The sequence below is a fragment of the Dreissena polymorpha genome, chromosome 2, assembly GCF_020536995.1.
Source record: "Dreissena polymorpha isolate Duluth1 chromosome 2, UMN_Dpol_1.0, whole genome shotgun sequence".
Lineage (NCBI taxonomy): Eukaryota > Metazoa > Mollusca > Bivalvia > Myida > Dreissenidae > Dreissena > Dreissena polymorpha.
In genome coordinates, this window is record NC_068356.1 from 154,440,921 (window position 1) to 154,585,099 (window position 144,179).

Consider the following 144,179-nt stretch of genomic DNA (forward strand, 5'->3'; position numbering starts at 1 on the left):
TGCAGGAGAACCATCTACATTCACAAACTTTGTTTGGTAATAATTTCTTTTGAACATTAGCCGTATGTATTAAAAAGCAACGAAAGCCGCAGACATAAATCTTAGTCAAAGCCGTAAAACAATCGACTGCCATTGTTAATTGTCAGAATTAACTTCCCATTCAAGTACATATAAATTATCGGTATAAGCTTTAAACGCGCAATAAAATCATCATTTCGTAAAAATATTTGGACGGAGCTGCTTTATCAAATTTTTAATATGATACTTTATAACCTTATCAGGCTTTTAACTTGGATCATAATTTACAAATACGCATGTAGTAAGTATTAACTCCTGTATATTTTTAAAAACAGTTACTTATTAAAGACAACAGAACTCTCACCGTTACTACTGTTTAGAAACAAGTCGCAACGTTCTATTATATTCACTGATGTGTGGAATATCATAAGTAAATTGCTCGTATATTTTCAGCAGCATTTGAAATAAATCTTAGCATGACAGCTATGACACCAACAAACGTAGAGCTAAAGTGCGTTTGGACAGGCATACAAACTAATGTCGTCGTATTTTATCGAAATACACAACGACGGTTGTCTCCTTCATCAACATATACAAAATGGGACAACACAGCGTATTACAACGTTTTGCAAATAACCGACCATTCCCCAAAGTGTGACACACATTCTCCTTTATTGGTAGTTTGTCAATGCAAAGTGAATGCTGCAACATGTCGCCTGTATGTCGAACGGAATGATTCGACAGTTGACTTTTGGAAGTGTGGAATACCTGTCAAAGAAAACCTTAATTTTAGCAACAGTGTAAACAACACTTTTCTAGGTAAGTTACTTTTGCACGTTTTGTTATTTTGAATATTATATATGATACTGCAATCTTGGAAAATCTCCTCATACATAGATTCACTTAAACTTTATAATGATATCGTATGTGAATATTCTTAAAAGCAGAACTGGTATCTGAGTATGTTTTTCTAACTTAAAGGGATCTTTTCACGCTTTGGTAAATTGACAAAATTGAAAAAAGTTGTTTCAGATTCGCAAATTTTCGTTTTGGTTATGATATTTGTGAGGAAACAGTAATACTGAACATTTACCATGCTCTAATATAGCCATTATATGCATCTTTTGACGATTTTAAAACCTAAAAATTATAAAGCGTTGCAACGCGAAACGATTGAATAATTTGGAGAGTTCTGTTTTTGTCGTTAAATTTTGTGAAACTACGAAGATTGCTTATATAAGGTATAAAATACGTTTAGTATGTGTACTCGGCGGAATAGCTCAGTAGGTATGAGCGTTTTTACTTCAGGACTCTGGCAGGACTCCAGGGGTCACTGGTTCGAAACCTGCTCCGGGCAATGTTCTTTTCCTTTTTTTTTATTTTATTCTTGATTTTTTACTGGAGCTTTTACGATCCAATGTTTACATTTATCAATATAAAGCATTTAATGAATAAGTTAAAAAATGCCAAAATCTGTGAAAAGGCCCCTTTAAATGATAATATATTTTCATCAATATATGGTATTACACAATCATTTGTTTGACATTATAGAATATTCCGAAGAACCGATGTCCACAGTTACTTTGCACAGTGGTACGTGTTTTGTGTATATTTTGCAAAAATATAGCGTTTTTATTTAAAGATGCAAGTGTATTAATGTGAAAATAATTGTGTTTCTTACACTATTTTGATTTCCATTTCGCATAAATAACACGGTACCCCGATAAACTATTTCGAACGTTTTTGAATGTTTGTACGTAAACATTACCTGGACAAATATACATAATGTCATTCCGTATGAGCGTTAGAAGAACTTACGTCATTCACTAAATTATGCGTCAACATGATTTCAGAACCACCCGTTGTAAAACAATTCTATGTCAACACGTTTGAAGGAAAAAACAATATAAGTATTGTTGTTAATGACACAGCTTCATTGCACTGTGTCGGTGAGGGTTTCCCTTTACTAAATTTACGACTCATGAAGAGTGACTTTATACTTGTTGATCATGTTAACAGTACTCATAATTTGACCAATGATCACATCAATTATCACATCGGCCCGCTTCAATGCCGAGACAGTGGGACATATACTTGTGTGGCTTTAAACGATCGTGGATATAATGAACTAACCTTGTATTTGGATATATTGTGTAAGTATATATAACTTTATGTCACTATATGTTATGTTTTATAAACATCGAATATTAAATCAAAATATATTTTCTTTATAGAATAAATGTAAACATACCTAGTAATTCAAAAATGTGTCAAGGACCCATGACGCCGTCATGCCTAAGCGGAAATGGACTTAACCGAAATAAAATAATATTAATAAATGCTAGTTTTAAACGGTAAAATCAGTAATATAAAAGCAAAAAACAACCCTTTATCGTATAATGTGTGACTCGTTCCACACACTTCGTGTTGTCGATATGAGTTGTTATGTTAAGTTCAATCACGATTATTTAGGTCCACCAACGATTTCGACCATTGAATTTGAATTGATCAATCGGACAGAAGGTGCGAGCATAAACAAATCGTGTATATATGATCAAGGAAATCCACCGGAAACAGAAGTCATCTGGGTCAAGGACAAAATTGCCATTAAATCCGAGACATTATTTATTGAACATATCACCAGATCAGATGAGGGAACCTACACCTGCATTGCGTCCAATAAATTTAACACAGAACGAATTAATTTTACCGGAATTGATTACGCTTACGTCCACTTACTAGTGTTATGTAATTCATTTCTTAAATTCTGATACATTATTAATGTCATTAATGTGTGTCATTTCAATTTTGCAGAACATTACAAATCACCATACACACGAAGTTCTACGTTGTTTATCTCAGTATTATTTTGAAAGCATACACACACTGTGAAATAACATTATACAATTGTATTTCTGAGACGTAATTACTAGTATAAATGCATTCATTTGAAACCATTCTGGAAGTTACTGTAATGGAGTTTTCAAATACAGTTCGTGGAAAGTTGTCGCAATACGACAGCTATTAATGCCTTAGAACATATGTATTTGGCGCGAATAATATAACTATCGACTCATTTTAAATACATTTACTTCTTATAAATATGTTAATTATTTTCTTTGATTTACGTTCTATACAAACATTGCAGATCAACCAACAATTGGTGGCTTTTATGTTGAAAGATTTGAAACCATGTCACATATAACTATTACTGAAAACGACACGATTGTATTGCACTGTATGTGTAATGGATTCCCACCACCCTCGATGAGACTGCTAAAGGATAACATAAACCTTGAGGAAAAGAACAGTAGCACAGCCAAAAATGCTATCAACAGCTTTCGACATGTGATTGCTCCAGTGAAGTGTCATCACTTGGGACAATACATATGCTTGGCGTCTAATGCCATTGGAGTCACCGGAAAGGAATTGTATTTGGACGTGTTATGTAAGTTAATGGTTAACGTCAGTGCCCAACTAAATATGTACATATGCATATTTCGTAACAAAGCATATATATTATTTTTCAGTTAAAGCTTTCCTTGATTTTTTCGCATATATACGAACAATTTCATACTTAGTTGATTCTGTGTTTTCTTGTTAATGAATGTGTTGTAGGTCCAGTAAGAAGACTTCACAACCGCGAAGTTCTGTCGAATTCTGGTAACGTTGCAATAAGTGCAATGGATGGTGGGGTTACATTTGAGTTTCGCGCAGTTGCTAACCCTATACCGGATCAATCAGGTTTTATTTGGAGGAAGTGCACAGATACAAATCAATGTAGGGTAATAACATCCACCGAGCGTGTACATATTGTAACAGACGGTACAATCAGCACTCTTACCGTTGAAAATATTACTGAATCTGACTACGGGATGTACATTTTGCAAGTTGACAATGGTATTGGAACTTCCCATGTAGAAATATACTATTTGAAAGCGCCAGGTATGTCATGTGCCTTCATGTTTATACATATTCAAAAATGTTGCGTTCTTGATTGCAATCGTTCAACATAGTTCGTTATTTTATTGCGTATAAACATATTTACAATATGTTGTCCAACATAAGCGTTTCTATGCAAATACTATGTAAGTAATCAATATAATTATATCTCAGTTTTTTTATTTTCCCATGATAAACATAATTATCAATATGATATTTAACTTTGCTTGAAAGATTTCCAGTAACGAAAAGTTTTGACTTTGTTGCTGGTAACATGATGAATATACGAAATAGACATTTTTGTTTTCAATTAAATGCTTGTAAATGCCCTAATAACTTTGTAACTATATGTTTACTCGTTGAAGAAATATAACTCGTATAAAACCAGACTTAAACGGCAGTTAAAGCCACATGCTTTGGCTAAATATACATCAAACATGTGTGATATGCGTATTTAAATTTTTGCAGATGCGTCGATACCCGATTACATGATGGCTGTCGTAATTGCTGGTCCTATTGCAGTTGTTTTTCTTGCAATAATTGTAGTGATGTGTTACAAATACAAACGCAGGAACACAACTGGTAATACAAACGCATCAACGAATGTCCTTTACAAAACAGCGTGCGTCTTAGTTTTTCAACAGGTCGAAATATTCCGTTTTTATTCGTTCAAATAATGCCTTCACCTTTGGTGAAACATAAAATAAACATTTTGCGTGCAGGAACCCACATGACTATACAGTCTCTTAAACCGTATTTTAAGTAGAATGGATGGACGAAAAAACGTTTCGTGTGATCTGTAATAACTCAAAACATATAAAAGTTAATTGTTCTTTTCAACATTTTGTTTTGTTTATTCAAATGTTATTCGAATTCTAGCAATATGTACTAAGGGGACTACATTCTTTGCACACCACATTGATTTCGTTATAGAGACAAATGCTTTGCCTGCACGCACATTGACAAAACAGAAGCATAATGAGTGTTTAACCGGTAAACATGTCTTCCTGTAGATACAGATGATTTTAAGGGAGAATTACATTGAGAATCTCAGGCCATTAGTTGACTCCGAACATCACGATCTTTACATGCGTTTCAAGTTTTATCTCTGCAAATTAGTTTGTGTACTTTAATTTGACTTACTTATTAACTATATCACTTATGTTTCCAGGGATAGTTGTCATTCCTATGGTTGACATTGCGTCCACCGTTGATGTCAGACAAGTGGTTGCACGACATGTTCCTTCAAGAGAAAGAGACGATAATGTCATTTATCACGAAATTAATCCACAATCACTGATTCGGGAGACTCCAATAAATGAAGGTAAAGAATATATGTTTGTTACTCTGTTTCCAAATACATTTCTTTGAGTTACGATAATATACCTACTTTTAATGCAATTTTTTATTGTAATACCAGGCGGGTTTAACAATCGATGTTTATATGCATTCAATCTGATAGAAGTATTTCATTTGTTATTCTACTGCAATTGAGGTCAATCAAACATCTATTTTTATTAATAATAACTATTCTGTTATTTCATAGCTAAAGAATGATTTAATATTGGGCATGCCATGACTAACACAGTAATGTACTAACATCTAATATGTTTTAGACGGAGCTACGATGTCTGTGGCGTAAGTATGAATTTTTTGTTGAATACACTGCTATATTGATAAATTTGCGTGTGAAATGCAAATTGTTTGATTTGATTTGGATAACAAGGTTCATAATTACACCTGTAATAAAAAACGCAAATCAATTTGAGTTAAGTTTAAGCTGTGAATATAAATATGATGTTGTAGTTTGATTGTAAAATACAATTAATGTTTTTAGGACGACGACGACGCCTGTCCGTTATGAGAGTTTGATGCGAACGGGATCAGCAGAAAACCCTCCGTATACCGAATTAATGGAGAAGTAGAATAGGGTGATTGAAATAATATGAATAACCACATTAACATGAACTATAAAAAACAAATTATGTATGTATATTTTAGTCTAAACGAAGATAGAAATTCAATATATTTTTTGTGTATATGTATATATGATCTGAAGTGATTTTTTAAATCAACGTCTTTACTTTAAATGGGCTTAAGTACATTGTAAAAAAATATGTAAACGTTTTCATATTGCCAGAAATATGCTATAAACAACAACTGTTAGCCTTACTTTTGCATGTGTAGTTAAGTTGGTTTCGAAAAGTGTAGTATACAAAGACAATCAAATATACTTATATTTAGGTCATAACTACATTTTAAGGCTTCGCATTGATATGCATAAAACACTATGACAATAATCATGTAATGAATCACTTAAACCGATTGTCCGAATGCACTAAAATAACATATTAGCGATATTTTTTTTAACCAATTCGTTTATTGCCGAATCTTATTACAATACTTCAAAAATACATATATAAATACATATGACACACATCTACAGTCATACGTGATCTATAAAATGATAGACAATGATATACAAATCAATGAGCATAGTAAAGTTAAAAGAATCATACTTTAACCATACAAGAAAAAACGCTATTCGCATAATTCATATAATTAAAAGCTAATGCGATATTTTTTGGTAGATGCTTCAGTTTTTTTATTGGAACTATTTTGCAAAACATATGCATTTCCTATAATATTATACTCTTAATGGTAAAAATATCACTTGTGTTGATAATCGAAATAAAAGGCTGAATTATTCCTTTGTTAGAGATAATATACAAAAAACATAAAAAGGAAAACATGTTTCCTGCCAATAGACATTACGGGTTTACAAACTTAGTGCAAACTAAAAAGAAAGCTTGATTTTTAAACGACATGATATCAAACACATAAACAATAAGGGTGACACTGACTATTTGTTACAAGTATACTATGAATTATTCTGTATTGTAACCACTGTACCTGTACATCTTTTGTTATTAAAAAGTTATGTTCAACAAGATGTGTTTGTGAAACATTATGTCCCCCATATATTTGACCTTTGACCCTGAAGGATGACCTTTGACCTTTCACCATTCAAACTGTGCAGCTCCATGAGATGCACATCCATGCCAAATATGAAGTTGCTATCTGCAATATTGCAAAAGTTATGGCAAATGTTAAAGTTTGACGCAAACAAACCAACAAACAAACAGACAGGGCAAAAACAATATGTCCCCAGTATAGAATGGGTTACATAAAAATGCATTTCCTAAATATTCATCAAAATGGTATGTAGTTTTATTCCCAATTTTCCTGTAACTTAATATTGTTCGTTTTATTTCTTTACAATATTATATAATTTGTTTGCACCAGATTCCTTATTCATTATTAGTTGTTATAACGGGGGCAAAAGCGTTTGATCATTTGCTGGGTAAGACAGGGTATACAATATGTTTTCACAAATTAATATACCGGTGTTGTCACCCCTATATAATTAAAGGAAAATTCATTTTTAAATTTTACATTCCATTTCATTCATCAACGTAAAAAAACGGTTCCATTTTTAATACGTTGTATCATATAGACACAGGACAATATTGTGTATTACACTTGTATATTTCATGTATTTAGACGATGCACATTTGTATAAGTCTATATAAACTGTCTGTTCTGTTCTTTTAATATATCAAATATACAGTGAAATCCTGCATCAAATCATGACTCATAAGAACTTTTTTCCTAACAATGTATTTTAATTGTATAAAAGCGGATATTACAACAATTATTGTGCCTTTTCTCTAATGTTATAATAAAGTCAGAAGCATTTTTAAAATAGTAACCCCAAAAGGGTTGGAGATTCCTTTTTTATTTGCAAAATTCGATCGGCTGCATAAATTTTCGCAACAAATCAATGTCAAAATTGAGCTTCGTCGGTTACGCAAAAGAACATATTGTAGAAGCTCATGGATCTATTTACATGGTTTCTCTCAACGACAATGGCGTGATTGTTTTAACAAGTATGGTTATTCACAATCACGAAACAAATTATACAAGCCTATATTGATCATGCTTTGGTGTTTTTCAAGTAGTCTGTCATGGTTGTCATGACTAATAATATGCGGTAAATAATTACATTCATTAATGTCTATTGAGGCAAAACTATTATTGCCAGTGCATTACAAGACTGAATCGCAACAAGTAAGAATCCGACAGCACGAGTAAACGATTGTCGATTGTTTGAACGATCATTATGATTCATAAATGATTAACAAACCATTTACACGACATTAAAAATAACGTTTAAATTTCCTTTTACAGTTTGATTCTCAAAGTAGCTTGGATGATATTCAATGTAATGTATACATGTTTTGCCCAATTTAATTTTGAAAAGGCGCGACTATTGATAGTTCAGGTGCAACCGAAAAAGTAAAATATAATACACATTAAAAGAGTTGTCAGGCTGTTGAACAAGAAGAAGTCAAACATGCAGCGCTTGCTGTTTTAAACCGTTGTTTTATATTCCTATGTGTTAACATCTATTGGTAAATATATTTAGACAAAAATAAGTGTGCCCCTTTTTTTACTCCAAGATGCGGCCGATCTTACATGTTAACACACAGCTTTGGATATGCCACCACACTAGTCCGCCTTTTCTCCTTTCTAAAACATTATGTTTAGCACCACCCTGTACTTAAGTGAGTGTAGATTTTTCGCTAATTTCATCCCACTGTAAATGGTTTATGCTTAATTCATTCGATATAAAAAAATATATCAGGATTACACAGTTTCATAACACAAATAAGTTAAAGAATTGTTTAGTTTTTAAAAAGACTGCTTTGCACATTTTTTTTACACAGTTCCGCATTTAGACACCGAATACAATGATGTTTAAGATATGACTTTTCATGTCATGTCAGTTGGCATGTCTATTGCTAAAAAATTCATAACATGTACAGATAACAAAAGATTCGTGCTTATCATTGAATTTGTATCATTGAACTTGTATTCAATTTATTGAACTGAATATAAATCATGAAATACATTAACTATACACAATTCAAATGTTAAATTAATGTCATATTGATTTTAATAACAGTTAATACCATATGTGCAAAAGTATATTGCATTTCAACAAATCGGTATAAATTTGAATTCATGCAACGCAATTATGCTCATGCATGAAACAATAAAGCAAATAATGTTGAAACGTTTGAGTATGTCATTTCCTTTTTTGAAACAATTTGTTCTTGATTATCATTCATATAATTCTGAAAAGCCAACAGACTGCACTGATTTGATGGTGTAGAGTTATGATTGTTTTACGAATCTTCCAGACGCACATCTTTCGAATGCCGACAGCGTCTTCAATGCACTGTGGGAATACACTTGTTATAGGCAAGATGATGATGTACTGACAATAACATATTCAATTGCCCTGCATTATTCCCTTCATATATTCAAAAAGATTTTCTTCACAACTTATGATTTAACAATAAACAGCATTTACGTTAATTTTTATACATTATGATAATTCTAGTTGAAACATATTTTGTTTTTGTTTTTGGAATGCGACTTAATAATTAATGCAAAAGTTGGGCGTTACAAAATTCACCTTAATAAGTAATGATTACACTTATATTTGTTAAAATTCAAAATTTAAAGACAATGGTTAAAAATGCAACGTTAATAATGCCAATAGTAAGAAAGCACCGCGATCTTCTAACTTCTTACACTTAAAGTAAGGACATACGGAAATGATTAAAAAAAATTTGTCAGTCTTAAAATTTGTGAATGTAATTTCAATTCAAGTTAAAATGGTGTAAATTAAATTTTCTCTTAAAGAAAACCGTATTTTTTTTAAATTGATTTCAACGTCGGCAGTAAGCATGGTATTAACGTTGATAGTGTGCCAAGTACGTAATGTAAAAATAAACATGTATACGGTAAGCAATCTCGAAATTCACCCACAAAATCCTCCCAACAAAATAGCGGCAGTATTTGCGCGTGATCGATTTTACATTCCACTAAAGCATTGCGTATCCCTCCGAAGTTCCTGTTTCTAAAGAGTTCCTTTTCGCTTCTGGTTTATTGATACGATTGGTCAATTAACCAATTGAGCTTATTAAAAAAGTTTGGCTTTTCTTTTTGGAAATTTTGGGAGAAAATGTTACTTTTTGCCATTGGAAAACAGCCTTTTTTACTGTTTGCAATTTGGACACAGCCTGTTAGAGGCTGTACTTTGTTGTTTTATTTTTTTTTTTTGGGGGGGGGGGGGGAGGGAAAAACCCATACGGAATATCTTGAATTTGTATTAGTTTTTATATCATAGGTTATGATATTATACAATGCTCGAAACTTTGTTTGTGTTAGTTTAGCACTGTTACAATTAGAAATGAGAAGTTTAAGTTTTGTAAAGTAAAACACACATAACTTCGTAATGAAAGGAAAATAAGAAATGGGTAGTAACAGTTTTGTATTTTTATATAAAAAAAGTCCATCAAATCCCAGTAAAGTTGTTGAGGTCCGGAAAGTTTCTTCACATTCGCACTTATGTTTAACTTCATGATTTTGGGGCATAATATACACCTTAATATAGGCATCAACAGTTTGAACTAGTAGATTGGAGGCGTGTACAATTGATATAGTACTCGACATTTTTTGTCCAGTTCAACGGTGACACTCATTTGCATGTTAATGTTTCATATTTTAACTTAATTAATACCAACAAGTTTATTGCAGATTTTTACCAAACGTAAGCATACCGACGACATTTCACATCCTGATGTAGATGCGGCTGAGATAAAGAAAATACTAAAATCATCTGTGATGATATGACAAATCGCCCCGGGGGAAACTTAACATTTCCATTTGTGTCTTTGGCTGACATGACAAGACAGACGAACACCGCCATTTTTTACCATAAACCAAAGCGTTATAACAGTCTATGTCGTAAAATACGTAGGCTAAATTAAACTAAATCATTAATTCAATAGGTACGCAGCAAAATTGTTGCTGCGGGCGCAATACAGAAATACAAATATTGTTTTTTCGTTTTAAGATTTTTAGGTGCGGCAAATCCGAGGAACATTTAATCAATTTGTTGTGGCCATAGCCAATTCGGATGTCCAATCCAGTTATATGTATTAATTGTAATGATAGGTGATAATCAAGAAGGAACCAAGAACGGTGTGTAGGAAGATGACGTCTTATTATTGACATGGGAACAACGGTGCTTGATTAATTAAGCACACTTCAAAAGAGCATTTAACCAGAAACATTCAGCGAATCATGTGTGTATGTGCTGTCGCCCACGTAAACCAACTGTAACAAATTAAACGCATTTTGACATTGTCCAAACATAGCTGTAATCCAATCAGCTGAATGGAGTTTTCCACTACTGCTCAAGGTGGTCTGTCCTACTAGTTTACAACTTCAGAGAAAAGGTGATATCGATGTTTAATTCAGGTTTTATAATTATTGCATACTCATAATCTTATTTTAATTTGTATTGCAAATGTAAAAAGCAAATTTAAAATTAAGAGCGATGGTCTTTTTTGCAAAATATATAACTTGAACATTTCATGAACTTCCTCCAAAGTAAAATAAGTTAAAACGTATTTAAAATGTCCAATATGTAAGCCTTTAATACTACTTTATTCATCTAACAACTTCAATGGGATGTTAATGTGGGGAGTTTTAGAGAGATTTAACCGCTGCAAGTAGTTTAGAGAAACCGATCTGTAAAGAGCAACATAGCACGTTCAACAAGTTAATATCGTGTACACTTAAATCAGACCGGTTTAAATTGTCTTTAAATTGTATCCTCGCTGGTGTAGGTTAATGGTATGCAATAAAGCTTTGTGAATACACATTCGCGTGAAGTATCGATTACGGTGTGAGTTGATTACAAATGGTTTAAAGAAACTCGAACAATACGCAAACCGCTAGTCCACCTGTTACTTGTCACTCTTAAATCGCACAGAATACATCGGAACACAACAATATTCCTTCGATGCTACGATCAATTTACGCAAGTGTAAGAATTCCTAACTTTGCACAAAAAACAACTGTCTGTGACTTAATTGTCGAGATATCCGCCGGATTCTTTTTAGACTAAATAAATGTTATACAATATTTCAACTTTATTTCGTAATATACAAGCAATAATTTAATTACGCTAATACTATCATTAAGACAATGTGAAGTCATTTACCCCCCCCCCCCCCCCCCCCCCCCCGCCCCTGACTTATTTCATGCCACAAACAACAAGCCTGAGTTGTTGTCTGCATTGACTTGAGGATTCTATCATTTTAAGCTCCGTTTTCATAATGCAGTAACACAACAATCGTTCCGACAACAGTTTTAAAGCTAGTATTAGCCTATTATGTCGTAAAAATAACGAGACCATCGTTTTTATCTCCGTAATAGTTTTTTTCTCACACGTGTGTCTTTTCCGCATCCTTTTCCGCATCGAATTCAGACTTAGTAATAAGAGGTTTATCTGGAATAAAATTTCAAGTTGTGGATATTGCATCTTTGAGTTTTGCGAGTCCTTCTCGTAACCAGTGTAGTTATCGTCCTTTATAAAAAAAATATATAACTGTCATCCTTGGTTTTTGACTATATAAGAGATAACACTTGTGCTTTGGTGTATAAGCACGTGATTTTATCCAACAGCTCAACGATTTTATTAAAAGAAACTTTTTGTGTCTGATAAAACTTTTGCTTTTGCGCCTTCTAATATATCTATTTAATAAGTATGAGGTAAAATATAAGAAAAAGTATACACCACTTCTAGCCTTTAAGTCACTTTAAAGTTAGCCTTTAAACGAAATGGAAAGCTTAAGAAATTATGGGAAAAAGGAGAACAACACTAATCGAAACGAAGCAATACACTGTAATCATTTTAATAAAATCAAGAAAGAACGACGAAAAGCTGATTTAACAAATCAATGACATGTAAAACATATGTTTTATAATTATAATAATAATAATAATAAAAATAAATATAAATAAAATGATTGAACCATATGATGTTCGTGGGTTAGTCTTTTACAATTATATTTGTAGTGTATTTGTCAATTACGGCTAACCTTCGAATACTTTTTAAAATAAACAAGGGATTAGACTAGGTAGTTTCCTATCCGCCAAAATTTGTTTTATTGGATGCCTTAAACAAACTGTAGACATAATATTAATGTGCACTCGAATAGTGTTAGTATCACTTTGCGAAAACGAATAATAAAAACCTTCTTAACACTCTTAATAACGTTAATAATTCACCAATTTCTATAGAAATTAAAACCTGAAAATATTAAAAGAAAACAATTTAAATACAATATTATTAATATAATTAATATGGACGATGATTTAAACACACCGATTCTAAAGATTATTTTATAGCAGATACAAAAATCTAGCTTTAAAAGGCGTTACTGAAATTAAAATAGCCAAGGAAAATATAAACGTACTATGAAAAACATACTCAAACATTATGGACATGAATTAATTGATAATGTTAATATCGGCACATGAATGATATGAAGAACATGCAGAAAATATCTAATCTTTTTTAAAAGACGACCATTCGTCGTTTGCAAAACTAAAAAAATATAACCAACACACAAAAACATAATTTTAGCTCATACAAATCTAGAATCAATTAAACTGTAACATTAAATTGATAAAATAACTAAAATGGAGTACATTTTTAAATACAACGAAACGCATTGACACAGTTGATTAAAACGCATTTTATATAAACAAAACAACAACAACAACATTTATTCAGCAGTAAAGCTTATAAAAGCTCATAGCTTACATTATATATGCATTATACAATTTATAAATAATGGTAAAAGATACAAATTTGATGATAGTGTTATGAACTGGTTAACACGGTTAGTTATGAAGGGAATACATACTTGCATCTGATATTGCAACTGCACATCTTATATTTACTAATTACTTACAATACATACGATCAGAAGAATTTTCAAAATTATTTGGAGAAATAAACATTTGTGAATACGAATGTTATATATGGGTGTGTCTGAAAAAACAATGTTAAGAATCTTATCTACGTGGAATATTTTAAATAAATAACTTAAAAAATTTAAGTAAATTACGTAATGCACAGTTTCATCTAATTATAATACAATTCTGTTTGGGTATGTTATGAGATATATACAACAACAACAACAACATTTATTCATCAATAAAGCTAATACGAGTTCATAGCCCTCACATATGAAAATGAGCATTAATTTCATATATGCAAGAATACAACAACAACAACAACATTTATTCATCAATGAAGCTTATACAAGTATATAGCCCTCACATATGAAAATGAGCATTAATTTAATATATGCAAGAATACAACAACACCAACATTTATTCATCAATGAAGCTTATACAAGTTTATAGCCCTCATATATGAAAATGAGCATTAATTATATATATGCAAGTATACAACAACAATAACATTTATTTATCAATAAAGCCGTTACAAGTTCATAGCCCTCACATTTGAAAATGAGCATTAATTTTATACATGCAAGTGATGGCAAAAACACACAAGGTACACATTCTTAGCACGCATATGTATCAATTGTACCATTAACATCAAGATAACTTATTGATTACTGATTAAATATAGAATTACGAATCGAGATGCTGTCATTTGCTGTTATTTGTTTTGTAAATACATTTCGCAGTACTTATCATTTCAGTTTTACTTTTGCTGGACATTAATCTTCCAAATTTATTTATTGTTGGCCATCTGCAATAGTGCGGTTTAAAAAAAAATCGTGTGCATATATTGGACATACTAGTAGGAAATGCTATTCATTTTCTATTGCATCGATTGTGCATAATTTACACTTCCGGTTTTCTCGTTTGATATAATTACGATATATTTGAAACTTAGTCTATGTATAATGTTTATATCCAGTTTATATCCATCTGTTAACATTCGTTTATTGTTCTTCGCATTGATACTCCATTCGCAGCATCTTTATTCAATCTCTACTTCAAACGTATTGCTGAAAAGAAACATTAAACAAGGAGTCAGTGTGTGGGCACAATAAAAAACGCTAGTATACTTTGAAAAAAACAATGCTTATGTGCCAGAACACTTTTTTCTTACCTGCCATTTAGTGTAGTGTGCTGTGCAAGCTGCAGCAGTTTTGTACAAAACTCTTCCTCAGCAGAAATCTAAATATAATCATTGGCTTAATTATAACATAACTGCATATATGATTATAGTCATGATCAGATAAATCAAGCGTTGTTATACATGAGCCTTATAGTGTTTGAGACAAGAAGAATGCGGTTGCTTTCAACCTATTTTAATTAGACCTTAAGTACTTGACTACTGAACATTTTTATAAGAAGACAACCAAAGCATTCCAATAATTAAATGATCAGGATTCGTAACATTCTTAAAAGTTCTAAAGAGCTAAAATCCGGACCGGCTGGATCGGTTGGAAAGTGCTAGACTACAAGTCCGAGGATCGGGATGTCGATTCGAGGCTCGGCAATATTTAGTGTGTGTTAGGATTGCTCATGGAATCCATTTACGGCCATTTTCATAATACCTCTGCCTCAAGTTAATATTTATTGGCGTAATAGTGTGAAATTAGAACTGGTTTACAAGATAAGCCAATATAATTGCGAGTTAGAACATTGACTGCCGTGGTATGATTAAAATGCTTTAAAACGTTAAACAGTCCAATAAACGACCACGCAATTAAACAATTTAAATGTAAAATAAAACCACTTATGTTTAAACGTTCGTTTACATAACTCAAATCACTCACTTTTTTTTCCGGAGAGATGTTAACTGTCACGGTTTCTGTCCTCTGCGTGTTAACTAATTGAATGTGACTCTAAAAGATATGTACTAATACAATTGAATACGACTAAAACGGGTTGAAAATCATCAATTTACATAAAGCTTAAACTATATGTTTAGCAACAGTCGCTTATTTTTATTTTTAATACACTATTAAAACAAATATATGCAATATTGCGTATATATGCACAATATAAAAATACAAATGTTTATGTGGAAAAAACAAGAGCTATGCTTGCATGAAACTTAAATGAATACAATACATTTACACGGGACACAAAAATAATTTAAGCATATTAACTTCTTCTATTGGCCCGTTACAACGCTCATTTGAGACCAAATCCAAAGCATTGCCCGCCCGGGTATAACACTGCAGAAATATGAAAAACATGTTCATAAAAAGTTGCATTTTCCGTCGTTGAATTACTATGCAACCAATTTAATGAAAATATTTGTGTCGAAAAACAAAAGTAAAGCTCATGCAGTATCATTATATGTTAACAGTCAGATACAAAAATTGATATGAGTGCAAAATCCTAAAGCATTTTCTTCCATTTGCGTGCATTAATAGTTTTAATAAGAAAATATCCCAACGGTTTTTTATGAGTACCAAGTATATGTGGTCGTACCTAACATCTTTCATTTTATGATAAAAAACGTCATGGGATATATTTCAATACGATCTTAAATAACCAACCATGCAGACATGTCAGTTTCACTTGAGGAATATCATCCCTTTTGATTTGGCATGATTCATATGTTTTGTTTAGGATAAGTTGCGAAGAGACCGAACGGAATTTAACCGTTTTTGAACTGCCCAATGCAGGAGTTGCGTGCCAATAAATTGGTTCACCATACATGTATAGATTTATTTGAACGATAAAAATGCATCGAGCTTTTATATTAATATTAAACAGTTTGCTGAACGTATTGCGTTATGATATGCACTCATTTGTAACCTTAGTGGTCCTGCATGCTAATAATGCATTTCTTTTATGTTTGAATATAGCGATTTGTACCAACTACATGTACATGCAATGGCATTATTAAACTGCTGTATTCAAGCGTATGATGCTACTCCGAGTAGTTATGTTTTCTTGTTTCAGTAGCAGTCTCAGAATATTGTTATTATTGACTTAGTTCTATTGTTCTATAATATACAAAGTTAAAGTGTACAGCTCCTTTATGACCGGTCTATGATCGTGTTATGTAGCACATGCAAAAAACATACTGTTTAATTTAAAAAAATAGCGTTTAATAGGGAAATATAACTTACCAAATACAGCCTACGCGCGCAGTTGACACATACGAATAGTAATGCAACTCCTGAAATTGAAAGAAATGTTTTGCAGTATATAAAACATGCACAACGTACATGTCACAATACATACACTGCACATTAGTATGTGTTGCATACGACATAAACATACTATAAACCTGTAAATGGCACGTTTAACATCAGCTTAAGTTCAATTATTCTACGACCCAATACTATATAACAACGTGTCTTGAAACAGGGCCATATTATTATATGATTAATAGTACTGTTGTTGTTTTTTTTCAAAACATATTATAACTAAATGAGCGATGAATAATATGGAGTTTGTATATATAACGTCTGATAATGGTTTAGATTTGTTGATGTTTTAAAATAATATTCAGGCATGAAATTTGTGACGTTTGATATGTAACCGTAACCGACACATGATCTATAACTTGAAATAAAACACAAGCTTTAGATCAAAATGTAAATGAATTTAACATCTAGCTTGAACAGTAGTAGATAACTAACCAATAACCAAATAAGCACGAGACAGCTTACACTTACATTTCAAACATTCATAAAAGGTTAATTAGAGTAACAGAACTATCAGGGAAAAACAAATATGGAAATATGCCCTCCTCATCTATGCGGTTCTAAACAATTTAAATTCATATATTAATACATACACATTTAATGTTTGACGAAATAATAAAAACCTATCGCACTGGAATACGCCAAAATATACACACTAAGGGAATTAAAAGGAAGATGTCAGATCTGCAAGTACTTGGTACAATCCTTTGTACAAACAACATAATATCCATCAATCCTACTAACAAAGGGTCATTTTTTTTTATACATTACTTGAACAGAAGAACACCATAATACTGACCATAAAACATCGCGAGTCCAGACAATATGGTCGTTGATAGTAATAAACGGTTTTTATCTGAAAGGACCACATTAGTTTATTAAACTTATAGGAGACACTACACCAATTAAAGATAAGATTATGCAATCGAGAACTTAGCAGACATTGGAATGTTTTAATACATGCATTAGCACTTGAAATGCGACTGTCAGCACATATGTACCGCAGCTTTGCTATAAACTTTAATTTAATCATTGTGATAAAAGCCTTAAAACAATTATTTCCGAATATTAATGTGTATACCTATCCTCACACTTAGCAACATTATTTGCTAGTTATAATTATAGTTATGTGTAAAGAATCACGAAATTTGTATAAAATGTAAAAATTCAAACTGTTCAGTAAAACAATGTCAACTAAATATTATAATAATTTCTGTACCAAAGTTTAACAGGTTAACCAGAGTATTGCAGTGATATCAAACATTATGAACATTAATAGAATTACACAGAGATAACGAATGTGAAGTAAATTGTAATAATGATTTGTTTTAAAACTTAATCCATTAATCTTACCAACAAGTGTCAAATTGAGTTTAATACACAAGGCTTTAACGGAACAACATCTTACTACTCACCAAATGTTACCATCAACCCGAAACTGTCAGTCCCTCTGGGCGGTGAAAGTTGTTGACGGGTGTTATCTGAAAGGACCATTTCAGTTGACCATAATCATCGTGTTTGGAAACATTAAATTAAATATATGTCTCGTGTTGGGAAACATTAAATAAAATATAAGTCTATGTAATGAACCGACGTTGGAATGTTTAAACATATGCATTAGCACTTCAAATGCGCTAAGCCAGCATACATTTCCCGCAAGTTTGCGATAAATAATAATTATATATTTATGCGAAAAAAGATTGTATATATTGATCATTAAAAAAACACGAAAGCCCTAACAATCGAGTTGGCCACATTAGCATTAAACGCTCTCAAACATGCATAGGCAAACAAAAAACAAATAAAACAGCACGTTTAATCGTAAAGGTTGATACGAACCTGAGTTTTGCGTAAGGTTATCTATCTTTTCGTATGTTACTGTGTCATTGACAATGTGTATCAATATACTGTTTCCTTTGCTGTTTTTTGACGAACATGCGTACGTTCCAAAGGTATCCTGACTGAGTTTTTTTATAATCAACATGGCTCCTTTTCCGATGGTCACAAGTCGAAAGGTTTCATTAAGAGATGGATTTGAAATTGTACAAGGATTATATGGACCAAAACACCATTCGAAAAATATAGTTTTCATACTCGTTAAACTTGTGAACGAGAGGAGCGTTTTCTCATTAAATTCATATTCAAGTATATCCTTTTTCTTTATAAATATTTTACAGCCTTCGGTGCGCTCTGAAAAAAACCCAGAACAAACCAACACACACAATTCGTAATGATCCATTATTCTATAATTTTACAATAGTATAGCAAAAACTTAACTTAAATGGTTAGCACATATTAAAAAGCTTGTTTATTTGTTTGAGAAGTTATTTCAAATGTTATTTTAGCGGGAAAATCAAAACCAACATATGAGAGTACAAAGATCACCTTCTGGTTAACATTTTTCTGGTAAGACTTTCAGTAACAATTCCGGTAATATAGAAACAAATTGAACCAAAACATGCAATTTCGAGAGTTAACATGTTTTCAATGTTTTTTTTAATTATTTACCGTCTTGCAGCAATAACTATTTAATTGTGCCTGACAAAACTTAAGAATTAACATGTTTCCATTAAAAGGGTCATATATGGCATATATGTTTTATACCGTCGTATCAAATCTCCACCAAAATATGGGGGTGCGAGAGTACATAAGCTAAAAAATATATTTTGGCTCTTTAGCAGCAGACCAGATTGAGCTACGCAAGAACCAAGTAAAACAATGATTTTTGAAATAAAAAAGCGAAACAGATCCGAGTATGTCGACATTATGCGAACAAAAATATGGTGTTTAGCCATCTAGAAGCAATACATGTTGTGGTATGCTCAAACAGTTGTTTTGAAACATATTACATGCGTCATAACACTTGTTGTGATGAAAACATCCGATTCAAAAACTGAAGATGAAAAATTTCCCATAGTTATTTATATGTTGTTTGAAAAGCATCATCTCTCTAGAAGCATTTGTTTGAGTTATGCGCGTCGCAAAGGTCCCACCGACATATTTGCGGTATAAATGAAGGATGGACGGACAACGGCTAAGCTTCATATTTTCTCTTTGAATTAGAAACCACATTCATATTGCGTTTACTCTCAAAATCCCCGTCTGTATATTTGCGGCTCGTAAACAAAGATCACAAATGTTACTATATTATTCGATTGTTTAGAAGTGTTCTCGAACAGGAATTGATTGTTCAAAGATATAAATATATTGTCAGAAGAAGTCATGTAAATACCACATACTTTTTTAGCAATACGTTTATATTTTGGCAGCTTTATATGAAACAGTATATAATCTGACATTTATCATCACATACCTGCATTCACAAAAATCCAGAGAAACAGTAATCCGTACATGACCTATAAGAAAAAGCACGACAAACCGTCATTGATATTGGTGTATAAAAATGGGAAAACAATCTATAAAATAATAATTGCGGTATTTTCGAACTCTACAGGAGCAGTTGTTATTGCAAACATTGATGATTGTTTAATTACACTGTGGTATTTATGAACAACACGTGAATGATGTACTGCTTGCAATAACGTGTGTTGACATATTTTAACATCATATTTGGTTAATATACCTTTTTCCTAATATTCAACGTATTGTTACGTTGATAAAACTACATTAAATACAAAATATATCTTTTTCAAGAAACAATACATAGTTTGTGCAATTCAACATGAATCTCTCAGGTGCTATATTTTCATTAAGACATCAGTGATTGCATGGTGTTATTTGCGATGGAATGTTATAGTATACATGTACCTCAACCAAGGATATTGAATATGCTTATATAAAACTGATAACAATGTAAGATAATTAGTAAATACCTATATTTTTATCGCAATATAAATTATTGTTATGCTTATTTATACATTAAACCTATTTTTACTAAAGTATGCTATGCACATTTTTTTTCTTTTCTTAGTGCGTTATACCAGTTTAAACCTACGTCATGTTACAAAGGTCGACAGTTATATTATTTAAATCTCAGTGTGTTTTGGATGACTGCTACAAATATTATAAACATTTTGAGGAATTTTTGGTGTTTTCCTTGGTTTCATATGGTATATGCTTTTATTCCCCGATTGGTTGCGATGTAAACAAGAGCATTAACTAGTTGGCATAATATATGTACTATAAATCTTTACCTTGTTTTCAATATACACGAATAATCACACGTATGTGAATATGCAATAACATACTGACGTAATAATAATTCAAATACTAACAACACTGTAAGGTATTTTGGAATGCTTTTGGAATGCTTGCAATCAAATAATTATACTTTCCGTGTTTAACTTTTCTTTCCATACCTTGTTAAACACATTTAACACGAATGGTATTTCTTTTACTTAGTCTTCATAATAAATAGAGATACAATAAAAGCTGTTGACGTCGTTGAGCTGATTTAAAACGAGATTTAGCCACACTATAAACATGTGTATTCCATGCACACATATATAAGAAAAACATTTAGTAATACCTTAAAATAAAGCACGTAATTTCTGCCTGCATTTACCGGCGGCATGATGTGATGCAAAATTTTGTCATTGCCCTCCTCGTTCTAAAAACATCAAACAAGGAGCAACAGATACGTGTGATTATATTGGTCGGTTTAAGTGTGATTACGATTTCCAACCTATACAAAATAGTTAGATACATTTAATGACTCTTTGTCCCTAGTAGCTCAAGCTACATTTATTGGAGAAAATAAGTTATAAAACTTAAAAAGAAACATATGCATGGACCATCATATATTCCTTACAGTTAAGCAAAAATAAAATTATGTGACACGATTTTCTCATTTAAGACTTCGTGTGTGTCTTATTGTTATGAAATCGCATGTACATGGAACAGCATACTTATGTAAATACATGTGAGGTGTCAATATGCCACAGACTGTCTTACTAGTATTTAAACTGCAATTAAAATGTAATTTTTTTTGCAGTTATGCTGTTTGGTATGCTGAATATCTTAAATTTAGTATCTTCATGTTTCACATATCCACATCTTTCCATCTACCAGTATTGATGTATATAGATACAACAAACTTAAAACAAGTAAAGTGCTTGTACCATAGCTACGTAATACAAAGAGATTCACTATTCGAGCATGTGCGTATTTTGCTAATGTTAAACTAACCGTGATTTGTTAATGATTTACACGTATGACACGTAATATTACAGGGTAATAATGTGCATATGTATTCTTAATTTTATCTTCTGTATCATGTTAATTTTGGCCGCCCCCTACGTCATGCTACGAATATTAAAATAAAATGATCAAGGGAAATATATTTTTTGGTTGTACATTTTTAAAACTCTGAATCTATTTTGTCCCGTAAAAATGAATGTGAATGACTATATAAAATAAATACGTGCAGAGCAAAAAAAATCAGTACATTGCAACTGGAATCAGTGAAATGATATTTTCACTGGGTGTTCTCAAAAGCCTTTTTAAATGAAAAATATATAAATTTATCTTTTTTTATATTCTCACAATGCGTTCAGCTCATTTTAAACGTCGCATAACAATACTAAAAAGTTATATAATAGTTTGTATCTTACATTAATTGATTGACCTGTTATTGTGTTACTCAAACGCAATTCCAGAACAAAATATACTATGTTATAAAGCTGACTGTATATCTTAATTACCATATCCCAATTGCAGATTTCTACTTCATAGTAAACACACCATGTTACACTTATACATTATGTTGTACTGTAACATTCCATTTGACTACATACGAAACTAATACTCACTAAGTTATGGCTATACAGAAATAAATTGTATTCTTTATTATTACAACGTACCTTGTTTGTTGGGCAACAAGGTTCCCAACCTTAAACGAAAACATGTTTTATTTGAAAAACAAGAACAACTACTGATATAACACAGATATACAAGAAACTTATTTAAATTTAGAAAATTGTCATTTTATACAACACTGTAATCTCTTAAAGGAAAAGTATACCACATTTACCGAGAAACTACGATACACTCTTAGGCTAATGAGGTAAGGGTGCAGGCTTGTACCAGTTTGCGCGTATCTGTGGATGTGTTTGCTTTTAGGCTTGAGTGTATGTGTTAAAAAATTAACTGACTCAAATACGTACATGTTCTATACGTTGCCAAAAATATTAGCAGTACGGTAATGACTCCAGTATACACCAAAACGATTATGAAACCTGAAATAAATGTACAAATATATTGTTTTAATCGATGTCTCGGTCCTACAAACTATAATATTAATTTAGTAAATTGCTACGCACTTAAATTATAAATTGTTAAAGGCTACGCTTCCCCCTTTTTTTCTATTCACGCTCGCCAGGAAAAGCATCGTACCGAGTAGTTTAACTTGAGATCCAATAACAACAAAAACGCTTGAAAAAGACTAAACATCCCGCAAATGGAAATTGGTCGATTAACTTCCGTCATTCATGCAATACATTTAACTATGAATGCGACGTTTACAGTCGATTGGTGTATAGCGGATTTTAGTGAGTAACGGATAGGTTAAACATTTTTTGCAAAATACTTTTATTTATGTTAAGATTTGTAGTTTTCTATGAGATGAATACAAAAAGCATATTAATTTTTAAGTCGATTCATGTTTTTGTTGACGTGTTTCAATGTTTACAACTGTTTCTTTTTTCGAAAGCAACACAAGGTCATGTTATGTACGCACCGTTTTTGTGACGACAGGAAAAGTGCAGACGAATGGTTTCTTTAATTTTGCAGATTTTGTTTGGTAAACATAATGTTCATTGATGTAATATTTTAGTATTATGTGTCCTTTACAAAAGTAAGAATGTTCAGAAACCAAATTGACGAAAGCTGCAACTCGGGATTTAGTGAATAACGGACATGTGGTGACCCATATTCATGAATGTGGGGATTGTCTCAAAATAAATATAAACTCAATTGAAGTTGTCCAATACACGTGTGGTTAGCGTGTGGCTAGGATATTAATTAGTGAAAACATAATTTTTGATGAAAAATAATCAAATTATAACGAAAAATCGATTTCTCTGAAAACATATTTTTCAATATCAAATCTATGTATATAACAAGGTATTCAACTCGAAATGACCCGAATATAGGGTGCATCGCTTTGAACAGCCATTACTTCATCAATTATGCAGCGATTTCCATGAACTTGATCCTTCTGGATATGTACATGTATTGCAATTATTTGTTACAAATGCTGTGTCAAATTTCAAGAAATAACACGATACACATGTAATCCGATAAAGACCTAAGCGATCCGGTAATGGCTGAATAAGTGTACCATGAAATTCGCGCTGTAACCAAATAATATTTTTCGGAAATTTAAAACCGCCGGCATGTTTCAATAGGTAAGACATATGTCTATCTAGGTGTAATGGTTTAATTACTGAATGCATGGTGTTTACGTTGTAATGAGACTCGAAGTCCTTAGCTATCCGTTATACACCAATCGACTGTACATAACTTAACAATTATATGCTTATTGCATAAACTTAATTATTTGAAAACTTTACTCAAAATATTGTATTGTCAAGATCAAAAAAACTGAAATATGCTCAACAAGGATGCGCTTTGTGAAAGTATGACTTAATTAAAAGCATTTGAACCAAACAAACTGAGTTGACAAGTCTTTCAGAAATCAAATATCGGAGCCATGAGATTGAAAATGTTTATAGGTGACTTCCATGTAAACATTAAACCGTGTTTGCTTCAACCATGAGCTCCCATAGTATTTGATAATGTCGATATATGTACCAGGATGGACCAATGTATATCGAACAATCAAATTATTTTTTATTAGAGCTCATGTTCATACCCAGATCAAAATCCTGTGAGCATCACGTAAACGTAACCAATACCATCGCCTATATAAGTACATTTTAATAACAACACGAGATCGTAATTATACGTCTATTTGTTATCAATGCAGAGAATATGGCCCTCCAAGCTGATTTCTAAATTTACGCAACACCTACGCACATATACACGTATATATATCAATCTACCAAAATGTGATTTACATGCTTGTAGCCACTTCACATGTATATGGTACAAGGTACTGTGTTACACAATATTAATATAATTATTTTGCTTTGAAAATAGCGACAAGCACACGCATTTATTTACATAATATACATGTGTAATTTCATTAGTTTTAAATAAGGAATATGTTTTGACCTGGACCTTTATTTAAAATACAATTTGCAAAAGTCACAATGACTTCATATGGTGATTTTGTTTGCAAAATTAATCAAAAGTTCCGTCCTGCGCATAGACAAAACATCAACGTTTCATGACATTTGTTCGATGATATAACACTACACACAATTGATATATCCTCTGTGACCATGCCCTCGAAGCAGGAAAACCACATTTTGAGTGCGAATTGTTGTCTTAAAAGTATATAACGTGTGCCGAAATAATTACAATGACCATCACGTTTTACGCAACGCGCCGCGCTATTGTAGTCGTTTATGCAATATCACTTAGAATTTCGACAATGCGCCGCAAAGTTTTTACACGAATACAACTTGTCCGCACAAACACACGCGCGGGCTTGGGTAACATCATTAGTACGCCCTTTCCTTATTCAAGACACTACAACACCATCATATTAAAACATAACATGCATATCCGGAAACATTTAAATCAAACTGATAAGCACTCTACATATTTGTATTATATTAACCATATAAAGACTAATATGAAACACATGAAATTGACAGTGATATTCTGCAAAAGAGAATATAACCATAGACACACATTCAGTATATATCGCATCATTTTATATCCAGATTTTATACAAAATTTACGATTTATGTTTTCTAGTAACATTAGAAATGGGAATTAGAAAATATATAATGTACATTGTGATTACCCGTATTTAATGCATCATCTGAGGTTTTAGTAGATACGTCTGTTGCAAGTGTTGACGTTGGTCGTGTTGGTTCTGTTTCTGCACTCATTCTAACACATGTTTGCACTTCGTTTGTCTTGTTATTTGTTTCGAAACACGTGTATATCCCTTCGGTTTCTTTGGTGACGTTTCTTATGAGGTTTCTGATGACGAGTCTGATGTTGATGGTTGAAGATTCATAGCAAAACGAGGTATGCACAAACTTCGCTATAACATCCTCTTTTCCACTCGAAGCATTTTTAAATTTAAATGGAATTGAGTTGTTGAATTCACATTCAAGTACGTCCTTGCGTTCAAGTACTTTGGTGAATTGTACTGAAAGCAAACACGTGCATTCACACACATATACCATAACATAGGTTTAGAATAACTCTAGGTCTTCCAAAAATAGAAGCAAATGATACTTACACCTAATTTCATATTAAGAACATATTGTATCGCTACATACTTTGTTTCCTTCGAAAGTAGAACCTGACAAACGATAGTTAGGAAAATGACACTTTATTATAGTCTGCTCTTTTGCAAGGAATATTTGATAATCAATTGCGTTTAGTGCGACGAGATTCTTTTACCCGTGATATGACATTATATATGAATACAAACAAAACAATTGAACGTTGCTCAAGTGACTAGGACAGTAAATTTGCTTGAAAAATTGACAATACCTAAATTCATGTCTTGTATTACAACTCATCCGGGTACATGGCCCAGTACAGATTTTGTTTTTCGACACATATGAGACTTGTTTATATTTATATCAGATTAGGACACAATCGTTTATTATATATATTACCTGCATTTGAATGCGTTTCATCTGTGTATCCTACATAAATGTACTTTGCGTTTTCTCGTTGACTGATTTGGAAACATGTGTAGTTACCATACGTTTCATCACTAAGATTTAAAAGTATCCCACCGTTATCAGTTTTAGATACGACATAATTATCCTGGCTTCTTAACGTGCATGATTTTGCATCGCATTCAAGTAAGTCATGGTACCCTTTTAATGGTAGAAAAGTTAATGTGTTTTCCGTATGCGTTGCTGAAAAGAAAGACATGTGTGGCTTTAATAGAATAATATCATATGTTCAATGCAGGTATCAAAATTATTTTGCTTAGCATATGGTAAACAAATGACAATTCGTCTAATACTAACACACCTACCATACGAACTGACGCCAACTTCACACACGTACAACGCAAACGAAAAGAGCACCATTTTCTGAAATAAAAATCGTTTAAACAATGGTAACAGGCTACACACAAACCCGTTTATAACATGTTTCAAGTAATATTTTTAAAATATTGGTATTATTTATAAATTGCATATAAATACAGTATTCAAATTGAATTTGAACGATACATATGTTATATTATATGCTGTGTTCACGTATTGGCAGATTACATTGTTCTTTTCAATACAAATGAAAATAATCTACATGCCCAGCTGTATGACATCAACGCTTCTTTTTTAAACAGGGATCTTGAGTAAAGTCATAGTTTTAATACGAATGTAAGAAGTTGAAGTTGTGGATAGATTTTGTTCTCCTCAACATTTTCAAATAAAAGTCGAATTGCTTATGTTTTTTGAAACATAAAATAAATAAGCCATAAAGCATACAATGCCATGTTTTCCTTGTTAACTATAGTTACTCTAGATATAAATACTTAAGTTCTATGGTTTGACTAAATATACTTGCGATATTATCTTGTAAATGATAAATAAGATTTTACCTATTGAACAACACACGAAGCCAATATTAAATCAGGAATCAAACAATTGTAAATTCATATTTAACTCTTGTAAGTTTAATTAGAATTGATAAAATACAATTAACGTGCATTAAAATTATATTTGAGTGTTATTTGATCAATAAATTGTCTAATATTTGGAGAAAATATTGCAACTTTGTGAGGCACTATGACATGAACTAAATAGATATATTGCCAACAACTCTTCTAAGTTGCAACATGTAAGAACCCTACATAATGAATTACAAACTCCTGATCGTTGTAATCATTATTTGGAAAATGCCGGCATGACCTCCTAATTCATAATTATAAATGGGCGGTAACATATCTTGGATGTATATTTATACCACTAGATTTCTCTTTAATTAGTAGCTTACTTTTTTCCGAATATTATTTGTGCGTACCTATAAATAAAGCTTAACTGTGTTAACTTAACCATCCGAAAAAGATGTAATACAGCGTGAACATTGTATCATACTTTATGATATTTTAATTGTTTGGGTGTAATGGTAGTTCAATAAAGCAATGCTCTAAGCCTAAAACGGTACATAATTTATTTAAGTTTATTTATTAGCAAAATTGTTATTTCTGAATAATAATACATTCCATATCATGATTTAATACGTAGGTCGGTTGAATGTCAACATGGTGGACATGAAGATGTATGTGTATTGCTTATAAGACATTCAATTCAAATAAGCATTCGACAAATCGTGCAATTGTATTTGATTGTCTACCCGTTTCAACGTATTCCATTTGAAATGCTACTTTACCTTGTCAAATGATTCCATCATCAATTAACCGCTAAATGTAGAATACAAAACTGTTGGAAAAATGATACCCTATGATTCAGCTTAGTCACGATTAGTATCTGAAAACAAAGGAAAGTTTATAATATAGCAAATTCATCTGGCTGCGCTATTTATTGAATTAACTATCAGCTAAATGTTGTATTGATAATACTTATTGAATTAAATTGTAAATTGTGATATATATATATATATATATATATATATATATATATATATATATATATATATATGTGTGTGTACTCTCTCGAAAATCATCGTTGAAAATGATAACACCGGATAAAGGAAAAGCTATTTCATTTTCAGCTTGTTTAAATTTCTTGGATCTTATTTGTACTGTCTACAGTGTACCATGCTTGCTTATTATGTTTTAAGACAAAGTTACGACAAATTGTCTAACAAAGTACAATTAAAACGTAAACATTCAAATTTACTTACCATATTTAAAAAAAAACAAATCAATCCAGGTTTCGTTTTTCAGGAAGTCTATCTACGACACATAATGGTAATATTGCCTTCCTTCGTGTGCGTTTAACTGCACGAAAATTTATCTTCGGGATCGATTTGTTTAAGCCTAGTAGTATTAGGTTACGGGTAACTGCTTGTGCATTGCCGTATACAATAAACCATTTGTTATCGGTTTGTTTGCTACTCAATAGGAGTGCGTGTCATGTTACGTTTTAAAGCTTCAAGTGAAAAATGCTCTATCAAATGGATTTCTTCAAATAAGTTACTTGTCTATAGCATATATTTTATCAAAAATGCTCACAAAAGCGCTTTAAACTTGAAGCAACTAACCACTAACCACTAACAAGAACTTTATATTTAAACATTGTCAGTTTGGCGTACGACAGAAACACATCGTCAGATTAAGCAAGTATGTTTTTTTTATTCGATAATTTCTATTAATATTACATGTTTATATATACAAATGTCACTTTTAATTGTATGGTTATAATATATAATTATACAGATGTTCAAAACATTGTATAAATGTTATAACAAATCATTATTGTGATTTCTTGAGCTGTTGCCTGCGTGTTTATTGGACTCACCCAGAGTATTTCTTTTGATACTTGAGCATTCATAAAGACACTTAAGTGTTGGTTTTTAAGCAGGGTTTAAAGCACAATATTGTTATTGCAATAGCTTTTTGTGGCGTCAATTAGCATAGTTATATAGACGTGACATCTATCTTTATCCACACAGTTGTCTATATAAAAAATAATTTTCCCAATACACTTTATGATATTTGTAGTGATTTTATAGTTGATTTGGTGTTGTCGTATTTTATCTGTTTAAGACTTTAACCATGATCAATAAAACAGTGTAACTGTTGAATATGATTATATGTAAAGCAAGGTTTGTTGTAAAATTTAAGAGTGCGGTTTACAATTATATCAGAGCACCGCGAACCCGATCACTGCTTACATATTTATACGCACGCGAACTGAATATTTATCGTCGTTCCTGTTTATGTACACACCAGGAGACATTATATCGATCGGCTTCCTTGAACACACTGCATGTATGAACAACGTACCACAACTTGAAGTATACATTCCTGAGCTTATATTGCGATTCAAATTATGATACAAGATGTATTTTCAATTTAATGCAATTATTATTATCAATAAAACATTTAGCTCATAGTTAATTCAATTAAATAATGCAGTCAGATGAATTTGCTATATAAACTTTCCTTTGTTTTCAGAAACTAATCGTGAATAAGCTGAATCATAGGTTATCATTTTTCCAAACGTTTTATGTTCTACATTAAGCGGTTAAATGATGCTGGAATCATTTGACAAGGTAAAGTAGCATTTCAAATGGAATACGTTGAAACGGGTGGACAATCAAACAAAATTACAGAATATGTCGAATGCTTATTTGAATTGAATGTCTTATAAGCAATACACATACATCATCATGTTCGCCATGTTGACATTCAACCGACCTACATATGAAATCATGATATGGAATTTATTATTATTCAGAAATAACAATTTTGCTTATAAATAAACTTAAATAAATTATGTACCGTTTTAGGCTTAGAATATTGCACAATTTGTACTACTATTACCCGAAACAATTAAAATAACATAAAGTATGATAAATTGTTCAAGCTGTATTACATCATTCGCGGATAGTTAAGTCAACACAGTTAAACTTTATTTATAGGTACGCACAAATAGTATTCAGAAAAAAGTAAGCTGCTTTTTAAAGAGAAATCTAGTGGTATAAATATACATCCAAAATATGTTACCGCCCATTTATAATTATGAATTAGGAGGTCATCCCGGCATCTTCAAAATATTGATTACAAGAATCAGGAGTGTGAACTGCATTATGTAGGGTTCTTACATGTTGCCACTTAGAAGAGTTGTTGTCAATATATATATTTAGTTCATGTCATAGTGCCTCACAAAGTTGCAATATTTTCTCCAAATATTAGACGATTTATTGATCAAATAACACTCAAATATTATTTTAATGAACGTTAATTGTATTTTATCAATTCTAATTAAACTTACAAGAGTTAAATATGAATTTACAATTGTTTGATTCCTGATTTAATATTGGCTTCGTGTGTTGTTCAATAGGTAAAATCCTATTTATCATTTACAAGATAATATCGCTAGTATATTTAGTCAAACCATAGAACTTAAGTATTTATATCTAGAGTAACTATAGTTAACAAGGAAAACATGGCGGTGTATGCTTTATTGCTTATTCATTTTATGTTTCAAAAACATAAGCAATTCAACTTTTATTGTAGAATGTTGAAGAGAACAAAATCTATCTACAACTTCAAATTCTTACATTCTTATTAAAAGTATGACTTTACACAAGATCCCCGTTTTAAAAAGAAGCGTTGCTGTCATACAGCTGGGCATGTAGATTATTTTCATTTGTATTGAAAAGAACAATGTTATCTGCAAATACGTGACCACAGCATATGATATAGCATATGTATCGTTCAAGCTCTATTTGAACACTGCATTTTAATTTCTATGCAATTTATAAATAATACCAATATTTTAATAATAATTTTCTAAAAATATTACTTAAATATGTTATAAATGCATATTTTTGTAGCCTGTTACCATTGTTTAAACGATTTTTATTTCAGAAAATGGTGCTCTTTTCGTTTGCGTTGTACGTGTGTGCAGTTGGCGTCAGTTCGTATGGTAGGTGTGTTAGTATTAGACGAATTGTCATTTGTTTACCATATGCTAAGCAAAATAATTGTAATACCTGCATTGAACATTTTTCAGCAACGCCTACGGAAAACACATTAACTTTTCTTCCACTAAACGGATACAATGATTTACTTGAATGCACATCATCTTCAGAAGGCATTGCGTTCAATTTTACCAAAGCCTCCAACAAGGAAACGCTTTTTGTAGCAGAATGTTTACGCGATGAAAAATCATGCACGTTAAGAAGCAAGGATAATTATGTCGTATCTAAAACTGACAACGGTGGGATACTTGAAATTTTGAATCTTAGTGATGAAACGTATGGCAACTACACATGTTTCCAAAGCAGTCAACGAGAAAACGCAAAGCATATTTATGTAGGATACACAGATGAAACGCATTTAAATGCAGGTAATACATATAATACACGATTGTGTCCTACTCTGATATAAAAATAAAAAAAGTGTCATGTTTAGAAAAACAAAATCTTTACTGGGCCATGTACCCTCAGAGTTGTAATACAAGACATGAATGTAGGTCATGCCAATTTTTCCAAGCAAATTTACTGTCCTAGTCACTTGAGCAACGTACAATTGTTTTGTTTGCATTCAAATCTATGATAAATTATGAAAATCACGAATTAAGTATCAGCACTAACATAGCTCATATATAATTTATTATCACGAGTAAAAGAAACTCGTCACACTAAACGCAATTGCTAATCAAATATTCCTTGCAAAAGAGCAGACTTTAATAAAGTGTCATGGTCCTATATATCGTTTGTCTGGTTCTACTTTCGAAGGAAACAGAGTATGTAGCAATACAATGTTTTCTTCAATATGAAATTGGGTTTATGTATCATTTAGATAGTACTGCGTTTCTATTTTTGGAATAGCTAAAGTTACTCTAAACCTACGCAATAGGTATATGTGTATGAATGCACGTGTTTGCTTTCAGTAAAATTCACCAAAGTACTTGGACGCAAGGACGTACTTGTATGTGAATCAAACAATTCAATTTCATTTAAATATAAAAATGCTTCGAGTGGAAAAGAGGATGTTATAGCGGAGTGTGTGCATAACTTGCTTTGCTATGTATCTGTAAACAATAACTTTAAAGCTATAAAAAGCATGAATGGTGGCATACTAGTCATCAGAAACGTCACCAAAGAAACGGAAGGGATATACACGTGTTTCGAAACAAATAACAAGACAAACGAAGTGCAAATAAGTGTCAGAGTGAGTGCAGAAACAGAACCAACACGACCAACGTCAACACTTGCAACAGACGTATCTACTAAAACCTCAGATGATTCATTAAATACGGGTAATCACAATGTACATTATATATTTTCTAATTCCCATTTCTAATGTTACCGGAAAACATAAATCGTAAATTTTGTATTTAAATCTGGATATAAAATGATACGATATATACTGAATCTGTGCCTATGTTTATATGTCTCTTTTGCAGAATATCACTGTCAATTTCATGTGTTACATATTAGTCTTTATATGGTAAATATAATACAAATATGTAGAGTGCTTATCATTTGGATTTAAATGTTTCCGGATAAGAATGTTATTTGTCAATATGATTGTGTTGTAGTGTCTTTAATAAGGAAAGGGCGTATAAATATTGTTACCCAAGCCCTAGCGTGTGTTTGTTCAGACAAGTTGTGTTCGTGTCAAAACTATGCGGCGCATTATCGAAATTCTTAGTGATATTGCATAAAAGAGTACAACAGCGTGGTGCGTTGCGTGAAACAAACACAAAACATGTTTTGTATATGATGATAATTGCTATTTTTTCGGCACACGTGATATTAATTCAAGACGACTCTTCGCACTCACGATGTAGTTTTGCTGCTTCGATGACATGGTCATAGAGGATATATCAATTGTGTGTAGTATTATATTATCGAAAAAATGTCATGAAACTTTGATGTTTTGTCTATGCAACTTTTGCAAATTGTATTTTGAATAAAGGTCCAGGTCAAAACATATTCCTTATTTAAAACTAATGAAAGTACACATTTGTATTTAGTAAATAAATGCGTGTGCATGCCGCTATTTCAAAGGCAAAATAATTATATTAATATTGTGTATCACCAAATACAGGTGAAGTTGGCTACAAGTTTGTAAATCACATTTTGGTAGATTGATATGTATTCGTGTATAGGGCGTAGGTTTTGCGTGAATTTAGAAAGCAGTTTTGAGGGCCATATTCTCTACATTGATAACAAATAGACGTAGAATTACGATCTCGTGTTGTTATTAACATGTACTAATATAGACGAAGGTATTGGTTACGGTTAAGTGATGCTCTCAGGATTTTGATCTGGGTATGAACATGAGCTCTAATAAAAAATAATTTGATATTTCGATTTACACGGTCCACCCGGGTACATATATCGACATTACCAAATACTATGGGAGCTCATGGTTGAAGCAAACACGGTTTAATGTTTACATGGAAGTCATCTTAACACATTTTCAATCTCATGGCTCCGATATTTGATCTTTGAAGGACTTATCAACTCAGTTTGTTTGGTTCAAATGCTTTCATTTAAGCCATAGTTTCACAAAGCGCATCGTTGTTGAGCATATTTCAGTTTATTTGATATTCATAATTAAATATTTTGAGTAAAGTTTTCAAATAATTCAGTTTATGCAATAAGCAAATAATTGCCAAGTTACTTCAACGTCACATTTCTAGTTAAATGTATTGCATGAATGAAGGAAGTTAATCGATCATTTGCGGGATGTTGTGGTACTTTTAGTCTTTTTGAAGCGTTTTATGTTGTTCCTGGATCTCAAGTTAAACTACTCGGTACGATGCTTTTCCAGGTGCGTCAATAGAAAAACGGGAGAAGCGTAGCTGTTAAATAATTTATAATTTAAGTACATATCAATTTACTAAATTAAAATTATGGTTTGTAGAACCGAGACATCGATTAAAACAATATATTTGTACATTCATTTCAGGTTTCATAATAGTTTCGGTATTTGCTGGAGTCATTACCCTAGTGCTTATACTTTCGGCAACGTATAGAAAATGTACGTATTTGAGTCAGTTAAGTTTTTCACACATACACCCAAGCCTACAAGCAAACACATCCACAGACACACGGACACTGGCACAAGCGCGCACCCTTACCTCATTAGCCTAAGAGTGTATCGTAGTTTCTCGGTAAATGTTGTATACATTTCCTCTAAGAGAATACATTGTTGTTTACGTTAAAAATTTTCTAAATTTAAATAAGTGACTTGTATATCTGTGTTATATCCGTATTTGTTCTTGTTTGTTTGTTTTTTCAAATATTTTTTTTGTTTAAGGTCGAAAACATTATTGCCGAACAAAAAAGGTAGGTTGATATAATAAAGAGTACAATTTAATTCTGTTTAGACATAACAAAGTGATTATTAGTTTCGTATATTGTCAATGCAATGTACAATATGATGTTTAAGTGTTAGATGGTGTGTTTATCATGAAATAGAAATCATTGTGCAATTGGGATACGGTAATTTGTAATATACACCTAGCAGCCAGCTATATAACATACAAGGTGCCTGAACCACGTGCCTTTCTCGGCTATGTGTGGGACAATCGGATGTAAACAAAACGTCGCTTCAGGTAACGTTTTTGACAATTTCTTCATTATTTCAAAACCATTTTCAAAAAAACAAAAACGAGTGCCCAGTCTTTGTAAAAAGACACAACTTTGTTAAGTTTGCGCAAAATTAATTAAGTATTTTTTCCAAAAAGTGCAACCGCGTGTTTGAAAACACATGAAGTAAAATGCTATGTTTGGTATATTTTTTGTTCAATCAACAAAAACATTGATTATATTATCGTCGAGGGTTTAAAAAATAGGGCGGACTTTGTTATTCTTCATAGATAAGCTACTTACATTGTATGTTTGCGCAAATACATCTAATTCGGAGTGTGTGTATATAAATGTTATACTGCTATGTGTGGGACACATTTTTTAAATGCTATGTGTGGTATACAAGAATTTGCCCGTCAGTTCTGCATTTAATCTGAACACAGTTTTGTAAGAATCTAGAACATAAACTTTAGTCTGTCCTGAAAATATATCAAATTAACCAAATGTTTCATTATTGAATACTGAAGTAATCGTGTAATGATTAAACAATTTATGTTTAACTGAACATAATTCTTATAAACGCATACATGTTATGTTGAAATATAATATTTCTTTGTTTTACTTATTGTCTTTAAATAAATATAATGATTGATATTTCTGCCTGATTATTGAATTTGGTCCATTTTTTAATGAATGACATAGAAAATAAGAGCACATGCTTTAAAATGGGTTTTACTTCTATTGTTTTTCAGACTTGAAAAGGATTAGTCGAAAGATCTGTAACGCTTTTAAGGTTCGAAGCTGTGTAAGAACTACATGAACACCATCAAACCACACGGAAGGTGATATGTGGCAAGTTAATTATCAAAACTACAGTGACAGAAAAAGGGACCCCGCTTCATTCTGTGATGTTTATGGAAAGCTAATTCAATTAACTATGCAAACATACCATTTAACATGTATTTTTGCATAAGCAAAACAAAGCGTGTGTATTGATATGTGTGTATATTTATGGGTTTTGTATCTATGTTATTACTAAAATTGATTAGATGAATAGAAAATCTGATTATGTGTGTTAATAAAACAGGTGTTTCATAACAAATAACAATTTAAATCCAATGAAGCTTGTTTGTGGTCTATTCCAATATCATCTCCATATGAACATCTTCGAAGCCAATAATGCTTGTTTGTGGTCTATTCCAATATTATCTCCATATGAATATCTTCAGTATATGAAAATAAACACGTCATTAATAATAACATTACTTTATAACTAGCATGCACATGTAGCAATATAAATTAAAGCACCAAGTACATAAAGAAGTACATTAGTATTCACAAAGAAATTGTAATCAGTCAATTTATGAATTTGCAAATCTTGCTATTCAAACATATGAATGCTCCAATTAAGTCATAACAAATGATCATCGCCAAAACGTCTTGACTTGTGGGGGTTATTATACCAACAAACATATTGAATTGCATCAATACTTCATTTACTCAAATTCAAATGAAATCTGAATAACTGAGAATAGTTTGAGATGTTTAATGAAAATACTCATTCGCCCCGGTCACGAAAGGGCGCTGCAAGATCTTGTTTCCACTGCACCAAGTAATTAACATTAAATCATATAATGTTGTTCAATTTGTTGAAAAGTCAAATTTGTATGTAATGTTTACTTTGATTGTTTTCTTTCCCTGCAATACTTGCACCATCTGGTAATAAAACAGTCATTTAAACTTTGGAACATTTACTATACATGTTTGTATATGACAACTTTTCATTGATCAAGATATCAGTACGTCTCTTGAAGGTGCTTCAAAAAATACTTTAATCTCGCTGAAAAGAACAAAATACAAATGAAATAAACTGTTTAACTTAAAAAAACATGCGTGATATATCAGATAGCTCAATAGGATTTAGATACAAATACGTGATTTTCCAGAAAATAAATGTTATTGATCCTAGTGTCTATTTGTTTCAAAATGCTGTATGATCTCTTTATGCTTATTTAATAACTATCGTTACAGTCAAAAATGCCTACACATTCCTGCTAAAAAACACACAACTAACACTTTTGTAGTTTTGTTGCAACAATATTTACATGACATCTTGCACAAACAATCCTTACGATTTTGTGTATTAAACAAATGCATTAGTTGGCAGTAACAATTCACTGAAAATTCAACATTTTGTAACAATCAATTTTATAGAAACAAGAAAAAGTTTGCCCAACGGAACTATTTTCCTGTCCGTGCGTGGGTGGCTTTGTGTTAGGAGATCCCCGACCGTGTTTTGACCTCGCTGCCACAACGTTCGCAAACAAATGGCATTCTAAAAGTAAACAAAATATGAATATAAGTTATCGACAATCAGGATAATTTTGAGTAACATGAACGTAGGATTATCATATTTAAGGCGCGCCAAACACTACCAACAATGTTTATTGACCAACTTTTGTTATTCAGACAGACTTTAAATATTATTGACGTTAATGTCAATCTTTCGATTCTCTAGTTTAATTTGTATACGGCACAAAGCATTTACAAAATTTGTCCCACACATAGCATCATTACATTTTCATACACACACTCCGAATCAGATGTATTTGCGCAAACATACAATGTATGTAGCTTCTCTATTAAGAATTACAATGTCCGCCCTATTTTTTTAACCCTCGACAACATTGTAATCAACGTTTTTGTTGATCGAATAAAAAATATACCAAACATAGCATTTCACTTCGTGTGTTTTCAAGCGCGCGGTTGCACTTTTTGGTAAAATTACTTAATTAATTTAGCGCCAACTTACCAAAGTTGTGTCTTTTGACAATGACCGGGCACTCGTCTTTGTTTTTTTGAAAATGGTTTTGAAATAATGAAGAAATTATCAAAAACATTACCTGAAGCGACGTTTTGTTTACATCCAATTGTCCCACACATAGCCGAAAAAGTCACGTGGTTCAGGCACCTTGACATAGTATATTTGTATTGACATTTCGTTTCAGTAACAAATTAGCAGGTCAATCAATTAATGTAAGATGCAAACTATTATATGACTTTTAATATGATTATGCGACGTTTAAAATTTGCGGAAGGCATTGTGAGAATATATAAAAACGATATATGTATATATTTTTCATCTAAAAAGGCTTATGTAAAGTGCTTACAAATCATTTATGTGAACACACAGTGAAAATATCATTTTACTGACTCAAGTTGCAATTTACTGATTTTTTTTGCTCTGCATGTATTCTTTTTATATAAATATTCATTTTCATTTTTTTACGGGACAATACATGGGCTAAAATTGGTTAAAAGTTTTGATCGTGTACAACCCGAATATGTCTTTTCCTTGATCATTTAGTTTTAAATGTTTGTAGCATGACGAGGGAACGGCAACAATTAACAAAGATAAAGAAGATTAAAATAAGCAAGCATATGCACATTATTATTCTGTAATTTTACATGGCATACATAATGTGTATGTTGAGGTGTATGTACCTGTAGTAAGTAGTGTTACTCATTAATAAATCACGGTTAGTTTAACATGAGCAAAATAGGAATATGCTGGATTATTGAATATCTTTGTATTACGTAGATAATTTACAAGCCCTATACTTGTTTTGCGTTTGTTGTTCCTATAAACACAAAGTATTGTAGACAGAAAGAGGTGGATATGTGAAACACGAAGATGCTAAATTTAAGATTTTCAGCATACCAAACAGCATAATTGCACAAATGTTGAACATTTTAATTGCAGTTTTAATACTAGCAAGACAGTCCGGGGCATATTCATTTACATAATTATGCATGTTCATGTACGTGCGATTTCAAGACGAGAGCACTCACATGAAGTCTTAAATGAGAAAATCATGTAACAGAATTAAATGTGCTTCACTGGAAGGAAAATATGATGGTCCACGCATATGTTTCTTTTTTAGTTTTATATGTTGTTTTTTTTTCAAATTTAACGTAACTTGAGCTACTAGGTACAAAGAGTCGTTAAACATATCTAATTATTTTTTATAGGTTGAAATTCGTTATCACACTTAGACCGACCAACATAAACACATGTATCTGTTGCTCCTTGTTTGATTTTTTTAGAACGAGGAGGGAAATGACAGTGTTTTGCATCACATAATGCAGCAGGTAAAAACAAGCAGAAATACGTGCTTTATTTTACAGTATTACTAAATTTATTTCTTATATATGTGTGCATGGAATACACATGTTTATAGTGTGGCTAAATCTCGTTTTAAATCAGCTTAACGACATCAACAGCTTTTATTATATCTCTATTTGTTATGAAGACTAAGTAAAATAGATACCATGCGTGTTAAATATGTTAAACACGGTATGAACAGAATAGTTAAACACGGAAATTATAATTATTTGATTGCAAGCATTCCAAAAGACCTTATAATGTTGTTAGTATTTTAATTATTATTACGTCCGGGGCATATGTTATTGTATATACACATTTGTGTACATATTCATGTATATTGAAAACTAGGTTAAGTCTTATAATACATATATTATGTCAACTAGTTAATGTTCTTGTTTACAGCGCAAACAACTTGGGCATAAGAGCATATATCATATGAAAACAAGGAAAACACTAAACATTCCTCGATATATTTTGATGTTTCATAATATTTGTAGCAGTCATTCAAAATACATTGAGACTTTAATAATATAACTGTCGACCTTTGTAGCATAACGTAAGTTTCAACTAATATAACGCACCAAGAAATAATTGTACATACCATACTTTAACAAAAATAAGTTTAATCTATAAATAAACATACCATAATTTAATATATATATTGTGATAAAAATATAGGTTTTTAGTAATTATCTTACATCGTGATCAGTTTTACATAAGCATATTCAATATCCTTGCTTGAGGTATACTTTAACATTCCATCACAAATAACGCCATGCAGTCACTGATGTCTTAATGTACATATAGCAAGAAAGATTCATGTTGAATTGCAATAACTATGCATTGCTCCTTGAGCAAGATTTGTTTTTCATTTAATGTTCATTTTATGAACGTAACAATACTTTGACTATTAAGGAAAAAGTATATTAACCAAATATAATGTCATCCTTCGAAGATCTCAGCATGCGTTTTTCGATTATTATTAGATAAGTAATACAATGTTTCAATGTTATGTTGCAGGACAAAAGTACATGTACAGAGAATGTCTCAACTGAATCGACGCTGCTGGTAAAAGTGAAATTTTCTAAATATGAAATAATAATACCCGTAATATATGCATGCTTTCGTTACGTAGTACCACATTTGTAATCGGCATTATAAGGCCTTAGGGGCAAATGGTGTTTTAATAGTCCTCAAATTATTATACATATATGTAACGATCAATTATTGTTAATTTTAATTTCTAGTCAATACATCTTATACATTTATCACAATTAGATCGACCATCATAACCACGTTTGTCTTTTGATTCTTGTTTGATTTGTTGTAGCCCGAGGTGGATAATACCCGTGATTTGATAAACAAAACGCCGCAGGTATATGGAATACTCATGTTTATAGCATAACTAAATCATGTTTTAAATCAGCAAAACGATATCAACAACTTGTAATGGCTTATAATTTATATAGCATATCAAGTAGTTCTTTTTCACAACGCAAATACCTTTGACAATAAGGGCATATACCAAATGCAAACAATGTTAACACTTTCCATTGTTTCAATAATTATTTTTGTAGCTAAACCTAAACACATTGTTTTTTAATTATTGTATGAAAGATGTAGCATAACGAACATACAGCTTATGTATCAACTGATATAACGAACAAACAAATGAAAACAAATTGTACATACTATTCAATTTTTTTAGAATAAGCATACTATAAGTTAATATATATTGTGATAGTAAGATCTGTTCCAACTTATTATCTTACATCGTTATCAGTTTCATAAAGCAAATTCAATATCCTTGCTTTAGGTATACTATAACATCCCACCGCAAATAAAACCATACATTCACTGATGTCTTATGGTACATATAGCATGTGAGAGATTCATGTTGAATTGCACAAGCTATGCGTTAGTCCTAGAGCAAGAATTCGTTTCAATTAAAATAGTATTGTTCGTTACATCCAGTAACAATACTTTGACCGGTAAGGAGAACGTATACTAATAAAATATAATGGCATCATTCAGCATGTTTTGTTTGGCTTATTTTAGCGTCATAATCTATTTAAATCGAAAACAAATAATGTCAGTGTAATTCTTTGTTTTAACGTTTTGTAGGATACCGAAGATCAGGACAATGTTTCGACTGAATTGACGCAGACGGTAAATATTGTAATTTTCTAAATATAAGATACATATTCCCTTATGTATGCATATATGAAGTTCCATATCTGTAATCAGCAATAGGATACTAGATGGACAACTGATGTTGAATTGCCCTCTATATCGTCTTATTACGAAATAAACATATATATATTTATACGATATGTATTTGCCAATTACAAGTTAATACATCAAATCCAATACTTCTTTGTTATTGATAATAAAAATAGTTAATAGCCCAAAGCATAGCCGACGAAAATGTAAGGTTTTAACTGTTTTTTGTTTTGTTTTAAAGAATCAATAACAAGATCTTAGATAAGATTCAATTCATAGACTAAAATTGAAATTGATGTCGAAAGCTTCGAATGCATATCATTCTCCCATCGGCTGTCGAACACGCATGTTTGTTATAGCTAAATACGTGCTTCACAAATACAATGCAAGCAATGGTTTTATGTTTTAATCATTTGTTGTATACCATGTCTTTTTAACTCAATTTTCTGCAATCAAGAATGCATTCATTCATTATAACAGTTTTTTAATGTGCTGTCATGTAGGTTATGTTGTTTCACTTTAAGAATGAAGACGACAATGACGCTAGCTTTATGGCAATGAAACAGGTAACCCTAAGAGCACTGAGTATGCGGTTTAAAATATATTATTTAGAGAAATATGTTGCTGAAATAATTAACGAAATATATAGAAAATGTTAGATAATTTGGTTTTAAAGCTTTATAATTAAATAGCAATGGTCCATGTTATATATAAATAAAGCGCAAATGATGCATCGGTACAGTAAAACAAACTTATGAGAACTTGTAAAAAAGAGATCTTAACTGTCTGACAATGATTTCATGTAGATTAAATCTGAGATGTGCTTCATAATAGTATACATAATGCACAAACAAGCAACTATTTATTAAATGATGCATGTGTATGAATTTCCATTTTCCAATCCACAGGATGTACATGAAGGCGAACGAATGCTGCTTTTGGAGCAAAGAATACCAGTTTCGTATGTATTATTGTCAGTGTCTGTATGGGTTACTTCAATAGGTCGATGTTGTTGCGTACGAATAGCGCTCGATAGCTTACTCATAAACTTATATAGGTTTCCTAACTTTCATTTTATTATTGGCATTGTGTTCCGGGCATATGGTGTAGCATGGGATATAATCTTAATCTAATATTGACAATAACATGTTACTGATTTAGTATAATAATGTGCACAAATAATATAAGTGTGTTTAAATATTGCCTACGTAGTTTAAACCACAACGTGTAACAAACATACATTTATTGTTAATGTACCATACACATGTCTTCATGCGGCATTAATGAATAAAATATAATGGTCTACGTTAGCAATAATGGAGTATTTAAATAGGGTTTTTACGTGCTATTACTGGTATAATAAGCATTATGAACCTGTAAAAAGCAAGGCGTATTAAGATATCACATAATGAAATGTATGTGTTTCTGCAATCAGGTGTTTGTCAAATGACGCATTTACATGCATTTTCATTTTTCAATTCACAGGATTTAAATGAAGAAGGACGAAAACTGCTTTTGGGCGAAGTTTACCAGTTCCGAAAGTAACTGATAGCAATGCATTTTATCAAAACTAACAAAGTCAATGGTTTATGAGCTATGAAAACAATGCGACGGGAGTCCTGTATGCACATGCATACGACTGCTTGAATATTTTGGAAAGCAGTTTGGCTTCAACACTTTCTCGATATCTGTTTTACAAGAATAGTAATATTATTTCGAGAGAATAAACTTCTTTGAAATATCACATAAATAGTTATCATAAAGAATGCGTTGTGAGTTCACAAACATAAGGTGGTAAAGCGACTTCTCAAATAAGAGAAACGTCCGTCGCTTCGACAAAATAAGCAATCGTAGCATAAAGCGCAACATCGGGACAAAAAAAAACATAGGTTCGATTTTGAGTTGCTTTCTTATAGAATATACGTTAAATATCATAGACACGATCATTCGTTCCCACAAAACACTATTAAACAGTGAGAAAATGATTGTTTCATTGTCTTTGTATCCTTAACCGGAAGAAAAGCTGCACAGAAACTAAACATGACACTTTGCCTGTTTTGTACTATATTGTATCCATTTAATAATTACAATCTTACTTCAAACAATCTTATACATTATTTAATATTGTTTATGATGTGCACTGCTTGCATAGCAGTAGACGGCATTTATATGACTTAATCTAAGTAATCACCAGAAAAGTAAATAGATTTTTTAATAATGCTGAAACAAATGTTGCGTTGATTTTTTGTAAGCTGAATCAATTGCCTCCTGCTTATAAGTTTAAGTTAAAATACATATGAATGTGTGCGTGTGTTAAAAACGTGTTAAGTTATGAAAATAAATTGTTCGACCAATTGTTGTAACGAACCTGTACCATATGTATAGTAATAACTAAAAGCAACCATATTAATATGCTGATCAGGATATACACTAGATTTTTAAGTTAATGCATTTCAACGTGTTGCTATCAAAACGCAGGATTTTACATATTTCTCAAGATCATGCATATTGATCTTAATACGGTATTGAAGCGTTTTTTTAACTGCAATCGCAATTAAATAAAATTGGTCAAGCGATAGGAAAAACATTGTTGATTCTTCACCAAAAATGGTGCTCCAATGGAGGCAATGTAACGACCCAGTGTTGGAATGGTATGAATAGTAACAGGATTGAACTGATCAATTAATCTTGTTACCTGGTTTCCCTCGCTTTTATTTATAAACGTATTACGCAGTTATCGTAAAAGATGAAGAGTTTTTTTCTTTTTATATAACTACCTTATATACATTTTTAATAATGCGACGTTTCTTGAATATAAATATAACAAGCAAATTCGTTGAATTGATATCCACCGCCAATATGCTGCTGGACAAAAGTTTTCTGGACGGATGGACAACGCCAAAACAATTTAATCCAGATAAAAGGACGGATGAACAACGCCATAACAATATCCTCACCCAGAGAAAATCACGAGAGAAGGACGGACAGACTATATGTCAGCGACTATATGCTCTCCGTTGTCTCTAACCTGTAATTTCTAAGTACACAGATGTATACATAATTCTGGAAAAAAATGCTGGTCAGTTTAGGGGTTTAGCGTACGACCTTACATGAAGCATTTGTAACATTGACCCTTGATGTGAATCGTATGACCTTACATGAAGTATATTGTGTACGTTTACCTTAACCCTAGACATGAACCTTGACATTATCCCTTGACATGAATCGTACATATGACACACGGCAAGGTAGAAGATGAAGAAGAATTAGAAGGTAATTACAGAATCCACTGATGCATAGTAAAATAATGGCTAAATAATAAATATTTCTACAAATGTGTGACATTTGATGTGTGACCTTGACTTTGGTAAAACACACATAGGTCTTCAACTGCATGATAATTGAGAACAATTACATCAGGACATTTTGAGAATCCATTTTAGTATGGTAGAATCCTTACCAAAATAAGGCATATTTAATAAAAATGTGTGATTTTGACCTTTGTGTGTGACTTTGACCATGACCCTTGCAACCTGGATCTTATATTTGACACTCAGCTAGATAATGGAGAACAATTGTGGACAGTTATTACAGAATCCCTTGATGCATAGAACAGGAATGACTACATAATTAATAATTCATCAAATTTGTGACCATTGACCTCAATGTGTGACCTTGACCTTAGGTCCTAGGATTATCGGTGTTGAATGTGAAGCACCCTCAGATGATTGAGAACAACTATGGCAAGTTTCATGGCTCTTGCTCATGTTTTAATGGAGATAAAGCTCTAAGCTTATATTAAAAAGCATTTTTCAGGATACAAAGGAACATAACTCCGTTATTAAAAGATGGTGTTCCCTTGGTGTGCATCATCCTCTTATCCAAATATATACCCATACCAAGTGTCAATGAAATCCGCCAAAGCACTTCCAAGATATAGCTCCGGACACAAAAGTGCCGGAAGGACGGACGGAAAGTCGGACGGACGGACGGACAACGCCAAAACATTGTCCCTCCGCCTATGGCGAAGGATAAAAATCATTACAACCAGCAACAAAATTGCAATCACAGTCATAATGACCAACATCGTCACCACGCTCACGATCAATTAAATACACAAATATTAAATGATAAACCATGTTACAAATCAAGACAAGTCTAGCAATCATTATAATATTACCAGTTGTACATCATTATCTTTGCCACATTACAAACAATGCCTTGATGTATAAATTAGGACAAATGTTTATGCTGTATTCATTTCGTTAAGGATACAAACAATAGCGATGTATAGTCCACATATTCTAAATTTCGACCTCACTCCTAAAATGAAAACGACAAACTCTAATATTGTATGACTAACAACTTATTAAAATGAATTTTTATATATTTGCCACAAAAAAAGGATAACCAATTATAATTTTTTATTCTCTTTTTTTTCAATATAATATGAATAATATTTTTATCTTTTAAGAATTGGACATTAAACAGACGTTTATTTTTTTTTCAACAAACTTTGAAATAACTTCATGCATTTCATCTTATCCTTAGATATGTAATAAATGCACGCTGTTTGACTGATAAAATTACATATTTGAACAAATACAATAGTACCACAATGTAAAAACAAAAAACTGTTCGCACTCAAATACGCGACGAGTGACGAATCCAGCATACGCATGTAATGCATATTAACATAGGTTTAAATGAGATTTTATCAGTTTAACTAACTCTGGAGGGTATATAAATAGTAACAAATGAGTTAGGTTTATTTTGAACGTATATTGGGATCCCTGACACAAAAAAATAATGTACATGTTAGCTTGACGTATAGTCCATTTTTATAAACTGTCAAAGAAAATAGTATGCATAATGTCACGGTAGTTGAAAGTGTAATTTTTACAAATAACACCATCGTCACGTTAATTATTGGATGTAAACTATCTATGAAATTATTCGTCTGTTCCTTGGCCGAAAGGTTTTCAGCAGACATTTTTGGCTCGAATACCGGAACAGCACTCTGTTGTTTTTTTAACTTAATATCATATTATAAGCATTTTTTTTAAATTAAACAACAAAAAATATGGTTATAATATTTTTTAATAAAGTTTGGAAATACAGTCACGCATTCAATCTTAACGTTATATATTAAAACATTGCATTAATTTTTGCCGAGGTCATTTATATTTGCATGAAGCTTTATGTCAAATAAAAATACTGATTTTGACAATTACTCTTGAACTTCAATTTGAATACTAACATACTGTTCGCACATATATACACCAGGTAATTACGCGGTCGCCGTGGCGTAGTTAATATTATGTCTGCCTAGCGACGGAGAGGTCACGGGTTCGATCCCTACAGTGTGAGCGTTTTTTACATCTCCCCAAAAGACACAATAAACTGGTTCTACCCAGGAAGCGGAATGGAGAGCGATTCAGTTAGCCTTAGGCTTTCCTGGCAATCGAGTTATAAGAACGAGGTTTAAACTAAATACGTGTCGTAAACTCTAACAAATCCTGAATTCTACAATACATACATGTAGGTTTAAATTGGATTTAGTCAGGTAAACTAACTCGTGGGGGGGGGTATATAAATAGTAACAAATGAGTTAGGTTTATTTTGAACGCATATTGGGATCCCTGACACAAACAAAAAATGTACATGTCAGCTACAATTTTATTCTCGTGTTAATTTTAAAAGTTGTATTTTGAACATTTTAGCTCACCTGAGCTTTTCTGATCGCCTTTTGTCCGTCGTCCATCGTGCGGCTTCATCATACGCCATGTTAACACTCTTGAGGCAACATTTATTGGCGGAACTTCATGATTTGGTCGGGAGATTTGTGCCGATAGTGCCATGGACAGGATCGAAAATGGTTCCAATTTTTTGAAAACATGGTCGCCAGGTGGCGGGGCATTTCGACTTATATACTATAGTTAAACCTTGTTGACTTTCTATAAGCCACATTTATTGTCCGATCATCATGAAACTTGGTCAGAAGATTTATCCCAATGATATCTTGGATGGGTTTTCGGTTGGTTCAAAATATGGCCGCCAGGAGGCGGGGCATTTTTCCTTAAATGACTTTTTATGGCTTTAGTTAAACCTTTATAACACTCTAGAGACCACATTTATCATTGGATCTGAATTTAACTTGGTAAGATTTGTTACAATGATATCTTAGACGAGTTCGAAAATGATTTTGGTCTGTTGAAAAACATGGCCGCCAGGGGGCGGGGCTTTTTTCCTTAGATGGCTATATTTGGCTATAGTAAAACCTTGTTAACACTCTAGAGTAGACATTTATTGTCGCATCTTCATAATACTTGGTCAAAAAATTAGTCCTAATGATATATTGGACGAGTGCGAAAATGGTTTTTGGTTGTTTGAAAAATATGGCCGCCAGGGGGCGGGGCATTTTTCCTAATATTTCTTTAGTAAAACCTTGTTAACACTCTAGAGGCCACATTTATTGTCCGATCTTCATGAAATTTGGTCATACGATTTGTCCCAATGATATTGTGGATGAGTTCGAAAATGGTTCTTGTTGGTTGAAAAAACATGGCCGGAAGGGGGGGGGCGGGGCGTTTTTCCTTATTTGGCTATATAAAAATGTGTAAACGCTCTAAAAGTCACATTTATAGTCCAATCGTCATAACGATTAATCATAACAATTGTTTAAATGATATCTTGGTTGAGTTTGGAAATGGGTCTGGTCTATTGAAAAACATGCCCGCCAGGGCGCGGGGCATTTTTCCTGATATGGCTATAGTAAAACCTTGTTAAAATTTAAAGGACACATTTTTGTCCGATTATCATGCAACTTGGCTATAAGATTTGCCCCAATGATATCTTGGACCAGTTTGAAAATGGTTTAATTTGCTTGAAAAAGATGGCCGCCTGGGGCGGGGCATTTTTCCTTATATGGCTATTAATGTCTATAGTTAAATCTTGTTTATACTGTAGAGGCCACATTTATTTTCGATCTTTTTGAAACTTGGTCAGAAGATTTTTCCTTATTTTATCTTGACAACTTGACAATTTGCAAAATGGTCTCTGTTGGTTGAACAATATTGCCACCAGGGGGGCTGGGCTTTTTCCTTATATGGCTTTAGTACAAATTTGTTAACGCTCTTAAAGTCACATTTATTGTCCAATCTTTATGAAACTTGGTCAGAAGATATTTTAATGATATCTTTAATCAGTTCAAAAATGGTTCCGGTCTGTTGAAAAACATGGCCCCCAGGGGGCAGGGAATTTATCCTTATATGGCTTAAGTAAAACCTTGTTTGCACTCTAAAAGTTACATCTATAATTCATACTTCATGAAACTTGGTCGAAACATTTATTCTAATGATTTCTTGCACATTACATGGCAGTTCCTTTGAATCTCAGATGAGCGACTTTGGGCCCTCTTGTATAATTCATTTCTGCACTATGTAGCATACATTAGCATGTGAACACTGTTCATATGGTCACCGTATAATGCCTTGTTAACATCCAAACGCGTATAAGGTAGGAGTATTTATCTGCCGGTAACATGTTACTTATTATCAAAAGGAGTTGCGAAAGGACCAGCAATAATTAACACACAATAACAAGATGGATTTGTGCTAAATATTAATAACGTGGCAAACCAGTTTGTGTTGCTACAATGACAGACGTTTTTTTTAAATATTTATATTATTGAGAATTAAATATAAAAGTAAACTAGAAATCAAACATTTGTAAATCACTTGATATCAATCGAATGTACGGGTTCATCTTTTACGTGTGTTAAATACAGTGCAGAGAAAAAAGTACGTATCATTCAGTATTGATAAATGCACGGCATTTGGTCTTTGGTTATATGCCAGTACGCTGTTTTGTTATGTGTAGACATTTGTAATTTCAGACTAAAACATGAGTGTTTATTTCGGTAACAAATGTTGCAATCGTACATTTAAGTAAGTCCATGTTACTGCTTGACATTTACATCGATTTATCTATGAAGGTGAAAACATTTGATGAACTGTTTTGATTATTCAGAGTTGTGAACACGGAAGCACAAAGCCCAAATGGCTGAATGAGAAACACAATACATTGGTTTCAATACAAGGTGTACATTAACAAAACTAGCCTATTACTGAGAGACGTACATTCCATTTATCAAACACGCAATACAAACAAAATACACACATTATTTTATCAGTAATAGCATGTGGACATTTTTCAAATGATGTACTATTTTTTGATAATAGTTATAAATAAACCACCTTGGATATGTTGCTTGACAGGTATGTGATTTCTTCACCTATACAAAATGAATGTTTTATGTAAATACTTCAGTTTTCTCTTAATAAATCAAACACAAGATACAAAAAACATCGCTATTATATGACATGGAATCGCATATGGAAGGTAAATAGGATGGCAAGTGCCCATGTTGCATGTATCGTCTATCCTCTGAACCTGGTCAACCGTAACAAAATACAAAGACAACTGACGCCATTAGAGTATTTGGTAAACAATTTGAGAAAATGAAAACAAAATGTGCCTGATCGTATGGCCTACTCAAGCCTGGTTATGCATTTAAAGTTGACCACGTGCTAGGCTTAACACATTTAGGACTTAAATAGAATCTGATACATAAGCGGAGATTTTATATTTAACTAAAGTGAATAAGGGTTAAGAGTTCCTATTAATACATTGAGTACACATGAGATAGGTCAAATGTTTAAGTATAATAAATGCGTATGGAACTCAAATTTTCCGTCGTTTGGTTCTATATGAACGAGTGGGCAAATTTCAAGACTTCGTGTGTCGAAAGGAACCTTTGTTAATAACATGTTGCGCTATTAAAATGATATTATATTCATGTTCATGTACACATTTAGTACAATTGCGCTTAATTTGATTCATGGTATTGCAGTGAATGTTATCCGTAATAGATAAATGCAAATTTCCTTATAGGTTGCAGAAAGGCATAGCAAAAATGACGATTCGACGAAAAGTACTGTCCGCTTTACGAACAAATAGAGTTGGCGCCGCAAATAGGGTATGATAACATTTCAAAGATATTGCATCGGACTTACCTTTATGCAGTAATGTTTTATACATTTATATTGTTGAAAAAATAATTATGTTGTGAAACGATGCACATCGTGTATGCATTTCAGGAGTGCTGTTTCTTCATTTTGATGCTATGGTTGATTGCGTTTCCGGGTAAGTTTTATGCTAAAAATAACATATTAAAATCTGGAATAATGTTATTTTGAATGTGTGCATATTGTAACTTACACAGAAACTAATATGCGCAATCTGGTAGTTTGCATGATTGTTTGTTTTGTCGTGTAGTACTACATTTTCGAGTTAGAATACTGTTCATTTTCAGGCGTCCATTTGTCTGTTGTCGCATATTACTCTAAGCGTAAACCATTTCAATTGATACATATTGAAATATTGCTGCGATTACCAGTCATAGCAAGCTGATGTATTAATATAATTTGTTCATTACCTGTTTAAAACATGTTTTGTTATCCTTGACGTACATTGTAGGGTAAAATATTTGTCGTGATATGACACACGTTTGAATGAAATTAAAATATGCGTTTAAGTGGGTATTGTTAACTTTATTTCTATCATATAAGTTATGCATCCTTACACTGCACCTGTTGAACTAAATGTTAAAGCATCATAACACTTTCATTTAAAAAGCATAATGCGTCTTCATTGCATCCATACTATCAACATAAAAGAATTATACTTCATCAACAGTTTGAATATTCAAAATGTGCATTTATTAAACAATAATTGCAAACAATCAACCATGTCTTTACGATGTGGTATATACTCATACATTCTTAATGTCGTCGAATTTATGTTTGAAAACAATATATTTCGTTCAATCCAATTTCCCGTTTTAAACGGGTCAGAAAAAAATGAAAATTATTTGCTGATTTGTTTCTGTTTCAGAATTAGTTGGTTCTGTACGGTTAACACCAACGACCAAACTAATTGATGGATTTGACGTTACCCTGAACTGTGCTGTGAACAATATTTTTCATTTTAGTTTTACAAGTTTGCTTGACGATACAATAAGAATCGGTGGATGTGCATCATTCAATATTTGTTTTTTGTATGAAGAGACATTGGTGAGGAAATTTCACATTTCTAAAACAGAAAATGGTGGAATATTGACTATTTACAAGCTTTCCAGTGATGAATGTGGGACGTATACGTGTTATGATTCCGTGGATATCTCACAAATGGACAATTTCACTGTCTCTCTTCCAGTAGTCTTGGCCACAAATGCAGGCTTAGTAGCCGCTGGAAACCAATATTTCATAAAGATGCTCGTGTATTTTATTGTTTTTGTAGTCATAAGTGTATAAAGATAATATTGCTATGACCTATGCTTCTGCTTATTATTACTGTGTTGGTTACAATGTACATCAAAATCGTCTGCTATTGTGTCCGATCATGCATGTTGTGATCGTTCCCGGCACGCATCATTAAATCGCTATGAAATATATATAAAAAAAACATTAAAAGAGATATTGCATCCATAACACGAACAACTAGGATTCTTGTAATTTAGATCCACGTGCATGGTATGATCATTTTAAAAGTCTTCTTTTTAAAGGCAATCAACCAAATCTAATTGATATAAACTTAGAGGTAAACGAAACTGAACATGATGAAGAGCAAATTTTAAACTCATAAATCACGAACGAAGAAATAATGCAAAGTTTTTCTGTTCGAATTGACAAGTGACATTAACAGATGGTACTACACACACAAAAAATCTTTGTATTTGACTACTGTCTTTACAGGCAACACAACGTCACTGCTTTGTGAAATGACTGAATTCGAAAGGCGAGATTATCAAAGTATAGTTGGAATGTTAAAAGCACGTTTTGGAAATGAAAACAAATCTGAAGTGTTTTGCACACAGTAAAAAGCCAGCAAAAATGTTTTGGCCAGGAACGAAACCATTCTTGAATAAGCCCAATCGATAATAAAAAATGACAAGACAAATTAACACCAACTGCAAACATTGAAGTCATTGAAGCTTTAGCACTAGAAAGTTTTATTGACGCTTTAGAAAAAGCAGATATCAGACATAGGCTAAGAGCAGTTAGTCCTTAAAACATTTTTAGACTTAACACATTTCTGTACGATTGGAGGCTCATAGATTAGATGATCGACACAGAAACAGACCAATCGTATATGTACTTACAAGTAAAAATTCAGATCGCACAAGAAAAAATAACACAAACCTTACCCCTGAGGCATACTCTAAACAATCACAAACTTACTAAAAAATCAAGTTCATCGGGGCCCAAATCAAATTCTGACAGAAATAAGAAATATGATCGAAATTCTAGAGACGATAGACCGCAGAATCAGTTAAGTAACAACAACAAAACCCCAAAATAAAAAAATAATCAGGGAAACTAAAAGTGTTTGCATTAGCGGAATGGTTACTTTCTAAATTCAAATTAGGTGATTATTGGTTAGCCATGTTGGTCCATAGCGGTGCAAATGTAAGCATTCTTACTCAACCGACAATTAAAAATTTACAATTCTTTATTACACCTGAATAAGAACCAATTAACACTTCTTTGATCACGGTATCGGAAGAGTCAATTCTTTTTTTTTTGGGGGGGGGGGGGGAGGGGGGAAAAACTGAAGTTGAAATATACGTTAATAATCGAAAGGTTAAACATTCATTTTTATTGCTAATATTCAACAAGATGCAATCCTGGGATTAGATTTCTTGACTAAGAAATCAAAGAAGGTAAACTAATTAAAACATATCCATATAGAATTTCCTTGGCAATACGGAAAGCAGCCTAACATGAAATTCAAATGATGACTTCTGATGGGATCATTAAACCAGCTTGTTCTCCATGGTTATCTCCCATTTAAATTGTGACAAAAACAGATGGTTCTCCTAGATTTTGCTGTGATTTTAGGAAATTAAATGATGTAACAATTATAGAAAATCAGCCGTTACCTAGAATTGAAGACATTCTGATGCTTTATAAGGTCCAAAATGGTTTAGTTGGTTAGACCTGAAACAAAGTTTGTGGAAAATTTATTCAATTGACAAAAAGAGTAAAGAGAGTAGACCCATCATTGCATTAAGTTTGCAAGGTTGAAAACAATTGCAATTCTGTAAATTTGCATTTGGTCTTTGTAATTCTCAAGCCCAGCCGTGTTTACCAGGTTGATGCAAATAACATACTCAGATTTGAATTGGAAGACTCTTGTGTTGAATTAAGATTTTGTATCAGTTACACACACACACACACACACACACACATATATATATATATATATATATATATATATATATATATATATATATATATATATATATATATATATATATATATATATATCATAAATTGAACATGTTAAAATACACAGTAGCTCCAGTTGCCTAAAGTAGAAAATTATAGAAAGTCATAAAAAATATACACCTCAATAAATTTGGCACACAAGTGAAAATTTGTGTACATGTTAAAAGGCTTAAGTAACTGAACTAACCGTTAAAATTGCACCATTTCCACGACTGTTTACAACTGTTAAAATTGCCCGAGATTTTTGCATGCATGTAAATACAGTACAGCTCGCAATGATTTTATGTATTTTGCGCTTACTAAGTGATCCAGGTTTCAAGTTACATTATGTAATGGATCGTTTTGTATGTACATTAACTTTGTTAAAGTGTCTGGGGAACACTCTCTCTCTCTCTCTCTCTCTCTCTCTCTCTCTCTCTCTCTCTCTCTCTCTCTCTCTCTCTCTCTCTCTCTCTCTCTCTCTCTCTCTCTCTCTCTCTCTCTATCTCTCTCTCTCTCTCTCTCTGGGTCTCTCTATCTCTGGGTCTCTCTCTCTCTCTTACTCACTCTCGTAAGTAATATAATTTTCACATTGACTTAAAACTGGTAATCAAGTATGACCAAACTCTCTCTCTCTCCCTCTCTCTCTCTCTTGATGACAGAAGAGGTGGGAGGGGAATATGCCGATTCGTCTTTGTTTCTAGAGAGTCTGCAACTGACTGCAATACATAACTTAACATAACATATTCTTTATTAGCATAATGCATTTACAATACGTAAAGCCAACATGTAAACAACAATACATTAAGATACAGTGATAAGTGTTATTTGCCTGGAAGAATTAAATTGAATTTCGGATTTTGAGAGATATTTACCTACATCTATTAGCATTCTTCTATTCTGACTGGACATTAAACCTATAAATTTCTGTTATGTCGTGAATACACAAAAATAGTGTTTAAAATATATTTGTCATACTTTGGGCACAAAATATCACAGACACTAAATTCTTATATCTTAATCGGCCATATTTAAGACTGCTAATCATAGTTAAGACAGGGGTATAGCCAGGGATCAGGAAAATGCCGGTTTTATCGGTTTTTGACCGATTTTGGTCGTACTGGACCGATTGCAAATTGAGATTTATCATAAAAATCGGTCCGGATTTCACAGACAGGTGTGACATTCTACACACTTACCAGTACATTTATCTCCGCAGTCCCGAGATTAATCCGCTAATTGATATCCCCATGTCAAAAAATGCCCGAGGCGATCATAAATTAGGGGAATTAACAATGTAAACAATTGGGCACGCTTGATTGAGAAGTACAAGTGACACACTTGTTCCACGAAAACCGATTATTATTTACCACATTCGGTCCAGTATTAAATGATGCATGGTAGATTGTGAATATTAAAGGAGTATTATTTTGTTGAATATGATAATATTTCTTGCTTTCTTTGCAAATACTACATGTTTTATTGACATTGAACAACTTAATTGGTCATTAATCAAATCATCAAATGGGAGTCTTATAGAGTTCAAAAACAAATAGAGCTCATTCTATCTACCTTCTAAACCGATTGGACATTTCTTTCTAAAATAATTAATAAGACCAACAATTCTAAAACAAAATAAGATGTTTTTAATGTGATTTCAAATAAAAGGCCTATTTTCACATCACATCAAACATAATGTATTGTTCCATGCATGAAAGATTTAGAGAATATAGTCTTTTTTGGAGGGGGTGGGGGGTGCGGGGCGAAGAGGTATCAGAGGGTTTCGGCCGTCTCTCGGACCGATTGGGATTCGGAGATTTCCTGATCCCTGGGTATAGATGTCTTAAAAAGAGATTTAAGAATTTTACTAAGACTGTTATTATGCCTGTTATTTTTCGTGAAACGCAACACAAATAAAGGCAGTTAATTTAAGCCTGTAACTTGTAAGTAAGACTGTTATGGAGTTAAGAACAATAATGGACTTAAGAATGTTCGTGAAACCGGGGCCCGGGGTCGTAAGGTTGGTTTACCATGTCGTTTAAAAAACAATTAAAACTAAATGTAAAGTAGGTGAGGCTTTCCCCGATTTAAGTAGCACCTATTGTCATATTACGACAATATCAATGAATCTTTGTTAGTCTATGGTACCATTTTTATTGCTTCCGTGATTTTTTTTGGAAACAGTTCCTAGTAGGCGGCACCTCTAGTCTCAATAATGAACCGTGAACGAAGCTTTTTTCATCATTTGGACATTTATCGTGCTTCGCTACGTCTCAAGTCTATCGTGATTTTTATGTTACAAAAGTTCCGATCGACCGACTGTGTTCTTTTAACTTGCGATATTTCATATTCAAAAGGACTGACAAATAAATGGAAAGCAGAAATACATACATGAAAAAAAATTGAATCGTCTCAGCCCACACGAGTATCCGATTCACCTCTTATAAGCGAGTTATCTGTCAATTAACATCGATGAAGCTCAAAATTAGCTTTCGACTTCGATTTTGTTTACGACCGCGGCGAGATTCTCGCGAGAACATACGTCATCGTATTACGTAGTACAGTATGGGGAAAATGTACGCGTCTTATCCAAAATTGAGTTACAAGTACTAAATTTATCTTTTATATAATTAATGATTGATCTCTCTTCACATACAGATTAGGAAAAGGTGTTTTCGTAAACCAGCCTTTTAAGCACAGTCCGTAATGATTTCTTTTTTCAAATGATTCATATGTACTTCATTGTTTTAGATATAAAAACGGTCATATCATTCCTAAGAGTTGCGCCAGTATCAGCCAATGTGGTCCACTAAGTCTGAAAGAAGCCCAATTCAGCTTTCCATACATGTTTCACTATAGAGAAAAAAAGACGGCTTTTCCTCAAATATATCTTCCCGTTTTTATGACAAAATGTTTAACAACAGTCGAATTCCACAAATAAATCCATCGTTTCAAAAAAGTAAGAACAAAAATATAGAATCAAATAAAGACAATACGGATCAAATTATTTTAGTCATAGTATATTATCAAATGCTCACAAATATTTTAAGACGGTTATACGCGTACACTATTATTTACAGTGATATGTGGAATTTGAGTGTCGGCCTACTTCTCGGACCGTGTGACGTAGCTCGTTGCTATTCGGATGTTTCGGACTTCTACCTCCACATTTTTTTGCACTTTTTATGTGTGTGATTTAAATCAAAGTTTTGGATATTAATACAATTGTGACATTCTTGAAACATCACACATCGGAAGATAAATGGTTGAGCTCCAAATCGGTATGTTTGATTTCACATTCCATTGCATATTAATGAAGTTATAGGCCGTCAAACGTGCGCAGAAAATCTGTGCGGAAAAATCTAACGTAAAAATCACGATGGACTCTGGACTCGAAGGCGTCAGTCAATATGGTGCCCGGAAAAAAGCCCCTCGGAAAAAAGCCCCTTCCACCAATTTTGCCAGTGCGGAAAAAAGCCCCTTCATCGATTTGCCAGTGCGGAAAAAAGCCCCTTCGTCGTTTTGCCAGTGCGGAAAAAAGCCCCTTCGTCGTTTTGCCAGTGCGGAAAAAAGCCCCTTCGACAATTTGCCAGTGCGGAAAAAAGCCCCTTCCAAATGATTATGTTTAGAGCGGTAAAAATCCCCTTAGAAACCATAGAGTAAATTTACTTTTTTCAAACAGACTGGGACACAAAAAAGTAACATGTGAACGAAAATTATCATATTGTATTATATTTATTATGACAAGCAAAACTACAAATGATGAAACATATTTCAAAATATCTTACATATCTACATTACATCAAAAAATATCACTGTAAAATGTCACTCGTAGTCTCTTCACCGAAGACGGATGTTGTGTCCAACAGTATCTAGGAACTCACCCATTGTCTTCCTTCCGGAGCTGTACTGCTGGCAAAGGGTCTGCAGCGTCTTCGTGTGGAGTTGTCTTCTTCTCTTATGTTTTGTCACAGTCTTTCCTTGTCTAAAGCGGAGCACATCGGCCTCTACCATTGTAGCGTCCCGTTGAACACACACAACAGCTGTCCAGAGGGAAGGATTAGCATGACCCACCAGCTTCGCGAACCCACTGTTCCACTCCTCACAGACGTTGTTTGTACGTTCTTTGCCGCTCAGGGTACTGTCGAGCACGTTCCATGTGGCGGATGGGAAACGTGGCCCAGTCCTCCTGAACTTAATACGGCCTTTTTTAGGCCGGCCGCCTTTAAATGAAGGTCTTTAACATTTTTCGCAATGTTTGTTGATTGGAAAAGGCATGTTTTTAATGAATATGATTTGTTTGTCAATAGTGTGGAAATTTATATAATAGACATACCGCTCCAAGTATAATAATCATTTGGAAGGGGCTTTTTTCCGCACGGGTAAAATTGGTGGAAGGGGCTTTTTTCCGCACTGGCAAAACGACGAAGGGGCTTTTTTCCGCTCTGGCAAAACGACGAAGGGGCTTTTTTCCGCACTGGCAAATTGATGAAGGGGCTTTTTTCCGCACTGGCAAAAATTGGTGGAAGGGGCTTTTTTCCGAGGGGCTTTTTTCCGGGAATCAGTCAATATAGCAATAGCCTTCGAGACCAGAAATCTGGACTAGCGGCACCTCATGAGGTTTTAGACGGCGGATTTCTGCCGGCTACTTCTGAAAGCCCTAAGTTTCAAACAGTTTATAATAATTGTTCAACATTCCCACGGGATACCTTTATTGGATCTATGATGCTTCAAACTGTATGTAAATGTAATGTAAAATGTTAATCACCCTGCCTCTTAGTCTCAATAATGAACCGTGAACGAAGCTTTTTCATCATTTGGACATGTATCGTGCTTCGCTACGTCTCAAGTCCATCGTGATTTTTATGTTACAAAAATACCGAACGACCGACTAAGTGCTTTTACCTTGCGATATTTCATGTTCTAAGGGACTGACAAAAAAGCGGAAACCTGAAATACATACATGGATGATTTTTGAATGGTCTCAGCCCACACAAGTATCCGAAACACCTCTTATAAGCGAGTTATTTATCAATTATTACAGCAATTTGGGTTAAAACTGTTTTGTTGTTCCCACAAAATACGTCATAGATCTGAGAAATTCCTGGGGAACCCCGTGTGACGTAGTAGACTGGAAACCGGTCTTTCGTCTATCGAATGTGGTGGAACATAATGGAGCCAGTAGACAGCGGGGGACCAGCTTAGTGAACACGTACTTGGTCATTTCGAATGTTTCGGACTTCTACCTCAACATTTTTTTGCACTTTTTATATGTCTGATTAAAATCAAAAGTTTGGATATTAATACAATAGCGACATATAAACTTCACAGATTGACAGATAAATGGTTAAACTCCAAATCGGTATGTTTGAATTCATATACCATTCAATATTAATGAAGTTATAGGCCGTCAAACGTGCGCAGAAAATCTGTGCGGAGAAATCTAACGTAAAAATCACGATGGACTCTGGACTCGAAGGCGTCAGTCAATATAGCAATAGCCTTCGAGACCAGAAATCCGGACTACCTGCCTCTCTGCCACTCTGGCAAATAATAGCCACTAATCGAAAGAGATTATTTAATTTTCCCTCTGCATAATAACTGAACAGCTGAATACACGTATTATTTACAACAATAAATTAGTTGAAAACTAGTTTAAAAGCGAGTTTACAGTCTAAGTAAGATAGCTAAAAACAACTTAAAAACCGTTTGCAATATCAATAAGACTTCATGTGTGATTGTGAGACAATCGTTGGTGATTTGGAACTACAGCATATTTTAACTGTGCTACGCAAGGTTTCATAAAACAAACAATTGTGTGTTCAATTTACCTTGAAATACATCATTACTGAGTACTGTAGATCTATTAATTTTCAATATCACATGTAACACCCGTTAACTGCCGCCATTTTCTGATCTTCGTGTTCTATATCACTTCACGCGCTTTAACTGCGGGGCATACATAAAATTGCGGGTTCTATGCAAGCGTCTAGATGATGTAGAGATGGGTTCTTTACTGACCTAGAGTAGGGGAGACAACTCTATTTTAATTTCAATTTAAGACCGACTTGCGCGTAATTGCTATAGGATGCTTCCAGTATGAAAGTTAACACATTTAAGGCGCACATATTTTGCGGGTTCTTATATAGATCCCATATTAAATATAGGCCCCACAAGAAAGGTCTGAAAACGACGGGCACCCCGCAAATCACGGTATGTATTGATATATATATATATATATATATATATATATATATATATATATATATATATATATATATATATATATATATATATATATATATTTATTTATTTATTTATTTATATGTATATATATATACATTTTTTATATAAATATAATATATACAAAATATACTCAAACACAAGTCAATGTATTTCTAAAAATGCTGTTGACCTGCATTCAAATGATAATTCAACTACTTCTCGATCGTAATGAAATGTAAAAAATGCTCTTTCATCTAAAACTTACATTCCAATTCACCAAAGAACGAAACGTTTTTTAAGTGGAGAGTTAGATTGTACTTTGTTTTAGTATTGTTTGATTTTATTGTTCAAATGAATTTTCTGTCTAACTAGCTTAACTAACAGAGCTACGCGACCACAAAGGCAACCTCTCACAAGGAGACGGTAAAATTGTGTGTTGTGTGTCTCCTTTTTCAAACGTCTTAATACGATTTGTGAAAAATAATCAACCAATTGCAGACATTTGGAATAATGCAAGATTATGTGAAACGAATTTTCTCACCACTGACACCTTTAGATGAGAATGCGACGGTGAGTTAAATGCCGAGTGTAATATGTCTTTGAATTCGTATATTGCTGAATGCACATTATGGAAATGTGAAGCTCTTCAAAGCTTTTGATCGTGTCTAGCGCGCCTGTAAACGTGTGTTTACCTAGTATATTTGAAGTGTTCTGTATTCTAAGGAAGTAATTTTAATTATTTTTTAACGAATATTACTGTTTTTCAGTTATTTACTAACAACGCAACTATTCTTTACAAACTGTTTCATTTAACTAACTAAATAGTTGTAGATGCATACGGTGAACAGAAACGGTCACATGAGTGTAAATCTATACAAATGAATGGCCTCGGTCTTTTTCATTGCCAATTGGGTCAACTTGTTTCTTGAAAGGAATTTGTTTTGAAGAAATGATCTCTTTTTTTATGAGTTTTACGTACTAATCGTTTTTTGTCGATCCCAAACTTGCTATTACGTTGAGTATGTTATAAAATGTCACCGACGTAGGGTAATAATGGGGTGTATTATTATGTGTAGCAATTTATAGGCCAAAACACTGTGAACTCTTCAGCTATGACACTATTAAGTATTGGCTTGGCTAAGTATGGACTCCACTATCCGGTATTGATGCAGTACCGATTATTCACTTCATAAGTACAAATATTGACCGTTTCATAAACAAATCCGGTTCTGTTTTCGGTATGTTTGACCATATAAATATGTTGGAAACAAAAATTAAAAAGACATTCCTTTATGTCCATAGATCATCCAGTTTAGTTGCATGTGCATGGTTGACTACGATATGAATATAAACGATATCGGTACCTCGACAGATGTGGATTGTTCTTAAGAGATGCGTTTGTATATCAATGGCTACGACATCGAAGCAAGCGACACATCATTTAACGTCAATACACAACTTAATCATGATGACGCAATCTTTTCGAAATGAAACAACAATTACCGTCTGTAAACTTGATGAAAACGAGCGGGATGAATGGGATAATGTTATCATATGTGAGAATTTGGCAATGTCCTTTGCATGCATATCTACCTACAAATATTATATATGTCTCAATCATCTTTAATAAACATAGTGCATTAATATGTGTAGAGTTTATGCAACAAAACAAATTATTGGGTTTGCGTGTTAAACATGACTTTAGTATTTCAGATTCGTTTGAATTGTGCTTAAACGGCAGATCAGTGAGTTTATCGAGTAAACCTTGCTGGCGAATCGACGGGAATGCACTTGTCACAATCAGGAAAAGAAGCAAATCATTGACATGTACATTAGTTTCCATGCCGAAAAACGAAACAATATTGAATACTGTGAAACCATTATTATTCGTCAGACATTAATTTTCGTCTTTTTCGTCCTTCGACCGATGGACGAATTCAAGATCCTAACGAACAATCATGTCCCATATTTGAAACAAATAAGACTGAATTACCGTAGGCATGAGACATTTAAATCCAGCGTAATCCACGCATATTCACAGGGCTTGAAATTAACACTCGCACACTCGCAAAATGCGAGAAAAAAAGATTGCAAGGTAAGTTATAAGCCACTAGTATTTTTTGCAAGTAAAGAAATAGTGAAAAAAAACGAGTTATATTGCTAAATGCGTTCGACGGCATGAACGCTAAACCGTAGGTGAATTTTTTGAACATCCGAATACCCATATGCGGAAGCGCGCATTTTGTTTGCAGACTGGTATACTTATAGTACAGATACCCGGATGGTATTGATACAAAGAACATGAAACAGTCGACTATTCACACTCAAGTTAAATCCGGTTTTGACACAAAGGGGTGTACATTATACAGTGTACTGACAACTGACATGTCCTGTAAAACGCGAATGCAATAAGGCTGTATCGAATGCGTCAACTTCGTTTAGGTATAATAGTGTTGATTAGCGCTAAACGTTTGCAATCAGCTTACCAACTTGGATTAAATGATAATATTCTAAATGTTGGAACAATTTCAAAAAATAAATCGATTAATTCATGTTCTCTGTTTAGTAAACGTCTAAAAAATAAACGTTCACACGGCATTAGGAAAAATGGTAACTTAAGGCGTAAATTTAAACGTATGCTTTCTTTAAATGACTGCTACACATTATTACAAAATGGGGGTAAACATAAATTACTAAGTGCACTTTGCTCTCTTTCTGTTTCTTCGTTGGCGCATATTGATAAGGAATGTAAACTTATTTTACTTCAATCTGATCCTCTATATGAATGTGCTTGTATTATTGAATCTTTCACTGATTACTATCTTAAACCTTTTATTGAAAATGCACTTAACAAAACTAGAGATCGTATCAAAATTGAGTTTGTAACAAAGGTCTTGATTTAATTGACCTTCCAAAAATATTCAATGATAAAAATGTACGTCGGTTGATTCCCCCTTATTTCCGCAATACTGAATCACCACTTATTTGCTACAAATATAGTAAACCTGTAAGAAGTATCTTTTTTAATTATAATTCTATTTCCACAGATATAAATGTAATAAGAAATGGTCCTACATTATGTGACTGTTCTGGTTCCAAATATATATATGGTCCAGTTACTGGCGACCTTAATTTCATTCAAAATAAAAACCTTAGAAATTTACTACGCAGAGGCCCTAAGTACAGACTGGCTATTCCTGTTGATTTTGATGACTGCATTACGAAAATCGTAACATCCTTACAGGATTATTGCACTAAATGGTGCAGGAAGGAAAATGCTGAAATTACTGCACTCAATGATTGGAAAACAAAAATATTTAGTATGGCCATGAATAAAATATGTTTTCATGATACAAATCCTTTGGCCCTACCACATTCACCTAAATTTAATAAACAAAATCTCTGTAAATTGCTTGAAGACTTAAAATCTAAATTCGTCATAGTTCCTGCTGATAAGGCTGCTAATAATGCTATAATAATATGACGAGTGTTTTATGTTCAAACTATTTCACAAGAACTTTCACAAACTACATCTTATTGTGAGTACAATAAGCAGCCTAATGAAATTATTACCGACCATATTGCCCAATGCAAAAAATTAAATGTAATAGTCAATATTACAAACAAGAAATTGCCATCACTCTACTGGATACCTAAATTACATAAGACGCCATATAAAAGTCGTTTTATCGCTAATTCAGTGTCTTGTACCACCAAACAATTATCAGTGTATCTTACATCTGCATTGAGTGCTATTAGATATCATATAGCTAAATTATGTAATAAAGTTTATGAAAATAGTAATATTAACCTATTTTGGTCAATAAAAAACTCCTTAGAAGTTAATGATAAAATTGAAAAGAAAAAATAATAGGTGTCACAGGTAAGTACTTATGATTTTTCTACACTATATACAACGCTTCCTCACGCTTTAATAAAATCCAAACTTGTTTCTTTGATTGAAAAAACTTTTGCTAGAGAGAAGTGTTTGTATCTAGCTTTAAACACTAAAACAGCTTTTTTTACTTATCAGATATTAGATAATTACATCATTTGGACTAGTCTTGACTTTTGTGCAGCACTTACTTTTCTTCTGGATAACTTGTTTGTTGAATTTGATGGTAAAATATTTCAACAAATTATTGGCGTTCCTATGGGTACTAATTGTGCGCCACTTGTAGCTGACCTTTTTTTATATTGTTATGAAAGCGAATTTATGTAAGAGTTATCTAAAACTACGCAAGTATATTTGATTCATTGTTTTAACCTTACTTGTAGGTACATTGATGACAAACTTAATTTAGATAATCCATTATTTGAACAATATATTCACAAAATCTACCCATAAGAATTAGTCTTAAATAGATCGTGTCTATCCAATACAGACGCTGTGTATTTAGACTTACATTTATCTATTAATAATAATTCGCTCAAAACTAATTTATACGACAAACGGGACGACTTTAACTTTGAAATTGTGCATTTTCCGTTCCTAGATGGCAACATCCCTAAAGGACCTTCCTATGGTATTTACATTGCGCAGTTGGTACGTTATGCCAGAGCATGTTCATGTATTAAAGATTTTAATGATCGTAATCTAATATTAACAAACAAATGCTAAAACAAGGCTTTTTGTATCATAACCTAAGAAGTAAATTCGCTAAATTTTACTCAAAGTATGGTGATTTAATTTCAAAATATAATGTTTCTTTAAAATGGCATTTCAATAATGGAATTTTCCATCCATCATTTTATGGAGATGTTTTGAAGCGTGTCCGCAAATTAAAATATGTTAAACCAAATGTTCTTATTAAACTTTTCAATTTAATTAACTTGTTTTTATCAAAAGGATACGATGCTTATGTACTTAAAAACACGTGCTTGATGGTTTTCGATTCACTATATCTTTTTTCTCTTAAAATTTGGAATCATTAGTGATATTATAGGCATTTTTCACTATTGAACAAAATTGTGTCTTTTTGTCGTATGCACAAATCTGCATGAAAACTACATTTGGACTTACATCGTACATCAAATACTTTCTGTCGTCAGTTGTCAAAACACCTATATACTGTTTGACTCCAATAATGTCGCTTTAATGGAATTACCATTTTTATACATTTGATTCTTAATATTTAATCAACTAAACTTGTTTTATTAGTAGTTCAATTTTGCAGTAGCCCCCCATTAATAGTTTTATTATTACTTTACAGTACTGCCCCTGGATTTTGTTCACGTAAGTGTGTCTTCGCTTGTCAATTACGTCATAACTCTTTCTCTGTTCCTGGGAACATGGATTCTTTTTTTTTACGTCATACGATCAACTTTCCAGTTGTAATCTACATGCATAGGTCATTGGGTTTATAACGTTTTTTATTTATATTTTCTCTCTGATAGGCGTTTCTTGTTTGTTTTAATTATTATTATTTTATTTATTTATTTGTTTATTTTTTTTAGCAGTCACATAAACAACCAAGCAATGTAATATGGAATTTTTACACCCATTATGTCTGCTTTTTCCTGTATTTGCGCGATGAATATCTGAAAAATTAACTTAATGACTCTATATTCTTAAATCTTTTTCTATAAAGAAGGAATGTAGTTGACACTTGTTTGTAGTTTCATTTGATCGTTCGTCAAAAAGTTGTAACTCTGTTGCTCTGGTATCTTCAATACCATTGAGCAATTAAATTGTAATTAAATTGAATGCGTTTTAATTCCCTTTGATTATTGTTTAATTTGAGTTACAATGATATGACGTTGAATTTTATTTACACTTAAACGTATTATGATTATTGCTTGGCCAACAGGCCAAGTGTGAGGTTGAGCGCTCTATAACCGGTTTAAACCCCCAATGCTTTGCATTGACCGTTCCAAGGCGGTGACCCCAGCTTTATTCATATTTTGTGTTTATGTTGGTTTGTATTGTGCTGTATAGTGCTGTTTTGTACTGTTTGGGCAATCGGTCACTTGCCTTAAATAAAGGACCAACTAATTGTTTATAATGAGAATTCAATACTGCTCCAGCAGCTGGAGTTTTACTTCTTTATATTGTCTACTTATTTGAATATTATGTTCATATTATCTTGTAATAACTATTTGTTTTGCAGTTCCTGTATCTGTTCACGAGTTTATATAGAAGGGTTTCCAAATCACAGCGTTGCTACAGTTAGTGTTACACGCGAAATTATTTTTTATTGCAATGGAAAAGGAACGCCTCTTCCCGTCATGAAATTATTCAAAGACGGTATCGAAATATGTAAGGGCCTTAAGTCGATATTACGACATGGGATGCAGACTGGAAAAGATACAATAGTTCTGGAAAGTACACATGCGTAGCCTTATATGCACTTGGTGAAAACAATGCGACAATTCTAGTCATGTATGAAACTGAAAAAAAGAGTCTGATAAAGGTAAGACATCACTTGATAGGAGTTGATCGTTTGTAATAACAACTTACACTCAGATAATATTTGAATGTGTTGATGTAAACATTGTTGCGTGTTATAGTTAATATTATACATTCATGTTTTAAATTAGAGATTCTATATGAGAGTACCAGGCAATACATTTAATTGTGTCTGTGCATATTCACGCGTTATTCTCCCACAGCTAACGCAGATTAACCTCAAGCAACGTTGGTTGTCGTTAATGTCTTCGTTTCTGTTGGTGTTAGTGTCATAGCATTCACAACGTGCGTGTGCTTTGTAAAGAGGCATCATCAATGTGTTTCACTGGCGAGGTGCGTTAGTTTTGGTAAGTAGAATAAGTAGAATTATATTTATATTACAAAAACTTCTTATTCGAATTGGTATCTAAAAAGGTGCAAATCAACTTGCAATTTCTCTTACAACTTGAACGTAATGCGTATTGATGGAGTGCATATACGTAAAAACATCTCGTTTCATGTGTAATTTAGTTAAATATGATTTATGATAATATACAAAAGACGTGCATAAAACGTGTCTTATTAGGAATTGTGTCCATGGTTTCAGTGGAATCCGGCGTTAACATTGCATTGTAAGTCTTTGTTTTAAACAAAAAATTTTAATTCGCAAAAAAATATTGTATGCATGCTTCGTTTGTGAATATTTTTAAAATAAATTCATGTTTTCTGAAAAAATACTTGTTAACGATATAAAATATATCAATCATTTTTAAACAAATTGCATTACAATTTAATAAATTAGTGTTACATAAAATAGAATCGGATTGGCCGCCCATAAAAATATTACTGCTTTGTTTAGACTCCTTTTCGACATTTACAAGTTTGTTTTCAGGACCGATGTCAATCCAATTGTAGAACCAGAATAAATCAGACCATGTTTAACGGTTAGTTATTGTTTTGGAAATCATATATCGCTTGGCAGTATGTTGTTTAACACGCACTTGAAACTCGTCATTAATAAGATATTTTTTGCTTTAGCGTTTTAGAGACTATGCCAGATAAACAGGCGCAATCAAATAAAACTGACCAAGGCAACGTATTTTCTGCAGAAATCAAAGACAGAACATTTGCTTTTGACAAGGAAACGTATTCGGAATGTATCGACAGGCTGGAAGAGAATCAGGTATATAATTGATACTGGTACGAATGAGCATTGATCTAAATTATTAAAACATTTACCTCAGTTCTCTATAAATAACTATAACATCGAAATATTTGAGCTTCCAGTTATCAACCCTTATTATATGCAAAATGTGTTTAGTTTCAGTTCAAGAACGGGCATCTTCTTCAGGCCGGAATAAATTGTATAATCGACTCTTAAATACATTTATTATACAACAAGCGATGTTTGTACGCTCATGCGTGGAATTCGTAACGATGACGTGTAATGGCTTTTTGGTGTGTATTAGTGTGTGTCGTGTTCAGCACATTCGTTTTGTGATATACGTTTCACTATTGACTCGTCGTGATAAATAAAGGGCCACATTCTATTATAAGGATCTCTTCTGCTGGTCTAGCTAAATGTTCATTTTGTTTGAATATTTCTATATGCTAATGTTATTTTACATATGGTCTTCAATCAGTGAAGAAGTCGTAAGTAAACAATGTTGTAATGCTTATTATATTACCCTTTTTATAACAAGTACTACTATTTGGTTTTTGTGTGTGTTGAATCATGTTTTGTTAACGTTGCTTAAGTCACCAGAGTTTGAAACAATGCTCGATTCAATGTAATACATGGATTATCATCGTCGATGTTGCTAAGGTAAAACACAAAGTCGTATTTGGACACAAATTAGAGCAATGTCCTGTCACCTGAGAGTATGTTTTTATTCAATGTATAAGTGTTGCTACACAATTTATACGTTATACTTTTTTGGCTAAATGTCATTCAGACAAAGATAGTTATAATTCTGGTACAAACTCTAGTTTGTTTTCATTTGTGCGCGTTTGTTTTAAATTGTGTGCCTTGCCTGGTACTTGTACCGCTCTGTTTGGCCATTGGTTAATTGCAATAATTAAAGGGGGCTCATTATAATACGATTTATCTCATACTGGTGCAGCTGAGGTTTCACTTTGATGAAATAAAAACATTTAACTAGCACAATCAGTTGTAAATATTTGAGCATTTTTATGGCTTTTTGGATAAACACACCCTTCTACACATGATACATGTATTTTACTTTCAACACATATTTGCAAATGACTGCTTGAAGTCAGTTGTAAAATGAATTAACAAATGATATTTCTTCATGGAAAGTGTTTTTTTTTAATATTGATTCTATAAGTAGGTCATAATTAGATTGGCTTCCGTAATGAATGCTTTTGTTTCCTGGTTGATCATCAGCCAACCACAAAATAGATATATCATTGTATCAGAGAGGTCGCATGACAATCGTTACCGCGTCTTGGTGCGATCAAATGAGTTAGACTAGTTCGCGGTTTTAAACCAATGCGTTGAGTAATAGTTTCGTTTAAGACAATCATATGTAATGCTTTCGTTTGTTTATTACGTAGGCCGAAAATTTATCTGCTAATTCTTAGATGCAAACACAAGTATAAGTTGACGACTGAATTCTTTCTAGTATACTCATGAATATCCGGAATTCGTAAGGGACACAATATGTCACTAATCATAGCGTTTGTGGACCGAAACCTACTCAATGCGTGTTTTGCTGTTGTTGTTCGTATGTAGTTTTAATAATCTATATGACTAAAGATTACCCACTTTTTATTCTGTACATGTATAATACGAATTCCTTTTTGTTATAAGAACAGTGTTGCGGTATTGAAAATGTGTGCGTGATCACTTGATAAATCTTCGCATGTAACGTTAATTCAAATTTGGGCGCAAACATTCTTTTAAGGTGTTCACTAAATGAAAATCATGAACAGAGTCAAGTTTGTGGCTGTGACTTGACGTATAACATATATTGTGAAGATCTCCATTATTTAAAAAAAAACAGTAAGATGGAACAGCTCATTGCACATTAGGTGTTTGTGAAGAAACAAATACGCTTATGTTTGTAACCATTCGAAGTATTACACAGCAATGTAAATCGTGTTATTATTTTACTTCATGCATACCAATCTTTAAACAATATTGAGACGAACATATACGTGCATGCTTTGATGATCATGAAAGCATTTTACAACTAACAATATCTGATTGTGCGGTTGTGACCTTACCGCAAAAACATATTGTCAATAGATGCCATTGTTTCCACAGAACATTGTAATTTAACAAGGAATGTCACAAGGCAAACATCCGCTCTTTTTTTAGAAAAAATGTATATATTAAGTCTCCTGTTGAAGTTTAACAAACTATATTTATAAGATATTTGTAAGACAACATTCCTGTTAAAATAACAATGAACGATTTAATACAAATATATATATATAGGATCTGGCACGAGTTGTTATATCATACCATATTTTATTAAACGAGTTCAGGAATTTGGCTCGTGACTAACAAATTTCCTGGACGAATTTAATAAAATATGGTATGATATGACAACGAGTGTCAGATCTTTTTTATCACATGCTTTTAAATGAGAAAATAAAATAAATATTTACGCAAACATAATGATAAATCCCGAATGTTGTTTACATTTCGTGACGTCATTTGACGTTGCAACGTCATTTCAGCAAAATAACAAAATGCGATTCGTCAATAAACGAAAACTAAGCCAATGAAAACGCGTAAAAATGTTGTATTACACATGTGTAATATACACAAAAATATGTAATGGTTGTATTACATGGGAAACAGGATATAGCATGTGATAAAATTTATTATGCAACCACATACTATTTATCTTTTAACAACGTATATTTTTTTAACTTATATCTGACAATTTTTAAACGTATTTTAAATCTTTATGATTCGGAAAAACTTTATGATTGCACCATCACAGTATCGTAACCAAGCTAGTTCAAATACAATTGATATAATCACAAGGCTTTATACTACTCATCTTGTCAAACAGGACGCTGTCTAATAGTTTACAAATTTGATATCAATATGAACAACATTAAGAGTGGAAAATATCAATAATTATACTGTATATAATGATTGTGCAATACAGACACTCCAATTACTCGGACGACGTGTTCACATATGTGTTTAATCATATGGTACATATCAACGATGTCTTAATCCCACAAAAACATACCACATTTACTCATTATTACTAATTCATTTATAGCTCTAATTTAGCTTGGATTGTACACTATGTGTCATATTTACTATTATTTTATTCCTTAATATTCATGGTGCATGCTATACATTAAATAAATGTAGACAGCCATTGTAAGGGTTTCTCATACATAACGAGCCACATGTAGATAAGGGGAAGCGGACAACGACAACGAGCGAGGCATGGTATTGTAATGCGCATGGGGGGGTTGAGGGTTATGGTAAGGGTTAAGGTTAGGGTTATGGGTCGGGTTCGGGTTAGGATTAGCCTTAACCCGTAGATAAGGCGATATATCAGTTTATCTCTGCCTTGTTGTTATTGCGAACCGAGTCATAAAAAAAGTTTGCGTATTTATTTAGGTTAGAAGATTTAGTTAACATTTTAAATTGACACATATAATGTGTTCACACTTACAATTATGCAATTCCAATATTGTTTTCATTTGATAAAGTTAATCAGCTATGAACCTAATTTAAAACGGAGTCTATTTGAAAATCGTTAAACCTGTATAATGCATATATACAATTTACAATTCATTTTGCGTGAGAATGTTTGTTTTACCATACTCGAACAAAACATGGGAAAAATATATAAATTTGCTCGTACAAATGGACCGACAATATACTTTTGGCCGATAAATATGGATATTTTAAATAGATCGTGGTTGTTAAATTGACAATTACGTATTTTCACATGACTTCTTTGAATGTCCGTGAACACGAAGAAATAAAGTCCGCGTTAAGTCAATTGCGTACACACTGAGGGCTGACGAGGTCAAAGCGTAGTCCGTTTCTCTACGACGTCGGGTATATGTTTTACTACGAAAACATTGTGTAAATACACTACTTTATCAGGATAGTTTCATCTTTTCTGGTATTTATGGATTAGAGAACGGAACATCCAGTAATGGTAGGTACTTATTTTCAATAACAAACTAATAACAAATGCGCTTAGTTGCAACTTTTACATTTATTTTGAGCTAAATTCGACATATTTTGATTTGAAGCAATGCATAAGGTGGTTATTCTGTTAAAATAGCCAATTACAGTAACTTAAAATTAAATGAAACAACATGTTACTTTGATTCAGTGTACATTACACATTTTAAAGTACAAAACAGGTTACGATCATATATTTTAATTATTCAAATGCTTTGTTTCGAAGGAAATTACAAGTCGCGTTATGTATTGGTTTCGCACAGAGTATTTATGGTTGTGCAACGAAGTACAAATATAATGTATAGGTCACTCAACGAAGTTTCTGTATACACTTACTATATACTATGCACTTTCTGCAGACTGCCATTTACAGTGCTATCGCGTTATCGTACTGTCGTCATCGTATTATCACATTGTCGCCATCGTACTATCGCACTGTCGCCATCGTATTGTCGCACATTCGTCATCGTATTATCGCATTGTCGCCATCGTACCATCGCACTATCGCATTATCGGATTGTCGCCATCGTACTATCGCTCTGTCGCCATTGTATTGTCGCACTGTCGTCATCGTATTATCGCACAATCACATTGTCGCCATCGTACTATCGCACTGCCCCCATCATATTGTCGCACTGTCGTCATCGTATTATCGCATTGTCGCCATCGTACTATCGCGTTATCGTACTGTCGTCAACGTATTATCGCACTTCACATTCAAATTGCTATCTGCAATATAATTGAACTGATTAAAACAGTCTGTTGAAATTGTAACAGGGGCGAAGGTGTTAATTATAAATTTAAACGACCCTTCAATGAAAGGAGTAGGGAAACATTGTAAAAAAACAAGACATTTTTCACACAATAATTCAACTCCACTTTTAAAGTCGTATCCTGCAAATCGTGTGAATGTGGAGCCATAAGACCGGCCAATGACCTCTTCTGGAATCTTAAATTTTACAAGTATTATGCTTATGTAATTGCACACATGCAATATGATTTGATTTATATTCGACTCTCATTATCTTGAAGTTGTAACAAACAACAAAAAGGTTGGAGATATCCGGAGTTGGAGATAAACATTCGAGAAAAACCGCAGACGTAAACGGAAAAAGGAAAACCGAAAGTAGCCGCAGTGTAACACGATGTAAATTGACCGGCCGTAATATACGCAGTAAACAATAACCTGTTACAGATACCCACTGCCACACCTTTGCAACAATACATTGATTAGGCAATTGCGGATTTGTGTCAGTTGGGTCCTACTATCCACACCAAACGGCCGTTACAGGTAAAATCATGTATATAACATGAAATTAATCTCAAAATTAGTTGGCAATAACCGATTTTCTAGACAATCGCTTTGATATATGCAATGTAAAATTCAAAATCTGTAGAAGATAAAGAAGGAGCGAAGTTGGGACATGGGATTTTCTTTGACATAAGCAGAGTTTCGAGATAAGCGAATGGGAGATTACAAGAATCGACTGTTTATTGATAATGAGTACCGTATGATAAATACCTATCGTCGGTCTCTATCCAAAAGAACGTATAAGGGATTGTCACAAGCTGAAGATACGTCATTTTTATTGAAACCGACGACATTAGGCTCTCGAGTGTACTTTGAGGAGATGGGTCAAGACTCTCGTTTACACTAAGACATTTCACAACGTCTGCCAAGTTCAAATGTCGTCTTATAGATGGAATTTCAATTTTGATCGTTTAGTTTGGCCTAGTCGTGAATTTAATTATATAATAATCATGTGCATTACCATGTCGACTGTGCTGTTCGTATCATGTTGTGCCGTTGTTAATACCTCCTCCTCAAATGAAACATCCAGCCACTCCATGACTCTGTATTTAAGAAAAAACAAGAATATTTATCTTTAGCAGATTTACTCGAGTAACAGTTTTATCAAATTGCAGCTAAAAGATATGGACATGTTCTTTTAGACATCATAACCGCTTGAAAATAGTGTGATAAATAGACACATCGCTGATGATGACGAATGTCTACGTTTGTCATAAGTTTTTCAAAGTACGTCTGCTATAAGACGCAAAAGATACGTCTGCAGGGTCATAAGATTTAAATACCATGATAATATATATAGATCCGCCCCCTTCACACGCTTATGGAAATCATAGCATACACTGCAAAGTACAGAAAATACAGATCAAGTAGAAGATGGTGCATAATAACGTCGTTTCAGCAAAATCCCCAAACAAAGTATTCAATTTGCGACTTTCTCTTCTGACACGAACGTATTAATTCCAACACAACCTTATGACTTTTGCCTTTGAGAGATAACCAATACGTCTTCTGGGAGAAACGCATACATGCTAAAGCGTTGTCGTAGCGAGGCATATACGTATACTGTCAGACACATGATAATGCCTACTAATACTATTCAGCCTTTATTTCTGATTTAAAACTGGGTCACCCTACACATTTCTAAACACACAAGTGGCTTAACGATACATTTATCAGTCACAGGTGGTTAGGAAATTCATTTCTGCGTTGAATAAGACCAATATCGTGAAAATCGCAAAATTGATGAAGTAATGTCTGTTCAAAGCGTTGCACCCTGTTTTTGGGTGATTTCGAGTTGAATACCTTGTTTTATATATATTTGATGGTGAAATTTTTTTTCAGAAAAGTTGATTTTTCGTTATAATATGATTAGTTCAGTCAAAATGATGTGTTCACTAATTAATATCATAGCCACACGCTAACCACCTGTGATATCAATATGGAAATTGTAAAATTGTATCAATTAAATTTAGTTGTAAACCTTAATTGCATTTGTTAAATAGAAATTGAATTCGGTTTGATAAATCATCGGTATATTTCATGTTTAACCCCATACACCAGACACATGTTGGAACATAATTTGAAGTAACAGACCTATGAAATGTCATTGTGCTTAAATTCAGAGTTTTGTTATTAGAAAATCATAATCTTACCTATTTAAAACCCAATATTTCCACCAATCTTTACTTCGATTGATACAATGTTTCGTAGTAAAACATATACCCGACGTCGTAGAGAAACGGACTACGCTTTGACCTCGTCAGTCCCCAGTGGTACAATAACTAATTGTCCAGGGAATCACGTGGCAAAGTGCTAGGATAGTGTTTGTTTGCTTAAGTGTGGAGTTGTAAGTGGTGCAACTGGATTACAGCCTCCATTAGATCAAACCGATAATGATAACTGATTATAACAACGACAGTATTGATTCCGATGCTGATGCCGATGCTGCTAAGATTGGCTATAACGACAACGTTGACGATAGTACTTTCATTCCAAAGTTAGTTGGCATCTACAATAGGACGTGTCTTGCTGTTCAGAAAATATTGATGACCGCACGTATGGTATAATGATTTTTCTTCATTCCAATTGGAAAGAATTGCATGAAAAAGTAAAAAAGCTTACCGAATAAATGTTGCCGTTGTAGTATACGCCATTTGATTTTCTCTGGCGACAATTTAAGGATCCAAATGTTTAATACTGTGTGTTTGTGCGTTAAATATAAAGCTGTCCTATTTAAGGTTTGTTTAAATCATTTATCAAGGGTTCACAACTTATAAAATACATGTATAAAAATAACAGAACTCCAGTATTAGGAGCGATATTTTTGTATTTTATTTAAGGCTAGTGTGTGATAAAATACATTGCAATACTTACAATCTAGCATACAAACGCCTCAATGAAGCTGGGTTCACCGCCTTGGCACTAAAATAAAACAACATCAACATTCCAAAACTTTATAAGGATAAAAAATCGTGATTTTATTCACTACGTACTTCTATAACAGAACAGCAACTTTTAAATTGAAATTATCATAACTGTGATCACCGCCTTTAAACGTGCTATGCAAAGCAGTGAATGTGTATTTGTGGGGGGTTGAACTGTTTTTGAAACTCACACTTATCCAGTCACAAACTACGCAACTAAAACGATCTCAAACATGTTTGCATATACAATATAATATTAAAACACGACTACCAAAACGCGACAAGTAAATTAAATTGTACACGCATAATTGTATTGTACTAGTGTTTTAAGTATCGGAAATCTAAATAATGCATTTATAAAGACTTTATGGAAAATGTTATTTGAACACTTGCTTTCTATCACATTAACAGACAAATATAAAATTGGCCCTATTGTCACTCAGACGTAAGAAACATATACTCCATGGTGTGCTTCTATATTCCCATGTGTAGGAAACGAACAACACTCGTCACATAGTAAAAATACTGAAGTCAGTATAGTGGCATTTTAATATAATATAATTATTATATAAACATGTTTGAAATGGGTTCAATGTTCAGTTTTGTTTATTAATATATACACTCTAAATAATTTGTTATACCGCGAGTAAAATATCAGATAACTTCTTAAACCAAAGTACACTCTCAGTTAAATTAATATCTCAGTTGAATTAATATCGGTTGATTAGTAATTTAGCTGCACATTAACATATTCGATATATCTAGGTTATCACTGACACTGTGGATAGGTGAAACGAACAATAATTGCCTTCTTCGGCATTTTTTGGATATATCCAAAACATATCCCATAGTGTACCTTTAAATATTGCACAGATTAAAACAAACCTTTTTCCTGGTTTAAAAGTAAACCACAGTTGAGTCTATATTTTGAGAAAAGCCCCACATTCTTGAATCTGGGTCATTACATTCACGTTTTTTCACTTAAAGCATATTTGCACACCTTTCATGTCTATTTTATGCAGAGCGCATCAAGTGGTTTATGTGCAACCATACTTGATTGAAGCACACAATATTATAGAATATCACGCCAAGAAACATTATGGTTATATATATAAATTCTTTAAAATTGTTGGCTTCTTTCGTTTTGGTTAACACACGCTGCGTACTTCTCTTGAACCCGGTTTGCTTTACGTTTTATTGTATTGCATTTGAACAAGTAACAGTCGTAAATATTGATCACTCGTAACAAAACCTGAATCGATTTATACATGAATGCCTTTTAAGATAAAAATTCTGGAAGGTACCAGAAGAAAATAAACTAATTGATTTTCTCAAAAACGTTAAACACTCGTTACCCAGGACCATCCGCTATTAATCAATTTGCGCCTAACGCGTTCCCTTGGCTAGTTTTCTTATATAAAGATTTCGACTCTACCCAAGCCTCTAGATTTCTCAATGGTACATGAAAAGGTATGAAAACTTGTCTTCATTACAGACATGGTCTTCCTACAAGTTTCATTAAGCACTCATTCGGTATGGTTATAGTTTAAAACTATTGCAAGTAAAACAAAACCGCCGATGGTTCGAATAATACCCGACATCTTATTTAGACATGCCACGATGTATCACATGGTTATGCATTTGCTAATGAGTAATGTTTATTGTGTTAATGTTACTTTGACAACGTTATATATTGATGTAGGACGAATCCCTTTTAGTATCTTTAGTCTACTCCACAATATTCGGTACATCGAGCACGTTCGATATATCTAACACGGATGACTGGAGATTAGTTTGTCAATTATTGTGTACAGTACATAAGTAAAATCTAAATTGTATTAGTGCCGGTCTGTAAACTTCTTGTATATGTTCATATTAAATTACATAATGTGTTATGTGTTTGATCATGATGTTGATTTGTCAATATTCATGTTTATACTTTGACCTTATTACCTTCATGTATAATAAAGAATAAATGAGTTACATCATTGTTAGGCTTTGGCAAGCGGTTATATATGGACAGAATATTAACATGTGATCTTCGCTCTTAAATAGTTAAATTATATGTTTCGTAGAGGGACGTTTTAATGGCTTGTCATGTTTTTATGTATATTAGAAATGCAGTTAATTCATGGCAAACATCATAGAGAACACACAGTGTTTTTCTTTATAAATAAATGGACAATTGGTCTTTGATTATGCAATGTACACATATATACAAACAAACAGAAACAGACCGAAACACCCTTGTGCTATTCTGATACAAAGGGGAATTTTCGATTTCAACATAAATTTAAAGCACGTTTAAGTTCTCACAGCAACATAACATGATTTGCTTTCAACAACACTATTGGTCAGCTCATTCATTACCAACATAAGTAGTTTTCATAAGTTTGTCTTTTCTTTATTGTTCTTTATACCTTCGTTTGCAATTTTGTAATTTATTATTTTAGAAATAAAACTCGTTGTAAAGTTGAAACTCTGAATTTTTCTACTCAAATAAGGGATTCTCATAATTTCATCTTAACCGACACAATGCTTCTTAAAAAATTGAACAATTTCCCAAAGAAGTGTTAAACAACTAGACATGAATTCCTTAAATTTAGATTTATCAAATATAAAGACTGAAATGTTAATGAGTATGATCTTATAAAAGAGTCTATATATCTTTATTTACAGTATGAAAGGTATACTGCTTCTGTGTAAAACTCCCGTGTTCCACTTGAAGAGATGTACAAAATAACCAAACAAGTACATTTTATGGGAGGTAATACGTTAAGCTATTTACACAAATGTTATAACTCAAGAACTGAAAACTGGACATTGCTCTTAGAAACATAATTAATCAACTAGTTTGTTTATTTAGGTTACACTAGACACAACACAATAACGAAGCATACACAAAGTACATTTTCAGTAATACACGAAGATAAGCTGCCCTATTCCCTTTTATCACGCCATTTGACGTCTAGTTTAACATAGATGTATTTGTTCCAGCTTATCTTTTTACATTTATTTACAAATAAATTCCGAGTTTTGGTAATGTATTTTGTCCGTATTTGTGTTTCCCATATTATATATAAAAATAATGTTACTATCAGCAGAAAAAATCGTGTTCTTATCCCCTACTTTTTTAACAGAACACAAACTATAAACATTAACTGCCTAAAACAAGGATCACCATTTTGTAATGGACAATGGAAATAATAATGGGTTTGGTTTAAACCGGTCTTAGTGCAAGCCGAAAATTCAAATTACCCCAGAATTAATCACAAACTAAAGAAAATAATAAGTCAATACATGTTTTTATGCTACTGACTCTGTAAGTTCATAACTTAGTAAAACTAAATATGATTTATTTGATATCAAGAACTCACATATTTCTCAACGTTCTGTTACTAGTATTTTGAACGGGACATTAACCATCGCCAAAGTACCGTTTGCGACGATAGTAAGTAAGCTTTACCGGACTTCATTTTTTTTCCGAATACACACGGTATCGTTTTGTCATCCGTGTATTTGTCTCCACCATTATGGTTACTTGTGAAGGTTGACTAGTAGTGGGTCGCGCGTTAACCTGCCACCGTACGGTAAAATACCAGGGACCCGTTTTTGTCGTCCCAAAGTCAAGTGGTGCACACGCAAAACACTATTGCGGACTAACCTTAAATGTTAAAGCCTGAAAAATATTTCATTATACGATCTCTATATTTTCAAGCTTTTAATGTACTATATTGTATATATATATATGTGTTAATCTCAGTTCTTAGTTTTATATACAATACAGTTATTAAGCTATTTTCAAGAATTAGTTATAGTTATATACACTTTTATTTGACAGTGGTTCAGTTGTATGTAGGCTGAACGGTATATTCAAAATATTTACGAAACAAAATACATATGGCAATACAACGATTCACGAACGCAGTAAGTCGGCGCCATTGTAGTCTTTGAGTACAGAGACGACAAGTATTGTCGGTATTCACATAAGATACCACATACTGACTGAGATCTTTTACATGATACTTCAACTGACTGCGCGAGAAATAGTTATTAAAAACACATAAAATTCGTTTGTTTCTTGAAAAGTTTGATGTGAATTTGCACCATGCAAACGCTACTTTCCAATAATTCCTCAAATTTCATAACCTTAAAAAACATTTAAACAAATTCTATGTTTTAAAGCTTAATATTATTAACTTAGACATTACACACTGATATTCAGTAGCATGGTTCCTGCCATGTGGAGCAGAAAATTACCCACACAATAAGTGATATTTGAAACCAGTATAATAATTAAGATCAAAGATAGGGGTTGTGTTCTTATTGCTCACTATTACCAAAACTTATTATTAAAATTGTAGTTTAAAAATGAAATGCATAATGCACACACAATAGGGTCCTTATTATCAGACTGACAGCCGTAACTATTATGCAAGGACTTCCGCTTGCCGTTTGTGTGTATTCGATTTCCTTAAATATTTACACAAGTATTGCCAATATCTTGCATGTTTTGTTTTATGCCACGCAATATTTTCTACGGCTTACGTAACCCTTCTAGATAGCACTCCTTTATCAGGTGAACTGAATTACACGCTCCTTTTCTTTTCTTAATAGCTTTACTAAAACCAGTCAAAACGGCCACCGGAAAAACTTTGCAAAACCGAAATTTCGCAAACTTAAGTACCCTTTTTCTTAAAGATTCGCTACTTTGAGACATAGTATGCGATAAAAGTCTTATCTTTTATTAATATTTGATTATTTTCACTAATAAAATGCGTTTTCTTCATTATGAAATTTATAAGCAAAGTTTGGGTTCCCATGGGATTTTTGCATTTTCCCATGGGCTTTTTCGATTTTCCCATGGGATTTTTTCACCCATGGGATTTTTGTTCTCCCATAATTTGCAAATGGGAGAAAAATCCCATGGGATTTTGAACATTTTAAAAAACGTGTTTTATTTTCGTTTGCAAGTATTTTTACGTTATTTAAGGACTGTATATTGGTCTTATGCAAATTATATATATAAATATTTAGTAATAAAAAATCCCATTTTAAAATGGGAGAAAAAAATCCCATGGGATTTTTTTTCTTATTTTGAGAGATTTGTTCATGAAACTTCCAGAAACATCATATTTTGTGAAATGATGAACAACCTACGATATTTTTATGCGTATAGTCGTGTTTGAAAAAAATAAAAAATCCCATGGGATTTTTTCACCCATGGGATTTGTTCACCAAAATCCCATGGGATTTGTTCACCCATGGGATTTTTTTCACCCATGGGATTTTTTCTTCAATGGGATTTTTTTTCAAATGGGATTTTTCAGTTTCGTAAGCCGAATAAGTTTCTTAATGCGAAAAACAACAATAAAGGAAATAATAATTATAATTATGAATAATAAATTGAATAATATAAATAACATGAATATTTTTTAAATAAGTTACAATTAAAGGTTTATGCTAGTAGAACTTATCATTTCTTGTTCGAGCAGATGGTTGAGTCCAATTGGTGAGTAGGCCAGCTTAAAACCAGTATAAATGCATCGCAGACAGACAACGCTGTCATACTGTACACACAGCTGAGTAACAATCTTTATTACATTTCATTTTGCAACAGAAAATGAACTCCGTAGTATAATTGATCTTATATATGCCCTCTGCTTTTGAAAGCGTGCAACACATTACCATAACAATAAGTCCATGCAAAAAACGATGTGCAAATTCCATTCAAAGCTATATACACATTATAAAGGTCAGATGACCCGCGTCATGCGAAAATGGGTCTTATGTCATATGCGGCCAAAGTTGGTCCATCCTAGCTTGTCCAACCGCGCAGTCTGGTCAGGTTCTACGCGGACTGATATATAAAGTCAAGCCATGATTCGTGGTCTCATATCCAAACTCGGTAGCTCCTGTGCGAAACTTTCACCGGAAACGACGGCACCGAGACGGGCGCTCGAACTTTGCGGATGCGCGTTATATGTTATATATAATAGCGCGATGTGTTTTTTCCTGCCTCAAATTAGTAAGCTCAATCAGCGTTTTATTGTGTTCTTTGCTTCTACCAATAACAAGAACTTCAACCGATACGAACATGAATTTTATTTTAATATGTTTATTTAATGCTCGGAAAACTCATTCTATATTTAGACTACTACTTATAAAACAAAGTCGGGTTTTCAACATCTGTTTTCGGCATATAAATTGTTATTCCAAACCAGATTTTACGCGCTTTACTGTACAAAATACCGTTAGGGCCACCGTGGTTACTCATTAAAATCCAGAGGGCGAGAATGCGAGAACGCGAAAGTACGATGACGACAGTGCGACAACACGATGGCGACAATGCGTTCGTACGATTGCGAAAACGCGCTAGTACGATGACGACAATGCGACAGTGCGACAATACAATGGCGGCAGTGCGATAGTACGGGGGCGACAATGCGATAGTCATATCGTACTGTCGCCGTGGTATCATCGCAATGTCGCCATCCTTCTATCGCATTGTCGCCATCGTAATGTCGCACTGTCGCCATCGCATTTTCGAATTGCCGCCATCATACTATCGCTTTATCGCATTGGCACCATCGTACTATCGCACTGTCGGCTATCGCCATCGTATTGTCGCACTGTCGTCATCGTATTTTCGCACTGTCGTCATCGTATGATCGCACTATCGAATTGTATCATTGTCGCCATCGTACTATCTCACTGTCGCCATCGTATTGTCGCACTGTCGTCATCGCACTGTCTGATTGTCGTCATCGTATTATCGCGTTCTCGCATTGTCGCCATCGTACTATCGCATTGTCGCCATCGTATTGTCACCCTGTCATCATCGTATTGTCACACTGTCGCCATCGTACTATCGCGTTCTCGCCCTCTGGATTTTAATGTGTAACCACGATGGCACTAACGGTATTCCGTAATACTGCCAAAGCACAGTATGATTAGGCCACTCCCAATGCTCAAATCTCTATGTCTAGTTTAGTAACAACACATGTCTATGGAAGGATATTTAGGTAAAAATTACATCATTCGTGGTGAATATTTACATTATGACTGATGCTTATTCTAATTTGCTTTATGACAATTCCAACATGCTTGTTGTCTATTCGTTTATACTTGATGATTGCTGCAACATTACATCATTCATGATGAATATTTACATTATGCGTGATGTTTATTCTAACATGCTTCATGACAGTTCCAACATGCTTGTTCTCTATCGGTTATACTTGATGATTGTTTCAACATGCTTGGTGACTATCCAATGTTTGTGTGTTCATTATTCCTGAAACCAGTCATAATCGGTTTTGCCACTAAGCGTCATTTACAACGGCAGTTAGCAACAGGCAGTAAGCAGAATGCAAGTTACTAAATTATGACAACAGGTGGCGCGCGTTTATTTTCCGTATGCTGAATAAATTACTTTTCGGAAAAAGGCGAAAACATCCGAATCATTTTGACTAGTAAACTGAATAAACTGAATTAGTTCCCTGTGTTATATAATCTCCATTAAACTAAATACGTTCATTATTGCCATGAAGACCAGTAGGCCTACACAATGAATTGACTGCCGTGAATGTTTTTGATATTTGTAAGATGCAATTAGCACTCAAGAAATTATACATGTATTTTATTCAGGACATAACGCGGCTGATATGTTGGAATTTTGGCCCTTCCCTAGTCCAAATAATTACAGTAGACGTAATCTACCGATGTGCATTGCATATCGACCTCATATTTATAAAGTAGCCCAAACCCCCATTGCCACAGACCTGTTCGTGAAACTTTCAGATTTCTCTAGTCTGTTTACCATGCTATAATTACAATTTCTATAAACACATATTTATCATTTTATGACTATATAATGTCTGTGGTATAAAGAGAAACCTGAAAGTTACAAGTACTCGTGTCTAGTACTTGTAAATGTCATATAAACAGGTTTGTCATGAACGTTGACGTCGCTCTTGGTTACCAGAAAAATTCCCACGCACGGATTTCAACCGTCATTGTTTACAAAGTGCATAAGTACTTGAATTTTTATAGTGTTTTTAAAGGTGTATGTCCAGCATCAGGTGGTTAGCGTGTGGCTATAATAATAATTAGTGAAACGGGATGCATCGTTTTAAACAGCCACTACTTCGTCAATTTTGCAGCGATTTTCACGATATTGGTCTTATGCAACGCAGAAATAAATTTCCTTTCTGGAAATGTATATGTCTTGCAATATTTTTACAAATACTGGGTCAACTTTTAAGAAATAACACGATACACAACTCGCGTGACCCAGCTTTGATCGATCAGACAGTATTCATGTCTGAAATCTTCACGGAGTAAAGGGCATTTTCCCTGCAAAGTTCACGAACCTCGATACCACAATTCAATAAAACGTATGAAAAAACATTCTTACTGTGCTTGCCGTTGCATTATGCATCAAAACTAACTGTCCAGCGCATTTTGAAACCTTTGTTTGCATACATTTCAACCAACTGACATTTTAAACACACGAGTGATTTCATTGCTCCAATGCGGAGGTGTGTCTTTACAACTGGAGATTTCATTCATAAATTCGGTCTATCGATCACAACTGGGTCAAGCGAATTATGTATAGCGTTATTTCTTAAAATTTGACCCAGCATGTGTAGAAATATAACAAGATATATACATTTCCTTAAGGGAAATTCATTTCTGCGTTGAATCAGACCGGGTCATGATAATCGCTGCAAAATTAATTTAGTAATGGCTGCTCAAAACGATGCACGCCGTTTTCGGATGATTTCGAGTTGGATACCTTGTTATATATAAAACGATATCGAATTTTTTTTTATAGAAAATTTGATTTTTCGTTATTATATGATTATTTATCATTCAAAAAGATGTTTTCACTAATTATTATCATAGCCACACGCTAACCACCTGTGTGTCCAGCACGTGTGCCGGTAGAACAGGGCTTAATGTATTTTTTTGTTAAGCTCTATAATATTTATATCCAATCTGTATGAAAACATGTCGGTGAACATTATTCCGGTGTTAATTTTTGAAAATATTGAGGCATTCGTTAATTATGGATCTAAAACGGAACATTAATCCGTATAAAAAAACGAGCATATTGCATATTAGATCGGACACATGAAATTATTTCGAAAGAAAGCAATAAGAGTTTCAATTCTACATGAGTAAGTCTCGCTGCGCACGATGACGCTCTTACTGCTCGTATATAATTGACTCTTGGCAAATACCTAGTGTTTTATTTTGCTTAATCTAAATTGTGTCATGCATCTATATGTACTTAAAGCAGCATGACCAACAGCTCTTTCATATGTGAAAGAGATTGACACGAAATACCTATCCATCTATAATAAAGTTTATATGTGCACTTCAATATTATAGTTTTATAGCATTTTATGTGGTGCAATATAAAAGTACTCTAGTAAATTTGAAATTATGTAATCGATTTCCTCTCAACATACATGCAAAGTTCCAGATAACTTTTTCAGCAAAATCTTGGTTTACACTCTAAAAAAATCCAGCCTTAAAGTCTATTATTAATTCATTTTTTCAGGTAAGTATAATTTTTGGCACATCCGCATTTAGGTTTATAGTCTAAGAAGAGCTCATGACAATTGCCGGGTTACAGCAGACTTTTTGCGATAAAAGGACCAGATAATGGAAAACGTTCGGGTTTTCGACTTTGTAAAGATGGTCTGTTATTCATAATAACGTTAAAGTGCTGTTGATTTCATAATTGTAATGAGGGCCTAGACGAGTGGGAACTCATTGATAAAATGTTTACATTATATGCATTGATATTGAGTTTTACGCATGATCACACATTTTGAATTCTTATTTTATTTTTCCAATGTGTAACCGTACGCACAGAATTTAAGTCTACTTTTTTACTAAATTTAATTCAATTTAGTACGACTTTAAGCGTCTTATCTGGAGCTCTGCATACATGCATTAGTAGCATATATTGAAATATATCCATATACTTTCTTTGGTTATTGAGGGTAAATTACTGTACAAAAATTATGGTTAGTCATTACCCAAAAAAAAGTTAAGTCTACAAACACGCGGTTAATTTCGGTTCAGTAGCAAATATCTTACAAAGGGGCGCAACTTCACCTATAACATAAAATTTCCGTTATACGCCGTAAATTTCCGTAGTCCTCCGTAGCATTTCGGAATGACTGTCAATTGACATCATTGTATAATGCATGATAGTATGTTGCTTTGTGCTTGGGTGAAACTCACATCTTGCCATCGCGTTAATTTATTAAACGCATTAATATTTGATTCCATTATGCACTGCGCCTATTGCACAAGTCTCTCTGCACAAACCAACATACACATATACAGCATGCAATTAACGAACAAGAATGTTGCATCTGTACACATGCATGATACCATTAAGCAGAATGTAAATAGACATTGGACATCAGGCAAGATGTAAGTGTCATCAAGCATGAAAAGGTGTCTACATACTAATTGAAAGTACCATCAAGAATCATGACACAGTCACAAAGAAGGATGTAATTTTTACCTAAATATCCTTCCATACTTGTCGGCACTGTGTGTTTGCTTAATTTCACTGAAGAACGTCTACTGGTAAATCTTACAAAAAAAAGTGATAAATAAGACTGAGTAGCATTTTTTTCGGCGTTGCTGTTTAATGTCAAATTTGGCCTTTCAACGAACTTCTTAAAAGCCCATTAAATTTTACTAAAGAAGTTTCTCGCTTGTAGGTCCGAATGAATTAAATCAAATTTTGCAATTGGCAATTTGATAGAAATCCCCTTAAAACATTGCACATAGCTTTCTGAAATAGACAGGCCACATTGAACGCATTCACGATATCCAACAGCTCTCTTTGCAAAGACCTATCTAGTGTTTCTTGGCCGTGTAAGATCTATAATTAGAACATCGTCACCTAAACATCTACTAATAGAAGAGCATATTTTGTGGAAACAGATTAAATAAGAGTATCAAACGTCCACGATCAATAATGTGTAGTTCGTTAAAGATATCACGGCAGTAGAAACATAGCACATTAAAGAGACCACAATCTGGTACATTTGGTCAATTGTTGCGTCCGTGGCGGACAATACATTTTTTAAAAGAAAGCGTACAAAAAAGCAAACACAAAGTTCTTCGTAAGCTTGTTTTCATCTTAAAAACACATAATCGACAGTCATTCCAGTCAAATACAATATTAACAGTCAGCACTCTAGAGATCAAAATTGCGGATATTAATATTTAATTCAGGGATATCAAGTGTATCAAGTTCGAATTCCGGAAAAAATAGCCGGTAGTCTGGGGCATTAGGTCCCAGATAAAAGGTAAATCCCCGCCCGAGCCGTAGCTAATTGATTTATTGTAGTCTTTCTAGTTGCAATTTCTGGTGTGTACAATGCGGAATATTACGGATATTTGCAACATGTCGAAGATTTTCGGAAAGTAGCGAAGAGGTTTTTGTCCGTTAATATTCATGTCCGTGCCGGCCGCTAACTTATCAGAATCAATAAAAAAGAACCAGGAAAAATCGGTACCGATCGCATATTTCCGGAATTCCGACAAAGCTTCAACATTATTTGTTCTCAAATGATCGCGTACTCGAACGAATCTGTCGCTACGCCTCCAACTCCCTTAAAAAATCTTCGGACGTACATTGATCTCAAAATCTTTAATTGACGACTCAAATCATATTTCCTGAATAGTTTTGCCTATTTACGTCCCTGTAATTATAACAATGGTCTTTTGGATAAACAACGCTATTTTGTTGCAATATAATAACAGTTTAAAATAGTTACCGGTTTTCATTTAATAAAATGATTAAGTCATATTCGAGATTTCAGCGATTGCCAATATTTTGCTTTTGTTTCTCATAAACATATGGTGCTTGGTATCTGCTATTGACTCCTATGAAGATTGCAAATATTACATAACCCTTACAGCGGTCGAGCGCAGATATCTGCACTTGGCCGCTAAAAAGAAAAATCTTTGCGCATTAATTTAATTCAAATCTCATTATCATAATCAAAATCATCATCATCGTCGTCGTCGTCACTACCACTACCACCACCATCATCATCATCATCATCTTCTTCTTCTTCTTCTTCCTCCTCCTCCTCATCATCATCATCAACAACAACAACAACACCAACTTAACATCATCATCAAACAACAATAAACATCGGTAGCATACAATGTGCTTCATCAACCATACATAATTATATGCGTTAAAACACCATAATAGAACAGCATGAAGGAAGCTGTCTATTACTCTGTTATATTTCATATACCAATATTTTGCTTTCGTTAATTGACGGACTAGTTGAAATCTTCTATAAAAGCCCCCCCCCCCATAAAAAAATAATAACCCTAGCAAACAACAATAAACATAGGTTAGTTAGTATACACTGTGCTTTAGCAACCATGCATAATGAATGTTTATGACTTCGGACCGTTGTGATCAAATTTAAAAAAGCAAGATGGTATGTATGCGGCACACAACAAATAGATAATTATAGTTTTATACCTTAAACGTAGTTCATCAAAATAAAGATAAGTTATTATCTATGTAATACTTAAATTAGGTTTATAACGTATGCATATTTGTCTAAAACTTGTGAAATGTGATTCGTAAGCCGACGACAACATTATCATTCGGACCCTTCTCCCCACCTAACAATCGAGATTAAACACCTGTGGAGATCCCGATCTTATCAATGAATAAACCGGTTCAATGATGTCAAGTCAAATAAAACATACTATTACTATCCAAATAAATATCTATCAAAAAATGTAAATTGATATACCTACTTAACTAAAACTAAACGTAAACGATTCGCAAGAAAAATATATAAAGAAGAAGCAGGCAAAGTAGACAAATTAATTGTAACATATGTTTTCTCAGTCTCCCACTGTTGAACAATATAAATAGTATTTATCGCCACCCCAAAAGGGATCTTTATCACACGTTTGGCTCAACTAATATATAATTGTGACAGGACAAACTGTCAAAAATTACCTTGTTAATGTTTTATACATAAGTCCAATCAAAGGTTAACTTCCAATGAAACTGCGGCATGTTAAAACTGTTGATTATGACAAAATGTTGTTAAGTACAAATCAGTACAATAGCGTCTGTTATGTGGCCTATACTTATCCAGTTAAATAAAAGAAAAGTTTAGATTCTTTACACCTTTAAGAAAATATGAACAGACAAAAACCCTCCCGGATAAAAACCCTCCCGTCAGTTTTATAGGGGCCGGACGAAAACCCTCCCATGAATGAACGGGGACGGACAAAAACCCTCCCATGAAAAAAACGGGGGAGGACAAAAACCCTCCAAAAAAAAAACGGGACCGGACAAAAACCCTCCCGTGAAATCTGAGCCACGAATTCATGTACCAACGATTATTTATGATTTTTTAAATCAAAATCGGTCATTTCCGAATGTCATTTCCGACATTTGTATTTTGTTGTCGGTTATCCGAGATATTTATTTTTTGTAAAAGTGACTTCACTTCTGTAGGTAACATTAACTATATATTGACTAATTAAAATATTTCCGAATTGAAATGTTATTTTACACCCATTTGACGTCAATTATATGTTTGAACTAAGATTTTTATTAGTACTAAGTATGATAAGAACTACGATATTCATGACTACTTAGTATGAATAACAAGTACGGTGTTTACATAAAATACATAAAATATCAAATTGTGCGCCGACCAGTGCATTAAGAACATCAAAGTCGTGTTTCTTTTTTATTTATCATCGCAAAAATAACAGAGGCGGACACAGGCTTCCCAAGACATTCTTTATTTCAAAGCGCCCTTACAAGACTTTGCCGCGCGTTGAGAACATTCCCAGTGTATAGTCGATTTTGACGTTTTCTTCTTAGTGTAGTGTGCGCGAGTCTTCACTTCCATTTTGGATGTGTGCCTTTACACAAACAAATTGCTTTTTATATGTTGCTGTTTCACAGTATGATATTTTGAGCAAATGTTGTCAGCATTGAGTGATTTTTTCGGATTAATGAATGCAACATTGTGTGAAGCAAATACATTTGTCGGCGTTTAATTGCTTAATTTAATTAGCAGTAGCAACAGCAGCAGAAGCAGCAGCAGCAGTAGCAGTAGCACTATCAGTAGCAGTAGCAGCAGCAGCGGCAGTGGCAGCGGCAGTAGCAGTGGCAGTAGCAGTGGCAGTAGCAGTGGCAGTAGCAGTGGCAGTAGCAGTGGCAGTAGCAGTGGCAGTAGCAGTGGCAGTAGCAGTGGCAGTAGCAGTGGCAGTAGCAGTGGCAGTAGCAGTGGCTGTAGCAGTGGCAGTAGCAACAGCAGCAGAAGCAGCAGCAGCAGTAGCAGTAGCACTATCAGTAGCAGTAGCAGCAGCAGCGGCAGTGGCAGCGGCAGTAGCAGTGGCAGTAGCAGTGGCAGTAGCAGTGGCAGTAGCAGTGGCAGTAGCAGTGGCAGTAGCAGTGGCAGTAGCAGTGGCAGTAGCAGTGGCAGTAGCAGTGGCAGTAGCAGTGGCAGTAGCAGTGGCAGTAGCAGTGGCAGTAGCAGTGGCAGTAGCAGTGGCAGTAGCAGTGGCAGTAGCAGTGGCAGTAGCAGTGGCAGTAGCAGTAGCGTAGCAGTGGCAGTAGCAGTAGCACTATCAGTAGTAGTAGCAGCAGCAATGGCAGCGGCAGTGGCAGTGGCAGCGGCAGTGGCAGTGGCAGTGGCAGCGGCAGTGGCAGCGGCAGTGGCAGCGGCAGTGGCAGCGACAGTGGCAGTGGCAGCGGCAGCGGAAGCAGTAGCAGTAAGAGTAGCCGAAGCAGTAGCAGTAGCGGCTTTTTGCTTTTTTGTTTTAGAAGTGTTTGTCGTATAAGAAGAACGCAAGGAAGACAAATTAATTGTAACATGTGTTATCTTAGTCTCCGTTGTAGTAGTATTTGTTGTATCTACACAGCCATTTTTCAGTCACCTGAGAGACATATATTTTTATAAGAAATTTAATTGTGGACCAATACATCGTGTATTAATATCAGTGTACCCACTGGGACACCACATGGGACGAGGATTAACAGATAAACTAGGCCTTCAATTAATTATGCGCTGAGATGCAAACAATACTATAACTTACAAATTAAACTGATAATTTTTGGATTGGGATGTGTTTGTATCTTATTTGAAATTAGCTAGCTTAATTCAAAAACTAATTATAGCCTCATTATTATCACAAGAACATCATCACATATTCATTGTGCAATATATAATCATATCACCATCACAATATGCCAGACCGTTAGTATTTATTGTGCATACTAATACTACAGCAACATTTACAAAACTTATTACAAACCAACCACTCAAGCTTTAATTAAGATTGATTTCAATTTATATTATGACATACATTAAAGATCACTGTCAATTAATTAAAAAATAGCTTGATGCTTCGTACTCAGCGATTTAAATAAAACAAACGTTGCGTACACATTATTTGGGGTTAATAAAAAAAGTCTGCAATTAAAATAATCAAATTTAAATAATACTAGATTTAGTTTCAAATTGTCGCTCAAAATATGTATCAGTTATATCAGTTACTAGGGAATCGATTTGTTTAATCTCCGCAATCCAATAATGATTATGGTGTTTGTATGACAAATTAATAGCTATTCGTCATTGAATGTATGATACTCATAAAAATATTGAAACAATAACCACAACAACAACATATGTGATTATGTATATATCTTCTTCATACTATCAAAGTTATCCTCATAAGATTCATAATAATAAAATAAACACTATTGCAATCTTAGTAAAAACCAACTTAGCCGTTATGCGAATGATTTTATTTTCAGTATGTGTGTACATTTCAATATTATATAACAACAAGTGTTCACAAATACCTATGTTTAATTATTATTAAAAACATGAGAACCAATGATCGTATTGCATTTTAATAGACTAGTTTTACCGTGTGTGTACATTCATATAAAATCTTTTGAAAATCACACTTGGGATAATGTCTTTGGGTTTTGCTATTTCTAATCGATTTAAAAACCATTAAACCACCGTATTTTCTCTTACATTCTAAATTTTCTTACATTTCCTTTTTAAGCCAAAATATTTATTTTTTCATGATTGTAAATTTTCGGACATACGGATTATCGTACAGTCAATTAAACAGCTCTATTTTATCAGATTTTGGCCCTGTTTTTGCTTATCTGATAACCCTTCGATCATGCATTTTTACAACCGGATTAAAGTAATAAAACAGAATCATGCCTAAGGGCAATCGACCATTACATTTGCGTACTTGGGTAAATTACCTTGTAAACCTCTAATAAGCAATGGTTCCTTCCAACAGCGTTTGAAATGATATCGTTTTAAGAAAGCCAAACGTTTATTGTTTTTACTTTTTATATATTGTTTCAGTTGATTGCAAAGCTGTTGTATTTTTAAAGTAAAGAACGAAGGGAACAACACAATAAAATTATGTACATTGATGTATTATTTCTACTTCAATTTAATAATTGACAAACAATCATAACACACTTGTCTCTAAATATTTTTCGTATTTAAATTTTCCAACACGAAAAACAATATCTTTAAGTGACCGGAAACTTATAATTATTACGGCATATAGTAAAAGCAGAGTTGTCTAAACCATAAGTAAAATAAAAAATAAAAAATGACACAGCTTATTTTTCCCTCAAGTGTTAATGATAATATGGATAAACAATTAAAAATACATAAAGTAAATTGTGTTGATTACTCGTTATTGAAATATTGCAATGCCAATTATAAGACATCTGATTAAAAACAAAATGTATGGTGGAATACCTAATCTGGAAATACAAACTAATGATACTATTAATGCAACAACAACAATCACATCTTTTCAAGCGCAATCAGAAAACTGCTACAGCTTTGTATTAACAAACATAAATATGTTTGTGCTTATAGATTTAGATAAACTTCAAATCTTTAAGCGTGCTATGAATTGAATATAATTTATATTTAAAAGTTTTGCTACTCTGTTGATAACTAGCAACAGCAAAAAGGAAGATACCATTTTTTATCATCTAATTTTATTTATATTTCATTGTTTATTTGTTTATGATCACAAGGATTGTTTGGATAACAGAGTGTGTCTAGATATACCGGTACCCTTATCAATATTTTATGAATTGCAATAAAGCGCAGAAATTAAACAGGCCCTAATACAGACACCATTTTTATCGGAATGCGATGATAGTTTCAATAGCAACTCGTAACGCTTTTTGGATTCAATGTGTAATGAATACTTTTAGCGACAAATTGACTTGGTCAAATACTGCATCTTAAAGGGATAAATAAAATTGAAACCATTTATTTTCAATATTATCATCATTATTATTAAGTTATTAATACATTAAGCAGCAAACTCTATTAATCAAAAAGATTTGATATAACATCCGAATTCACTGCAAAAATAAGCTGAGCGATAGGTTTTACAGTTGTTGAAATTGTTCATGATGATAACGATGATGACGATGACGACGATGATGACGATGACGACGACGAGGAGGAGAACAACGACGATAACAATGACGATGATGATGATGATGACACTGAAGATGATGATCACGACGATGACGACCATAACGATGTTGTTGGTGATAGTGACGATAATGCTGCTGCTGTTGCTGATGACGATGCTGCTGCTGATGATGCGGTGGAGGCGGAGGAGCAGGACGAGGACGAGGGCGACGACGACGACGACGACGACGATGACGATGACGATGATGATGACGATGATGATGACGATGATGATGATGATGATGATGATGATGATGATGATGATGATGATGATAATGATGATGATGATTATGATGATGATGATGATGATGATGATGATGATGATGATGATGATGATGATGATGATGATGATGATGATGATGATGATGATGATGATGATGATGATGATGATGATGATGATGATGATGATGATGATGATGGTGATGATGATGATGATGATGTTGATGATGATGATGATAACGATGAAAACGATGATGTTGATGAAAATAACGATACTGTTAGTAGTAAATTAACTCATTAATTGTTATTATAATACACAAGCACAGGCTAATGGATCTGTATCCGCAAGGCGGTCAAATGAAAACTCACTTGGTATAAATATGAAAAATTGAATCAAAATATCATAATGCGGAGTGTTAAAATGTGTTCAAATCTAGCGAAATTGTTGCAGTACTTTTCTACCGACACCAATGCTTAGCCCAGTTATTTTAAAAATAATTTCAAAATACCACGATACACGTCAATTGGCTAACAAATACATTTGTAAGTTTTACCTCACTCAAAAACAGTATTTATTGAAGACAGGGCGTCAACAATGTCCGAGTTTCATCAACGTAGCTTAAGTACCTAAAGTACCTTTCCGTTTGATTTATCGCAGGATCCTGGGTCCGCACCCACAGTCTTTTAAAGTGTCTGCATTAAAAAAGATAATAATTGTTGTTTGTAATAATCTTTTACAGCTCATAAAAACATGTAAAGACCCAATTCGTAGAGTTTCAGTATGATTTCATTTATTTAAAAAATAAAGACGGTTAACATATTTTATACACACATATATTAGCAGCTATACGCCATATAACATAGGACATAATGTATGTTATAAATCAAAGCGCTGAAGGCACTGAAGTTCTTCGCTGTTGTCGTCCTTGATTAGCTTGTTCGCATTGCATATGCTTATCATTGTGCACAGGCTAATCTTATTTGATGTGCATTAAGCCCCGTTTTCCATGAAAGCAGCCAATATGTACATATTTTAATGATAAACACTAGACTGGCCAATGGCGTTTACAAGCTGGTATATACATTCACTGCTAGAGCAGAATCATTTGTCGTCTGCTGCAGACAGGCAGTGGTAATCGTTCCTAGCAGAGTGAGTTGTGGTTCTTGCCGTACTTAAGTCTTCTAAGCACCTACTGATTTAAATTTATTACCCACTCTCTTGAAACGCCGACTAATAAAGTGCGATAGACCGCCTTTAAGCACTTGGCACATTAACAAATAAGAACATTCCACACCTAACTCCTAACCGAGAACCGACGTCTTTAATCGCGAAACTATTACCAGAAATTGAATACCGCCAGAAACAACAATGAGCTCACTTCGATTAAATATAAATACACTAGATTCATTGTGTCCTAAGCAATCTAACATATTAACCGAAAATACCAGCGTATACAGTATTATATATGACATCGGTCTTATATATCGCCTCAGACATGCGAGAGCGCCACGATGAGTGAAGAGTGTGTGTATGAGAGTTTGTTTACAGGTCCTACTGGCCTCTTCACGAGATTTGTGTAGCCCGTCCTGAATGATGAATGAAATGGATGTAGTAACAGTTATATGAACACGATATATCCGTACCAATATCCATGTGAGCACATACTAATAATAATTAATTTTTTAATCGCCATTAGCTTGAAAATAAACGTAAATAGATACAACAAAGACCAATTCGGAGACTTTAACATTTTAAATTACCTCCCCTGCAATAGAAAATATATATGGAAACTCGCATTCTATGGAATATCAAAATCTCAATAAATCTTTCTCCGAAAAAAAATTCTTGTAAAAATCATCTTAAATTTAGCTGTATATTCGTATGTTATTAATTAAACAAGAGTTATAAAAAGGCATCGCAAAAAATCTCGCGTTTTACTTGAATAAATAACCTCCCTTAAGCCTATCGGAATATCAAAAATACGTATATAAACAACACGCGTTCCTTGCATAAGTGATAATAAAGCGCGTGCCCGTGCCACTCGTCCTCCAAATACTTACTAAATATAGTACAACGTATCTACAATCATTGCGACTAACTCAAACCTCAGTAAATAAGTAACCAGGATAAATATACGTTTAGGTAATTAAGGTATAAAACATACATATAAAAATTTACATGTTCCCTGTCTGCCGAACCCGATCCATGGACTATAGCCACAAGAGGTTCCTATGTACCTATGTAGCCGGAATGCGCCCTCAGAGCGCCCAACACCGACACAGATCACGCTACTCTCCGGTCAAACACAATACTACATAGGACTGCTGCCTTTGTCACCATATTATCAGAATCATTAACGTGAAAAATGGAAACTTTCAACTGTCCTTTCACTTCATACATAAGTCTAATTATGATCGTTTATCGGAGTAACGGTGATTTCGATATCCGAGCCTTAAAAAGGTAGAATTACCGAAATTCCCGCTCTTACACGTTGTAGCATGGATCGGGTATTGAACACGATACACGTGTGTATTAGCACCCTACTGCAGTCCCGGCGGGGTGCTCGTTATTAACTGCATCAATACACCGGTAAGCAACCAGGGGGATATCATATGAAAAAAGAACTATCATGCATGTTTGACGTGTTAAAGTGTGTCCCAAAATTTCCCTAACTGCCGATGTCGGCTATAATTTCGGTATAAACATGCAAAGAAATTAACATATATATATAATGTTATTGCCGGTATGTTATTGGACATTTTGTATGTCAAATGTTCATTATTTGTATTAAAATTAAGACGATGCTTATTTGCCAGAAAGCGTTTATTTCAAATTCAAAACAAGCAATAATCATACATAATACCAAAATATAAAACTAACAAAATGACAACACTCTCTCTTAACGCAACGTTCAGTGGCAACTAATGCAAGCTGTAATTAATATGTGACTACTTGCTATACAACCAGTATCATGCGAAAATTGATCTTATTTAATTGTGGTTCACTCTTTGAATTTACGTTGCCTGTCGACTTTTAGAATAATGTGTCAGTAAGAAATGTATTGCTTGCTCTACAACCAGTATCATGCGAAAATGGATCTTATTTAATTGTAAATCCCTCTTTGAACTTAAGTTGTCAGTCGACTTTTAGAATAATGTGTCAGTAATAAATGTTTTTATTCAGTTTCTCATGTTTTTTTTGTAGAAAATTTAGTGAAAGTTGCAAATGTGTCTTATCTATTTTTTTCTGTGTCTTCAATGTATCTTATTTATATGTGACTGCGTGCTTATTTTTTTTCAAGAAATGAAAGATGCAAATGTGTCTTATTTTAATTTTATCCATGTCTTAAATGTAGCTTATTTATATAAGATAAAATGATACACTGCCAGTGTCATGCAAAAAAAGGATCTTATTTCTTAATATCCATATTCACGCTTTGTTCTTCATTAGCACCGTCTTTAATTAGGCTATCTCTATTTAAAGTACAGATTACTGTGAACTTAATAATTGTGCAACGGTGATGTTGATCCATTATCGTTGTTAATTTAAAATGTAGACAACAAGTTAGCAATTAATGAAATCAGTTATTTTGGAAGTAAATCTAATTTTTTCTGTACAGTAGCCAGGTGGATGTGTATTGAGCTTATAAGATAGGGATCACCACAACAGGTTGCTAATACACAGTATAGACTTCCCCTATTATTGTATTTGTTATTTACCTGATTGGAATAAATAAAGTGTTAAAGATCATTTCATGTGAAAAGCAGGATTTCTGACATAATTTCAATCGTTTTGCTTTTATACACAATTTCATGGAACAATGAATATATTGGCGCGATGGAACACAATTTATAAATCAAGCTGACAGTATAGTATCTGTTTTTAATTATGTGCAATTTAATTCGCATCTCTCCCTTAACTCGTTCAATGACACGTGAACTTATAACAATTATAAAACATCACGTGCATCATTTAAAAAAAAAATAATTATGAAAACATATTATATGTTCTACATGGTTTTGTTTAGTTTTTTTACTCAACCAGAGAGACATTATAAAACATGGTTATATATAAAGCGCTTTACTTTTCTACATTACATAAAGATATATCGATTTTTTTGTTAAGTGTACGTGCTTGACATATTTATAAAATAGCAGTGTTTATTTTTGTAATAAAATCGAAAATTGACATTTTATTTGATGCAATCCACATTGTTTAGCGGCCAAGCGCAGTATTCCGCTCTCGGCGGCCGATGGTGTATTGCAATATATACAATGAAAAGCTGGGTTTCTGACATAATTTCAATCGTTTTGATGACGCGGAAGTGCTTTCCGGTGGCCAAAAATACTATTGTGCCCTTTATTTAAACCTAAATCAGTATTTTATTACACTTGAAGGTTAGTACAGCGGGGATTTCTGTACCGGCGAGGGTTTATGTGCTTGTTAAGAATTACCGAAATCCCCGCTAAGAGGCAACATATGCTGATTTATGCTTTGATTAAACATTGATAACTAAATTGCAAAAGTGTATAGCATATTGTAAATAAGGTAGTACGATATCATTTGTTTCATCTGATTTGTTTGGAAAATACTTTCTGAAGACTTATTATTACTATGTCATGTCATATTTACATATACTTTTGTGTAACCAATGTTTTAAATGTACATTTTACCTTTTTTACATTCGTTTACACATTTTTTACATTAATAAACTATTCAATAATGGAAAAAATATTCTGATAAGAGTGTTTTAATGATTAACACTAATATGATTGTGTGCAAATAAACATTAATGCAAAGCCAAAACCCAAACATAATGACATATAGACCCTTTAAGGCGTAATATGGGGGATTGGCGTAAACATGGGTGATTTCGGCTCTGGACGTACGAATGTCGCAGTACCGAAATCCCCGCTAATTATTTTCCAAAAGAAGTAACCGAATGGGAGATAATACATGTCACTGGTTGCTAATGAAAAAAAAACACTATAATAATTTTGTTGACACTTGAAGGTTTGTACAGCAGGATTTCGGTACCGGCGCGCGTTTAAGTTCTTGTGTAGAATTACCGAAATCCCCACTGAGAGGCAACTTAATGCTGTCAAGAGTGCTTAATAATTAACATTAATATCATTTTTTTGCACCTTAACATTCATGTGAAGTCAAAAACCATTCATACCGATGACCTATTGACCCTTTAAGGCGTAAATATGGGAATTTCGGTACTAGGCGGGCGAATGTAGAATTACCGAAATCCCCGCTATAAGTTTAGCTGCACTTTTAGTTTTAGTTTTTTGTGTAAGTAAGCTTTATGCAATATATACAATCTACATAACATCCAATAGCATATAACAGGCACCATATGTATATGAGAAACAACAACAAAATATTTCTTAAACATTAACGTCAAGTATTACTGAACTTTTTGAAAGAACTTTTTTATTTACCACGGCCGGAGTTCATAAAAGCTCATTGGGATAGTCTTTACCTTAGTTCTTCTGCAATTTTCCGATGCTGGTATTTTGCAAAGAAACACTTAACATCTGAGCAATACAAAAAAAAAACATGAATTATTTCACGCTTTGAAATTACTATTTTTCAAGATATTCAATATACATGTACATGTAAACGGTAGCGGTAAAGTGTATTTGTCTACGACCGGCCGCTCCCGATGTCAGTCGCTGAAATCACGAATAAGACTTAATTATTTTATAAAATGACAACGTTTAACTATTTAAAACTGTTAGTATTTTGTTACAATATAGCGTGTCTTTTTTATTCGAAAGATCATTTTTATAATTAAGGGGTGTCAATAGTCAAAATTATTCCGGAAATCGTATTTGAGCCGTCAAGGATCGATTTTGAGATAAATGTAAATGTAAAGGGGATTGGGGCGTAGTGACAAATTCGTTCGAGTGCGCGATCATTTGAGAAGAAATGATGTTGACACCGATTTTCCCTGGTCTTTTATTATTGATTTCTGATAGATTAGCTGCCGTCAGGGACATGAACATTAACTGACGAAACCTGTTCGCTACTTTTGGAAAATCTTACAATTGCAAATATCCGCCATCTTGAAAATTAAAATGATCGATTAGCAAATTAAATCACTGCAGTAGCGCATTGTAAACGCTATGTTTACCATATATATATATATATATATATATATATATATATATATATATATATATATATATATATATATATATATATTGCTCATTTGCAAGATTACTTGTGACTGGTTTTAATTTTCTTAAGTCAAACGACATGCATATTTCATTTTATGTGCAAAAGACGTATCTCAATATGTTTTCGGCAATTCATTGTCCGATACGATATGGTTCGACGATTTAATTTATTTTTGACGTTGTTAATTACATTGTCAATTTTTTATAGAATGACATATGCACATGCATAAAATTCCGCATTTACTCACCAGGAATAGCAACTAGAAGACTACAATAAAACAATTAGCCACGGCTCGGGCGGCTGATCTCCCTTTCATCCCTGTAAGAAACCTACTTTCTCAGACTCACAGTTTTATTTTCCAGATTGTAAACAATTGATATCCCTGAATAAAAATTAATATCCTCAATTTTGATCTCTAGTGTGCTAACTGAAGTATTGTCCTTGACTGGAAATACTGTCGATAATGTGTATTTGAGATTGAAACACGCCTTTGAAGAACTTTGTGTTTTCTTGTTTTATGCTTTGTTGTTTTTCAAAATATTTTGTCCGCCAAGGACTCAACGATTGATAAAATGAACCAATTTGTGGTCTCTCTAAAGTGCTATGTTTCTACTGTCGTAATTTCGTTTACGAACAACACATTACTGATCGTGGACTTAATTTGATTGTTTAGACTTTGGTACGATGCGATGTCAGTCCATCCGTGAAGATAAATTGCTTTGCGCCCGTTTGTGATCTATTCCCGATACAAAAGTCCATGCGTCACCCGTTTACGATTACATAGGTCCGTTAAGAGCGTTCCAATTGAGAAAAATGGGTTTTTAAATATGCTTTTTCTATGTCCTCGCTGTTTTGCAACCGCACACGAACACATGTCAATGCGGTCAATGAAATTCAACGATCAACACGATCACCAAGATCAAAGCTCTTCGTTACGATACGATACAATTGTGGTACATTGTATATCTATTATATTATAATTTTCGCAAAGTAAACAATGAGTATGATTTCATATCATGTAGGTTTTATCGTCTTTTTTTCTGTGAATATGCTGTCAGATAGGCCATCAAAACGAAAAACCAAAATTAATTGTACGCACAATTTTATATATACTATGCTATGCTATGCTATGCTTTGCTCTGCTCTGCTCTACTCTACTCTACTCTACTCTACTCTACTCTACTCTACTCTACTCTACTCTACTCTACTCTACTCTACTCTACTCTACTCTACTCTACTCTACTCTACTCTACTCTACTCTACTCTACTCTACTCTACTCTACTCTACTCTACTCTACTCTACTCTACTCTACTACTCTACTCTACTCTACTCTACTCTACTCTACGCTACTCTACTCTACTCTACTCTACTCAACTCAACTCAACTCAACTCTACTCTACTCTACTCTACTCTACTCTACTCTACTCTACTCTACTCTACTCTACTCTACTCTACTCTACTCTACTCTACTCTACTCTACTCTACTCTACTCTACTCTACTCTACTCTACTCTACTCTACTCTACCATACCATACCATACCATACCATACTATACCATACTATACTATAATATACTATAATATTATATAATATAATATAATATAGTGTCTCCATCGTGGATATATGTTTGGTGTAATTATTTTCACGCCTGCGCAGGTACTTCGTTAAATTAGTGCATTTCCATCATATGCACAGTGTCACCGTAAACTATGTACCGTAGACGTGCCGCGTCTGGAAAAGGTTATAAGTGACTGTATTGTTGGGTTAAATATTAACGTGTATTTGCAGAAAAGAAACATATTTTAACCTAGTCGATTTGCTAAGCCGATTAAAGTGTTATCCAGAAGTATCCAGAAGTATCACTATTTAATTTGTCATCGTTTATTGAATTGATTTGAATTTAATCTATTAAGATTAGTGCAAATCTTTAAAATAATACACCTTTTTTGTACCAAAAATCTTAAAACATTCACTATGCACACTAATTAGATATACACATATATAAACGATATAAAATGTAAAATGTTCAATTATTTGATATTTTCGCATGATATTTATTATGTTCTCGAATTATTGTTTACCAAATCAATTATGTTATGTTTATGGTGTGTACTTTTTGGGCTGGAATAATAATTATTTCTCATTTCACAATAATCAGAATCAAATCACTGATTGTTTTTTGTTTTTATCCCAATATTAAAACAAAAACGTCTATGATCGAAAAATGAATAGTATAGTGGATAATTTTCACTGTTTTCAGGTTTTTTTCTGAGTGTTCGCTGACTTATTCTGATGAAATCAAATCGACAGCATATGTGATATAAATATTGAGAGGAACAATTGTATTCACCAGAAAATGAAATACTGCAACTGTGTATAACGTGGAATAAAAAACTAAAAAACACATAAACATTCTCTTAGTTCGCGAAGTTGACGCAACATTGAATATGATGACGTCTTTTAAAAGACTGTGAAACTATATGAAGATGGCCGATGTGTGTATACATGTATATCAAATAGAATAATAAATATTGGGCGCTCTTGCATTTTGTGTGTTCCATCATTATATAACGGTTATCTCATTCTATTTGATCTGTGTTAACCGTCAACCGCATTCGGTAATGCATAGCTTATATTAACACAATCAGGAAAGCGTGTTTCGAAAAATCCAAACAATTTTCATCATCGCACAATAGTGTAACATAAATTTTAATACAATATATATAGGGAAACTCATATGATTCGCGTAATGTGAAAATAATTATCATGCTATAATTCGACCACGAAACTTGACGTGACTTAATACCGAACAATACGGAATGGAGCTACGCTGGCCGTATATGACATAAGACCCATTTTCGCATATTATCTTATCAATGTTTATATGAATTTGATTGCTATAATCCAATGCGTATTCGACACGGAATTATTGTCATGGTTTTTCATTTTGTCAATATTTATCGTATTGCTGACATCAATATCCATACTGTTTTCATTTTCAGTCGAGAAATGATATTAATTGTTATCAAGATTATTTGTATAGTACGGTAGCGTTCTCTACACAAGTGAGATTTATTTGTACTGGTAAATTGCTGTCATTCTCACCATTCGGACTCGACGATCGGCTCGAATAAAAATGTTAGTCGCTTAAAAGTACAAATTACTCATATTGAGCACGATTATTATTATTATTATTATTATTATTATTATTATTATTATTATTGTTATTGTTATTATTATTATTATTATTATTATTATTATTATTATTATTATTATTATTATTATTATTATTATTATTATCATTGTTATTATTATTATATAGCTTTTAGAAACTTATACCTAAAAAAATCCCATTGGAAAAAATCCCATGGGAAAAATCCCATGGGATTTTTTTTTTTTTTTTAAACACGATTTTACGCGTTAAAATCTTGAGAATTGTTCATCATTTGTTAAAATGTAGTGTTTCTGAACGTTACATGAATAAATCTCTAAAAATCAGAAAAAAAATGGGATTTTTTTTCTATCAACGAAAATTGATCGAAAATAAGCACAAATGCTTTAACAAATCTTAAAATCGATAACTTAGCCTAAACGAACGTGTTTTATTTTTTTGAAAATCCCATTGGATTTTTTCTCCCATAAAAAAGCTGGAGAAAAATCCCATGGGGGAAACCGAAAATCCCATGGGTAAAACAGAAATATCCCATGGAAATATTCAAAAATCCCATGGGAATCCCAACTTTGCAAATAAAGTTCATAGTGAAGAAAACGCGTTATTTAAGCAAAAATAACCAATTATTAATCACAAGTAAGACTTTTATCTTATACTTTATCACAAATAAGCAAATCTTCAAGAAAAAGGTTACTTAAGTTTGCGAAATTTCGGTTTCGCAAAGTTTTTTCGGTGGCCGTTTCAATCTATTTCATTATATGGCAGCATTTTTTATTACAGGTCCTTTTTATTGTGGAAGAGATGAGACGCTGAAAATCGCTTGCTACGCAGAAGAGTAAAATGCCATCATGTTAACACTCGCCGTAAGGTTTATCTGTTGTATAATGCTAAGGTATCGATTTTAATATTTTCTGCATTATCGATATAAGAGCAAGTTCACCATGTTGAATAGTATTTACACGTGATGTAATTAAAGCAAATTGAGTGCATTCACCTTTTAAACAAAGTCTTTATAAATGAATATCAAAAATCACTTAATTACAGAAAAAGCATACACAAGTCGAGTTTGTTTGTTTTGCATAATATTATGTTTTAAGTAATAGACTGCATAATACTAAACACTTTTTGGCGATTGAAGTAAAATTAATATGCGCTTGAAATTGACTTAAAATATTTTACATTTATTTATGTATATATACTTAGTCTGCGTAGCTTTCTAACTCCGGTTTTGACATTTCTTGACTTTTTATCAACATCCATGTTGACCCGAAGGAACGCAATTCTACTTCTGCGTTGGCAATGATGTAATGTAGCAGAATCGCGTTTTTCAACAGATCTAGCCGAATGTTAAGCGCGGCTTAAAGCTATCGTATCTCACGTAAAATTAATCGGCGTGTAAAACGGTTGTACACCTAACTCGTCTGAGTCCATTAGGCAGAGAGTGTAAACTTGAATGGCGTATTCTTACATTAAACAATTACATGTTTAATACATTGTATGCAATTATTTTCTCTAATTTATTTATTTGCTATTCCATTGTGTTCTACCTCAATAAACGTGAACAGAGTCATGTTATATACTTTACATTAACAAATAACCATTTTAACTTAATGGGGTTTTGCATAAGCTAGCGTTCCACCACAAGCATTGTGAACTTAATATATTCCATCACTGAGGATATCAAGGCCAGCGCACGGTCAGCCTGTCTGGAAATCGGTCCTGACCACCAGAATGGATACATTTGCTCGTATAGGCTACCGACATTATCCCGTTTGTTATAAATATTACATATCTTTACTTTATCGTAACTATAATTAACTGGGGGTTGCTCTGCTTTCAAAGACTGTTTTTAGAAGACAAATCGTTCCAAGAAAATTACGCATTAAACAGCACGGTAGATGGTGGCGTGCTGACAATATTTAAACTCGATAGCGGAAAATATGGCATATACACCACTAGAAGATAGCGTGAACATTACTCTAAAAGAACAGCACACGACGACACTCCCAACGAGTGGATATTATGCGTCTTACTCGTCTTTTTACGATGCGATCGCCATATACGTTGCGATTATTATGTGTTTTCGTTTTTGATTGTTCTGGCATAAAGTATCTTACTAAGGTAGCTGTACATGTTTCTACCCATCTGGTCTTTGGTCTCCTATAGGTATTTTGTTAAACCATGTGAACTTTGTCCTCTTCCATTATGATATGCCCTCTTAATGATTGAATAACATTTTATATGTGATCTTATTAATAATACTGTATTGACAATTTTGTGAAATAAAATTACTGTTCCAGTGAATTCCTGATATAACTATACGGGCATGTATAAATTTGTTAAAATAAACCTTTGTTTAAAGTCGTTTGATGTTACCTGAGATTCTGTGTAACAATACTAATCGATTGTTTTAGTGTTATTTGTCATACCCTGTGTTTGATTTACCTAGGAAAAAGAAACTTTCCATGTGGCAAGGCTACTTATTGGAAAAAATGACGTTTAAATGTCAATCAATTAACGATGTTGTTGCATTCAATGAGTTCGAATATAACGTGTACACTCGGAATCATGAAAGATCATGAAACTATATTAAAAAGTGTTACTTTACCTAATCCCAGCAAATGGTGCTTTTTTATCGTAAGTGATTGTCAATCATCCATAACTCTTAGTGTGCTACATAAACTCAGATGACAGTTATTTCTAAACAAAATTTGGTATAAATTCAAAAACCGTTTCAGGAACGAGCCTTTGTTGACAATTATGAAATTAATATAAATTATTATGCAGGTCATCAGAGCTCAATGTATTCAAAACCGAAGAAAATAATTAAATAGAAGTTAATATATAAAAAAAGAAAGGATATTTATTGGTTTCGAAAGATTATCGATATTAATTCACGAGTGATAATACAAATTGATATTTGCATGAGTGACGCAGTGATTGTTTATGAACCACTAATATATCCCTATACAACACAGAAAAGCGTTATATGATGTCCTTAAAAAAACTATCGGCGTGGAATATAATTCTTGGATGGTATGTTCAATATAAATTACAAGAAAACCGTGCTGATCGGTGCAATGACTTCTCGGATCACAAAATATGCACCATACAATACGGTCCGTTCACACGAATATAACTTCGATGTAGTATTAGAAGAATTTATCTATATATAACTTGTTTACAATGTATGTTTTTTTAATTAACATACCTCAACTGGAGAAGTTGAAAGAAATGTGCAATATTTTTAGGTTATTCAAAAGCGTTATGTGCAATGCGGTGCTATGTCAGTAGTTCAGTACACATAGCTGACATACCATATTGGACGAGCCGGTTGCCCAGTCTATTGTGAGATGCTATTTGTGTACGAGTCCAAATGGAATATAGCATTGTACAATGAACAAATAATTTATTATAAACAAAGTATAAACATATTTCATATGACTTGTTTGGTTAACGTCATGTCTGCGAAAAAGCATGAGCGCTCAGGTCATTCTATGTAAAGTTAGTATTCAAAGTATAAAATGACAGTTATGTTTAAACCAAAAAATCCTATTTGTGACGGACGAAGAAACGTGAACATGTATGGTAATATATAAAGTGTATGTATTTTTGTCATTTTGTTTTGATGTACAATTATCAGTGCCCTTGTTAATAGAAAGAACTTAGGCTGTTTGACGCTTGAACATAACCTGAGAGATTGACACATTCAGAAAACTTGATTAACATGGGCTAACGCATTGAAAATAGAAATTCATTGAAATGTAATAGGCTTTCTAGGTAGTCGGATTTTTACACACACACAGTCCGATAATGATATTATTATAAATTTGTGTTAATCCGATATGGCCAATTAAGAAACATTCGATTCAAACAAAACTAGACAAGATGATTAAATAATTTAGAAAATTAATTGAATTTAAAGTGAGGTAAGCAACATTGCGGGCACTTAACTGCTTCACAGGAAAGAAGCTATGATTTGCTTTTCCAGCTGCGTGATGAAATGTTAAGTTGAAAGAAACAAAAAAAGACACGCTGCTTGCAAACTGACAATCGAGTATAAAGAACCTGTTACCTCAGAGTAAAGTATTTCGAAGGAACAAAATGACAAGATTTTTGTAAAGTTGCAATCAATATGGATGCAGTTAAATATATCAAAGACATTTCATAGAGAAATGTTATGATCCACGCGTGTATGACCGGAAGTACGAATATGGTTCTTAGCGGGATAACCGGCAAAAATGATAGAGTTTTCGGAAGTAAAGGACACGAAAGTGCTCGCTCGGAGTTAGATACTGAGAAAAACAGACATTGGTGCCGAAGCGGGTATCCCATTAAGATGACAGTTGTACTGAAGTACGGACATTTCTTTGCCAGGTAGGAAACTGCATGACATGTGTTTATGGAAAAAAAACTGTTATTCTGTTATTAAATAATCGCCGGAAATGAGCTGGATGCTCGAACAACTTTAAATTCACAGGCAAATGAATTGAATAAAACTGCGAAACAGTTTCATCGGAATTTGTGCATTTGTATGCATAGTGTTATAAACAAACTCCTACACAGTCTCGTACAAACTTGTTATATGAAACCATACCTATTGACGACTACTTGCAGACCTCAATGCTTGTGAGTTCAAAACACAGAGGATTGTCGTACGACAAGCCGATGTTAAGAGTATAGCAGTACCTCAAGCCATTGCTAAGAGGATACCAGTAACCCAAGCCGATGCTAAGAGGAATGTCGAACCAAACAGCCGATGCTTAGAGGATAGCAGTACCTCAAGCCAATACTAAGAGGATAGCAGTACCATACGCATCTGCTTAAAGGATAACAATACCACAAGCCAATGCTAAGTGTATAGCAGTAACACAAGCCGATGCTAAGAGGTTAAATTATCACAAGCCACTGCTAAGAGGATCGCAGTTCCACACGCGGATGCTAAGGTGATAGCAGTACCACAAGCCACTGCTTACAGTTTAGCAGTACCACAAGCCACTGCTAAGAGTTTAGCAGTACCGCAAGACAATGCTTAGAGTATAGCAGTACCACAAGTCACTGCTAAGAGTATAGCAGTATAGCAGTACCTTAAGTCACTGCTAAGAGTATAGCATGAATACAAGTTGATGCTTTGAGTAAATCAGTATCACACGCCACTGCTTAAAGTATAGCATTACCACAAGCAACTGCTAAGAGTACAGCAGTACCACACGCCACTGCTAGGTGTATAGCACTACCACAATCCGTTGCTTAGTGCATAGCTGAACCTCACGCTACTGCTTAGAGTATAGCGGTACCACAAGCCATTGCTGTCATGGTTTCAGTACGACAAGCCCATGTTAAGAGGATAGCTGAATCACAAGCCACTGCTTAGAGAATAGCAGTACCACAAGCAAATGCTAAGAGGATCGAAATACCACAGGCCAATGCTAAGAGGATAGAAGTACCACAAGCCACTGCTTACAGTTAAGCAGTACCACCAGCCACTGCTTACCGTTTAGCAGTGCCACAATCCACTGCTCACAGTTGAGCAGTACCAAAAGGAACTGCTAAGAGGATAGCAGTACCACAGGTCACTGTTAAGAGTATTGCAGTACCACAAGCCACTGCTCGGAGGATAGCAGTACCACAGGTCACTGCTAAGAGGCTAGCAGTACCACAAACCACTGTTAAGAGTTTAGCAGTACCACAAGCCACTTGTAAGAGTGTAGCTGAACAATAAACCACTGCTAACAGGATCGAAGTATCACAAGCCACTGCTAAGAGGATCGTTTTACCGCAGTGCTACAAGCCTATGTTAAGAGGATGGGCAGTACCACAAGTCAATTCTTAGAGGATCGCAATATAATAAGCCGATGCTAAGAGTATAGCAGTACCATAAGCCACTGCTAAGAGAATCGCATACCACAAGCAGATGTAAAAGGTTCGCAGTACCACAAGCCACTACTAAGATGATCGCATTACCGCAAGCCACAGCTAAACGTATAGCAGTACCACAAGCCACTGATAAGAGGATCCCCATACCACACGCCACTGTTAAGAGGATCGCCGTAACACAAGCCGAGGCTAAGAGTATCACAGTATCACAAGCCGATGCTAAGAGCATAGCAGTACCAAAATCCACTGCTAAAATAATTGAGGTACCACAAGCCACTGCTAAGAGTACAGCAGTACCGCAAGCCACTGCTTACAGGATAGCAGTACAACCAGCAATTGAAAAGAGTTTAGAAGTACCACAAGCCACTGCTAAGAGGAAAGCAGTACCACAAGCCACTGCTTAGAGAATAGCAGTACCACAAGCCACTGCTTAGAGTATAGGAGTACCACAACCATCTGCGTAGAGAATTGCAGTTCCACAAGCCGATGCAAAGAGGATCACAGTACCACAAGCCACTGCTAGGAAGATAGCAGCACCACAAGCCGCTGCTAAAGATATAGCAGTATAACAAGCCGATGCTAAGAGGATAGCAGCATCATAAGCTACTGCTAGGAAGATAGCAGTACCACTATCCATTGCTAAGTAGATAGCAGTGCCACAAGCCTCTGCTGGGAAGATAGCAGTACCACAAGTCACTGCTAAAAAGATAGCAGTACCACAAGCCACTTCTATGAAGATAGCAGTACCACAAGCCACTGCTAAGAGGATGGCAGTACCACATGCCGATGCTAACATGGTTGCAGTACGACTAGCCGATGCTAAGAGGATCGCTGAATCACAAGCTACTGATTAGAGGATAGCAGTACTACAAGCCATTGCTAAGAGTTTAACAATACCACAAGCAACTGCTAAGCATATAACTCAACCACAAGCCACTGCTAAAAGTATAACAGTACCCCAAGCCACTGCTAACAGGATCGCAGTACCAAAAGCTACTGCTAAGAGTATGGCAGTACCACAAGCAAATGATAAGAACATCGCTGCTAAAGGGATTGGCATACTATAACGTACTATAAGCCACTGCTAAGAGGATCGCAGTACCACAAGCCGATGTAAGAGGTTCGCGGTAACACGAGCAACTGCTAAGGGGATCGTATTACCGCAAGCAACTGCTAAAAGTATAGCAGTACCACAAGCCACTGATAAGAGGATCGCCATACCACAAGCCACTGCTTAGAGGATCGCAGTAACACAAGCCGATGCTAGGAGGATCGCAGCACCACAAGCCGATACTTAGAGTATAGCAGTAACATAATCCACTGCTAAAACAATTGCGGTACCACATATCAGTACCACAGGCCGATGCTAACAGGATCGCAGAAACCGCAAGCCACTGCTAAGAGGAAAGCATTACCACAAGCCACTGCTTGGAGTAAAGCTTTACCACAAGCGACACTTCTAAGAGTATAGCAGTACATCAAGCAACTGCTAAGAGGCTAGAAGAAACATAAGCCACTGCTAAGAGAATAGCAATACCACACGCCGATTCTAAAAGGACCACAATGAACTTCCAAGAGGATCGCAGTACCACAATCAACGTCTAAGAGGATCGCAGTTCCACAAGCCGATGTAAAGAGGATCGCAGTACCACAAGCCACTGCTAAAAGGATATCAGTTCCACAATCCACTGCTGGGAAGATATCAGTACCACAAGCCAATGCCAAGAATATAGCAGTTCCACAAGCCACTGCGAAGAGGTTAGCAGTACCACACACAACTGCTAAGAGTATTGCAGTGCCACAAGTTGATGCTTAGAGTATAGCAGTACCACATGGCACTGCTAAGAGTATAGCATTACCACAAGTTGACGATTAGAGTACAGCAGTACCACAAGCCACTGCTAAGATGAATGCAGTACCACAAGCCACTGATAAAAGGATAGCAGTACCACAAGCCACTGCCAAGAGGATAGCAGTACCACAAGCCATTGCTAAGAGGAAAGCAGCTTCACAAGCCACTGCTAAGAAGATAGCAGAACCAAAAGCCACTGCTGAGAGTATTGCAGTACCACAAGCCGATGCTAAGGGGATCGCAGTTCCACAGGCAACTGCTAGGAAGATGGCATTACACAAGCCACTGCTAAAGGGATAGCAGTACCACAAGCCACTACTAAGAGTATCGCAATACCACATGCCACTGCTTAGAGGATCGTAGTTCCACAAGCCACTGCTAAGAGGATAGCAGTACCACAAGGAACTGCTTAGAGGAAAGCAGTACCACAAGCCACTGGTTAGAGGATCGCAGTACCACAAGACACTGCTAAGGGGATCACAGTTCCACAAGCCACAGCTAATAGTATAGCAGTACCATAAGTTGATGCTATAGTATAGCAGTATCACACGCAACTGTTAAAATTATAGCATTACCACAAGTTGATGCTTAGAGTAAAGCAGTACCACAAGCCAATTAATGTTAAGAGTATAGAAGTACCACAAACCGATGCTTTGTGTATTGCTGAGCCACAAGCCACTGCTTAGTGTATAGCAGAACCACAAGCCACTGCTAACATTGTTGCAGTACGACAAGCCAATGCTAAGATGATAGCTGAATAACTAGCAACTGCTAAGAGGATCGAAGTACCACAAGTCACTGCTAAGAGGATCGAAGTACCACAAGTCACTGCTAAAAGGATCGCAGTACCACAAGCCACTGCTAAGATTATAGCTGTACAACATCCCACTGCTGAGAGGGTCGCAGAAACAATCCGCTGCTAAGATGATTGTCGTATTACACGCGGATGCTTAGAGTATAGCCCTACCACAAGCCACTGCTAAGAGTATCGCAATACCACAAGCCCATCCTAAAAGGTTTGCCGTACCACACACCACTGCTTAGAGTATAAATGTATCAAACGTCAGAGCTAAGAAGATAGCAGTACCAAATTCAAATGCTAAGAGGTTCGCGGTACCAGAAGCCGATGCTTAGAGTATAGCAGTTCCACAAGACACTGCTGAGTGTATAGCAGTACCACAAGCCAATGCTAACAGGGTATCATTACCGCAAGCAGGACAATAAGCCGATGCTAAGACGATCGCAGGACCATAAGCCGATGCTTAGAAGATAGCAGTACTGCAAGCCGATGCTAAGATGATTGCCTTCAAATAATTTTCTGAAGTACTACACACTTATCAAAAGCATACCCATACATATTAAATCTGAAATCAATACAAATTATACACCATGTACTCAAACAACATTCGTAGAAAACATACTTGGATGAAAAAACAAACCGAATAAAATATTTTACACACTACAAATTAAAAACCCTACAGAAAACTCCAAAACCCAAAATAAATGGCAAGTCCTTTTCGGAGAACATGAACTTAATTGGAAACACATATTTACCATGCCATATAAAGCAACTATTGAAAGCACACTGAGAAATTTTCAATATAAATACATCCATAGAATTATAGCTACAAATAAATATCTCTTTAAATGCAAATTATCTAACTCAAATCTATGTGACTTCTGCGGTGAAAACATCGAAACTATAGAACATCTTTTTTGGGAGTGCAAACACATCCAGCCTATTTGGAATCAATTAGTATCTTTTCTTGAACAACAGCAACTAAACGTTAAACTATCTTTCTTAAATGTAAGTTTCGGAATTTACTCATTGAACTCAATAGACTGTAATAATATTGTGAATTTTATTCTTATATTGATGAAATATTTTATCTTTAACATACAGTACAAAAAACAAGTACCAAATTTTAATTGTTTTGTCCATAGTCTTAAACTAAAAATCCAGATTGAGAAAGAAATAGCCCTCAGTAATGACACATTACAAATCTTTGAACAAAAATGGAATCGGATTAAATTCTCATAATGTTTGTCCACTTATATACATTTCACTCTAATGTTAGTTTATCTTTCTAAAAGATTTTTGTATATTTTTTTTTCAATCTTATAACATCATTGTGAATATACAAAAAAACCCACACGAGTCCAGAATGCTTTCTTCCGACTTTATACAACTCATCATTTTTCATAACTATTCTTCTGTTGTTCTTTTCTTTTCTCCTTAGAAAAAATATATATTAGCATATCTTGTATAACATGTCTGAACTTTATTGCTTTGTACAATCACTATGTTGTATGATCATATACATGTATACATTGTATGTATTATATTGAATAAAAAAAAAGATGATTGCCGCACCACAAGTTACGACTAAAATGACTGCCGAAGACGATTGTAGGAATAACGAAGACAGATATTCACGTGCATGATTTTTTCTCTTTCCGGGATGTTGTTTTAGTATAAGCGGGATCATATGGTGCTTGTATTCAGTGGACTTGTTAACTTTTTGATATAAGCAACAAACTTGGTACATTTGTAGATAAAATTATTTTATTCGATGTTAGCTATGGACCCATCTCCAATTTTCAAGATGGCCGCCATTTTCAAGATGGCCGCCAAGATGGCCGCCAAAATTTAAGAAATTACATGTTACTGCCATATTTGATTAAAATAGTCTGTTTTTGGCATTGAAATTAGCTATTTTATGTTATTAATTAATTAAAATATGTTTTTCTACATGAAAAAAATGAATTAAATATTGCATATAAGTCAAAATGGCTTCCAAAATGGCCGCCTAAAGTACAAAAAATAGGATTTTCCTACTCCAATCTATAATTTCAATATTTACTGAACGTATGTTATATAAGCTAAGTGTTTTTTTCTTTTTTGTATTAACAGAAACCTTTATTTGTAAAATATTCTCAACATATTGTTTCAGTAAAAGCAACACACTTTGCTCATTGGTAATTTAAAGTATTTAAGAAAAAAAAGGCTATGGACCCAATTCATATTTGAAAAAATGGCCGCCATTTTCAAAATGTCCGCGAACCTATTAAACAAGGAGAAAATATCGAGGTGCTGATTTTTATTTCAGAAATCAGCAGTTTTGTGTTTGATCTCGTATATTGTTCCTGAAATCTCATTAAAAGTCGTCATTCAAAAATGTTCATGTTTCCATTAAATCAGGAGACCCTTTTGTGTGTTTTAATACAATAGTTAGACTACTATGTTGACAATTATTTCAGTAGAGTAATAATTGGGAACTAAAACCTGAAAATGGACTTAAACAGCCAAAATAGTTAAAATGTAGTGGTTTTTAGCCTACATAAACTGAAAAGAATAAATAGTGGTTTTAACCTAAAATCACACTGCGATCATTGCATTGTTTGTTTAGAGTGATCTTATATGCAATTGTATATAAGCGAACAGTATTTGATTATTATAATGATCACATGTCTTATAAATCTAATTAAATCAAATTATTCCAGAAATCAGCAGTTGTGTGTGTGATTTTAATCGTTTTATTCATTTCCACCAAAAAACAATAATATATGGTGATTAAAAAAAGTCGTTGTTGGAATTAAACAAGGAGGCCATGTGTGTGTTTGTTTAAGTAACTAATTAGACAAATATGTTGGAAATTGTTAACTTGGTAAAAATAATTCGCAGAATTAAAAAGTAAGAAATGGGAAAATTCTGCTAAAACAATTCGAAATTTGGTGGGTTTTAACCCTTTTTTTAAATAATACATGGACAATTATTTTTTTAATGAATTATCAGAAAGATTTATGATACCTATTTAATACCCCAAAACTGAAACCCTGGTTAAATTCCCATGACTGAAAATGTCTAGTTATTTAATTATTCCAGAAATCAGCAGGAAAACTTTCGATTTTGAGTGATTTTACCCAAAAATCATAGATATGCACGGCTGTGACACTTAAGAAATGGGTTTTCTGGAAGAACATAAAATACCATTTTCAAATATACAAAAACAATTCTTGGCCTAAAAACTTGCAATAAGCACCAGTGGGCTCTCGGACCATCACCACCAAAAGTAAAAACGTTCTAAGTAATATACCGATCAAAAAAAGCAGTAGCCTATCCCCATGTACACACGAAGAAGCAGATACAAACTTTAAAATGTGCGAATCATGCTGCCAGCTACAACAATAAGAAAATCATAATACGAACAGTTGATTCAGATGTAGTTGTCATAGCTACAGCAGCTTTTCAACATATCAATGTAGAAGAACTTTGGATAGCATTTGGCACAGGAAAACAGTTAAGATAAATGCATGTACATACAATTTGTAATTTTCTTGGTCAGAGTATCACGAGCGGTCTATTGGCATTCCATGCATTTACTGGATATGACCAGACCTCAGCATTCAGTGGTAAAGGTAAAAACAGTATGGGGAACGTTGAACGCATATGGAGCCGCAACAGAAGCATTAAAGATTCTCGGTCAAACTCCAACCGACGAATCCATTGAAACTATCATGCCAACGTTGGAAAGTTTTGTAATACTAATGTATGATCGTTCGAATGCTGCTGAATGTATCAATGATGCCCGAAAGGACCTCTTCACACGCAAAGGTATATCAATAGATGGAATTCCACCAACACAAGCAGCCGTACTGCAACACACTAAGCGTACCGCATACCAGGCTGGATACTGCTGGGGACAGGCACTATTGCCCTCACCAGAACTCCCTTGTCAACTAATTGGGGTTGGGTAAGAGACCAGGACAACACTTGGGTACCGTTCTGGACAGCACTACCGCAAGCATCAGAGTCGTGACAGGAGTTACTGAAGTGTGGCTGCAGTCCCCAGATTGGTTGCTGTGGGATGTGCAAGTGTATAAAAGCTGACTTGTGCACAGCTCTATGTCTGTGTGGTGGAGGATGTGACCGGGGATATATTTTAAGGCAGCTTTAAGGTCTGGAATTGTGAACTCGTTGAATGCAGTTATTTCTTTATTTAAGGACTGACACAATATGTTGAGAATATTATACAAATAAAGGTATCTGTAAACACACAAAAAAGAAAAACACTTGCTTACATAACATACGTTCAATGAGTATTGAAATTATAGATTGGAGTCGGAAAATCCTATTTTTTGTACTTTAGGCGGCCATTTTGGAAGCCATTTTGACTTATATGCAATATTTAATTCATTTTTATCATGTAGAAACATATTTTAATTAATCAATAACATAAAACAGCTAATTTCAATGCCAAAAACAGACTATTTTAATAAAATATGGCAGTAACATGTAATGTCCTAAATTTTGGCGGCCATCTTGGCTGCCATCTTGAAAACGGCGGCCATCTTGAAAATTGGAGATGGGTCCATAGCTAAATTTGAATAAAATACTTAAATCTACAAATGTACCAAGTTTGTTGCTTTTATCAAAAAGTGAACAATCATTTCACCATATGACCTCACTATATGTTGATGCTGCATGAACAGATATAAGTGTTTATGAAGTGAAAACACCCAACATAAACAACGGTTGCGATAGACACCTATAAACATAGCATATACTGTTAGATGCGTCTTATGTCACTTTAATAGTAATCTTAGTGCGCGCACCATCTGCTGCGGGATCGCTGTGCGAACTGGCGCTTCATATGACAAAGGATTAAAACTTATTAAACACATAATACGAACGATTACACATTTTCGTTAACGATAGCAATGTCTGTTTTATTAAAATCAAGCATAGTATTATATAACGTTTTTTTGTATAACATATTAAGTTATAAAACTTTTCAAAAACAATCCATGCGATATAGGAAGGGTGTTCGAAGCTACGCAACACGATTCGATAAAGAAAAGTATATATATATATATATATATATATATATATATATATATATATATATATATATATATATATATATACATATATATATATATATATATATATATATATATATATAACTTGTAAAACATTTTTCACTGCAAGAAGCATTTGCAGGAGAAATGTTTGTGTTAATATCAATCAGTATTATACGATCTTTGCTAATTATCAAACACGGCAATTACAAAATGTATATGTACATTTAAAGCTGGGGTCACCGCCATGTTACGGTGAATGCAGATACTTTGGAGTTCAAACCCACTTAACACCATAAACAATCGGTTAGATATAATGCAATCGTAAGATGCAACGAAATTTATTAAATGTTCAGACTGCGGCTTTAACAAATTCGCGTTTGTATAATTAATCATAAGCAGTCATACTCGCGGAAAGACTTCTAATAATTTTCCTGGTTATCGCATGGAAAGTCGCGGATAAACTTCTAATAAGTAGTCTGCGAGTTTTAATGAGACTAGTAACTGTAGCATAAACTTATACATGTGTGCATGGAAGCAAATAATCAGTACCTTTCTTTGTTTAACCTTGTTTTATATAAGTAAGTGAACAAATGTAAATAAATAATGAATTTAGCCAAATTTGCCTTTTTGACAATTAATTCATGCTAATCAGTTTGTATTGTGTTAGGAAATGTGTCGTCTATAGTTCTCACAAAGACTGTAGAGCAGGACCACCTGCAGCTGTTGTGCAAGATTACAGAAGAGCAAAGCGGAGTAATAACGTTTATATCGGATAATAATGCAATACCTGATATAAAATACAACGGTAAGAATTGTCACGTGCGGCCAGAAAACACAAATTGCGGATGCAGAGGGAAATCAGAAGCATATTGTAACTTGAACAATACATTGAAATGCTCGAACTGGACGTGTACTGTGATTTATAAATATAGTTCTATTATTAGCAACATTGAGGAAGTTTGCCAAAAAGGTATGTACTTATGCTGGTCAATGCTAAAAGCTGTTCGATATGTTATTTTGTTTATTTTCGCAATTTTTAATAAACCATATGTAAACGCCAGAATCAAATATAAAAAAATAATTAATTTAAAACTTTTGATTTTTGTTTATACCCTTAAGGTTAGCAAATGCACGGGTTTTCCGGACAATCCGTTCAAGCTAATAATCGGTAGGCGCCTGTAAAAATTTATAAAACATATCAACGTTGAAAATTTCATATAAAATTTGCAAGTATGGTTTGTTCGTTATTAATAATACAGCATGTTTGTACGGTATTAATAAACTAACGAATGAATATCAAAAGGCATCTTTCGGTGTACAGTAAATATCGCCCACGTATAAAAGTAATGTCAATCTCGAATATCGGCTCCGGTATGCATCGCTCTCATAGGGATGCAATATTTAAAATATCCCTCAGCTGCCTGTGATATATTTATAATATGTCTAAACTCTCACACAAATCTATGAAAAAGTATGAATTAATAAATTGAAACCACTTAAAAGAAGGACATTTATTCTTACATAAACAAACAGTTCATTTGCAAATCTTAGCATAACATAGAAACAGTGCGAACTGTTTATTTCGTGTTGGAATGTATAGTTTATAACGGATTTAACAATGGAAAACATAAGCAAACTGTTTATTATACTTTGCTTTGGATATACTTTTGGTAAACAAAATGTTTTACAATATGTAAAATCGTAAAAAGCATGTAAATATTTTTTTAATAACCACACGTGTACATCATAACATACTATTCAATAAAGGCTAATTACATACATAGTAAAGTCGATATTCAGCCATTCGAGCAATTTCAAATCAATGATGCGTTGCCAGAGGCACACTATACCAAGTCTCACTCACATTAGGCCGACATACACACATACGACGAATGAATTACCACAAACACGGAGACATACAAATCGAGACATTCAAATAGAGAGATTGATAAACATTGACCATACGAATATGAAGGTGTTTAGATTATGTATGCAAACAAATACATATAGACGGAATACTCAAACACAATTCATTTAATTTCTAAAAAGGCTGTTGACCTGTATTCAAATGATAATTTAACTACTTCTCGATCTTAATGTAATGTGAAAAAAAGCTCTTTCATCTAAAACTTAAATTCCAATTCACCAAAGAGCGAAACGTTCTTTTAAGTGGAGAGTAAGCTTGTATTTTGTTGTACTATTGTTCGCTTTTATTGTTCAAATAAATTTTCTTTCTAACTAGCTAAAGTTCCCGAGCTACGCTTCCACAAAGGCAACCTCTCACAAGTAGACGATAAAATTGTGTGTCATGTGGCTAATTTTTCTAATGTCTTAATACGATTTTTGAAAACAAATCAACCAATTGCAGACATTTGGAATAATGGAAGATCATGTGAAACGAATTACCTCACCACTGACACCTTTAGATGTGGTTGCGACGGCGAGTTGAATGCCGAGTGTAATATATCTATGAATTCGTATATTGGTGAATGCACATTTTGGAGATGTGAAGCTCTTCAAAACGGTTTGATTGTGTCTAGCGCGCCTGTAAACGTGTGTTTACCTGGTATGTATGAAGTGTTCTGTATTCTAAGGAAGTAATTTGAATTATTTTGTAACGAATATTACTGTTTTTAGTTATTTACTAACAAACAAACTATTCTTACAAACTGTTTCATTTAACTGACGTAATAGTTGTAGATGCATACGGTGAACAGAAACGTTCACACGAGTTTCAGGTTCGACTAAAAGTGTAAATCTATACAAATAAATGACCTCGGTCAATTTTATTGTCATTGGGGTCAACTTGTTTATTGAGGGGAATTTGTTTTGAGGAAATGATCTCTTTTTTTATGAGTTTTACGTACTAATCGTTTTTTGTCGATTCCAAACTTGCTATTACGTTGAGTATTTTATAAAATGTCACCGACGTAGGGTAATAATGGGGTGTATTATTATGTGTAGCAATTTATAGGCCAAAACACTGTGAACTCTTCAGCTATGACACTATTAAGTATTGGCTTGGCTAAGTATGGACTCCACTATCCGGTATTGTTGCAGTACCGATTATGCACTTCATAAGTACAAATATTGACCGTTTCATAGACAAATCCGGTTCTGTTTTCGGTATGTTTGACCATATAAATATGCAAAATAAATATTTACAATATTATGTCTTACACTAAGTAATACCACGGGACTTAACCCTAGTAAGGAATCATTTTGTTTCTGAACATGATGAAATATTTTGCCTTATATTAAGTATTATATTACTGCTTTCAGTTTCGAAATTTCAGTATTAGCGATGTCCAACTCTAGGCTTTGCATGTATAGGAATTGAGAAACTCACATTATCAAGGGACTTTTGCAACGGTTAACTAAGAAACCTATTTAAAAATTCAAATGAATAACATGCAAACTTATAACATTGGATGCGCGCACACTCTTAAAGTAAGTGGTTGACTGGAGCGGGTATAATAAGAAATATTAATAGTTCTTAATTTCAGCGTAAAACAACGCAATATAGGCCATCTTAAACTGTTATTAAATAGTGCGGCTACATATACATTTCAAAATATTGAATTTAAAATATAAAATACAAAATGGTACGAATGCGTCAAACATTGAGTTGCTCCGTTACGATATATGCTATATATATTTAATTGTATGTATTAAGCTTATTTTCTTGAGTATGTGGTGTTTATTTCTGACGATGTTACACGCGTAAATGTTAGAAAATGAACGACATGACCTTATAAGCTGGATAAAGAGATTTAAAGAGACCGTTTCACAGATTGGTGATACGACATTTTCTAAACTTGTGTGACACTGATTCAACAAATAAATTACCATTGTGTATCATGGAATGAACTAACCCTAATGACTTCGAATCACAATGCAAACACACTTTGGTTAACGTAAAATCATCATTAGAAATTGTAAAGTGCGAAACGATTGAAAAGTTGCTTCCATTGTTTTGGTTGCATTGCGTGACAATACGTCGATCGCTTTTATCAAGTATACGTGTAATATAACAGCTCGGATGACCGAATGTTAAGGTACCAGCATTTTAATTCACGGGTGAATGGTTCGAGAGCACGTGGGGTATTCATGCCTTTATTTCTTAAATTTATTTGATTGTTTTATAATGGAGCTTTAAGTAAAGTGTTTTACGTTTTCCAAGTAAAGGCATTTAATGACAGACATCAAACAATTTCTGAATCTGTGATTAAGTCTCTTTAAGGAAATAGGCGGTAAATCAAATACAAACATTTATACAATTATAATCAAACACAACGAATGTTCAAAATGACTTGAATAACCCAATTTAAATCTGTATCCTCAGTATTTAGTTTTGATTATATTGATTTTGTATTGTTGTATGTATTCTCATTTCTCGTATAAACAGCAAATTACTTCTTTATAGAAAGAAATATCGTAGGATGATCCGAGTTTAACTTCTGGTAATGAATGGTTGGTCTTCTTAAGAACTCTTTACAATCTATTCCAGGCTTAACAACTGATGTGACTGAAATGGCGAATTGCTCAACAGCTTCGCCGTTAAGTTGGATTTCTGATATTAAAGTTGCCATTGGTGGATTCACATTGGAAATGAACGACACATTATTTCCTTTAAAGACATATTCTATCGACAACATTACCGCACTTATAAATTCGTTTCACAGAGAAAATAATGGCTCTATAATTGTTTGTAAACTTGACGAAAGAAAGAACGAAAAATGGAGCCTAACTATTTTATGTATGTATCACCGGTTATAGTTTACTGTCAAATGTGAAAGCATTTATACTACGAATAAAATTAAGTTTCTTCGCATATTATAGTATAACATGTATTACCAGAATATCTAAACTTACAGATCCACCGGAATTGTGTTCTTTGTGGAATACTACAACAAACACAAGTACAGCGAAGCATGATAGCTGTATAAAACTAAGAGGCAATCCTAACGTCACACTTACATACGTCCAACATTCTGGAAGATGTCAATCATCGTCGTCATCCAGTACACCTGGTGTAGTAACGTCCTCCATTTGTGAGGCTGTCAACAGGAACGACATAGGGTCTTTGAAGCTAGTTGGCGACAAAAGTGGCAGGTTCCAGCCGGAAATTCTTGGTGCGTGAATAAAATTATTCTAACCATAAATCGTGACATGACAGAATAAATGATTGTTTTTTCTATTGCGAAATCTTATTCAAATAGCAAGCTTTTACTAAAAAAAAATGGTTTTGAAATCTTTTTATCACATTCAAGATTTGAACCCCGGATGACAGTGATTTATTAAGGGCACCGATTGCGTATAGTGTATATGTTTTTGAGGCATACATGCACTTGAATTAAAAATATTTTTATTTATAATGTTTTTTACAGATCCTGCAAACATACAAATATTTTCTGTAAATGGTTTAAGTCTGAAAAACTTTAAATTTAATGTTACGCAAGAACTCGAGTTTAAATGCCTGGGAAATGGCAATCCACCACCGAAAATGAAACTGTTTAAAGACGGTAGTGAGATTTGGAGCGAATACACATTCTTGAGACAAAAACTACCTCTGTCAGGACTTCGGGATTCTGGAAATTATACATGCGTATCTTCCAACGCTCTCGGAATCGCCAATGAGACAATTATTGTCAGTTATGAAATTGAAAGACAAATTGATCAAGGTTAGTTGTCAATATCTTAGTTGGTTCTAACGTTGCATTAAGCACAAACATTAAAAAGACAATATATATTTAAACGCAAATTTACCACGTATAACAGTCACGCGTATTGATGAACATTTATTATTTGTAAAATGTTTACTTTTATTGTAAAATAAATCTCGCTATGCGAAGTGAACTTATTATTTAATCTCGTTACTCAGACCTTCGTCTAGATTCTTCATCAAGTATTGACAACGGCATCATATTAGCGGGAGCAAGCGCATTAGTTCTTCTTGTGATAATTGCTGCTGCAACATGTGTGTACAAAATGTACCGAAGAATGATGTCCATGGGTATTGCTTTGAATACACGTATGTAAAATGTCAATTTACATTTTTTATGGTGTCAGGTCCGAGCCTTTTAACACATGAAAGATAGCTATTGTTTGTTTTTCCTTTTTTAGAACAATCAATTCTTCCAATGACTTATCGTATAGACGCCGATCAAATTGACAACAATGTCAACGATTCACCTGCGTTGCCCGATCAGATTTGAATATACCATGAAATTGACCCTGACTTGGTTTCTTTTGAGATGCGTCAAGAAAACTGTACGTAAACCAGTGTCTATTAATCAAGTGAATTTGATTGAAATTAACTCTCAAAATTGGATATATATGTTGATAACAATACAATTGGCGAATATGTTGTTTTCAGATGGCGCCAATAATGGCGGCAATACTTCGTAAGTATAAGTCCGTTAACTTTTCGTTTCTAAGTGACATTGTCCGTTGTGTCGTGTTATTTTGGCAACACATGCGTGTTACGAAGAGCGGGGTGAACAGCTTTCAATTTTGGATAAGTTAGATGCATGAAATTGTATCTATCATATCTATACTTATAAACACTTACGTATGCTTCATCGATTGATGAAATAATTTACACCAATTTTAATATGCAAACTATTATTTACCAAAATGAGCTGTTGAATGTGCCTATATTTGTATTTATTTACACGTACATTTAACGTTATTTTAATTAAAAGGACAGTCAGAAACTGAACAGCTTTATTTTTGCGTTGCATAATCCTGCACATATTCACTTCCATTTTTGAAGTGAGTACATACGATTTAAACGTCAAAATGTTATTATTGCAATCTTAATTCAACATCTCATAACGAACGAGGGGTGTTATATACGATCAATTAATTATCCTATTGGGTAACATCAATCGAATAGTATTTACACCGATGAATTTATAAATAACGAGCAAATTAACGCCGATACCTAGACGTTAACTAGACGTGCCATATGAACACATATTTCCTGGTACAAGTACTAAACTTATATTCTAGTTTTTGAATCATCAACGTTTTATTTGGTTACAAACGTTAATATGATCTTCCATTCTAGCTTTAAACCTAAGATACCAATAAAAATCACAATACGTATTCAGTGCCAACATGATGTATTTCGAAGGATCAATATTTTTTGGTTTTACAGAGTCGAACAATGTCGTTATGAGGATTTGGACAGTTCGAGACTTGGCGACGAACCGCAGTACCTCAGAGTGGTTTCTGAGTAATATTAAGACAGTTGCATTCAACCTTTATTTGTATTGACCATATTGTTTATTGTAAAACAGTTCAAGTATATCCGAATTCTCATCGCATTCATTGTAAGGTGGTTTATAATTTAGCAAACATTAAGAGTATGTTGTGGTGGCAAATTAATGTATTAATAGTTGCATATGATGCTCTGAGGATAAATTTTTATTTACATTTTTTAGACACTTTGTGAATAAATCTCTGCAAGATGTTGAGTTTTGGGAGCTATTCGACCAGAGCAAACTCCTTTCATATGCTTTGCATTGACATTTATCTAAGCGTCAGATGGTCATCTGGTCTCGCCAAAGGACCTTTTAGTGATAAAAGCTGATTCGGAGTTTCACATGCATATCGTTATTGACAAACTAAAAGCTATTGAAAATTTAATAAATACAATTAAAGTACTAAGAAAAACGTGAATATAATTATAATTTTGGTTTGAAAAGGACTAAGTAGACATTCGATAAAGGTTTGAACAGACAATCGCGAATGTTTTTAATATTTAGTGCTAACACATATATGGGCATAGTGTTAGCAACTTTGCAAATGTTATAACGTCAGTACATGTTTGTTTTATAACAAGTGTTATATTGGGTTTTGTAAATCGTTGTTTTTGTATTTGCTATATGTAACAATATAAACGCTTCAATGGTGCATTATGTTAATGTGTGTCAATTTAACAAGTGGTTTCTTTAGACATGGTATTTATTTTTAATATAATGGCTTCGCTTTATGTTACATCTGTTCAATGGTCTGTTAGATACATTGGCTTTACCTTTTGAATCAATTAGTTGTACAATAAACTATTTTGCGTGTTTGTAATAGCGTTCTTTCAATATAGTGTATTGCCTCTTTGCTCACATTTTATTTTATACACGAACACTTATTATTTTTAAAGTAGCTGTTTGTAAGGTATTCCTGTTGATATCAACTACATTTGCGAACACTGTACATAAAGCAAATATACATCATTTTTGTTTAGTATGCATAATGACTTAATGTTGAGAAAAGTCTTGTAATTAACCGATTTGATGAATACACATTAAGTGTCGGAATATCTTGTATTTTAGTACTAGGGATTTATATAATAATCGCATCGTATGTCAGTTTATCGTGGTTTTAGGCAGGAGAATAACTTCTTTAGTTGATTTTTGACCTAGTGAGCAGGAATATTTTAAAGTTTGTTATGGAATACATAATGTTTAAACGTCGCGTCAATTAAGCTTAAATATATATCATTTAAATGGCGCTTATAAATGTATATCCTGCAAAAAAGTGATTTTATATGCACAAATATACTGTAGAAGTTTATTTGGGATTACATCACACATAATGAAATTTGAAAATTGCTAAGATGTGAAAATAATTGTTTTAATCTAACAAGTTTTACTTTCTGAACTTAACAATTCGTCAGGAAGTTAATGTTAACCCATAGACATTCTCATATTCAATTGTGTGGATGAGGATAACTTCCCGCAAATTAGTCATGGTATATACATATACAGATATCGTCCTCTTTCAATACAGCAATACATCAATTTATTTGCACGCGCTTGAACCATTACACATATCAAACAAGACTATTCATCAGCAACCAAGGTTTTGTAATTCAATCTTGAATTTTTTAATTAAGTATTATATGTTTAAATCATCGTAATATTTAAGACAACACATAAGTTATGAATTTTATACATCATGGTGTTATTCAGTCAAAGTGAATTAAAAAAAAATATTCACTCCACCAAAAACCCTCATTTTGATGTGACAATTTAAAATTAATTTAAATTTCACAATTGTGTTATTGTGTGGCAATCTCTCAAGCTATAAACAATGCGTTAGGATAATTAACAGTCACAGGCCAATTTTCAAAAGCAAATTACAACTATTGTAATTGTTTTGTCGTATCTTTACATAAGGACCTCATAAAATATCGGCATTATAGTAACTAAGTAACTTAAAATAAAATTGTCGATAGAAAGATTGCTTAGTTCATATATTTTTACACAAACACTACACTAACCTTCCAATGATTAACATAATTACTTTAGAGCAGTATTGAATTCTCATTATACACAATTAGTTGGTTCTTTATTTAAAGGGATCTTTTCACGCTTTGGTAAATTGACAAAATTGAAAAAAGTTGTTTCAGATTCGTAAGTTTTCGTTTTAGTTATGATATTTGTGAGGAAACAGTAATACTGAACATTAACCATGCTCTAATATAGCCATTATATGCATCTTTTGACGATTTTAAAACCTAAAAATTATAAAGCGTTGCAACGCGAAACGATTGAATAATTTGGAGAGTTCTGTTTTTGTCGTTAAATTTTGTGAAACTACGAAGATTGCTTATATAAGGTATAACATACGTCTAGAATGTGTACTCGGCGGAATAGCTCAGTAGGCTAGAGCGTTTTTACTTCAGGACTCTGGCAGGACTCCAGGGGTCACTGGTTCGAAACCTGCTCCGAGCAATGTTCTTTTCCTTTTTTTAATTTATTTCTTGATTTTTTACTGGAGCTTTTACGATCCAATGTTTACATTTATCAATATAAAGCATTTAATGAATAAGTTTAAAAATGCCAAAATCTGTGAAAAGGCCCCTTTAAGGCAAGGCAAGTGACCAATTCCCAAAACTGAACAAAACAGCACAAAACAGCACAAAACAGCACAATACAAAACAACATACATAACACATAAATGAATAACGCTGGGGTCACCGCTTTGGAACGGTCAATGCAAAGCATTGGGGGTTTAAACCGGTTTTAGAGCGCTCAATCTCGCACTTCATAATCGACAACAACAAGCTATCTTTCTTCCGACATTGCAAGTGTTATTTTTATTATCCTTAAATTATATCTGCGCTTTTCCTTTATACGAAAACGGCATATGATATTCACAAACTAACCCTTTGAAATGGCACTTCTTGAATGTTTAGTGTTAGTGATTCAATTATGGTAAAAGGCAGCTGTGTGCACAATTTTGTAAAAAAAAACTGCCAATGTAACATGCAATGGCCTTAATTCAATTGCGATCAACTAATTATTTGCATGAATAAACAAAATAATGGAGCATTTGGTTTAATCAGCTTAAACATGTCCACATGGTGTAATTGTTATACACATTTCCGCCCATCTCCCGAGCCGAAAAGTGTTAATTCTCATGTTTGAATCTGATCTGGCTCCAAAAACAGATTTGACTAATAGTTTGTTAGCGAATCGGGAGCAAACAGCGTCGTTCTGATGGATTTGCTCGCGTTAAAATGTCATTGTAGTGCTGCGGAATCGATGAACTTGACGTTCAAACGTCTATTAACATCCGAACATCTCTAACCTAGACTACTGATAGGTCGATGTCGGAGTGTTGTAGTTTGAGGTTTATTAATTGGGCATTTTCCAGGAGCTTTTGTGCGTTTATTTCATTTGCATCGCCGAAGACATGTTGACCAAGTAATGCGACACATGCACCGCTTTTGTTGATATTTAGTGTAGTAATGTCAACTAGCTTCGAAGCTGCTGAAGTCCGCAGTTTAGGGATTTATGTTTAATAAATCGATATCAACAACAAGTTGAGTTAAACACTACTAGACAAGCTCTTCGCTAGATATTCTATGTCAGATTTTTCCATTTTTGAATTTGCTTTGTCCGACAAGTTTTCGACCTCAGAAATCAGTTAAGAAGTCGGCACTCAAAACCGCAAACTGCCAGAGCTTATTTTGCCCAGTCTTCTCCTTCTTTAAATATATATTTGGTGAACTGAATTTTGCTGCGGCTTAGGTATATGACGCTTGTTCTTTTTTTCTTTTTTCTTTTGTCATTTGGATAAGTGTACCATAAAAATAAGTTCTTTTTAAGGGAGTTTAAATTAAATACAATTCAAATCAGGCAGATATTTGCATTGCTACGCTTTTATCACTGGGTTCATTATTTCTGGATAAACACATACACGATTTACCAAAAGCGCATGTATTGTGCGACAGTCATTTTTAAAATAGTTTTAATCGAGGTGTTTTAGTTTACAAAGTCACTTGAAATGTTTTTAAGCATTCATTTCAATTGATATACATTTTTATGCGTGACAATAACGTGTTAGTATGGGTCCAAAGAATTTGTTTGTACTGCAAGGTAAAGAGATGAGTAGCTACTCTAGTAAAAAGTTTCAGTTTAAACGTGAACAGGTTTAAATATCACTAATATGTACAAGTAATACGGACCGCCAAAACATTAGAGAGTGTATCGATGGGATTCATACATACTTACGCTATTATGTCAGACCAGTAAGATAACACATCATGTACCTTACAAAACATACATGTAGCAAATTCAAATTAAAACTTTCATAAATTCATTAATTATTGGCATTTTCAACGAGAGTTTGGGTCACCTTAAAACACATTGTTCCCTACATGTTAAACGGTTCGTCGTTTGCTCTTTGATACAACCAGAATTGGGGCTTTTAATGAAATAGCTTGACGATGATCGGAGTATCTAACAATATTTTGTCATCTCTTGAAATCTTTTTATGAAAGACATACTTGTTCTCCAATTTTATTTTATTGTGTCGCGCATACAAAAGTTGAAATTATGTCGCATTGACTCGTATACATCTATCGAGTACATGTAGTTGATGGAAATTAAATAGAAAATCGCGTTTCTCCGTGTGTGTTATGTGATGTGTCTGACTGAATAGCGGTTGGTGACTTAAAATACAAACGTGGACCGAATATGATTGCTATTACGCAACCATGATGGCGCAGCTTTGGATCTAATGTATGTATGTAACATCGATTTTTCGTAGTATTCTACGGTATAAACATAACAACACTAACAAGAGGGCTATGATGGTCCTATATTGCTCACGTGCAAATTACCTTAAAAATTTTAAACGTTTTCCGAAAGGTACAATAAGGATAACGAGTAACCACCAAGGTAGGTTCAATTTTAATCACATACTATATAATTGAATATTTTCTGAAAATAGAGCTACATGATATTACACACTACATAAAAGAACATCTGGTTCTTTTGGTTCCAGATAATATTTTTAAAGTGATTTTTGCTTTGATTGTTTTTATATACCGAACGACCCCGTGGAGCCTCGCAATTTTTGATCCAATTGGCAAATTTCAGCATTATTTGTACAAGTCCAAAATATGATGCTTAATTACAAAATTTATATATTTTTATTGCTCTTAAATTTGGCAGGAGATGCATAAAGCTTTCGTTCACTATCTTTGAGAAACAAGATACTCTAAGTTTGTTCCCAGGTACATGATTGCAATAAACTGGGTTGAGGCCACCCACCCATTGTTAATGCAAAATACCAAACTCAAGAACTGGCGGTTTCAGATATGGAATGTTTTTAAATTGTTATATATGAAAATAAATTAAATATAAAGATACCTGCAAAATACAAAACAGCTGGACCTTGCGGTTTCAGTAAGAATTTACACTGAGTCAATATACCTGTAAGTTTAAAAGGTAACCACCTTATCGGGGCCAATTCTGACTCCAGTGAAATAATATGGGCTTAGTTTGTAGAAAACCAGTCTAGGATGTTACATGCATACTGACAAACAATACGGACTTGCGATTTCAGAAATTAAGATTGTGTTTAACTTTTTGCTTTGTTCATTTAAGGAAATAAAATGACCGCCACTTACTTTGAACAAACACGGTATGGGATCTTTCTACAATTATATATTCCAAATGCCTGGGCCTTGCGTAGTCAGAGAAGATGTTTTAAAATTTAAAAACCCCAGGCGCATCATCTGAACGAACTTGGTAGAGAGCCTTAATATAAATGTGGGCTTTCTTGTGTCAGAGAAGAAATTTTTGTGCCCCATGGGCATGATATAAACAAACTTAAAAGAAGGCCACTATATGATGGTAATCATATAATATTAAATCTTTAAAAGAGGATCATCGAATTATCAATCCTATCAAGATTCATAAAATCTAAACAGTGTATAAGGGTATGGCTTTTAAATCAATTTGTTTACAACAGTACTGAATACGGACGACTCACTGCGGAAAACACGAAACAGACGACGACGCACGCCGTATTGCAAATCAATAAAATAATCACCATGAAAACTTTGAGCTCAAGTGGGTTAAAAATGTATTTCTGATTATCTAATTGTAATGTATTTTAACTTGAAATACGCCGAACGTATTCTTTATTTGAGTAAACAATATTCGTTATTATATACAGAGAACATTTGAAGCTGAATACAATAAGTAGTCAAAGTTGTTATTAAATTTCCAGTTAAACATTTACGTCCTTTCATCTCAAGTACTGTTACATTAAATGTAAACCCTACAATAAATCGTATTAGGGTGTCCACTTGAATTTCACTTCACTTTTACTGGACGGATAGACTTTCTGACTTCTTTGCATCTATTATAATCAAACGTTTGAAGTCGATGGACAATTCAATCTTAAAACTAAATAAATTCATAACAGAAAGAATTACCAAGCCGGATAATTAAAGTTATTCAAATACATCGGAAAATGACACTTGAAATTTAAGTATACATGACAATAGATACTTTATTAAGGCTGCATGTATGACCTTTATATTGTCAATCCGAGTAAACATTATCACCCAACGCAAAAGCCGTGTCGTGACGAGCTGTTAAACGGTTGATAATATCAATGTTTTTATAGTATGTTTGTAAACCAAAAGAAGTTGATAAATCTAGCAAACACATTATCACAGTATTGCTCTCTTCTGTTTTTTATTGTAAGCATGACCCAAACGACTGTTTAAACATACTTACTATACATAATGTTAAAACAGGATATTGTTTTTGTATTCAACAGTTTAACCAAAAAAAATGTATTTTATGTATGTTGTATGTAACCACTTATCAAATCGGTACACAACTAATGCGCGCGTAAGTTAAGTCGTTTCGGTTTAGAATGACAAGAATGTGTTGCTTGCTTTTGAGACGACACGCCGTCGACATGTAAAAAAAAGATCGCAGACAATAGACATAGTATAACCCCTTTCTGTGTGAAATCAAGAAGTTTCCAGTCAGAATTTTTCTTCACGAAAGCACGCGTGATTTGATATAATTTTAAATTTTATTGCCGGATATTTATACGCAGACGTAAAATAAAATAACAATTATCTTACCGTCATCCATGGCCTTCAGACCGTGAAGCTTTGAGACGAATACAATACTGAATTTAGATTTCAAATAAATCATTCCATTGTACGCACATTAATGTTGAGTCCTTCTCCCGTTGGTGCCAACTATTACGTTTTGTTTTTGGTTGTATGAATTAAAAGGCATCATAATGACCTACGACAAACACTTTACTTTCTCTGACAACCGGACTAGTATCAAACACATATTTTATATGAAGTCATTATAACGCTCTGATTAAATATTTTGGGCCAAAAACTTGAAACATAACATTATGCGATGCTCATTTTAGCCTAATAAAATGTGTATATTTTTTACTGTATTAATTTGTTTTAGTGTGAGTGATATGTTATTTATTTTAGATAACACATATATGAAAATGCATATAATTTTAATAAGGAGTTTAAAACAACTGTGAAATACATGATTAATCGACTTTTGATATTTGCATAAGGACGAAATGTTTATTCACGTAAAACTTGACTAGGAGTTCGAAATAATTAATCTCGTATTTTGCTACATGATAACTTGCTGTCAGAATTGTATTTTAGTACAAGTCAACCAACTGATGCTGATAACCAACTGATATAGCGATCAGCATTATTGAATTGTAGAACAAGATTTTGAAAACTTCCATAAATACGTACATAGAACACCCCCAGGGTTAGCCAAATGTTAAGGCCATGGACATGAATGAACCAACTAAGAAGTGGTCTGCTATATTATCTTACATTATACATAAGTGCATATTTGGTAAGTCATTTTGCTATAGCTATATATCAAATGAACCCGGATCGTGACCAATGTTGAACGCAGTGGCATCATTTGAGCATGATTATTCATGTGAATGTACTTACAATTGTTATTCCCAAACTCAAGCACTTGGTTCGGTTTATAGATTCACGTGAAAACATAATGATCTCTTTAGACATGAGTAGAATGTACACACAAAAGCACCCAATCAACAGTGTGTCTATTTATAAATTATTCATCAAGACTGGAAAGGATTGTTTGGGTACTTGATTGAACTATTTGAAGCGTAAACGTAATCAAATTTCAAAAGTTTACTATTATTATGCCATTGTTTGAAAATCACGCTTTACCAATATCCCAATGGTTTATATAAAAGTTAATTAAATAGTTAATTATATCAAGTAACAGTCGATCTAGTGATAACAGATATATGCGTTTTAGTAGTTAAATCGTTTTGAAAGAAATGAATATTAGGTATAGTAATGCGCATAAATTGGTAAACTTTGATAGTTTCAAGCCGATGATTTAATAGAATAGAATATGCAATAACCCTGTTATGAACACTTTATCAACAGTTCACAGCTCCATAGGACACAGTTATTGTAGCAACAACAAACATACACATAATTACATTGAACGATGTATGATTTTTTTAACCTCATGGGTAATGAGTAATATTCATTCAAAAAAGATGACCTCAGTTGCGTACAATTCACTGTATTGCTGTTATACAACAATAATATGTATACAATACAATTTTATAATAAATAATAGACTAATTAAATTGTTTTAACTTCTTATTGGCTGTGTTGTCGTTTTACCCGCTGGTCAGGCAAAATATTTACCATGCCACACCCATGTCTGCTTTATAAGCATACTACATGTTGTCATGTACATACTACATCATTAAGGATACAGAAATAGTTTGGTGCAGCATGATTTAAGATATAACAGAAATAGTTTGGTGGAGCGTGATTTAAGATAAATACCAGAGTTTTATCCGTTTTTTTAAATTACGTAACAATTACATGTCGTATACAGTATATATTCATAAATCATATAAGAAAAATGCTGTAAGTTGACATTCACAATTATATATTAAGTATTCGTATGTTTATAATAGAATTGTCGTTTTAGCTTTCCTTAGCAAAAAAGTGTTCATTGTGAGCTATAGACGATACCAGGCTGTCCGTCGTCAGCATGGATGTCTCTCAGTCCGTAAGTCCTGCCGTCCGTCAACGTTTCATTCGAACGAACGACTTCTCCTTTACCGCCAGGCATATATGCATACAAACTCACCGAAATGATAATTTGACGGCGTTCTTTCAAAGAGTTATTATAACGTTTCGGTCAGCTGATAATGTACGTTAGAAGAGCTAAACATACATTTAAAAAATAAAAATTCCGAAATCTTCTCATACGAAACCACAATGCCCAGAGTTGTAATATTTGATACGTATCATTGCATTGTGATCAAATAAAAATCAAAATTATTCCACTCGGAATTGTCGAAATCGACAAAAATGGTCTCGCCCCAGAGAACACTTGTTAAACAAACACTTGTGTATAGAAAAGTAAAAAAATATTATGTGCATAACGTCTTAAACAATAAAGCCCAACTTGTTTATGTTTGGTAGGTAGCATTATAAAGAGAATCTAAATATAAATATCACTTTATGAGAAAATGACGTAAACTTATGTTCTATTCTGAAAATATTACATTGCTGACTTCCACAAAATATATTTAAATCGTGCCCCTGTGGTAAAAACTGTTGTCATACCGGGGCCACATCAGTAATAGAGACCAGTTATATGTAAACAACATCTTCTTCTCTGAAATCACGAGATCCACAGCTTTTACACTTTGATATATTTTGTATATGACATTCGATAGTGGTACTCTACGAAGTACGTTGAAATCATACTCTGTAGTATAATAATGAACAAGCCCCACGGTCACATGGTTTATATATACATATAACGAACCCACATGTTTAAATAACAATGACTTTCTTGAAATCACAAGGCACACTAGTCAAGTACTTTCTATGTAAGTTCTCATTCAGGTCCTGTTTGTTTCCATTATTGCGCCGGGAATAAAAACTCAACCGATCCGCGTGGTTAATATAATATAAAATATAAACTAACGTAGCAAATAAATGAAATACTTTTCTTCTGTCAATCCATATGTATTGTTTTTTTTATAAATTAGCATTATTGTTACGGTATTAAATGTAAATGCATGTGTTTAAAATGCTAAACTCAAACACATGCTAACAATAAAATTGTATTTATAATGGGCGTAAAGCAATAATACGATAATAGTCTTAACGACGCAATGCAGACTTAACTATTCGAGAATATCTAATTGTCAAATAGAGGAAGTTTAAATTTATAGGTGTATATATATATATATATATTCACACATATGGCCAGTTACGGGGTCTCTAATTTAGAAAAAAGATATGGGGTTCCCACTTTGAATACATGTATCTCCATACCTTTTTTATCCGATATAAACACGAATTAAGGTATATAAGGCTATATAAGGATATATATATATATATATACATATAATGGGAAGTATATTTCAAACCTGTTTGTTTAATAAATGTCTTGGCAATACACTTGCTACGTAAAGTTTTTCTACAACCAACCGCCACACCTGCATACTGGTTGTACCGTTTTGAACACTCGGTTGGTGTGTTGGTGTTAGTAAAAAGAGATCCGGAATACCCAGGTTAAAAACTCGGTTGCTGCTATCCTCATAACAGACCATTTGAACGATAATTTAAATACACTTCTAACTTCTAAGGAAAGATCCTTATTTTATCACTAAACTATAATGTTTAAAACCAAATTATCAATATTATGTCATAAATTATGCAAACATATATTTACTGATTTGCATGTATTTGTATGTATTTATCCTAAATATATTATACCGCATTGCGTGGCAAGTTTATTATACAAACAAAAAGGTCCGGTGAGTACATCTTCTTTAAAAACTTGATAGCTTTTCGTTGAATTTTAGAACACTATTTCGCCCACAAGCAGAATGTTTACAGAGCAATTTGTTCATAATAAAATGGCAATAGAAAAATTATACATGTGCATTGCAATGTATCTGGTTGTGTGGTGAATACGGTCTATTCGTTTAAGTAATTTAATATTGTATGAACATTCACAAATTTAATATTGTTTGAACATTCACAAGTATAAACAAATCATACGATGCCCAGGAAAATGGAGATTTCACTTGCGTTAGTAGCGGAACATTTACAAGTTTTACCATAAGACACGGTGACAAATATGAATAAATAGTACTTATACAGTTTTCTTGGATTAAGAAGTACAGGATGAGAATCTTAATGCTTATTTTTTAAATATATAGGAATAATAAAACAATTAAAATGGAGCGCCGTTTGGTAATTGATGACTCTTAGGGCGCTCATGTCATGTAACGTTTTTGTTAAGATCCCACGATGGGACCATTGTTTTGAAACAGAGGATCTTCATATTACTGATAAACGTTGAAACGATAAATAAATTTAAGTCCATGCGTTTCCGAAAAACATATTTTAACATTTTTTTTCCAAATTGAAGGTACAAAACTGTTAAGCCCATATATTGCAGCACATGAGATCATATTTATATTGACAACTAAATACACGGCCTGATAATATACCTCACGTTTATATGACCTACACCTTGGAGTTTTAAACTTAACTGTTCCATCTTAACTAGATGCAAATATTAAACACGGGGTCGTTCATTTGAACTCTTCTTTTTTAAATAAACTTACGACCGTAAGGCAATATTAAATGAAAAATAAAAAAAGGATTCTCCGCAATACGGGATCGTTGTATAGCACTTGCAATAAATTAAATATTTTTTTAAATCGAAATAAGTAGTAATCGATCCACACGTTGAGCGAGACAATGCAATTAATTATCGAGATCAAATAATTAGAATATGGTTGTCAAATAGTTGTACAAAGAGTGAATAATATTGCTACTTAATTTTACTAATCACCCTTTAACTTTATACTAATGTGCTCTACGATTAGTATCTTAACACTAAAACACAAACCTAGTAGAGAACATCAACATGTTTTCTGTATGGCATTTTGAACATAAAAACACACCAAACTTATTCCCTCATTCATGTATCGTTTCAATATGAATATTACAAAAATCATCATTTGAAAATGTACATGAGGTGTGTGTTCCCGTTAACCGTTATTGCTTAAAATCCGAAATAAATACATTTTATTAAAATCAATAAGTTAAAAAAACATCACGTAGCACACAACATGTATGCGCTTTGAAGGTTAAATTGGGTGAAGTATACTATTTCCTTTGATGTCAATCATGTGTCATGCATTTAAGCATCATATAGCGTAAATATGTGTGTAAATACACATATATGCGCATACCTTGAATCATACATGGCTGAGGAAACATCACCGAAATCAATAGCTCAGCCATCGCGGTTATCAAATGTCAAACAGTAGGATATATATTCTTTCTTTTGTCAGCTCAACATGATAATATAAATTAATGCCAGATAAAAATACATAGCATTGTGCAATTAATGTCTAACTAACTAAACTTGGTTATTCAAATATTTCAAACCTGGGTATCATAGAATTTTTTTAAGACAGCCTGATGCATAGCATAGCTTCATCAGAAATGTAATTTACCCCGGTGTAGCGGTCCATTTTTCCCCCGGCCGTTTTTTCCCCCGGGGAAAATATGGCCCAGGCCAATCATTCCGCCCTTGGCCAAATTTCCCCCCTGCTTAAAGAATTAATTGCAACATGATTCTCGGCCATTTTTTCTCCCCTAGGCCAATCTGTCCCCACTCCCCTCCCTTCTTAAGAATTCATTTCCAAATGACTCTGGGCCATTTTCCCCTTGGCCAATTTTTCCCCCTACTTAAAGAGTTAATAGCAACATGACTCTTGGCCATTTATTCTCCCCTCGGCCAATTCCCCCCTCCCCTACATAAGAATTTATTTTAACATGACTCTCGGCCATTTTTTCTCCCCTCGGCCAATTTTCCCCCCTCCCTACTTAAAGAATTAATTGCAACATGACTCTTTGCCATTTTTTCTTCCCTCGGCCAATTCCCACCCCCATATTTAAGAATTTATTTTAACATGACTCTCAGCCATTTTTTATCCCCTCGGCAAATTTCCCACCCCCTACTTAAGAATTTAGTCGGGTATTAGAGTTAATAATATTTTCACCTACCTAATACGTCTGGCTTAATCAATGGGAATGATTCAAAGTTACAGTATTTTTTTAGTTATGTTTTTGTTTGTTAAAATTGTCCACTAAACGAAAGTGTTTTTTTATTAAAAAAATATTACTTAACCTACCCACCTACCGAACCTTAAAGGCAGATATATGATCGCATTTTGTTCATTTCATCGATCTGTCAGACAGTTTAGATTCTTATAGATTACACTTATATAAGTTCATTATGCACTTACTGGATATTATAGTTTCTTTGGAAGTATATTTAAATTTGATTTTCCTATCCTGGTTGCTCAACTAAGATAGAATTATGTGAACATGTGTATTAATTCTATCAAAAGAATCATCCATGTGATTTATAGGAATTTCAAAATGCATTTACTATATTTATTACAAATATACATTATCAGTAATATATTTTAGTAGAAATCCCTAATAAACCCATATCTGTAAAATTGTTATTGCCTCTCTTTGTCGAATATTCCTATATGATGCCCACAGGATATATTAGGAATAAATGGATATTGAAGCTCTACACTGGTTTAGTGCTTATTCGATTTGTTTTGATTGTTAAAGTAATTGTCAAAAGATAAAATGCAGGTGTAAAAGTGGTCTTTATAACGAAACCAAAAAGTAGGGGGGAAAACTGGCCAGGGGGGAAAATGGCCTACAAATGAATAAACGAGAGGGCCCTGAGGGCCCTGTATCGCTCACCTGAAACTTCTTCTAGAGTGCAAACAAACGTTTTGTAGGATTTGACTTAGTTGTAACCTAGCTTTTGCTTGCACATGACCAACTTCCAAACTCAGGTTATGATTTGATAAAGATGGACGTTGTGACCAATTTTCGTGAAGTTCAGGAAGAAAATTTGAAATCTAGAGAGTTAAAGAAAGTTTTCTATAATTTATCCTAATGACCTAGTTTTTGACTACCTATCATCTACTTTCAAACTCAACCTATATATCATTGAGATGAACGTTTTGACCAATTTTCATGATGATTGGTATGAAAAGTGACCTCTAAAGTGTTAACTAACATTTTCTGTGATTTGGTCTGGTGACCTATAATTTTGGACCACACATGACCCGCTTTCAAACTTAGCCTAGATTTCATTAAGAGGAACATTTTGACCAATTTTCGGGGGGGGGGGGGGAACAACTTGCCAAAATGTAAATAATAAATGTAAAAGATAATTAAAATAAAAGTGAAGGGGTCGAAGACAGTTTTAGCAACTCTCAAATCTCAATCAAATTTTGTTAAGATAAGAGTGTGAAGGCAGTTTTAGCAACTCTCTATCAAATTCTATTGTTAAAACTACTTTTCGATTCGTAACCTAGTGGTCTTCCCACTGCGCTAGTCAGCCCGACGTTTTTGTGTTCGAGCATAAGACCGATTTGATTAACTGTCCTCCTTAAACTAACTTACATATCATTGGTAATATTTTCTATACACCTAACAAACAAACACACACCCTGCGATTGTAAATTTGGCTTCTAGGCACACATAGATTTTAGTCGAAACGTTCACACGTGGCCTATAAAGCGGACACGAAAATAATCCCCTTTGTTTTCTTTAACATCAAAATATGTCCTTGAATTAAGAGATACCATTTTGGTCCGTGATAGCTATACATCAACACATGGCTGTTTCAACCAACTAATTTAAAATGCTAGTCAGAACTGAATGGAACAATTAATACACAAACCGACGGAAGGATGTGCACAAACATCATGTATTGGGATTAAACATAGGTACAGGGGAAAATAAAACTGACAGTTCCACTTCTATGTACATGCAAGAGTTGATATCCTGACCTCGGTGTTTCCACAAACGATTGCTGTTTATGCCCCAATTAATTTTGTTTATTAATAACAGTTTATATGTGATATGACTTATAAAGGAAATAACATGGGTGAACATAGTTTTACCTCAAGATCAGCGTGATTTTCTATCCACAATCTAGCGCACACATTCAGGAGTAGGGCAATTGAGGTCACTATAAAAAGATATCATCAATACATTAATACGATTTAGAATTTGAATAGTCTATGTAATTCTGTAAATTTATTACGTTGTTCGCAAATTACAATACGCGACAATAGCTTAACCCTTAACATCTATACGAAGCTATATAACTAAATATGCCTAAAAGTAGTGTACACGTTCCCGCATACTTAAAATGAACGTGAAAGATCGTCTAAATACGTCTCGTGCTCGTGACCATTGTCCAGTTGTGCAATTATATTAACGTTTTACAGTGCCAAAGTTCACGTGTCCAAAAGTGTTAAACGAGACTATCAATCAATATGTTATTTTCGAGTACATGAGCAACTACTGAGATTATATAATCACGTGCCATCTAAATACGTTTCGTGCACGTGAGCATTCATCCAATTTTCTTGTAGCGCTTTAATTTACATTGTAATGAAGAGTGACGTTTGAATATAACAACACAAACAGTTGTTTTCCGGGCATCTCCACTTACGAATGTTCGAAATGTACATACATAGGCGCCTATTAGGCTGATATAGTCACTTGCCGTCTGAATTCGTCAAGTGCACGTGACGTTTCATCCGAATTAGTGTTCTTGTATTCTTTATTTACGTAGAGTGCTTCTATTTCAGTGTCGGTAAGTCGATAACAAGATTAATCTCAAACTATATACTAACACGTGCTTTTAGAGTGCACAAGCACCTACCAAGCTTGTGAATTCTCGTGCCGTTTAAATGCAACACGTGAGTTTGAGCATTCTTACGATTTACCCTTTTGTTCATCACTTCAATTCATTTATAACGTACAGTTCCCATGATGCAGTGTCCAAACGTCAAACACAAGAGGGTTTTGCGGCGGCCTATGGTGTACAACACGTGCTTTTGGATAACACAAGCAGTGACAAAGCTTTTGTAGTCATGTGACATCTAAATGGGTCACATTGCCATTTATCAAGTTCTTCCATTTTGTGTAACTTGTTTTACTTTTTTTTATTATTCACTTATAATGTACAGTGCCCATGTTTTAGTGTTCGAAAGTCCCAAACTGGACTATTCAATAACATTTTCTTTCATAGTACACAACCCCCTTACCAGAGGGTATAGACACGTGACGTCTAAATGCAACACGTGCGCGTGATCATCTTTTCCGATTAAGCCCTTGAAGTGTTTTTTAGCGATGTTATTTACTTATAACAGACTTACCATTTTTAAGTGTCAAAAGGCAGCTGATATGGGTTTTTCCAGACTATTGACGTACACGTGCTTTTTGAGCACACAAAGAGCTACTTCGCTGACAGTGTAACACGCCGTCTAAATTCGTTACACGCTCATGATCAATTATCCGGTTCCAACATTGTAATAACCTTGTTAATGTACAGTGCCCATTTTACAGTGTTTACAATACCCAAACAAGATTTATCTGATGCTGTAAGTGTATCCTTTGTTTCAGTGCTGGAACCGAATTTTGAAGGTCTTTGCAAACAGTTTGGATCCAGAGGAGACGCCACAGAACGTGGCGTCTCATCAGGATCCAAACTGTTTGCTTATTCTGATAGTATTCTTTGAAAAAAATCGAAGAAATTGCTAATTTTAGAAATTCAGCAGACGACATTTTAGCAGACGACAAATTTCCCAGCATGCAAAGGGTTAAGAATGCCTAAGAACGAATCAAGCTGATATAGTAACGTGTCGTCCAAATGCTTCGTGTGCATACATCTATTTATCCTATTTATTGCAGCGCTTTTATTTACATTGTAACGGATAGCGATCAGGTTTGAATATCGCAAAGATGTTTCCGTACTTTGGACTTTCAAGTATTTTGTAAAGTATATAAACACTTATCAGGCTGAAAGTGTCACACGCCATCTTATTTCGAGGCTTGCATGTGGCCAGTCATCTTGTTTTTGTTAAAAAGCAATCTTCAAACTTGATTGCTATTACCGGAATACACTTATCTTTCGGTCTACTGGAGTTAGGCAATAGACCGTTGGCCATTGAGCATATGCTTCATTAAATTGAAATAAATACGGCGTTGTGTCTGTTGATGAGCGAATGTATTGTCGAAATGCATTACTGCATTTGAACATTCGCGTGAGATAAAGATACTAAAATGTATCAGTAGAAAGTGTATATACTTTATTGTACCGGGATACACAATTATTTAATAGTAAATGCATTGGAGTCTTATACATTGTGTACTAAAAACATGTTTTATAACCGTCTCGTACATCCACTCGCATCATCGGCGAGGTTTTTTTTCGTCTAAATAAAAACGTGCACTGTGATTTCACGTAACCTGCTCGTCTCAATATTTAAGCGCACTGTGCAATCGAGTCACGTGCTTAGCTTCACAGAAGAAGCGGAAACAATGGCGGAACATGGATCATCAAACGCCGAAGAAGTAAGTAAATCATGTTTCTATACTGTTTATTTAATTTAGTCGCAGATCTTTAAAAGTAGGTTAAAACTAATAATAAACAATACAGTTAATTGTTTTCGTTACTTAAATGTATTCTCATACAGCAAACAAAGCGTCAATACACATTCTGTCGTTTGGAGTCTAGCTTAGAGACAAAGAAAAGTTGACTTTAAAGTAAAGTTAAGTTTTCGCTTGGTTATACTCACTCTCCCATTTAGAGACAGAGATCAGAAAGTGTATGAGAAACGGCAATAGCCGATTTGCCTGAAGAATTAACGTTAGTACTCGCGCAAATGAATATGATTTACCATTGTTCCAGCAGTATTTCGATACCAGCCCTAAGAAGTTGACACTCATGGAAAAAAATTTGGTCGAACACAAGTATGTCCAATATAGCTTCAATTTCCGATCGTTTCAAGCAGCAGAAACACAAAGATTACATGACTGTTCGTCATTTAAACGGTTATTTCCCGTTCAATAAACATTAATGATAACAATGCATTTTATTTATTTATTTATTTATTTATTTATTTATTTATTCATTTATATATTTATTTATATAAATATATAAAACATTATACAATGGGCGTCCCTCCTGTGCATGTAGCTGGTACCAGGTAACTCGCCCAAATACAAACTTGCCCACCCACCCACCCCCCCCCCCCCCAAAAAAAAAGTAAACTCGCACATAATATATTGGACAACTCGTCCAACCAAAAGACGGCTCCGCAAATTTGTTTTTCGTATATCTTATTGTTTCTAGATTAAACATGCATCTAGCATGATATTTGTTAAAGCCAAGAATATGCTTGATATTACTTTTTTTTTAAATTTGATGAATCTCCTTATACCGATTTTGTTGTCCTGAATATTGAAGAAAACATATTATATAATAATACCAGATATCAGATTCACTCCTTTAATAAGGACCATCAATAGATTAAATGGTATGCATTTCTTAGTTAATAGGATACAACCATAGGGACAGTGATTTTTCATCCTAAAATTACAGTCTCTTTCATGCTGTTTCCCAAATGCAAAACGGAAAAAACATTCCCCAAAACTGACCAAATGTTCCCAGAAAATCACAAATGTAAAGAAAAAAAAATCAAAGAACCATAATTAAGCCAAGAAGAAGCTCACGAAGAAAGGTTCGCTGAATACGGTCACTTTGATGCAACAAACATAAGAGGTATGGTTATGTAGTTGCGTTTTATTTCTGTTGATTTCATTTGAGAATATTTAAATAATTTGTAGATAATATTTTATGATATTCAAATTTGGAGTAATTACTTGGACAAATATCCATTTATATTTCATTTTGAAATTACATGTAATCGTGACTGAAAAACTGAAACACTTCAGCAAATTAATTGTTACCATAAAACTAAGTTTTCTATATGTAAAACTTGATTCATCAACTTCAACACCTTCTGCCACAGATGAATCTGATAAGCATGTGCTTACTTGCAAAGACAAAAGATAACGAGAAGCTGGGGCTGGCAACTAGAGAGGCGTGTGTTGGTACATGAGCAAAAAATTTCACATAATACTTCGACACTTAACTTGATGTATATTGAAAGTTTACCAAAAATGTACCATAAATGTTGAAAAATGGTTTCATGAAAAATACGAGTTTCTATCTGTACGTGTCATTACAACTAATGTGATAATTCTGATCTTAATGTTTAAAACATTTATTGTATGTTTGTTTAAATGCAGAAATGTCTTTTTGGATATCATAGACTACCTAACTTCTGACGAAGTATATGAGCTTTTGAAGGATTTTGTTGCAAGACAGCCAGCAATAATCTCTGACAGTCTGACCCAGAGAACCTTCGTGGTGTGTTTGAAAAATTGTAAATGCATGGACCGAGACCGAGACGAAGGCAATCTTTATTGTGGCATGGGCTCCACAATACTGTACAACCGTTATGTTCACTGTTGTTGTATCTGATCCATTTTTCATGTTTATTTTTCTTTGGGCCAGGCGGAGGGATATTGTGGCGTTGTCCTTCCGTCCTTCTTTACGTCCGTCCTTATGTCCGTCCGGCATTTTTGTGTCCGGAGCCATATCTTGGAAGTGCTTTGGCGGATTTCATTGAAACTTGGTATGAGTATATATAAGAATAAGAGAATGATGCACGCCAAATGGCATTGTACACCATCTGTTAATAACGGAGTTATGGCCCTTTGTATCGTGGAAAAATGCTTTTTAATATAAGCTTAGAGCTTTATCTACATTAACACATGAGTCAGAGCCATGAAACTTGCCATAGTTGTTCTCAATCATCTGGGAGTGCTTCACATTCAACACCCATAATCCTAGGGGCTAAGGTCAAGGTCACACATTGAGGTCAAAGGTCACAAATTTGATGAATTATTCATTATTTAGTCATTCATTTACTAAGCATCAAGGGATTCTGTAATATCTGTCACAATTGTTCTCCATCATCTAGCTGAGTGTCAAATATGAGATCCAGGTTGGTAGAGTCATGGTCAGAGTCACACACAAAGGTCAAAATCACACATTTTGATTAAATATGCATTATTTGGTAAGGATTCTACCATACTAAAATGGATTCTCAAAATGTCCTGATGCAATTGATCTCAATTATCAGACAGTACAAGACCCATGTGTTTTTGACCAAAGTCAAGGTCACATATCAAAGATCACACATTTGTAGAAATATTATTTAGACATTATTTTACTATGTATCAGTGGTTTCTGTAATAACCTTCCATAATTCTTCTCCATCTTATTCTTTGCTGTGTGTCATATATAAGATTCATGTCTAGGGTTAAGGTCAAGGTTAATGTCAAGGGTTAAGGTCAGCATCACACAATATACTTCTTGTACGGTCATACGATTCACATCAAGTG

General features: G+C 33.6%; 6 protein-coding genes and 3 long non-coding RNA genes across 11 annotated transcripts in view; 7 read left to right on the forward strand and 2 right to left on the reverse strand.

Moving 5' to 3' along the window:
* The first annotated feature begins 225 nt into the window (after positions 1–225).
* On the forward strand, positions 226–1,631 carry LOC127870507 (uncharacterized). Its single transcript, XR_008044857.1, has 3 exons — positions 226–319; positions 472–837; positions 1,570–1,631. It is a non-coding gene; the product is annotated as an uncharacterized LOC127870507 (long non-coding RNA).
* Positions 1,632–3,002: 1,371 nt separating this feature from the next.
* Positions 3,003–6,120, forward strand: LOC127870504 (neural cell adhesion molecule 1-B-like). Its single transcript, XM_052413097.1, has 6 exons — positions 3,003–3,466; positions 3,637–3,963; positions 4,429–4,542; positions 5,132–5,284; positions 5,577–5,598; positions 5,798–6,120. The coding sequence occupies exons 1-6, from the start codon at positions 3,211–3,213 to the stop codon at positions 5,883–5,885; spliced, it is 960 nt and encodes a 319-aa protein (XP_052269057.1). The 5' UTR covers positions 3,003–3,210; the 3' UTR covers positions 5,886–6,120.
* A 6,697-nt stretch (positions 6,121–12,817) lies between these two features.
* On the reverse strand, positions 12,818–29,134 carry LOC127869539 (uncharacterized). Its single transcript, XM_052412185.1, has 17 exons — positions 29,043–29,134; positions 28,569–28,666; positions 27,208–27,265; positions 26,837–27,085; positions 26,005–26,358; positions 23,234–23,305; positions 22,931–22,959; positions 21,598–21,678; positions 20,422–20,464; positions 18,948–19,298; positions 18,524–18,589; positions 17,908–17,964; positions 17,028–17,077; positions 16,053–16,121; positions 15,717–15,785; positions 15,044–15,111; positions 12,818–14,939 (listed from the first exon to the last, which is right to left on the reverse strand). The coding sequence occupies exons 2-17, from the start codon at positions 28,587–28,589 to the stop codon at positions 14,912–14,914; spliced, it is 1,665 nt and encodes a 554-aa protein (XP_052268145.1). The 5' UTR covers positions 28,590–28,666; positions 29,043–29,134; the 3' UTR covers positions 12,818–14,911.
* Positions 29,135–29,248: 114 nt separating this feature from the next.
* LOC127870498 (uncharacterized) lies at positions 29,249–43,995 on the forward strand. Its single transcript, XM_052413089.1, has 14 exons — positions 29,249–29,481; positions 30,319–30,416; positions 31,738–31,795; positions 31,883–32,218; positions 32,765–33,133; positions 34,795–34,866; positions 35,146–35,174; positions 39,525–39,569; positions 40,606–40,653; positions 40,916–40,960; positions 41,710–41,754; positions 42,333–42,374; positions 42,717–42,769; positions 43,294–43,995. Exons 2-14 carry the CDS (start codon positions 30,393–30,395, stop codon positions 43,298–43,300), a joined length of 1,173 nt encoding a protein of 390 aa, XP_052269049.1. The 5' UTR covers positions 29,249–29,481; positions 30,319–30,392; the 3' UTR covers positions 43,301–43,995.
* On the forward strand, positions 35,404–37,230 carry LOC127869540 (uncharacterized). The gene is made up of 2 exons (XR_008044666.1): positions 35,404–35,443; positions 36,170–37,230. It is a non-coding gene; the product is annotated as an uncharacterized LOC127869540 (long non-coding RNA).
* Positions 43,996–49,250: 5,255 nt separating the features above from the next.
* LOC127870499 (uncharacterized) lies at positions 49,251–52,201 on the forward strand. 3 transcript variants are annotated; one of them, XR_008044853.1, is made up of 4 exons: positions 49,251–49,326; positions 50,764–50,848; positions 50,970–51,015; positions 51,766–52,201. XR_008044853.1 is itself a non-coding variant. In XM_052413090.1 (4 exons), the coding sequence occupies exons 1-4, from the start codon at positions 50,074–50,076 to the stop codon at positions 52,182–52,184; spliced, it is 564 nt and encodes a 187-aa protein (XP_052269050.1). In that variant the 5' UTR covers positions 49,687–50,073; the 3' UTR covers positions 52,185–52,201. The 3 variants fall into 3 exon arrangements, 1 of the variants encoding a protein (XP_052269050.1); XR_008044854.1 differs by lacking the exon at positions 49,251–49,326 and adding an exon at positions 49,335–49,610; XM_052413090.1 differs by lacking the exon at positions 49,251–49,326 and adding an exon at positions 49,687–50,087.
* A 20,306-nt stretch (positions 52,202–72,507) lies between these two features.
* LOC127868137 (uncharacterized) lies at positions 72,508–75,034 on the reverse strand. Its single transcript, XR_008043894.1, has 3 exons — positions 74,915–75,034; positions 73,723–73,804; positions 72,508–72,679 (listed from the first exon to the last, which is right to left on the reverse strand). It is a non-coding gene; the product is annotated as an uncharacterized LOC127868137 (long non-coding RNA).
* A 42,973-nt stretch (positions 75,035–118,007) lies between these two features.
* On the forward strand, positions 118,008–124,500 carry LOC127870500 (uncharacterized). The gene is made up of 9 exons (XM_052413091.1): positions 118,008–118,116; positions 118,689–119,012; positions 120,957–121,205; positions 121,324–121,581; positions 121,837–122,130; positions 122,331–122,480; positions 122,573–122,719; positions 122,826–122,853; positions 123,612–124,500. The coding sequence occupies exons 1-7, from the start codon at positions 118,065–118,067 to the stop codon at positions 122,662–122,664; spliced, it is 1,419 nt and encodes a 472-aa protein (XP_052269051.1). The 5' UTR covers positions 118,008–118,064; the 3' UTR covers positions 122,665–122,719; positions 122,826–122,853; positions 123,612–124,500.
* A 16,421-nt stretch (positions 124,501–140,921) lies between these two features.
* Positions 140,922–144,179, forward strand: part of LOC127869541 (uncharacterized) — a 16,324-nt gene continuing 13,066 nt past the window's right edge. Inside the window, exon 1 of the mRNA XM_052412186.1 lies at positions 140,922–141,278. Within this exon, the coding sequence (XP_052268146.1) occupies positions 141,246–141,278 (33 nt within the window). The 5' untranslated portion in view covers positions 140,922–141,245. The remainder of the gene's footprint in view (positions 141,279–144,179) is intronic.

Bases quoted from the DNA above. Each gene is read 5' to 3' on its own strand.
- LOC127870504 (XM_052413097.1), top strand. From the start codon at position 3,211: ATGTCACATATAACTATTACTGAAAACGACACGATTGTATTGCACTGT. The intron at 4,543-5,131 runs GTAATACAAACG...TTATGTTTCCAG, and splicing joins CAAACGCAGGAACACAACTG to GGATAGTTGTCATTCCTATG. The intron at 5,599-5,797 runs GTAAGTATGAAT...TAATGTTTTTAG, and splicing joins GGAGCTACGATGTCTGTGGC to GACGACGACGACGCCTGTCC.
- LOC127869539 (XM_052412185.1), bottom strand. From the start codon at position 28,589: ATGATGGAATCATTTGACAAG. The intron at 27,266-28,568 runs GTAAAGTAGCAT...TTTTTATTTCAG, and splicing joins TGATGGAATCATTTGACAAG to AAAATGGTGCTCTTTTCGTT. The intron at 20,465-21,597 runs GTATTACTAAAT...TTTTTCTTATAG, and splicing joins ATTACGTGCTTTATTTTAAG to GTCATGTACGGATTACTGTT.
- LOC127870498 (XM_052413089.1), top strand. From the start codon at position 30,393: ATGATGCTGGAATCATTTGACAAG. The intron at 33,134-34,794 runs GTAATCACAATG...CATTCATTTCAG, and splicing joins AGATGATTCATTAAATACGG to GTTTCATAATAGTTTCGGTA. The intron at 34,867-35,145 runs GTACGTATTTGA...TTTTTGTTTAAG, and splicing joins TTCGGCAACGTATAGAAAAT to GTCGAAAACATTATTGCCGA.
- LOC127870499 (XM_052413090.1), top strand. The intron at 50,849-50,969 runs GTATGATAACAT...TATGCATTTCAG, and splicing joins GAGTTGGCGCCGCAAATAGG to GAGTGCTGTTTCTTCATTTT. The intron at 51,016-51,765 runs GTAAGTTTTATG...TTTCTGTTTCAG, and splicing joins ATGGTTGATTGCGTTTCCGG to AATTAGTTGGTTCTGTACGG.
- LOC127870500 (XM_052413091.1), top strand. From the start codon at position 118,065: ATGGAAAACATAAGCAAACTGTTTATTATACTTTGCTTTGGATATACT. The intron at 121,582-121,836 runs GTGCGTGAATAA...TGTTTTTTACAG, and splicing joins GTTCCAGCCGGAAATTCTTG to ATCCTGCAAACATACAAATA. The intron at 122,481-122,572 runs GTATGTAAAATG...TTCCTTTTTTAG, and splicing joins GGGTATTGCTTTGAATACAC to AACAATCAATTCTTCCAATG.